The sequence below is a fragment of the Mobula hypostoma genome, unplaced genomic scaffold, assembly GCF_963921235.1.
Source record: "Mobula hypostoma unplaced genomic scaffold, sMobHyp1.1 scaffold_83, whole genome shotgun sequence".
Taxonomy (NCBI): Eukaryota; Metazoa; Chordata; class Chondrichthyes; order Myliobatiformes; family Myliobatidae; genus Mobula; species Mobula hypostoma.
This window is the reverse complement of record NW_026948186.1, coordinates 19,665-161,331: the sequence shown is the minus strand read 5'-3', so window position 1 is coordinate 161,331 and position 141,667 is coordinate 19,665. Positions and strand designations below refer to the sequence as shown.

The window sequence follows — 141,667 nt, the reverse complement described above, 5'->3', positions numbered from 1 at the left end:
AGAGAGACTGGGGGGAAAAGAGAGAGACTGGGGAGAGAGAGAGACTGGGAGAGAGAGACTGGGGTAGAGAGATTGGGGGCGACGGTGAGAAGGAGAAGGCCAGCAGAACCAAGAGATCCAACCCTGACGGAGGGGGAGGAGAGAGAGCAGCGAGATGGTCAGAGGCCAGGGTGGGTGGAGAGAGACTGGGGGAGAGAGAGACTGGTGAGAGAGAGAGACTGGGGGAGAGAGAGACTGGGGTAGAGAGATTGGGAGCGACGGTGAGAAGGAGAAGGCCAGCAGAACCAAGAGATCCAACCCTGACGGAGGGGGAGGAGAGAGACTGGTGAGAGAGAGAGACTGGGGGGAGAGAGAGAGACTGGTGAGAGAGAGAGACTGGGGGAGAGAGAGATTGGGGAGAGAGAGAGACTGGGAGAGAGAGACTGGGGGGAAAAGAGAGAGACTGGGGAGAGAGAGAGACTGGGAGAGAGAGACTGGGGTAGAGAGATTGGGGGCGACGGTGAGAAGGAGAAGGCCAGCAGAACCAAGAGATCCAACCCTGACGGAGGGGGAGGAGAGAGACTGGTGAGAGAGAGAGACTGGGGGAGAGTGAGATGTGGAGAGAGAGACTGGGGGGAGAGAGATGGGGAGCCGAGCGACGGTGAGAAGGAGAAGGCCAGCAGAACCAAGAGATCCAACCCTGACGGAGGGGGAGGAGAGAGACTGGTGAGAGAGAGAGACTGGGGGAGAGTGAGATAGGGAGAGAGAGACTGGGGTAGAGAGATTGGGGGCGACGGTGAGAAGGAGAAGGCCAGCAGAACCAAGAGATCCAACCCTGACGGAGGGGGAGGAGAGAGAGCAGCGAGACGGTCAGAGGCCAGGGTGGGTGGAGAGACAGGGACTGGGGGGGTGAGGGGGAGAGAGAGACAGAGACATTGGGGAGAGGGGACAGAGAGACTGAGGGAAAGAGAGAGAGACTGGTGAGAGAGAGATTGGGGAGAGAGAGAGACTGGGGTAGAGAGATTGGGGGGAAAAGAGAGAGACTGGGGAGAGAGAGAGACTGGTGAGAGAGAGAGACTGGGGTAGAGAGATTGGGGGGAAAAGAGAGAGAGAGACTGGGGAGAGAGAGACTGGGGGAGAGTGAGATGGGGAGCCGAGCGACGGTGAGAAGGAGAAGGCCAGCAGAACCAAGAGATCCAACCCTGACGGAGGGGGAGGAGAGAGAGCAGCGAGACGGTCAGAGGCCAGGGTGGGTGGAGAGACAGGGACTGGGGGGGTGATGGGGAGAGAGAGAGAGAGACATGGGGGAGAGGGGACAGAGAGACTGAGGGAAAGAGAGAGAGACTGGTGAGAGAGAGATTGGGGGGAAAAGAGAGAGGCTGGGGAGAGAGAGACGGGGAGAAAAAGTGGGGAAAAGAGAGAGACTGGGGAGAGAGAGATTGGGGGAAGAGAAAGAGACTGGGGAGAGAGAGTGGGAAAAAGAGAGAGATTGGGGAGAGAGAGAGACTGGGGGAGAGAGAGACTGTGGAGAGAAAGTGGGGAGAGAGAGAGACTGGGGGGAGAGAGAGACTGCGGAGAGTGAGATGGGGAGAGAGAGAGACTGGGGAGAGAGAGAGAGACTGGGGAGAGAGAGAGTGGGGGAGAGAGAGACTGGGGGAGAGTGAGATGGGGAGAGAGAGATGGAGAGAGAGAGACTGGGGGAGAGTGAGATGTGGAGAGAGAGACTGGGGGGAGAGAGAGACTGGGGAGAGTGAGATGGGGAGAGAGAGAGACTGTGGAGAGTGAGATGGGGAGAGAGAGAGACTGGGGAGAGAGAGACTGGGGAGAGAAAGAGGGGAGAGAGTGATACTGGGGAAAAAGACACTGGGGGGAGAGAGAGACACTCAGGAGAGAGAGATTGGGGGAGAGAAAGTGGAGAAGAGAAGGTCTTGGGGAAATCTCTCTCACTTCATCCCCTCCTGTCTCTCTCACTCACACAGGCACAAAAACCATTTTAAAATTCCACACCGGATTAAAGCAACCAGGTTCTCCTGTCTGAACCTCCTGTCCTCACACATTCCTCCTGTGTTCCTGCTCACGCCTGGATTACCCATGTCAGATCAGGAATCCTGGTACAGTCCCCCCACCCCACCCCACCCCATGGGGGAAGAGCAGGACGCAGGTGGGGAGCGGGATGGAGGGTGAGGGCCGGGGGGGGGGTAGCTCTCTCTCACACACACTCACACACGTGTAGATGTCAGGATAGACGACGAGACCGTATGGATTGAGTGAAGGAGAGAGAGCGAGAGATGGGGAAAGTGGGACAGAGGAGAGGAAGAGGGATTGTGAACGGTGGGGGGGGGGGAGAGAGAGAGCTGGGGAGTGAAAAAGGGGGTGAGGTGGAGAGAGAGAGAAGGAGGGGAGAGCGGGCGGAGGGGGGTGAAAGAAAGGAGCGAGAGAAGGGGGATTCGGGATTGGAGAGAGGAGCGGGAGAAAGAGGGAGAGGGGAGGAAGTAGAGAGGGAGGAGGGAGAAAGGTGGGAGGAGGGACGGGAGGAGGGAGGAGGGAGGAGGGAGGAGGAGGTGTCTGTCGGCCGGGTCCCGCGCACATACCTGCAGCGTACATGGGGACCGGCTGCCTTGGGCCGAGTGCGGATCGGGCGCTGCGCCGGCGAGACGGCTCCGCGGCACGGCTGACGCATAGGTCTCACCGCACTCTGACGGTATCCCTCCCTCCCTCTCTCTCTCCCTCCCTCCCTCCCTCTCTCCTTCCCTCCCTCCCTCCCTCTCTCTCCCATTCACTTCATCGCACTGCCGGGATGTACCTAACCGCCCCCTGGTCAAACCACCAACTCGCCGTCCGGGACAGAGTTAACGTCAAAAAAAAAAATCACATCCCGGGACGAAATGCGGACTCAAAGTTTCCCAAAGTTTGCAGACTTTCATTTAAACTTCGCCAACTTTCCAAACTTCTCGCAAAGGTGGTTCCCGAACTTCACTTAAACTTCGCAAAACTTTCACCGAACTTTTCAAACTTCTGGCAAAGGTGGTTCCCAAACTTCACTGAAACTTCGCAAAACTCTCACCGAACTTTTCAAACTTCTGGCAAAGGGGTTCCCAAACTTCATTGAAACTTCGCAAAACTTTCACCGAACTTTTCAAACTTCTGGCAAAGGGGTTCCCAAACTTCACTGAAACTTCGCAAAACTTTCACCGAACTTTTCAAACTTCTGGCAAAGGGGTTCCCAAACTTCACTGAAACTTCGCAAAACTTTCACCGAACTTTTCAAACTTCTGGCTGAGGAGTTCCCGAACTTTATTTAAACTTCGCCAAACTTTCCCCGAACTTTTCAAACTTCCAGCAAAGTTTTCGAGAACTTTTTCAAACATATCCCCCCAGAGTTTGCCGGTGAACATTTTACCCTCGGGCCCGACCGTCTGGTGGGACTCGCTCGCCTCCCTGCCCTCAGGTCGGTCCGGCGACCACGAGGTGGGGGTGTGGGTGGGAGCGTTTGGTCCTGTAACCGGCAGACAGCGGCGGGCAGAGAGGCTGAGGGAAGAGACGGTATGGGTTAGCGAAAGATACGGGGGGGCGACAGTGGTGCTGGAGACAGTGAGAAGGTGAGAGAGAGAGAGAGACAGAGAGGGAGGGAGGGGAGATGAAGAGGAGAGAGGGATTGAATGATAGAAAAGGTGGGGGATGGAAAGAGAAGGGGGAGTGAGGGATGGTGAGAAGAGTAGAGAGAGAAAGGGGGTCAGGGGGAGGAGAGGGGGATAGAAGGGTCGAGAGAGGGGGAAAGTGGGGGGGTGTTGAACAGAAAGGCAGCGATGGACAGGGCGAGAAAGGGGAGGGAGAAAGATAAGACAGAGGTGATGGAGACGGGGAGGGGTGAGGGGAAGTAGGGAGGGAGTGACGGAGACGGGGAGGGGTGTAGGGGAGGGAGGGGGTGACGGAGACGGGGAGGGGTGTAGGGGAGGGAGGGGGTGACGGAGACGGGGAGGGGTGTAGGGGAGGGAGGGAGTGACTGAGACGGGGAGGGGTGTAGGGGAGGGAGGGGGTGACGGAGACGGGGAGGGGTGTAGGGGAGGGAGGGGGTGACGGAGACGGGGAGGGGTGTAGGGGAGGGAGCGGGTGACGGAGACGGGGAGGGGTGTAGGGGAGGGAGGGGATGACAGAGACGGGGAGGGCTGTCGGAGACGGAGAGGGGTGTAGGGGAGGCAGGGGGTGATGGAGACGGGGAGGGATGTAGGGGAGGGAGGGGGCGACGGAGACGGGGAGGGGTGTAGGGGAGGGAGGGGGTGACGGAGACGGGGAGGGGTGTAGGGGAGGGAGGGGGTGACGGAGACGGGGAGGGGTGTAGGGGAGGGAGGGGGTGACGGAGACGGGGAGGGGTGTAGGGGAGGGAGGGGTGACGGAGACGGGGAGGGGTGTAGGGGAGGGAGGGGTGACGGAGACGGGGAGGGGTGTAGGGGAGGGAGGAGGTGACGGAGACGGGGAGGGGTGTAGGGGAGGGAGGGGCGACGGGGACGGGGAGGGGTGTTGGGGAGGGAGGGGGTGACGGAGACGGGGAGGGGTGTAGGTGAGGGAGGGGGTGACGGAGACGGGGAGGGGTGTAGGGGAGGGAGGGGTGACGGAGACGGGGAGGGGTGTAGGGGAGGGAGGGGGTGACGGAGACGGGGAGGGGTGTAGGTGAGGGAGGGGCGACGGGGACGGGGAGGGGTGTAGGGGAGGGAGGGGGTGACGGAGACGGGGAGGGGTGTAGGGGAGGGAGGGGGTGACAGAGACGGGGAGGGGAGTAGGGGAGGGAGGGGGTGACGGAAACGGGGAGGGCTGTCGGAGACGGAGAGGGGCGTAGGGGAGGAAGGGGGTGACGGAGACGGGGAGGGGTGTAGGTGAGGGAGGGGGTGACGGAGACGGGGAGGGGTATAGGGGAGGGAGGGGTGACGGAGACGGAGAGGGGTGTAGGGGAGGGAGGGGGTGACGGAGACGGGGAGGGGTGTAGGTGAGGGAGGGGCGACGGGGACGGGGAGGGGTGTAGGGGAGGGAGGGGGTGACGGAGACGGGGAGGGGTGTAGGGGAGGGAGGGGGTGACGGAGACGGGGAGCGGTGTAGGGGAGGGAGGGGGTGACGGAGACGGGGAGGGGTGTAGGGGAGGGAGGGGGTGACGGAGAAGGGGAGGGGTGTAGGGGAGGGAGGGTGTGACGGAGACGGGAGGGGCGTAGGGGAGGGAGGGGTTGACGGAGACGGAGAGGGGTGTAGGGGTGGGAGGGGGTGACGGAGACGGGGAGGGGTGGGAGGGGAGGGAGGGGGTGACGAAGACGGGGAGGGGTGTAGGGGAGGGAGGGGTGACGGAGACGGGGAGGGGTGTAGGGGAGGGAGGGGGTGACAGAGACGGGGAGGGGTGTAGGGGAGGGAGGGGGTGACGGAGACGGGGAGGGGTGTAGGGGAGGGAGGGAGTGACGGAGACGGGGAGGGGTGTAGGGGAGGGAGGGGGTGATGGAGACGGGGAGGGGTGTAGGGGAGAGAGGGGGTGACGGAGACGGGGAGGGGTGTAGGGGAGGGAGGGGGTGACGGAGACGGGGAGGGGTGTAGGGGAGGGAGGGGCGACGGGTGTCGGAGACGGAGAGGGGTGTAGGGGAGGGAGGGGGTGACGGAGACGGGGAGGGGTGGGGGGGAGGGAGGGGGTGACGGAGACGGGGAGGGGTGTAGGGGAGGGAGGGGGTGACGGAGACGGGGAGGGGTGTAGGTGAGGGAGGGGCGACGGGGACGGGGAGGGGTGTAGGGGAGGGAGGGGGTGACGGAGACGGGGAGGGGTGTAGGGGAGGGAGGGGGTGACGGAGACGGGGAGGGGTGTAGGGGAGGGAGAGGGTGACGGAGACGGGGAGGGGTGTAGGGGAGGGAGGGGGTGACAGAGACGGGGAGGGGAGTAGGGGAGGGAGGGGTGACGGAGACGGGGAGGGGTGTAGGGGTGGGAGGGGGTGACGGAGACGGGGAGGGGTGGGAGGGGAGGGAGAGGGTGACGGAGACGGGGAGGGGTGACGGAGACGGGGAGGGGTGTAGGGGAGGGAGGGGGTGACAGAGACGGGGAGGGGTGTAGGGGAGGGAGGGGGTGACGGAGACGGGGAGGGGTGTAGGGGAGGGAGGGGATGACGGAGACGGGGAGGGGTGTAGGGGAGGGAGGGGGTGACGGAGACGGGAGGGGCGTAGGGGAGGGAGGGGTTGACGGAGACGGAGAGGGGTGTAGGGGTGGGAGGGGGTGACGGAGACGGGGAGGGGTGGGAGGGGAGGGAGGGGGTGACGGAGACGGGGAGGGGTGACGGAGACGGGGAGGGGTGTAGGGGAGGGAGGGGGTGACAGAGACGGGGAGGGGTGTAGGGGAGGGAGGGGGTGACGGAGACGGGGAGGGGTGTAGGGGAGGGAGGGGATGACGGAGACGGGGAGGGGTGTAGGGGAGGGAGGGGGTGACGGAGACGGGGAGGGGTGTAAGGGAGGGAGGGAGTGACGGAGACGGGGAGGGGTGTAGGGGAGGGAGGGGGTGACGGAGACGGGGAGGGAGGGGGTGAGGGAGACAGGGAGGGGGTGACGGAGACGGGGAGGGGTGTAGGGGAGGGAGGGGGTGACGGAGACGGGGAGGGGAGTAGGGGAGGGAGGGGATGACGGAGACTGGGAGGGGTGTAGGGGTGGGAGGGGTGACGGAGACGGGGAGGGGTGTAGGGGAGGGTGGGAGTGACGGAGACGGGGAGGGGTGTAGGGGAGGGAGGGGCGACGGGGACGGGGAGGGGTGTAGGGGAGGGAGGGGCGACGGAGACGGGGAGGGGTGTAGGGGAGGGAGGGGCGACGGGGACGGGGAGGGGTGTAGGGGAGGGAGGGGGTGACGGAGACGGGGAGGGGTGTAGGGGAGGGAGGGGGTGACGGAGACGGGGAGGGGTGTAGGGGAGGGAGGGTGTGACGGAGACGGGAGGGGCGTAGGGGAGGGAGGGGTTGACGGAGACGGGGAGGGGTGTAGGGGTGGGAGGGGGTGAGGGAGACGGGGAGGGGTGTAGGGGAGGGAGGGGGTGAGGGAGACGGGGAGGGGTGTAGGGGAGGGAGGGGTTGACGGAGACGGGGAGGGGTGTAGGGGTGGGAGGGGGTGACGGAGACGGGGAGGGGTGGGAGGGGAGGGAGGGGGTGACGGAGACGGGGAGGGGTGTAGGGGAGGGAGGGGTGACGGAGACGGGGAGGGGTGTAGGGGAGGGAGGGGGTGACAGAGACGGGGAGGGGAGTAGGGGAGGGAGTGGGTGACGGAAACGGGGAGGGCTGTCGGAGACGGAGAGGGGTGTAGGGGAGGAAGGGGGTGACGGAGACGGGGAGGGGAGTAGGGGAGGGAGGGGGTGACGGAAACGGGGAGGGGTGTAGGGGAGGGAGGGGGTGACGGAGACGGGGGAGGGGTGTAAGGGAGGGAGGGAGTGACGGAGACGGGGAGGGGTGTAGGGGAGGGAGGGGGTGACGGAGACGGGGAGGGAGGGGGTGAGGGAGACGGGGAGAGGTGTAGGGGTGGGAGGGGTGACGGAGACGGGGAGGGGTGTAGGGGAGGGAGGGGTGACGGAGACCGGGAGGGAGGGGGTGAGGGAGACGGGGAGGGGTGTAGGGGTGGGAGGGGTGACGGAGACGGGGAGGGGTGTAGGGGAGGGAGGGGGTGACGGAGACGGGGAGGGGTCTGGGGGAGGGAGGGGGTGACGGAGACGGGGAGGGGTGTAGGGGAGGGAGGGGGTGACGGAGACGGGGAGGGGTGTAGGGGAGGGAGGGGTTCGGAGACGGGGAGGGGTGTAGGGGAGGGAGGGGTGACGGAGACGGGGAGGGGTGTAGGGGAGGGAGGGGTGACGGAGACGGGGAGGGGTGTAAGGGAGGGAGGGAGTGACGGAGACGGGGAGGGGTTTAGGGGAGAGAGGGGGTGACGGAGACGGGGAGGGAGGGGGTGAGGGAGACGGGGAGGGGTGTAGGGGTGGGAGGGGTGACGGAGACGGGGAGGGGTGTAGGGGAGGGAGGGGTGACGGAGACGGGGAGGGAGGGGGTGAGGGAGACGGGGAGGGGTGTAGGGGTGGGAGGGGTGACGGAGACGGGGAGGGGTGTAGGGGAGGGAGGGGGTGACGGAGACGGGGAGGGGTGTAGGGGAGGGAGGGGGTGACAGAGACGGGGAGGGGTGTAGGGGAGGGAGGGGGTGACGGAGACGGGGAGGGGTGTAGGGGAGGGAGGGGATGACGGAGACGGGGAGGGGTGTAGGGGAGGGAGGGGGTGACGGAGACGGGAGGGGCGTAGGGGAGGGAGGGGTTGACGGAGACGGAGAGGGGTGTAGGGGAGGGAGGAGGTGACGGAGACGGGGAGGGGTGTAGGGGAGGGAGGGGCGACGGGGACGGGGAGGGGTGTAGGGGAGGGAGGGGGTGACGGAGACGGGGAGGGGTGTAGGTGAGGGAGGGGGTGACGGAGACGGGGAGGGGTGTAGGGGAGGGAGGGGTGACGGAGACGGGGAGCGGTGTAGGGGAGGGAGGGGGTGACGGAGACGGGGAGGGGTGTAGGTGAGGGAGGGGCGACGGGGACGGGGAGGGGTGTAGGGGAGGGAGGGGGTGACGGAGACGGGGAGGGGTGTAGGGGAGGGAGGGGGTGACAGAGACGGGGAGGGGAGTAGGGGAGGGAGGGGGTGACGGAAACGGGGAGGGCTGTCGGAGACGGAGAGGGGCGTAGGGGAGGAAGGGGGTGACGGAGACGGGGAGGGGTGTAGGTGAGGGAGGGGGTGACGGAGACGGGGAGGGGTATAGGGGAGGGAGGGGTGACGGAGACGGAGAGGGGTGTAGGGGAGGGAGGGGGTGACGGAGACGGGGAGGGGTGTAGGTGAGGGAGGGGCGACGGGGACGGGGAGGGGTGTAGGGGAGGGAGGGGGTGACGGAGACGGGGAGGGGTGTAGGGGAGGGAGGGGGTGACGGAGACGGGGAGGGGTGTAGGGGAGGGAGGGGGTGACGGAGACGGGGAGGGGTGTAGGGGAGGGAGGGGGTGACGGAGACGGGGAGGGGTGTAGGGGAGGGAGGGTGTGACGGAGACGGGAGGGGCGTAGGGGAGGGAGGGGTTGACGGAGACGGAGAGGGGTGTAGGGGTGGGAGGGGGTGACGGAGACGGGGAGGGGTGGGAGGGGAGGGAGGGGGTGACGAAGACGGGGAGGGGTGTAGGGGAGGGAGGGGTGACGGAGACGGGGAGGGGTGTAGGGGAGGGAGGGGGTGACAGAGACGGGGAGGGGTGTAGGGGAGGGAGGGGGTGACGGAGACGGGGAGGGGTGTAGGGGAGGGAGGGAGTGACGGAGACGGGGAGGGGTGTAGGGGAGGGAGGGGGTGATGGAGACGGGGAGGGGTGTAGGGGAGAGAGGGGGTGACGGAGACGGGGAGGGGTGTAGGGGAGGGAGGGGGTGACGGAGACGGGGAGGGGTGTAGGGGAGGGAGGGGCGACGGGGACGGGGAGGGGTGTAGGGGAGGGAGGGGGTGACGGAGACGGGGAGGGGTGTAGGGGAGGGAGGGGGTGACGGAGACGGGGAGGGGTGTAGGGGAGGGAGGGGGTGACGGAAACGGGGAGGGGTGTAGGGGAGGGAGGGGTGACGGAGACGGGGAGGGGTGTAGGGGAGGGAGGGGGTGACGGAGACGGGGAGGGGTGTAGGGGAGGGAGGGGGTGACAGAGACGGGGAGGGGTGTAGGGGAGGGAGAGGGTGACGGAGACGGGGAGGGGTGTAGGGGAGGGAGGGGGTGACAGAGACGGGGAGGGGAGTAGGGGAGGGAGGGGGTGACGGAAACGGGGAGGGCTGTCGGAGACGGAGAGGGGTGTAGGGGAGGGAGGGGGTGACGGAGACGGGGAGGGGTGTAGGGGAGGGAGGGGTGACGGAGACGGGGAGGGGTGTAGGGGAGGGAGGGGGTGACGGAGACGGGGAGGGGTGTAGGTGAGGGAGGGGCGACGGGGACGGGGAGGGGTGTAGGGGAGGGAGGGGGTGACGGAGACGGGGAGGGGTGTAGGTGAGGGAGGGGGTGACGGAGACGGGGAGGGGTGTAGGGGAGGGAGGGGTGACGGAGACGGGGAGGGGTGTAGGGGAGGGAGGGGGTGACGGAGACGGGGAGGGGTGTAGGGGAGGAGAGGGGGTGACGGAGACGGGAAGGGGTGTAGGGGAGGGAGGGGTGACGGAGACGGGGAGGGGTGTAGGGGTGGGAGGGGGTGACGGAGACGGGGAGGGGTGGGAGGGGAGGGAGGGGGTGACGGAGACGGGGAGGGGTGACGGAGACGGGGAGGGGTGTAGGGGAGGGAGGGGGTGACAGAGACGGGGAGGGGTGTAGGGGAGGGAGGGGGTGACGGAGACGGGGAGGGGTGTAGGGGAGGGAGGGGATGACGGAGACGGGGAGGGGTGTAGGGGAGGGAGGGGATGACGGAGACGGGGAGGGGTGTAGGGGAGGGAGGGGGTGACGGAGACGGGAGGGCCGTAGGGGAGGGAGGGGTTGACGGAGACGGAGAGGGGTGTAGGGGTGGGAGGGGGTGACGGAGACGGGGAGGGGTGGGAGGGGAGGGAGGGGGTGACGGAGACGGGGAGGGGTGTAGGGGAGGGAGGGGGTGACAGAGACGGGGAGGGGTGTAGGGGAGGGAGGGGGTGACGGAGACGGGGAGGGGTGTAGGGGAGGGAGGGGATGACGGAGACGGGGAGGGGTGTAGGGGAGGGAGGGGGTGATGGAGACGGGGAGGGGTGTAAGGGAGGGAGGGAGTGACGGAGACGGGGAGGGGTGTAGGGGAGGGAGGGGGTGACGGAGACGGGGAGGGAGGGGGTGAGGGAGACAGGGAGGGGGTGACGGAGACGGGGAGGGGTGTAGGGGAGGGAGGGGGTGACGGAGACGGGGAGGGGAGTAGAGGAGGGAGGGGATGACGGAGACTGGGAGGGGTGTAGGGGTGGGAGGGGTGACGGAGACGGGGAGGGGTGTAGGGGAGGGAGGGGTGACGGAGACGGGGAGGAGTATAGGGGAGGGAGGGGTGACGGAGACGGGGAGGGGTGTAGGGGAGGGTGGGAGTGACGGAGACGGGGAGGGGTGTAGGGGAGGGAGGGGCGACGGGGACGGGGAGGGGTGTAGGGGAGGGAGGGGCGACGGAGACGGGGAGGGGTGTAGGGGAGGGAGGGGCGACGGGGACGGGGAGGGGTGTAGGGGAGGGAGAGGGTGACGGAGACGGGGAGGGGTGTAGGGGAGGGAGGGGGTGACAGAGACGGGGAGGGGAGTAGGGGAGGGAGGGGGTGACGGAAACGGGGAGGGCTGTCGGAGACGGAGAGGGGTGTAGGGGAGGGAGGGGGTGACGGAGACGGGGAGGGGTGTAGGGGAGGGAGGGGTGACGGAGACGGGGAGGGGTGTAGGGGAGGGAGGGGGTGACGGAGACGGGGAGGGGTGTAGGTGAGGGAGGGGCGACGGGGACGGGGAGGGGTGTAGGGGAGGGAGGGGGTGACGGAGACGGGGAGGGGTGTAGGTGAGGGAGGGGGTGACGGAGACGGGGAGGGGTGTAGGGGAGGGAGGGGTGACGGAGACGGGGAGGGGTGTAGGGGAGGGAGGGGGTGACGGAGACGGGGAGGGGTGTAGGGGAGAGAGGGGGTGACGGAGACGGGAAGGGGTGTAGGGGAGGGAGGGGTGACGGAGACGGGGAGGGGTGTAGGGGTGGGAGGGGGTGACGGAGACGGGGAGGGGTGGGAGGGGAGGGAGGGGGTGACGGAGACGGGGAGGGGTGACGGAGACGGGGAGGGGTGTAGGGGAGGGAGGGGGTGACAGAGACGGGGAGGGGTGTAGGGGAGGGAGGGGGTGACGGAGACGGGGAGGGGTGTAGGGGAGGGAGGGGATGACGGAGACGGGGAGGGGTGTAGGGGAGGGAGGGGATGACGGAGACGGGGAGGGGTGTAGGGGAGGGAGGGGGTGACGGAGACGGGAGGGCCGTAGGGGAGGGAGGGGTTGACGGAGACGGAGAGGGGTGTAGGGGTGGGAGGGGGTGACGGAGACGGGGAGGGGTGGGAGGGGAGGGAGGGGGTGACGGAGACGGGGAGGGGTGTAGGGGAGGGAGGGGGTGACAGAGACGGGGAGGGGTGTAGGGGAGGGAGGGGGTGACGGAGACGGGGAGGGGTGTAGGGGAGGGAGGGGATGACGGAGACGGGGAGGGGTGTAGGGGAGGGAGGGGGTGATGGAGACGGGGAGGGGTGTAAGGGAGGGAGGGAGTGACGGAGACGGGGAGGGGTGTAGGGGAGGGAGGGGGTGACGGAGACGGGGAGGGAGGGGGTGAGGGAGACAGGGAGGGGGTGACGGAGACGGGGAGGGGTGTAGGGGAGGGAGGGGGTGACGGAGACGGGGAGGGGAGTAGAGGAGGGAGGGGATGACGGAGACTGGGAGGGGTGTAGGGGTGGGAGGGGTGACAGAGACAGGGAGGAGTGTAGGGGAGGGACGGGTGACAGAGACAGGGAGGAGTGTAGGGGAGGGAGGGGTGACGGAGACGGGGAGGGGTGTAGGGGAGGGTGGGAGTGACGGAGACGGGGAGGGGTGTAGGGGAGGGAGGGGCGACGGGGACGAGGAGGGGTGTAGGGGAGGGAGGGGCGACGGAGACGGGGAGGGGTGTAGGGGAGGGAGGGGCGACGGGGACGGGGAGGGGTGTAGGGGAGGGAGGGGGTGACGGAGACGGGGAGGGGTGTAGGGGAGGGAGGGGGTGACGGAGACGGGGAGGGGTGTAGGGGAGGGAGGGTGTGACGGAGACGGGAGGGGCGTAGGGGAGGGAGGGGTTGACGGAGACGGGGAGGGGTGTAGGGGGGGGAGGGGGTGAGGGAGACGGGGAGGGGTGGTAGGGAGGGGAGGGGGTGAGGGAGACGGGGAGGGGTGTAGGGGAGGGAGGGGTTGACGGAGACGGGGAGGGATGTAGGGGTGGGAGGGGGTGACGGAGACGTGGAGGGGTGGGAGGGGAGGGAGGGGGTGACAGAGACGTGGAGGGGTGTAGGGGAGGGAGAGGGTGACAGAGACGGGGAGGGGAGTAGGGGAGGGAGTGGGTGACGGAAACGGGGAGGGCTGTCGGAGACGGAGAGGGGTGTAGGGGAGGAAGGGGGTGAGGGAGACGGGGAGGGGAGTAGGGGAGGGAGGGGGTGACAGAAACGGGGAGGGGTGTAGGGGAGGGAGGGGGTGACGGAGACGGGGGAGGGGTGTAAGGGAGGGAGGGAGTGACGGAGACGGGGAGGGGTGTAGGGGAGGGAGGGGGTGACGGAGACGGGGAGGGAGGGGGTGAGGGAGACGGGGAGAGGTGTAGGGGTGGGAGGGGTGACGGAGACGGGGAGGGGTGTAGGGGAGGGAGGGGTGACGGAGACCGGGAGGGAGGGGGTGAGGGAGACGGGGAGGGGTGTAGGGGTGGGAGGGGTGACGGAGACGGGGAGGGGTGTAGGGGAGGGAGGGGGTGACGGAGACGGGGAGGGGTCTGGGGGAGGGAGGGGGTGACGGAGACGGGGAGGGGTGTAGGGGAGGGAGGGGGTGACGGAGACGGGGAGGGGTGTAGGGGAGGGAGGGGTGACGGAGACGGGGAGGGGTGTAGGGGAGGGAGGGGTGACGGAGACGGGGAGGGGTGTAGGGGAGGGAGGGGTGACGGAGACGGGGAGGGGTGTAAGGGAGGGAGGGAGTGACGGAGACGGGGAGGGGTTTAGGGGAGAGAGGGGGTGACGGAGACGGGGAGGGAGGGGGTGAGGGAGACGGGGAGGGGTGTAGGGGTGGGAGGGGTGACGGAGACGGGGAGGGGTGTAGGGGAGGGAGGGGTGACGGAGACGGGGAGGGAGGGGGTGAGGGAGACGGGGAGGGGTGTAGGGGTGGGAGGGGTGACGGAGACGGGGAGGGGTGTAGGGGAGGGAGGGGGTGACGGAGACGGGGAGGGAGGGGGTGACAGAGACGGGGAGGGGTGTAGGGGAGGGAGGGGGTGACGGAGACGGGGAGGGGTGTAGGGGAGGGAGGGGATGACGGAGACGGGGAGGGGTGTAGGGGAGGGAGGAGGTGACGGAGACGGGAGGGGCGTAGGGGAGGGAGGGGTTGACGGAGACGGAGAGGGGTGTAGGGGTGGGAGGGGGTGACGGAGACGGGGAGGGGTGGGAGGGGAGGGAGGGGGTGAGGGAGACGGGGAGGGGTGTAGGGGAGGGAGGGGTTGACGGAGACGGGGAGGGGTGTAGGGGTGGGAGGGGGTGACGGAGACGGGGAGGGGTGGGAGGGGAGGGAGGGGGTGTCGGAGACGGGGAGGGGTGTAGGGGAGGGAGGTGTGACGGAGACGGGGAGGGGTGTAGGGGAGGGAGGGGGTGACAGAGACGGGGAGGGGAGTAGGGGAGGGAGTGGGTGACGGAAACGGGGAGGGCTGTCGGAGACGGAGAGGGGTGTAGGGGAGGAAGGGGGTGACGGAGACGGGGAGGGGAGTAGGGGAGGGAGGGGGTGACGGAAACGGGGAGGGGTGTAGGGGAGGGAGGGGGTGACGGAGACGGGGGAGGGTTGTAAGGGAGGGAGGGAGTGACGGAGACGGGGAGGGGTGTAGGGGAGGGAGGGGGTGACGGAGACGGGGAGGGAGGGGGTGAGGGAGACGGGGAGAGGTGTAGGGGTGGGAGGGGTGACGGAGACGGGGAGGGGTGTAGGAGAGGGAGGGGTGACGGAGACCGGGAGGGAGGGGGTGAGGGAGACGGGGAGGGGTGTAGGGGAGGGAGGGGTGACGGAGACGGGGAGGGGTGTAGGCGAGGGAGGGGGTGACGGAGACAGGGAGGGGTCTGGGGGAGGGAGGGGGTGACGAAGACGGGGAGGGGTGTAGGGGAGGGAGGGGGTGACGGAGACAGGGAGGGGTGTGGGGGAGGGAGGGGGTGACGGAGACGGGGAGGGGTGTAGGGGAGGGAGGGGTGACGGAGACGGGGAGGGGTGTAGGGGAGGGAGGGGTGACGGAGACGGGGAGGGGTGTAAGGGAGGGAGGGAGTGACGGAGACGGGGAGGGGTGTAGGGGAGGGAGGGGGTGACGGAGACGGGGAGGGAGGGGGTGAGGGAGACGGGGAGGGGTGTAGGGGTGGGAGGGGTGACGGAGACGGGGAGGGAGGGGGTGAGGGAGACGGGGAGGGGTGTGGGGGTGGGAGGGGTGACGGAGACGGGGAGGGGTGTAGGGGAGGGAGGGGGTGACGGAGACGGGGAGGGGTGTAGGGGAGGGAGGGGGTGACAGAGACGGGGAGGGGTGTAGGGGAGGGAGGGGGTGACGGAGACGGGGAGGGGTGTAGGGGAGGGAGGGGGTGACGGAGACGGGGAGGGGTGTAGGGGAGGGAGGGGGTGACGGAGACGGGAGGGGCGTAGGGGAGGGAGGGGTTGACGGAGACGGAGAGGGGTGTAGGGGTGGGAGGGGGTGACGGAGACGGGGAGGGGTGGGAGGGGAGGGAGGGGGTGACGGAGACGGGGAGGGGTGACGGAGACGGGGAGGGGTGTAGGGGAGGGAGGGGGTGACGGAGACGGGGAGGGGTGTAGGGGAGGGAGGGGGTGACGGAGACGGGGAGGGGTGTAGGGGAGGGAGGGGATGACGGAGACGGGGAGGGGTGTAGGGGAGGGAGGGGGTGACGGAGACGGGGAGGGGTGTAAGGGAGGGAGGGAGTGACGGAGACGGGGAGGGGTGTAGGGGAGGGAGGGGGTGACGGAGACGGGGAGGGAGGGGGTGAGGGAGACGGGGAGGGGAGTAGGGGAGGGAGGGGATGACGGAGACTGGGAGGTGTGTAGGGGTGGGAGGGGTGACGGAGACGGGGAGGGGTGTAGGGGAGGGTGGGAGTGACGGAGACGGGGAGGGGTGTAGGGGAGGGAGGGGCGACGGGGACGGGGAGGGGTGTAGGGGAGGGAGGGGCGACGGGGACGGGGAGGGGTGTAGGGGAGGGAGGGGGTGACGGAGACGGGGAGGGGTGTAGGGGAGGGAGGGGGTGACGGAGACGGGAGGGGCGTAGGGGAGGGAGGGGTTGACGGAGACGGGGAGGGGTGTAGGGGTGGGAGGGGGTGACGGAGACGGGGAGGGGTGGGAGGGGAGGGAGGGGGTGACGGAGACGGGGAGGGGTGTAGGGGAGGGAGTGGTGACGGAGACGGGGAGGGGTGTAGGGGAGGGAGGGGGTTACAGAGACGGGGAGGGGAGTAGGGGAGGGAGGGGGTGACGGAAACGGGGAGGGCTGTCGGAGACGGAGAGGGGTGTAGGGGAGGAAGGGGGTGACGGAGACGGGGAGGGGAGTAGGGGAGGGAGGGGGTGACGGAAACGGGGAGGGGTGTAGGGGAGGGAGGGGGTGACGGAGACGGGGGAGGGGTGTAAGGGAGGGAGGGAGTGACGGAGACGGGGAGGGGTGTAGGGGAGGGAGGGGGTGACGGAGACGGGGAGGGAGGGGGTGAGGGAGACGGGGAGAGGTGTAGGGGTGGGAGGGGTGACGGAGACGGGGAGGGGTGTAGGGGAGGGAGGGGTGACGGAGACCGGGAGGGAGGGGGTGAGGGAGAAGGGGAGGGGTGTAGGGGTGGGAGGGGTGACGGAGACGGGGAGGGGTGTAGGGGAGGGAGGGGGTGACGGAGACGGGGAGGGGTCTGGGGGAGGGAGGGGGTGACGAAGACGGGGAGGGGTGTAGGGGAGGGAGGGGGTGACGGAGACGGGGAGGGGTGTAGGGGAGGGAGGGGGTGACGGAGACGGGGAGGGGTGTAGGGGAGGGAGGGGTGACGGAGACGGGGAGGGGTGTAGGGGAGGGAGGGGTGACGGAGACGGGGAGGGGTGTAAGGGAGGGAGGGAGTGACGGAGACGGGGAGGGAGGGGGTGAGGGAGACGGGGAGGGGTGTAGGGGTGGGAGGGGTGACGGAGACGGGGAGGGGTGTAGGGGAGGGAGGGGTGACGGAGACGGGGAGGGAGGGGGTGAGGGAGACGGGGAGGGGTGTAGGGGTGGGAGGGGTGACGGAGACGGGGAGGGGTGTAGGGGAGGGAGGGGGTGACGGAGACGGGGAGGGGTGAAGGGGAGGGAGGGAGTGACGGAAACGGGGAGGGTTGTAGGGGAGGGAGGGGGGACGGAGACTGGGAGGGGTGTAGGGGAGGGAGGGGTTGACGGAGACGGGGAGGGGCGGAGGGGAAGGAGGGGGGGACGGAGACTGGGAGGGGTGTAGGGGAGGGAGGGGGTGACGCGGAGGGGTGTAGGGGAGGGAGGGGTTGACGGAGACGGGGAGGAGTGTAGTGGAGGGACGGGTGTCGGAGACGGGGAGGGGTGTCGGGGAGGGAGGGGGTGACGGAAACGGGGAGTGGTGTAGAGGAGGGAGGGGGTGACGGAGACGGGGAGGGGTGTAGTGGAGGGAGGGACGGGGTGACGGAGACGGGGAGGGGTGTAGGGGCAGGTGGGGATGGCAGAGTCAGGGAGGGGTGTAGCGGAGGGAGGGGGTGACGGAGACGGGGAGGGGCGTAGGGGAGGGAGGGGGTGACGGAGACAGGGAGGGGCATAGGGGAGGGAGGGGGTGACAGAGACGGGGAGGGCTGTCGGGGAGGGAGGGGGTGACGGTGATGGGGAGGTTTGTAGGGGAGGGAGGGGTTGACGGAGATGGGGGTGGGGTAGATCTGTTCACTGACCGGTGTCTCTCGGTCCCTCTCTCTCAGGGGGAGATCTGTACACTGACCGGTGTCTCTCGGTCCCTCTCTCTCAGGGGGAGATCTGTACACTGACCGGTGTCTCTCAGTCCCTCTCTCTCGGGGGGAGATCTGTACACTGACCGGTGTCTCTCAGACCCTCTCTCTCGGGGGGAGATCTGTACACTGACCGGTGTCTCTCAGACCCTCTCTCTCAGGGGGAGATCTGTACACTGACCGGTGTCTCTCGGTCCCTCTCTCTCGGGGGGAGATCTGTACACTGACCGGTGTCTCTCGGTCCCTCTCTCTCGGGGGGAGATCTGTGCACTGACCGGTGTCGCTCGGTCCCTCTCTCTCGGGGGGAGATCTGTTCACTGACCGGTGTCGCTCGGTCCCTCTCTCTCGGGGGGAGATCTGTACACTGACCGGTGTCTCTCGGTCCCTCTCTCTCAGGGGGAGATCTGTACACTGACCGGTGTCTCTCAGTCCCTCTCTCTCAGGGGGAGATCTGTACACTGACCGGTGTCTCTCAGTCCCTCTCTCTCAGGGGGAGATCTGTACACTGACCGGTGTCTCTCGGTCCCTCTCTCTCAGTGGGAGATCTGTACACTGACCGGTGTCTCTCAGACCCTCTCTCTCGGGGGGAGATCTGTACACTGACCGGTGTCTCTCGGTCCCTCTCTCTCGGGGGGAGATCTGTACACTGACCGGTGTCTCTCAGTCCCTCTCTCTCAGGGGGAGATCTGTACACTGACCGGTGTCTCTCAGTCCCTCTCTCTCAGGGGGAGATCTGTACACTGACCGGTGTCTCTCGGTCCCTCTCTCTCGGGGGGAGATCTGTACACTGACCGGTGTCTCTCGGTCCCTCTCTCTCGGGGGGAGATCTGTACACTGACCGGTGTCTCTCGGTCCCTCTCTCTCGGGGGGAGATCTGTACACTGACCGATGTCTCTCGGTCCCTCTCTCTCAGGGGGAGATCTGTACACTGACCGGTGTCTCTCAGTCCCTCTCTCTCAGGGGGAGATCTGTACACTGACCGGTGTCTCTCGGTCCCTCTCTCTCAGGGGGAGATCTGTACACTGACCGGTGTCTCTCAGTCCCTCTCTCTCAGGGGGAGATCTGTACACTGACCGGTGTCTCGCAGTCCCTCTCTCTCAGGGGGAGATCTGTACACTGACCGGTGTCTCTCGGTCCCTCTCTCTCGGGGGGAGATCTGTACACTGACCGGTGTCTCTCAGTCCCTCTCTCTCAGGGGGGATCTGTACACTGACTGGTGTCTCTCAGTCCCTCTCTCTCAGGGGGAGATCTGTACACTGACCGGTGTCTCTCAGTCCCTCTCTCTCAGGGGGAGATCAGTACACTGACCGGTGTCTCTCGGTCCCTCTCTCTCGGGGGGAGATCTGTACACTGACCGGTGTCTCTCAGGGGGAGATCTGTACACTGACCGGTGTCTCTCAGTCCCTCTCTCTCAGAGGGAGATCTGTACACTGACCGGTGTCTCTCGGTCCCTCTCTCTCGGGGGGAGATCTGTGCACTGACCGGTGTCGCTCGGTCGCTCTCTCTCGGGGGGAGATCTGCACACTGACCGGTGTCTCTCGGTCCCTCTCTCTCGGGGGGAGATCTGTGCACTGACCGGTGTCTCTCGGTCCCTCTCTCTCAGGGGGAGATCTGCACACTGACCGGTGTCTCTCAGTCGCTCTCTCTCAGAGGGAGATCTGTACACTGACCGGTGTCTCTCGGTCCCTCTCTCTCGGGGGGAGATCTGTGCACTGACCGGTGTCGCTCGGTCGCTCTCTCTCGGGGGGAGATCTGTTCACTGACCGGTGTCGCTCGGTCCCTCTCTCTCCGGGGGAGATCTGTACACTGACCGGTGTCTCTCGGTCCCTCTCTCTCGGGGGGAGATCTGTACACTGACCGGTGTCTCTCAGTCCCTCTCTCTCAGGGGGAGATCTGTACACTGACCGGTGTCTCTCAGTCCCTCTCTCTCGGGGGGAGATCTGTACACTGACCGGTGTCTCTCGGTCCCTCTCTCTCAGTGGGAGATCTGTACACTGACCGGTGTCTCTCGGTCCCTCTCTCTCGGGGGGAGATCTGTGCACTGACCGGTGTCTCTCGGTCCCTCTCTCTCGGGGGGAGATCTGTACACTGACCGGTGTCTCTCAGTCCCTCTCTCTCAGGGGGAGATCTGTACACTGACCGGTGTCTCTCAGTCCCTCTCTCTCAGTGGGAGATCTGTACACTGATCGGTGTCTCTCGGTCCCTCTCTCTCAGTGGGAGATCTGTACACTGACCGGTGTCTCTCGGTCCGTCTCTCTCGGGGGGAGATCTGTGCACTGACTGGTGTCGCTCGGTCCCTCTCTCTCGGGGGGAGATCTGTACACTGACCGGTGTCTCTCGGTCCCTCTCTCTCGGGGGGAGATCTGTACACTGACCGATGTCTCTCGGTCCCTCTCTCTCGGGTGAGATCTGTACACTGACCGGTGTCTCTCAGTCCCTCTCTCTCAGGGGGATATCTGTACACTGACCGGTGTCTCTCGGTCCCTCTCTCTCAGGGGGAGAACTGTACACTGACCGGTGTCTCTCGGTCCCTCTCTCTCAGGGGGAGATCTGTACACTGACCGGTGTCTCTCAGTCCCTCTCTCTCAGGGGGAGATCTGTACACTGACCGGTGTCTCTCAGTCCCTCTCTCTCGGGGGGAGATCTGTACACTGACCGATGTCTCGCAGTCCCTCTCTCTCAGGGGGAGATCTGTACACTGACCGGTGTCTCTCAGTCCCTCTCTCTCAGGGGGAGATCTGTACACTGACCGGTGTCTCTCAGTCCCTCTCTCTCAGGGGGAGATCTGTACACTGACCGGTGTCGCTCGGTCCCTCTCTCTCAGGGGGATATCTGTACACTGACCGGTGTCTCTCAGTCCCTCTCTCTCAGGGGGGATCTGTACACTGACTGGTGTCTCTCAGTCCCTCTCTCTCAGGGGGAGATCTGTACACTGACCGGTGTCTCTCAGTCCCTCTCTCTCAGGGGGAGATCTGTACACTGACCGGTGTCTCTCAGTCCCTCTCTCTCAGGGGGAGATCTGTACACTGACCGGTGTCTCTCGGTCCCTCTCTCTCGGGGGGAGATCTGTACACTGACCGGTGTCTCTCAGTCCCTCTCTCTCAGGGGGAGATCTGTACACTGACCGGTGTCTCTCAGTCCCTCTCTCTCAGGGGGAGATCTGTACACTGACTGGTGTCTCTCAGTCCCTCTCTCTCAGGGGGAGATCTGTACACTGAATGGTGTCTCTCAGTCCCTCTCTCTCGGGGGGAGATCTGTACACTGACCGGTGTCTCTCAGTCCCTCTCTCTCGGGGGGAGATCTGTACACTGACCGGTGTCTCTCAGTCCCTCTCTCTCAGGGGGAGATCTGTACACTGACCGGTGTCTCTCGGTCCCTCTCTCTCGGGGGGAGATCTGTGCACTGACCGGTGTCTCACAGGGGGAGATCTGTACACTGACCGGTGTCTCTCAGTCCCTCTCTCTCAGGGGGAGATCAGTACACTGACCGGTGTCTCTCGGTCCCTCTCTCTCAGGGGGAGATCAGTACACTGACCGGTGTAACTGTCCCCTGTACAAAGACTTCTCCGGTTTAAAAACTCCCCCACCCAGAAATTCCTTCATCGTTTGTCAATAAGTTAGTAAAGTTTCGGAGTAAAGTGAGTCCACGGACGGAAGATTGGTTTGTGTGATGTGCCGGGCGGTGTTCACGATCTTCTGCAGCTTCTTCCGGTCTTGGACAGGACAACTTCCATACCAGGTTGTGATGCACCCTAGGAGAATGCTTTCTACGGTGCATCTATAAAAATTAGTGAGGGTTTTACAGGACAGGCCAAATTTCTTTAGCTTTCTCAGGAAGTAAAGGCACTGGTGGGCCTTCTTGGCAGTGAACTCTGCTTGGTTGGACCAAGTCAGGTCATTTGTGATACTGACCCCGAGGAACTTAAAGCTTTTGACCTGTTCCACTTGCGCACCACCGATGTAAATTGGGGAGTGCGGTCCGCTCTTCCTCCTGAAGTCAACAACCAATTCCCACAGGGTCCTTTAAGAGACTTTTGGACAGGTACATGGAGTTTAGAAAAATAGAGGGCTATGGGTAAGCCTCGTAATTTCTAAGGTAGGGACATGTTCGGCACAACTTTGTGGGCCGAAGGGCCTGTATTGTGCTGTGGGTTTTCTACGTTTCTATATGCTGGTGAGTTGCTTTCTTTCCTTTTCAATATTTCTATTAATTTCTACAGAGGAGAGTGCAGAGTCCAAGAAAGTACATATTATAAAACAAAAGAAAAAAATGTGTAATAATACCAGATGCATCATATTGAAACCACATTGACGAACTCCTCACCCTGTACTCGTAGAGATTAGATTAATTCGTAGGCGTGATTTTAAACCTGATCTTCGTTCTGGACGGCCCCCTGCCCTTCATCCACCCGCCGGGACGCTCCCTGCTGTCGGCTCTCCTCTCCCGTCGGGAGAGACCGTCCCACCGGGCTCCGGGACGGCTCCTGACTGGCGGCTTGAAGAACGCCCGCGCTGAACCGCTCGCAGCGCGCTGGAGGAACCCAGCAGGTCGGGCAGCAGCCGTGGAAACGAGCGGTCGACGTTTCGGGCCGGACTAGTGGGGTACCGCAAGGCTCAGTGCTGGGACCCCAGTTGTTTACAATATATATTAATGACTTGGATGAGGGAATTAAATGCAGCATCTCCAAGTTTGCGGATGACACGAAGCTGGGTAGCAGTGTTAGCTGTGAGGAGGATGCTAAGAGGATGCAGGGTGACTTGGATAGGTTGGGTGAGTGGGCAAATTCATGGCAGATGCAGTTTAATGTGGATAAATGTGAGGTTATCCACTTTGGTGGCAAAAATAGGAAAACAGATTATTATCTGAATGGTGGCCGATTAGGAAAAGGGGAGGTGCAACGAGACCTGGGTGTCATTATACACCAGTCATTGAAAGTGGGCATGCAGGTACAGCAGGCGGTGAAAAAGGCGAATGGTATGCTGGCATTTATAGCAAGAGGATTCGAGTACAGGAGCAGGGAGGTACTACTGCAGTTGTACAAGGCCTTGGTGAGACCACACCTGGAGTATTGTGTGCAGTTTTGGTCCCCTAATCTGAGGAAAGACATCTTTGCCATAGAGGGGGTACAAAGAAGGTTCACCAGATTGATTCCTGGGATGGCAGGTCTTTCATATGATGAAAGACTGGATCGGCCAGGCTTGTACTCGTTGGAATTTAGAAGATTGAGGGGGGATCTGATTGAAACGAATAAAATCCTAAAGGGATTGGACAGGCTAGATGCAGGAAGATTGTTCCCGATGTTGGGGAAGTCCAGAACGAGGGGTCACAGTTTGAGGATAAAGGGGAAGCCTTTTAGGACCGAGATGAGGAAAAACTTCTTCACACAGAGAGTGGCGAGTCTGTGGAATTCTCTGCCACAGGAAACAGTTGAGGCCAGTTCGTTGGCGATATTTAAGAGGGAGTTAGATATGGCCCTTGTGGCTAAAGGGATCAGGGGGTATGGAGGGAAGGCTGGTACAGGGTTCTGAGTTGGATGATCAGCCATGATCATACTGAATGGCGGGGCAGGCTCGAAGGGCCGAATGGCCTACTCCTGCACCTATTTTCTATGGAGCCCTGACGGACGTTTCCACGGGTGCTGCCTGCGACCTGCTGGGTTCCTCCAGCGCGTCGCGAGTGTTGCTTTGACCCCACATCCCCGCCTCTCCAGGGAAAGACAATCCCAGGATACTTGGCCGGAATTAGAACAGCAAGGACGTAATGCTGAGGCTTCAGGAGGCCGGTGGTTAGGCCTTACGTGGGGCAGTTTCAGACCAGAAAGAGGCCGTTCGGCCCGTCGGGTCTGCTCCACCGTTTCATCACAGCCCATCCAGTTCCGCTCTCAGTCAGCAATCTCCCGCCTCCTCCCCGTACCCCTCCATCCCCTGACCGGTCAGGAATCCGTCAGCCTCTTCCCTCAATGGACTCGACTCCAGCAGCCGCCTGTGGCAAAGAATTGCACTACAGGAAACATCCTCTCCACATCCACTCTATCTGTGTCCTCTGGTCCTAGACTCCCCCCACCATAGGAAACATCCTCTCCACATCCACTCTATCTGTGTCCTCTGGTCCTAGACTCCCCGACTACAGGAAACATCCTCTCCACATCCACTCTATCTGTGTCCTCTGGTCCTAGACTCCCCCACTACAGGAAACATCCTCTCCACATCCACTCTATCTGTGTCCTCTGGTCCTAGACTCCCCCCACCATAGGAAACATCCTCTCCACATCCACTCTATCTGTGTCCTCTGGTCCTAGACTCCCCGACTACAGGAAACATCCTCTCCACATCCACTCTATCTGTGTCCTCTGGTCCTGGACTCCCCCCACCATAGGAAACATCCTCTCCACATCCACTCTATCTGTGTCCTCTGGTCCTAGACTCCCCGACTACAGGAAACATCCTCTCCACATCCACTCTATCTGTGTCCTCTGGTCCTAGACTCCCCGACTACAGGAAACATCCTCTCCACATCCACTCTATCTGTGTCCTCTGGTCCTAGACTCCCTGACTACAGGAAACATCCTCTCCACATCCACTCTATCTGTGTCCTCTGGTCCTAGACTCCCCCCACCATAGGAAACATCCTCTCCACATCCACTCTATCTGTGTCCTCTGGTCCGAGACTCCCCCACTGCAGGAAACATCCTCTCCACATCCACTCTATCTGTGTCCTCTGGTCCTAGACTCCCCCACTGCAGGAAACATCCTCTCCACATCCACTCTATCTGTGTCCTCTGGTCCTAGACTCCCTGACTACAGGAAACATCCTCTCCACATCCACTCTATCTGTGTCCTCTGGTCCTAGACTCCCCCCACCATAGGAAACATCCTCTCCACATCCACTCTATCTGTGTCCTCTGGTCCTAGACTCCCCCACTGCAGGAAACATCCTCTCCACATCCACTCTATCTGTGTCCTCTGGTCCTAGACTCCCCCACTGCAGGAAACATCCTCTCCACATCCACTCTATCTGTGTCCTCTGGTCCTAGACTCCCTGACTACAGGAAACATCCTCTCCACATCCACTCTATCTGTGTCCTCTGGTCCTAGACTCCCCCACCATAGGAAACATCCTCTCCACATCCACTCTATCTGTGTCCTCTGGTCCGAGACTCCCCTACTAGAACCCTCTCCAAGTTCAGCATATCCTTTCAAAGAAAAGAGGCCCAAAACTGCTCACGATACTCCAAGTGAGGCCTCATCACCTCCTGCTTCTGATACTAAATTTCTCCCCCTCGCACCCGTCTCCCCTCCTCTCCCTCCCTTTCATCCGTTCCCCCGCTGCCCCATCCTTTCTGACTTCCTACACATACCCTTCCGCACTGTCACCCCAAGTCCTCGTTTTCCTCCTCCCTCATCACTCCCTCCCTCCCTCTCATCGTCCTTGTACTCCTCTCTTCCAGCCTTACCTCCCCGCTCCCTCTCCCCACTATCACTGCCCTCCGTCTCCTCCTACCTTTCCCTCTCCCCTTCCACTCCCTTACCTTCCTACCTCTGCCTCTCCCCTCCGCTTCGTACCCCTCCCTTCCACTCCATACCCCCCTCCTCCTCCACTCCCTACCTTCCTTTTATCACCCTCCCCCAGCCACCTCCACCTCCCCTATTTCTCCCTCACTCTCTTCCCCTCCACCCACTCCCCTTCCTCTTTTTCTCCTCCCCACTCCAGAAAGGAAAGCATGTGCATCCCCGCTTTAAGGGCATTTCGGGGTGCGCCTCGGAAATTGCCGCTTTAAGGGAGGCGGAGTGTGGGGAGGGAGGATGAGATGGGAGCCGCCGCCGCATCCCGGATCTGACGTCGTCAGCGGGGCGGAAACGCCTGCCGCCTGTCCGTGGCTGGTCGGGGGCGGAAGGAGGGCGGGTGGGACGGAAGTGATGGCCGATGCGGGGCGGAAGTGATGCGGAGCGGGGCGGAAGCGGCGGTGGCGGCGGCTGCGGCGGGTCCGGGCCCGGGGATGCGGTGCGTGGTGACCGGGGGCAACGTGACCGGTGAGCAGCGGCGGCCCTCGACCCGGTGCCCCTCGCCACTCCTGACCGCCGGCCTGGCCACCCCCCCCTTCTCCGCGGTGCCAACCTTTCTCACCCCCTAACCCCGCTCTCGACCCCTGACCCCTCCCCCAACCCTCTCGATAACCCCTGACCCCTCCCTCAACCCTCTCGCTGACCCCTGACCCATTGCACTATCCCCCCCCAGCCGTCCTTGCCGACCCCTGACCCTCCGTCGACCCCGAACATCCCTCCTGACCCCAGGAGTGACCTTTTGAACCCCTCCCCTGACCCATGGCCCTTGTCCTGACCCTTCTTCTGACCTCTGGTCCGTGTACTGACCCCTGAATTGACCTTTCGCCCTTGGGGCTGACCCCTGACCCCTCAACGGACCTGCTGACCCCCGGAACTGGCTTTTGAACCGATTTCTGATCCCTTAACCCTAACTTAAACAACAACCCCCCCCAACCTCACATCCCCTGACCCCGTGACCCCATCCCTAACCCCTGACCACTTCCAAACCCCTGCTCGGTGCATTTACAGCGGAGGTTGATTAGTCGGGGCGTCAAAGGTAGGAGAGTGGGGTCGAGAGGGATAGTCAATCGACCATGGGGGGAACGGTGAATGGCTGAATTCTGCTCCGATGTCTCACGGCCGACCCTCTTCCTTCACAGTACTCGCGAGGGCGATTCACGCCTTGGCCAGGGTTGGCGATGAGTGTTACCTTGAGGCTTTCCCGGAGGGGGTGAGTGGCCTTTCTTCTCCTGGAAATGTTCAACTGCGTTTGGCTGGGTTAAACCCCCCCCCCCCACTGATCTACGTCTCACTTTGTCCCACGGGGTGAAAACCTAGGTGGGTCAGCTGTTAAGTTTGCAGATGATACGAAGTGTTGCCGTGTTTTGAGAGGAAACATGTCACCTTCGGCCCGAGCAGCGGCCCGTGGAGTCGAATTCCACAGATTCACCATTCTCTGGATAAAGAAATTCCTCCACATCTCCATTCTAAATGGACAGCACTCTATTCTGAGGCTGTGCCCTCTGGTCCGGGACTCCCCCACTACAGGAAACATCCTCTCCACATCCACTCTATCTGTGTCCTCTGGTCCGAGACTCCCCCACTACAGGAAACATCCTCTCCACATCCACTCTATCTTTGTCCTCTGGTCCGAGACTCCCCCCACTACAGGAAACATCCTCTCCACATCCACTCTATCTGTGTCCTCTGGTCCTAGACTCCCCCACTATAGGAAACATCCTCTCCACATCCACTCTATCTGTGTCCTCTGGTCCTAGACTCCCCCCACTACAGGAAACATCCTCTCCACATCCACTCTATCTGTGTCCTCTGGTCCTAGACTCCCCCCACTACAGGAAACATCCTCTCCACATCCACTCTATCTGTGTCCTCTGGTCCTAGACTCCCCCACTACAGGAAACATCCTCTCCACATCCACTCTATCTGTGTCCTCTGGTCCCAGACTCCCCCACGATCGGAAAAATCCTCTCCACATCCACTCTATCTGTGTCCTCTGGTCTGAGACTCCCCCACTATAGGAAACATCCTCTCCACATCCACTCTATCTGTGTCCTCTGGTCTGAGACTCCCCCACTACAGGAAACATCCTCTCCACATTCGAGCGTTTGAAGAATTGCGGGGTGGGGGGGTCTTCTTAAAACCTATCGAACATTGAAATGTCTAGACAGAGTGGATGTGGAGAGGATGTTTCCTATGGTGGGGGAGTCTAGGACCAGAGGACACAGATAGAGTGGATGTGGAGAGGATGTTTCCTATGGTGGGGGAGTCTAGGACCAGAGGACACAGATAGAGTGGATGTGGAGAGGATGTTTCCTATGGTGGGGGAGTCTAGGACCAGAGGACAGAGATAGACTGGATGTGGAAAGGATGGTTCCTGTAGAGGGGGAGTTTCAGACCAGAGGACACAGATAGAGTGGATGTGGAGAGGATGTTTCCTATGGTGGGGGAGTCTAGGACCAGAGGACACAGATAGAGTGGATGTGGAAAGGATGTTTCCTGCAGTGGGGGAGTCTAAGACCAGAGGACACAGATAGAGTGGATGTGGAGAGGATGTTTCCTATAGTGAGGGAGTCTAGGACCAGAGGACACAGATAGAGTGGATGTGGAGAGGATGTTTCCTGTATTGGGGGAGTCTAGGACCAGAGGACACAGATAGAGTGGATGTGGAGAGGATGTTTCCTGTAGTGGGGGAGTCTAGGACCAGAGGACACGGATAGAGTGGATGTGGAGAGGATGTTTCCTATAATGGGGGAGTCTAGGACCAGAGGACACAGATAGAGTGGATGTGGAGAGGATGTTTCCTATAGTGGGGGAGTCTAAGACCAGAGGACACAGATAGAGTGGATGTGGAGAGGATGTTTCCTGTATTGGGGGAGTCTAGGACCAGAGGACACAGATAGAGTGGATGTGGAGAGGATGTTTCCTATAGTGAGGGAGTCTAGGACCAGAGGACACAGATAGAGTGGATGTGGAGAGGATGTTTCCTGTATTGGGGGAGTCTAGGACCAGAGGACACAGATAGAGTGGATGTGGAGAGGATGTTTCCTGTAGTGGGGGAGTCTAGGACCAGAGGACACGGATAGAGTGGATGTGGAGAGGATGTTTCCTATAATGGGGGAGTCTAGGACCAGAGGACACAGATAGAGTGGATGTGGAGAGGATGTTTCCTGTATTGGGGGAATCTAGGACCAGAGGACACAGATAGAGTGGATGTGGAGAGGATGTTTCCTATAGTGGGGGAGTCTAGGACCAGAGGACACTGATAGAGTGGATGTGGAGAGGATGTTTCCTATGGTTAGGAGTCTAGGACCAGAGGACACAGATAGAGTGGATGTGGAGAGGATGTTTCCTGTAGTGGGGGAGTCCAGGACCAGAGGACACAGATAGAGTGGATGTGGAGAGGATGTTTCCTATAGTGGGGGAGTCTAAGACCAGAGGACACAGATAGAGTGGATGTGGAGAGGATGTTTCCTGTAGTGGGGGAGTCTAGGACCAGAGGACACTGATAAAGTGGATGTGGAGAGGATGTTTCCTATGGTTGGGAGTCTAGGACCAGAGGACACAGATAGAGTGGATGTGGAGAGGATGTTTCCTGTAGTGGGGAGTCTGGAATAGATGGAGGTTTTCGAATGGAGATGAGGAGGAATTTCTTTAGCTGGAGAGTGTTGAATCTGTGGAATTCATTGCCACAGGTAACTGTGGAGGCCGGGTCTTCGGTTATATTGAAGGCAGAGGTCGACAGATTCCTGACCGGTCGGGGCAGGAAGGGACACGGGGAGAGGGCGGGAGATTGGCGGGGGGGTGGCTCAGACGGGGAATGGATGAGCCGTGAGGAGATGACGGAGTGGACTCGATGGGCCGAATTGGATCTGGCCGGTTTACCGGCACCTCTCCCCCCACCCCCGCAGTCCCGTTGTGGGTACACGGACCCTCGGACCGGAAGGGACGTGACCCGGAGGTGTTTGGGCGGGGTGTGTGGGTGGGTGGAAGGCGGGGGGGGGTCGGGGGAGGGGCTTGGGGAACCAACGCTGATGGGTCTCTGCCCCCTTCCCCCCTCCCACAGCTCGCCCTGCGGACCGTCAACCCCTCACGCTCGGCCTACGCCTCCTTCCTGCTCGGCCCGCTCTTCTTCCAGAAATACGAGGAGGGCAGCTGCCGGGGCGCCCGCAAACTCGTCATGAAGGTGAGGGGAGTTCCCTTTTAACACAGAACGTAGAACAGTCCAGCACAGTACAGGCCCTTCGGCCCACAATGTTGTGTCGACCCTCAAACCCTGCCTCCCATATAACCCCCATCTTAAATTCCTCCATATACCTGTCCAGTAGTCTCTTAAACTTCACTAGTGTATCTGCCTCCACCACTGACTCAGGCAGTGCATTCCACGCACCAACCACTCTCTGAGTGAAAAACCTTCCTCCAATATCCCCCTTGAACTTCCCACCCCTTACCTTAAAGCCATGTCCTCTTGTATTGAGCAGTGGTGCCCTGGGGAAGAGGTGCTGGCTATCCACTATCTATTCCTTTTAATATCTTGTACACCTCTATCATGTCTCCTCTCATCCTCCTTCTCTCCAAAGAGTAAAGCCCTAGCTCCCTGAATCTCTGATCGTAATGCCTACTCTCTAAACCAGGCAGCATCCTGGTAAATCTCCTCTGTACCCTTTCCAATGCTTCCACATCCTTCCTATAGTGAGGTGACCAGAACTGGACACAGTACTCCAAGTGTGGCCTAACCAGAGTTTTATGGATCTGCATCATTACATCGCGACTCTTAAACTCTGTCCCTCGACTTATGAAAGCTAACACACCATAAGCTTTCTTAACTACCCTATCCACCTGTGAGGCAACTTTCAGGGATCTGTGGACATGTACCCCCAGATCCCTCTGCTCCTCCACACTACCAAGTATCCTGCCATTTACTTTGTACTCTGCCTTGGAGTTTGTCCTTCCAAAGTGTACCACCTCACACTCCTCTGGGTTGAACTCCATCCGCCACTTCTCAGCCCACTTCTGCATCCTATCAATGTCTCTCTGCAATCTTCGACAATCCCCTACACTGTCTACAACACCACCAACCTTTGTGTCGTCTGCAAACTTGCCAACCCACCCTTCTACCCCCACATCCAGGTCGTTAATAAAAATCACGAAAAGTAGAGGTCCCAGAACAGATCCTTGTGGGACACCACTAGTCACAATCCTCCAATCTGAATGTACTCCCTCCACCACCACCCTCTGCCTTCTGCAGGCAAGCCAATTCTGAATCCACCTGGCCAAACTTCCCCGGATCCCATGCCTTCTGACTTCCTGAATAAGCCTACCGTGTGGAACCTTGTCAAATGCCTTACTAAAATCCATATAGATCACATCCACTGCACTACCCTCATCTATATGCCTGGTCACCTCTTCAAAGAACTCTTATCAGGCTTGTTAGATACGATCTGCCCTTCTCAAAGCCATGCTGACTGTCCCTGATCAGACCATGATTCTCTAAATGCCCAGAGATCCTATCTCGTCCTCTCAACATTTGGTAGGTTTCAGCGAGATCCCAACGCATTCTTCCAAAATTCCAGTAAGTACACCCCAAAGCTGCCAAACGCTCCTCATTTGTTAACCCCGTCATTCCCGGAATCATCCTCGTGAACCTTCTTTGGGTTCTCTCCAATAACAACACACCCTTTCTGAGATACAGGGCCCAAAACTGTTGGCCATACTCCAAGTGCGGCCTGCCTGGTGTCTTACAAAGGCTCAGCATTATCTCCCTGCCTTTATATTCTATTCCCCTTGAAATAAATGTCAACTTTGGATCTGCCGTCTTCACCAGAGACTCGACCTGAGGATTAATCTTCTGGGAGTGAGTCGTCCCCAGTCTCTCTGCACCCCTGGTGTTTCAGGCCGTGTGAATATTTCCTCCTAAGGTCGAGGGCTGGTCGGCGCAGATGTAGAAGAAAATGAAGAGGGAAGATTCGGAGGGAGGGAGGGGGTGGGGAAGAGAGGTGAGGAAACACACGTAGGAAAGGACAGGAAAACACGATTGCACGCACTCACAGTTAGACACCTCACTGAAACCCATGTAGATGGGATCGAATGTTCCTAACCCCTTTCACCAGCTGCTTGAGAACACACACACACACACACTGACAGAGACAGTCACACAGACACACACACACACACACACACACACACACACACACACACACACACAGACACACACACACACTGACAGAGACAGTCACACAGACACACACACACACACACACACACAGACACACACACACACTGACAGAGTCACACAGACACACACACACACACACACACACACACACACACACACAGACACACACACACACACACACACACGTACACACACACACACACACACACACACACACACACACTGACAGAGACAGTCACACAGACACACACACACACACACACACACGTACACACACACACTGACAGAGACAGACACACACACACACACACACACACACACACAGACACACGCACACACACTGACAAAGACAGTCACACAGACACACACACAGACACACACACACTGACAGAGACAGTCACACAGACACACACACACAGACACACACACACACATACACACACAGACACACATACACACACACACACACACACACAGACACACACACACACACACAGACACACACTGACAGAGACAGTCACACAGACACACACACACACACACACACAGACAGTCACACAGACACACGACACACAGACACTGGGACACACACACGGTCACACGGACACAGAGACACCCACACGGTCACACAGACACACAGAGACACACACACGGTCACACAGACAGAGACACACACACGGTCACACAGACGCACAGAGACACACACACGGTCACACAGACACAGTGAGACACACACACGGTCACACAGACACAGAGACACACACACGGTCACACAAACAGAGACACACACACGGTCACACAGACACACAGAGACACACACACGGTCACACAGACACAGTGAGACACACACACGGTCACACAGACACACAGAGACACACACAGTCACACAGACACAGTGAGACACACACACGGTCACACAGACACACAGAGACACACACGGTCACACAGACACAGTGAGACACACACGGTCACACAGACACACAGAGACACACACACGGTCACACAGACACAGTGAGACACACACACGGTCACACAGACACAGAGACACACACAGTCACACAGACACACAGAGACACACACGGTCACACAGACACAGTGAGACACACACACGGTCACACAGACACACAGAGACACACACAGTCACACAGACACAGAGACACACACACGGTCACACAGACACACAGAGACACACACAGTCACACAGACACACAGAGACACACACACGGTCACACAGACACACAGAGACACACACACGGTCACACAGACACACAGAGACACACACAGTCACACAGACACAGTGAGACACACACACGGTCACACAGACACACAGAGACACACACGGTCACACAGACACAGAGACGGACGGACACGTACTGCAGACGCGGAGACGGACGGACACAGAGACGGACAGACACAGAGACGGACAGACACGTACTGCAGGTGCGGAGACGGACGGATACAGAGACGGACAGACACGTACTGCAGGTGCGGAGACGGACAGACAGCCAGACGCTGACAGACGGTAACGGGCTGCCTCCTCTTCCCCAGTCGATGCTGTCTGTCTTCAAGTCCTCGACGTCGGCGGAGAGGGCAGTCGAGCTGTGCAAGTTGGTCCTGGACAAGAGCGGGGACCGGCTGCTGGTCCAGTTCCTGTGTCGGCACGGTGAGCCAGCGGTGCGCGCGGGAGGGAGAGGGTGACGGGGGCACGCCAGGGTGCGAGAGAGACAGAGCGAGGGAGCTATGCTTGTGTGTGTGTGTGTGCTGGAGGGAGCTGTGCGCGCCTGTTAACGTATACGCCTGGTCTCTGTGCCCGTAAACCCCTCCTCCCTGTCGTCCCCACCTCTCCCTGCCCCCTGACCTCTCCCCCTGCCCCCTGACCTCTCCCCCCCTGCCCCGCAGGGATCACCAGGACCCACAACCTCTGCCTGATGGACTGCGAGACGCTGCAGGCAATCTACTCTGAGCAGGACTGCGAGAACAGCCTCTGCGCCCAGCCCAGGTGAGACGGGGGGGGGTGGGGGTTTGCCTTAAAATCCGGGGTCCCCCCCCACCCCCGGGAGGCAGGGAGGAACGTTGCCTCGCGGTCGTTCGGCCCCCGACGGCGCCAGTTTCGCCCGGACCTACGCCCGGGGCCACCAGTCCGTCTTTGGACTTCGGGGGCAGTGGGGGGGGGGGGTGACTGGAGCACCCGCAGGAGTCCCACACCCTCACCGGGAGAAGGTACGCAGATACACAGGGGTTGATTCCGAAGCCCCAAGAGAGGGCTGGAAACGGGTCGCGACCGGTATCGGTAATCCGCCCTGGGGATCTGTTATTCTGTACATTAAACCACCCCACCCCGAACCCCTGGATTAGATCCCAGTCTGTGACCCACTCCCGGGGATCTGTTATTCTGTACATTAAACCCCCCCCCCGAACCCCTGGATTGGATCCCAGTCTGTGACCCACTCCCGGGGATCTGTTATTCTGTACATTAAACCCCCCCCGAACCCCTGGATTGGATCCCAGTCTGTGACCCACTCCCGGGGATCTGTTATTCAATATATAAACCCCCCCCCGAACCCCTGGATTAGATCCCAGTCTGTGACCCACTCCCGGGGATCTGTTATTCGATATATAAACCCCCCCCCGAACCCCTGGATTAGATCCCAGTCTGTAACCCACTCCCGGGGATCTGTTATTCTATATATAATCTTCCCGAACCCCTGGATTAGATCCCAGTCTGTGACCCACTCCCAGGGATCTGTTATTCTATATATAAACTTCCCGAACCCCTGGATTAGATCCCAGACTGTAACCCACTCCCAGGGATCTGTTATTCTATATATATAAACCCCCCGAACCCCTGGATTAGATCCCAGCCTGTAACCCACTCCCGGGATCTGTTATTCTATATATAAACTTCCCAAACCCCTGGATTAGATCCCAGTCTGTGACCCACTCCCGGAGATCTGTTATTCTATATATAAACCCCCGAACCCCTGGATTAGATCTCAGTCTGTAGCCCACCCCTGGGGATCTGTTATTGTATATATAAACTTCCCGAACCCCTGGATTAGATCTCAGTCTGTAACCCACTCCTGGGGATCTGTTATTCTATATATAAACCCCCACTAACCCCTGGATTAGATCCCAGCCTGTAACCCACTCCCGGGGATCTGTTATTCGATATATAAACCCCCTCGAACCCCTAGATTAGATCCCAGCCTGTAACCCACTCCCGGGGATCTGTTATTCTATATATAAACCCCTCGAACCCCTGGATTAGATCCCAGTCTGTAACCAACTCCCGGGGATCTGTTATTCTATATATAAAACCCCCGAACCCCTGGATTAGATCCCAGTCTGTGACCCACTCCCGGGGATCTGTTATTCTATATAAAAAAACCCCGAACCCCTGGATTAGATCCCAGTCTGTGACCCACTCCCGGGGATCTGTTATTGTATATATAAACCCCCTCGAACCCCTGGATCAGATCTCAGTCTGTCACCCACTCCCAGGATCCTGCTATTTTATACACAATGAATTCCAGTTAATTTGGCTGTCGGTTTATTTGGGACAACTCTTAAAAGAACAGAAACTGATGGAGAAAATAGCCGGGATTCTCTTCGCTTATTCGGGACGCTGTGCCGCTTAATCGGGTCAGGAGACTGCTTGTACTTGTGTGATCATTAGAGCGTGCTCTGAACTGTGCTCAGAGCAAACAGTTTTGAAAAAGTCTCAGTTACAGGTATTTGTGTTCAAAAAGCAGTGATTTTTGTCACTGATAGTTGGTGAGAAGTCAGCAGTAAGACAACTTTGCTCACCGCGGTTTCAAATATTCGGGCTTGGTGATGCCAGGAACGACCGGGAGTGAAAGTGAAATGATTTCACTAATTCAGCAAGTCAGCAACTACGAATAGTTTGAAGGTATCGTCAATCACCCTGAATGTTCCAATGAAAAGGAAGATTTGGAGGGTGCCGTCTTCGAAGGCATTGAAGGGAGGCAGAGCATTATCTGCACAGGGTGCCTACGCTAATTGAGTTCATTCACAGTCAGTCAAAAGAACACAACGGCGTACACAGGTACGGGAGGCTCAGGACCCACACCACCAGGGTCAGGAACAGTTATCACCCCTCAAGAGGATATTTACCAGGATGCTGCCTGGTTTAGAGAGTATGCATTACGATCAGAGATTAAGGGAACTAGGGCTTTCCTCTTTGGAGAGAAGGAGGATGAGAGGAGACATGATAGAGGTGTACAAGATAATAAGAGGAATAGATAGAGTGGATAGCCAGCGCCTCTTCCCCAGGGCACCACTGCTCAATACAAGAGGACATGGCTTTAAGGTAAGGGGTGGGAAGTTCAAGGGGGATATTAGAGGAAGGTTTTTTACTCAGAGAGTGGTTGGTGCGTGGAATGCACTGCCTGAGTCAGTGGTGGAGGCAGATACACTAGTGAAGTTTAAGAGACTACTAGACAGGTATATGGAGGAATTTAAGGTGAGGGCTTATATGGGAGGCAGGGTTTGAGGGTCAGCACAACATTGTGGGCCGAAGGGCCTGGACTGTGCTGTACTGTTCTGTGTTCTAAATGGTAAGACTCTTGGCCGTGTGGAGGATCAGAGGGATCTTGGGGTCCGAGTCCACAGGACACTCAAAGCTTCTGCGCAGGTTGACTCTGTGGTTAAGAAGGCGTACGGTGCATTGGCCTTCATCAACAGTGGGATTGAGTTTAGGAGCCGAGAGGTAATGTTGCAGCTATATAGGACCCTGGTCAGACCCCACTGTGCTCAGTTCTGTCGCCTCACGACAGGAAGGACGTGGAAACCACAGAAAGGGTGCAGAGGAGATTTACAAGGACGTTGCCTGGATTGGGGAGCATGCCTTAAGAGAATAGGTTGTGTAAACTCGGCCTTTTCTCCCTGGAGCGACGGAGGATGAGAGGTGACCCGATAGAGGTGTATAAGATGATGAGAGGCATTGATCGTGTGGATAGTCAGAGGCTTTTTCCCAGGGCTGAAATGGCCAGCACGAGAGGGCACAGTTTTAAGGTGTTGGGGAGCAGGTACAGAGGAGATGTCAGGGGTACATTTTTTTACGCAGAGAGTGGTGAGTGTGTGGAATGGGCTGCCGGCGACGGTGGTGGAGGCAGATACGATAGGGTCTTTTAAGAGACTTTTGGACAGGTACATGGAGCTTAGAAAAATAGAGGGCTATGGGTAAGCCGAGTGATTTCTAAGGTAGGGACAAGTTCGGTACAACTTTGAGGTCAGGCGAACTGGTCTATAATTCCCTGCTTTCTCTCTCCCTCCTTTCTTAGAAAGTGGGATAACATTAGCTACCCTCCAGTCCTCAGGAACTGACCCTGAATCTATAGGACATTGGAAAATGATTACCAATGGGTCCACGATTTCTAAAGCCACCTCCTTTAAGTACCCTGGGATGCTGACCGTCAGGTCCCGGGGACTTACCAGCCTTCAGACCCAACAGCATTTCCTGCCTAATATAAATTTCCTTCAGTTCATCCATTACCCTAGGTCCTTTGGCCACTATTACATCTGGGAGATTGTTTGTGTCTTCCCTAGTGAAGACAGATCCAAAGTACCTGTTCAACTCGTCTGCCATTTCCTTGTTCCCCAGAATAAATTCACCCGCTTCCGTCTTCAAGGGCCCAACTTTGGTCTTAACTAACTTTTTCCTCTTCACATACCGAAAGAAGCTTTTACTATCCCCCTTTATATTCTTGGCTAGTTTACCTTCGTACCTCATCTTTTCTCCCCCGTATTGCCTTTTTAGTTGCCTTCTGTTGCTCTTTAAAAGTTCCCCAATCCTCCGGCTTCCCGCTCGCCTTTGCTATGTTGTACTTCCCTTGTCAGCCACGGCCTCCCCTGAGGATCTTTGGAACGAACTGATCCTGCACCTTCTGCATTATTCCCAGAAACACTTGCCGTTGCTGTCCCACTGTCATCCCTGCTAGGGTATCTTTCCAGTCAACTTTGGCCAGCTCCTCCCTCACAGCACCACAGTTCGCTTTGTTCAACTTTCATACTGACACTTCCGAGTTTCCCTTCTCCCTCCCAAGCTGTAGTTTAAAACTTACCATATTATGGTCACTACCTCCGAATGACAGGGTCTTTTAAGAGACTTCTGGATAGGTACATGGAGCTTAGAAAAATAGAGGGCTATGGGTAAGCCGAGTGATTTCTAAGGTGGGGACGTGTTTGGCACAGCGCTGTATTGTACCGTGGGTTTTCGACGCTAACTGGGGTCGAGGGGGAGACAGGGGAATAAAGGATCAGCCGTGATTAAATGGCGGAGCAGACTCGATCCCAGATGGCCGAATTCTGCTCCGACCTCTTGTGGTTTCCGCCCGACAGCCTCCCTCAGGAGGCCCGTCAAGTGAAGATGCTTTCCAAAGCGGTGAGAGTTTTCTCAACGTCAAAAATCAATTAGAAAGAGCAGGTTAAAAAAGAAAACACACTAAATTAAATCGGTACTTGGCGTGCCTTGCAAACTGGGTCAGATCTCTTCGGTAACTGTCCGGTGAGAAAATCGGCCGGCAGGTTAGTTCCAGGCGTCTTGGAGACCTTGCGGAGATCGGCTTCTGTCTGGCCGGAGAACGTTACCCAGGTTTTTCTGCGTTTGGATGTGGACTGGGACTGTAGACTCTTTTTCTCCCCCAGTCTTACAGTTTCAAATGCTCTGCGTGTTTTCTGCCCGATCTTCCTCGTTTTCCGCATGGGGGGGGCGCGAGCGAGATTCGGGGGTCGATGCGCCTGCTCCGTTTTTTCCTGGCGCTGGGAGGAGGGATTTGGAAAGGGAGGTGGCGATCGTGCCTCGATGGCGTCACGACCAGGGCCGCGCGGAGGCCAGAGCATCCGATGTCACGTAAAGGATCGGGGGAGGGGGGGCACCGAAGTCACCTGTGCAGGAGTGTCAGGGTTACGGTCCGATACGGCGGGGGCGGAGGAGGGAAGGAGACGGCGGGTGAGAGGGCCGGTCTGACGCACACCTCACTCTCTCGCTCGCAGGCTGCTGACGGAGACGGCGGTACACTTCCCGGTCAACCAGGAGGAGGTAACGCTGGAGGTCGACGTGCGGAGGGCGATACTGCGGAACTATACAGAACCCAGCTCCGGTGAGCGAGAGCGCGCGCGCCTTCGGGACGGGGGTCACCCTTCGCTCGGGGCGCGGGCCGCTCGCGGGCGACAGCACCCCGCCGCCGCTCTCTGACGTGGCGCCTGCTTTCTCTCCCGACCCCGCACCCCCGCAGATCTGAGGAAGACCGTTCTGACAGAGCTGGCCCTCACCGCCCAGGAGTTCGACCACTTCTCCGTCAACGACCCCTCGGAGATCACCTTCTGCCTGAAAGAGCTGCGGGTGAGAGGAAAGTGGGGGGGACGGTGCAGAGACAGACGCGCTCACACAGACGGCTGTCGGTCTCTCCGTCTGTCTCACTCTCGTCGCCACTCATTGTCTCCCTCTCTCACTCTCTCTGTTACACACACGTCGTCTCCCTCTCTCACTCTCTCTGTTACACACACGTCGTCTCCCTCTCTCACTCACTCTCTGTTACACACACGTCGTCTCCCTCTCTCACTCTCTCTCTGTTACACGCACGTCGTCTCCCTCTCTCACTCTCTCTGTTACACACACGTCGTCTCCCTCTCTCACTCTCTCTCTGTTACACACACGTCGTCTCCCTCTCTCACTCTCTCTCTGTTACACACACGTCGTCTCCCTCTCTCTCTCTCTCTGTTACACACACGTCGTCTCCCTCTCTCACTCTCTCTGTTACACACACGTCGTCTCCCTCTCTCACTCTCTCTCTGTTACACACACGTCGTCTCCCTCTCTCACTCTCTCTCTGTTACACACACGTCGTCTCCCTCTCTCACTCTCTCTGTTACACACACGTCGTCTCCCTCTCTCTCTCTCTCTGTTACACACACGTCGTCTCCCTCTCTCATCACTCTCTGTTACACACACGTCGTCTCCCTCTCTCACTCTCTCTCTGTTACACACACGTCGTCTCCCTCTCTCACTCTCTCTGTTACACACACGTCGTCTCCCTCTCTCACTCTCTCTGTTACACACACGTCGTCTCCCTCTCTCACTCTCTCTGTTACACACACGTCGTCTCCCTCTCTCACTCTCTCTCTGTTACACACACGTCGTCTCCCTCTCTCACTCTCTCTGTTACACACACGTCGTCTCCCTCTCTCTCTCTCTCTGTTACACACACGTCGTCTCCCTCTCTCACTCTCTCTCTGTTACACACACGTCGTCTCCCTCTCTCACTCTCTCTGTTACACACACGTCGTCTCCCTCTCTCACTCTCTCTGTTACACACACGTCGTCTCCCTCTCTCACTCTCTCTGTTACACACACGTCGTCTCCCTCTCTCACTCTCTCTGTTACACACACGTCGTCTCCCTCTCTCACTCTCTCTGTTACACACACGTCGTCTCCCTCTCTCACTCTCTCTCTGTTACACACACGTCGTCTCCCTCTCTCACTCTCTCTGTTACACACACGTCGTCTCTCCCTCTCTCACTCTCTCTGTTACACACACGTCGTCTCCCTCTCTCACTCTCTCTCTGTTACACACACGTCGTCTCCCTCTCTCACTCTCTCTGTTACACACACGTCGTCTCCCTCTCTCACTCTCTCTCTGTTACACACACGTCGTCTCCCTCTCTCACTCTCTCTGTTACACACACGTCGTCTCCCTCTCTCATCTCTCTCTGTTACACACACGTCGTCTCCCTCTCTCACTCTCTGTTACACACACGTCGTCTCCCTCTCTCACTCTCTCTCTGTTACACACACGTCGTCTCCCTCTCTCACTCTCTCTGTTACACACACGTCGTCTCCCTCTCTCACTCTCTCTGTTACACACACGTCGTCTCCCTCTCTCACTCTCTCTGTTACACACAGGTCGTCTCCCTCTCTCACTCTCTCTGTTACACACACGTCGTCTCCCTCTCTCACTCTCTCTGTTACACACACGTCGTCTCCCTCTCTCACTCTCTCTCTGTTACACACACGTCGTCTCCCTCTCTCTCTCTCTCTGTTACACACACGTCGTCTCCCTCTCTCACTCTCTCTGTTACACACACGTCGTCTCCCTCTCTCACTCTCTCTGTTACACACACGTCGTCTCCCTCTCTCACTCTCTCTCTGTTACACACACGTCGTCTCCCTCTCTCACTCTCTCTGTTACACACACGTCGTCTCCCTCTCTCACTCTCTCTCTGTTACACACACGTCGTCTCCCTCTCTCACTCTCTCTGTTACACACACGTCGTCTCCCTCTCTCACTCTCTCTGTTACACACACGTCGTCTCCCTCTCTCTCACTCTCTCTGTTACACACACGTCGTCTCCCTCTCTCACTCTCTCTGTTACACACACGTCGTCTCCCTCTCTCACTCTCTCTGTTACACACACGTCGTCTCCCTCTCTCACTCTCTCTCTGTTACACACACGTCGTCTCCCTCTCTCACTCTCTCTGTTACACACACGTCGTCTCCCTCTCTCACTCTCTCTGTTACACACACGTCGTCTCCCTCTCTCACTCTCTCTGTTACACACACGTCGTCTCCCTCTCTCACTCTCTCTGTTACACACACGTCGTCTCCCTCTCTCACTCTCTCTGTTACACACACGTCGTCTCCCTCTCTCACTCTCTCTCTGTTACACACACGTCGTCTCCCTCTCTCACTCTCTCTGTTACACACACGTCGTCTCCCTCTCTCACTCTCTCTGTTACACACACGTCGTCTCCCTCTCTCTCTCTCTCTGTTACACACACGTCGTCTCCCTCTCTCACTCTCTCTCTGTTACACACACGTCGTCTCCCTCTCTCACTCTCTCTCTGTTACACACACGTCGTCTCCCTCTCTCACTCTCTCTCTGTTACACACACGTCGTCTCCCTCTCTCACTCTCTTCTGTTACACACACGTCGTCTCCCTCTCTCACTCTCTCTCTGTTACACACACGTCGTCTCCCTCTCTCACTCTCTCTGTTACACACACGTCGTCTCCCTCTCTCACTCTCTCTGTTACACACACGTCGTCTCCCTCTCTCACTCTCTCTGTTACACACACGTCGTCTCCCTCTCTCACTCTCTCTGTTACACACACGTCGTCTCCCTCTCTCACTCTCTCTCTGTTACACACACGTCGTCTCCCTCTCTCACTCTCTCTGTTACACACACGTCGTCTCCCTCTCTCACTCTCTCTGTTACACACACGTCGTCTCCCTCTCTCACTCTCTCTCTGTTACACACACGTCGTCTCCCTCTCTCACTCTCTCTGTTACACACACGTCGTCTCCCTCTCTCACTCTCTCTCTGTTACACACACGTCGTCTCCCTCTCTCACTCTCTCTGTTACACACACGTCGTCTCCCTCTCTCACTCTCTCTGTTACACACACGTCGTCTCCCTCTCTCACACTCTCTCTGTTACACACACGTCGTCTCCCTCTCTCACTCTCTCTCTGTTACACACACGTCGTCTCCCTCTCTCACTCTCTCTGTTACACACACGTCGTCTCCCTCTCTCACTCTCTCTGTTACACACACGTCGTCTCCCTCTCTCACTCTCTCTGTTACACACACGTCGTCTCCCTCTCTCACTCTCTCTCTGTTACACACACGTCGTCTCCCTCTCTCACTCTCTCTCTGTTACACACACGTCGTCTCCCTCTCTCACTCTCTCTGTTACACACACGTCGTCTCCCTCTCTCACTCTCTCTCTGTTACACACACGTCGTCTCCCTCTCTCACTCTCTCTCTGTTACACACACGTCGTCTCCCTCTCTCACTCTCTCTGTTACACACACGTCGTCTCCCTCTCTCACTCTCTCTGTTACACACACGTCGTCTCCCTCTCTCACTCTCTCTGTTACACACACGTCGTCTCCCTCTCTCACTCTCTCTGTTACACACACGTCGTCTCCCTCTCTCACTCTCTCTCTGTTACACACACGTCGTCTCCCTCTCTCACTCTCTCTGTTACACACACGTCGTCTCCCTCTCTCACTCTCTCTGTTACACACACGTCGTCTCCCTCTCTCACTCTCTCTGTTACACACACGTCGTCTCCCTCTCTCACTCTCTCTCTGTTACACACACGTCGTCTCCCTCTCTCACTCTCTCTGTTACACACACGTCGTCTCCCTCTCTCACTCTCTCTGTTACACACACGTCGTCTCCCTCTCTCACTCTCTCTGTTACACACACGTCGTCTCCCTCTCTCACTCTCTCTGTTACACACACGTCGTCTCCCTCTCTCACTCTCTCTCTGTTACACACACGTCGTCTCCCTCTCTCACTCTCTCTCTGTTACACACACGTCGTCTCCCTCTCTCACTCTCTCTGTTACACACACGTCGTCTCCCTCTCTCACTCTCTCTGTTACACACACGTCGTCTCCCTCTCTCACTCTCTCTGTTACACACACGTCGTCTCCCCTCTCTCTCTCTCTCTGTTACACACACGTCGTCTCCCTCTCTCACTCTCTCTCTGTTACACACACGTCGTCTCCCTCTCTCACTCTCTCTGTTACACACACGTCGTCTCCCTCTCTCACTCTCTCTGTTACACACACGTCGTCTCCCTCTCTCACTCTCTCTGTTACACACACGTCGTCTCCCTCTCTCCTCTCTCTCTGTTACACACACGTCGTCTCCCTCTCTCACTCTCTCTGTTACACACACGTCGTCTCCCTCTCTCACTCTCTCTGTTACACACACGTCGTCTCCCTCTCTCACTCTCTCTGTTACACACACGTCGTCTCCCTCTCTCACTCTCTCTCTGTTACACACACGTCGTCTCCCTCTCTCACTCTCTCTCTGTTACACACACGTCGTCTCCCTCTCTCACTCTCTCTGTTACACACACGTCGTCTCCCTCTCTCACTCTCTCTGTTACACACACGTCGTCTCCCTCTCTCACTCTCTCTCTGTTACACACACGTCGTCTCCCTCTCTCACTCTCTCTGTTACACACACGTCGTCTCCCTCTCTCACTCTCTCTGTTACACACACGTCGTCTCCCTCTCTCACTCTCTCTGTTACACACACGTCGTCTCCCTCTCTCACTCTCTCTGTTACACACACGTCGTCTCCCTCTCTCACTCTCTCTGTTACACACACGTCGTCTCCCTCTCTCACTCTCTCTGTTACACACACGTCGTCTCCCTCTCTCACTCTCTCTGTTACACACACGTCGTCTCCCTCTCTCACTCTCTCTGTTACACACACGTCGTCTCCCTCTCTCACTCTCTCTGTTACACACACGTCGTCTCCCTCTCTCACTCTCTCTGTTACACACACGTCGTCTCCCTCTCTCACTCTCTCTGTTACACACACGTCGTCTCCCTCTCTCACTCTCTCTGTTACACACACGTCGTCTCCCTCTCTCACTCTCTCTGTTACACACACGTCGTCTCCCTCTCTCACTCTCTCTGTTACACACACGTCGTCTCTCCCTCTCTCACGCTCCCTCTCTCTCTCTCTGTTACACACACGTCGTCTCCCTCTCTCACTCTCTCTGTTACACACACGTCGTCTCCCTCTCTCACTCTCTCTGTTACACACACGTCGTCTCCCTCTCTCACTCTCTCTCTGTTACACACACGTCGTCTCCTCTCTCACTCTCTCTCTGTTACACACACGTCGTCTCCCTCTCTCACTCTCTCTCTGTTACACACACGTCGTCTCCCTCTCTCACTCTCTCTGTTACACACACGTCGTCTCCCTCTCTCACTCTCTCTCTGTTACACACACGTCGTCTCCCTCTCTCACTCTCTCTGTTACACACACGTCGTCTCCCTCTCTCACTCTCTCTGTTACACACACGTCGTCTCCCTCTCTCACTCTCTCTGTTACACACACGTCGTCTCCCTCTCTCACTCTCTCTCTGTTACACACACGTCGTCTCCCTCTCTCACTCTCTCTGTTACACACACGTCGTCTCCCTCTCTCACTCTCTCTGTTACACACACGTCGTCTCCCTCTCTCACTCTCTCTGTTACACACACGTCGTCTCCCTCTCTCACTCTCTCTCTGTTACACACACGTCGTCTCCCTCTCTCACTCTCTCTGTTACACACACGTCGTCTCCCTCTCTCACTCTCTCTGTTACACACACGTCGTCTCCCTCTCTCACTCTCTCTCTGTTACACACACGTCGTCTCCCTCTCTCACTCTCTCTGTTACACACACGTCGTCTCCCTCTCTCACTCTCTCTGTTACACACACGTCGTCTCCCTCTCTCACTCTCTCTGTTACACACACGTCGTCTCCCTCTCTCACTCTCTCTCTGTTACACACACGTCGTCTCCCTCTCTCACTCTCTCTGTTACACACACGTCGTCTCCCTCTCTCACTCTCTCTGTTACACACACGTCGTCTCCCTCTCTCACTCTCTCTGTTACACACACGTCGTCTCTCTCCTCTCTCTACACACACGTCGTCTCCCTCTCTCTCTCTCTGTTACACACACGTCGTCTCCCTCTCTCACTCTCTCTGTTACACACACGTCGTCTCCCTCTCTCACTCTCTCTGTTACACACACGTCGTCTCCCTCTCTCACTCTCTCTGTTACACACACGTCGTCTCCCTCTCTCACTCTCTCTCTGTTACACACACGTCGTCTCCCTCTCTCACTCTCTCTGTTACACACACGTCGTCTCCCTCTCTCACTCTCTCTGTTACACACACGTCGTCTCCCTCTCTCACTCTCTCTGTTACACACACGTCGTCTCCCTCTCTCACTCCTCTCTGTTACACACACGTCGTCTCCCTCTCTCACTCTCTCTGTTACACACACGTCGTCTCCCTCTCTCACTCTCTCTGTTACACACACGTCGTCTCCCTCTCTCACTCTCTCTCTGTTACACACACGTCGTCTCCCTCTCTCACTCTCTCTGTTACACACACGTCGTCTCCCTCTCTCACTCTCTCTGTTACACACACGTCGTCTCCCTCTCTCACTCTCTCTGTTACACACACGTCGTCTCCCTCTCTCACTCTCTCTGTTACACACACGTCGTCTCCCTCTCTCACTCTCTCTGTTACACACACGTCGTCTCCCTCTCTCACTCTCTCTGTTACACACACGTCGTCTCCCTCTCTCACTCTCTCTGTTACACACACGTCGTCTCCCTCTCTCACTCTCTCTGTTACACACACGTCGTCTCCCTCTCTCACTCTCTCTGTTACACACACGTCGTCTCCCTCTCTCACTCTCTCTCTGTTACACACACGTCGTCTCCCTCTCTCACTCTCTCTCTGTTACACACACGTCGTCTCCCTCTCTCACTCTCTCTGTTACACACACGTCGTCTCCCTCTCTCACTCTCTCTCTGTTACACACACGTCGTCTCCCTCTCTCACTCTCTCTCTGTTACACACACGTCGTCTCCCTCTCTCACTCTCTCTGTTACACACACGTCGTCTCCCTCTCTCACTCTCTCTGTTACACACACGTCGTCTCCCTCTCTCACTCTCTCTGTTACACACACGTCGTCTCCCTCTCTCACTCTCTCTGTTACACACACGTCGTCTCCCTCTCTCACTCTCTCTGTTACACACACGTCGTCTCCCTCTCTCACTCTCTCTGTTACACACACGTCGTCTCCCTCTCTCACTCTCTCTGTTACACACACGTCGTCTCCCTCTCTCACTCTCTCTGTTACACACACGTCGTCTCCCTCTCTCACTCTCTCTCTGTTACACACACGTCGTCTCCCTCTCTCACTCTCTCTGTTACACACACGTCGTCTCCCTCTCTCACTCTCTCTGTTACACACACGTCGTCTCCCTCTCTCACTCTCTCTGTTACACACACGTCGTCTCCCTCTCTCACTCTCTCTGTTACACACACGTCGTCTCCCTCTCTCACTCTCTCTCTGTTACACACACGTCGTCTCCCTCTCTCACTCTCTCTGTTACACACACGTCGTCTCCCTCTCTCACTCTCTCTGTTACACACACGTCGTCTCCCTCTCTCACTCTCTCTGTTACACACACGTCGTCTCCCTCTCCTCTCTCTGTTACACACACGTCGTCTCCCTCTCTCCTCTCTCTGTTACACACACGTCGTCTCCCTCTCTCACTCTCTCTGTTACACACACGTCGTCTCCCTCTCTCACTCTCTCTGTTACACACACGTCGTCTCCCTCTCTCACTCTCTCTGTTACACACACGTCGTCTCCCTCTCTCACTCTCTCTGTTACACACACGTCGTCTCCCTCTCTCACTCTCTCTGTTACACACACGTCGTCTCCCTCTCTCACTCTCTCTGTTACACACACGTCGTCTCCCTCTCTCACTCTCTCTCTGTTACACACACGTCGTCTCCCTCTCTCACTCTCTCTGTTACACACACGTCGTCTCCCTCTCTCACTCTCTCTGTTACACACACGTCGTCTCCCTCTCTCACTCTCTCTCTGTTACACACACGTCGTCTCCCTCTCTCACTCTCTCTGTTACACACACGTCGTCTCCCTCTCTCACTCTCTCTGTTACACACACGTCGTCTCCCTCTCTCACTCTCTCTGTTACACACACGTCGTCTCCCTCTCTCACTCTCTCTGTTACACACACGTCGTCTCCCTCTCTCACTCTCTCTGTTACACACACGTCGTCTCCCTCTCTCACTCTCTCTGTTACACACACGTCGTCTCCCTCTCTCACTCTCTCTGTTACACACACGTCGTCTCCCTCTCTCACTCTCTCTGTTACACACACGTCGTCTCCCTCTCTCACTCTCTCTGTTACACACACGTCGTCTCCCTCTCTCACTCTCTCTGTTACACACACGTCGTCTCCCTCTCTCACTCTCTCTGTTACACACACGTCGTCTCCCTCTCTCACTCTCTCTGTTACACACACGTCGTCTCCCTCTCTCACTCTCTCTGTTACACACACGTCGTCTCCCTCTCTCACTCTCTCTGTTACACACACGTCGTCTCCCTCTCTCACTCTCTCTGTTACACACACGTCGTCTCCCTCTCTCACTCTCTCTCTGTTACACACACGTCGTCTCCCTCTCTCACTCTCTCTGTTACACACACGTCGTCTCCTCTCTCACTCTCTCTGTTACACACACGTCGTCTCCCTCTCTCACTCTCTCTGTTACACACACGTCGTCTCCCTCTCTCACTCTCTCTGTTACACACACGTCGTCTCCCTCTCTCACTCTCTCTGTTACACACACGTCGTCTCCCTCTCTCACTCTCTCTGTTACACACACGTCGTCTCCCTCTCTCACTCTCTCTGTTACACACACGTCGTCTCCCTCTCTCACTCTCTCTCTGTTACACACACGTCGTCTCCCTCTCTCACTCTCTCTGTTACACACACGTCGTCTCCCTCTCTCACTCTCTCTGTTACACACACGTCGTCTCCCTCTCTCACTCTCTCTGTTACACACACGTCGTCTCCCTCTCTCACTCTCTCTGTTACACACACGTCGTCTCCCTCTCTCACTCTCTCTGTTACACACACGTCGTCTCCCTCTCTCTCCTCTCTCTCTGTTACACACACGTCGTCTCCCTCTCTCACTCTCTCTGTTACACACACGTCGTCTCCCTCTCTCACTCTCTCTCTGTTACACACACGTCGTCTCCCTCTCTCTCACTCTCTCTGTTACACACACGTCGTCTCCCTCTCTCACTCTCTCTCTGTTACACACACGTCGTCTCCCTCTCTCACTCTCTCTGTTACACACACGTCGTCTCCCTCTCTCACTCTCTCTGTTACACACACGTCGTCTCCCTCTCTCACTCTCTCTGTTACACACACGTCGTCTCCCTCTCTCACTCTCTCTGTTACACACACGTCGTCTCCCTCTCTCACTCTCTCTGTTACACACACGTCGTCTCCCTCTCTCACTCTCTCTCTGTTACACACACGTCGTCTCCCTCTCTCACTCTCTCTGTTACACACACGTCGTCTCCCTCTCTCTCTCTCTGTTACACACACGTCGTCTCTCTCTCTCACTCTCTCTCTGTTACACACACGTCGTCTCCCTCTCTCACTCTCTCTCTGTTACACACACGTCGTCTCCCTCTCTCACTCTCTCTCTGTTACACACACGTCGTCTCCCTCTCTCACTCTCTCTGTTACACACACGTCGTCTCCCTCTCTCACTCTCTCTGTTACACACACGTCGTCTCCCTCTCTCACTCTCTCTGTTACACACACGTCGTCTCCCTCTCTCACTCTCTCTCTGTTACACACACGTCGTCTCCCTCTCTCACTCTCTCTGTTACACACACGTCGTCTCCCTCTCTCACTCTCTCTGTTACACACACGTCGTCTCCCCCTCTCTCTCACTCTCTCTGTTACACACACGTCGTCTCCCTCTCTCACTCTCTCTCTGTTACACACACGTCGTCTCCCTCTCTCACTCTCTCTGTTACACACACGTCGTCTCCCTCTCTCACTCTCTCTGTTACACACACGTCGTCTCCCTCTCTCCGTCTCCCTCTCTCCTCTCTCTGTTACACACACGTCGTCTCCCTCTCTCACTCTCTCTGTTACACACACGTCGTCTCCCTCTCTCACTCTCTCTGTTACACACACGTCGTCTCCCTCTCTCTCTCTCTCTGTTACACACACGTCGTCTCCCTCTCTCACTCTCTCTGTTACACACACGTCGTCTCCTCTCTCTCACTCTCTCTCTGTTACACACACGTCGTCTCCCTCTCTCACTCTCTCTGTTACACACACGTCGTCTCCCTCTCTCACTCTCTCTGTTACACACACGTCGTCTCCCTCTCTCACTCTCTCTGTTACACACACGTCGTCTCCCTCTCTCACTCTCTCTGTTACACACACGTCGTCTCCCTCTCTCACTCTCTCTGTTACACACACGTCGTCTCCCTCTCTCACTCTCTCTGTTACACACACGTCGTCTCCCTCTCTCACTCTCTCTGTTACACACACGTCGTCTCCCTCTCTCACTCTCTCTGTTACACACACGTCGTCTCCCTCTCTCACTCTCTCTGTTACACACACGTCGTCTCCCTCTCTCACTCTCTCTGTTACACACACGTCGTCTCCCTCTCTCACTCTCTCTGTTACACACACGTCGTCTCCCCTCTCACTCTCTCTGTTACACACACGTCGTCTCCCTCTCTCACTCTCTCTGTTACACACACGTCGTCTCTCCCTCTCTCACTCTCTCTCTGTTACACACACGTCGTCTCCCTCTCTCACTCTCTCTGTTACACACACGTCGTCTCCCTCTCTCACTCTCTCTGTTACACACACGTCGTCTCCCTCTCTCACTCTCTCTGTTACACACACGTCGTCTCCCTCTCTCACTCTCTCTGTTACACACACGTCGTCTCCCTCTCTCACTCTCTCTGTTACACACACGTCGTCTCCCTCTCTCACTCTCTCTCTGTTACACACACGTCGTCTCCCTCTCTCACTCTCTCTGTTACACACACGTCGTCTCCCTCTCTCACTCTCTCTGTTACACACACGTCGTCTCCCTCTCTCACTCTCTCTGTTACACACACGTCGTCTCCCTCTCTCACTCTCTCTGTTACACACACGTCGTCTCCCTCTCTCACTCTCTCTCTGTTACACACACGTCGTCTCCCTCTCTCACTCTCTCTCTGTTACACACACGTCGTCTCCCTCTCTCACTCTCTCTGTTACACACACGTCGTCTCCCTCTCTCACTCTCTCTGTTACACACACGTCGTCTCCCTCTCTCACTCTCTCTGTTACACACACGTCGTCTCCCTCTCTCACTCTCTCTGTTACACACACGTCGTCTCCCTCTCTCACTCTCTCTGTTACACACACGTCGTCTCCCTCTCTCACTCTCTCTGTTACACACACGTCGTCTCCCTCTCTCACTCTCTCTGTTACACACACGTCGTCTCCCTCTCTCACTCTCTCTGTTACACACACGTCGTCTCCCTCTCTCACTCTCTCTGTTACACACACGTCGTCTCCCTCTCTCACTCTCTCTGTTACACACACGTCGTCTCCCTCTCTCACTCTCTCTGTTACACACACGTCGTCTCCCTCTCTCACTCTCTCTCTGTTACACACACGTCGTCTCCCTCTCTCACTCTCTCTGTTACACACACGTCGTCTCCCTCTCTCACTCTCTCTGTTACACACACGTCGTCTCCCTCTCTCACTCTCTCTCTGTTACACACACGTCGTCTCCCTCTCTCACTCTCTCTGTTACACACACGTCGTCTCCCTCTCTCACTCTCTCTGTTACACACACGTCGTCTCCCTCTCTCACTCTCTCTGTTACACACACGTCGTCTCCCTCTCTCACTCTCTCTGTTACACACACGTCGTCTCCCTCTCTCACTCTCTCTGTTACACACACGTCGTCTCCCTCTCTCACTCTCTCTGTTACACACACGTCGTCTCCCTCTCTCACTCTCTCTGTTACACACACGTCGTCTCCCTCTCTCACTCTCTCTGTTACACACACGTCGTCTCCCTCTCTCACTCTCTCTGTTACACACACGTCGTCTCCCTCTCTCACTCTCTCTCTGTTACACACACGTCGTCTCCCTCTCTCACTCTCTCTGTTACACACACGTCGTCTCCCTCTCTCACTCTCTCTCTGTTACACACACGTCGTTCCCTCTCTCACTCTCTCTGTTACACACACGTCGTCTCCCTCTCTCACTCTCTCTGTTACACACACGTCGTCTCCCTCTCTCACTCTCTCTGTTACACACACGTCGTCTCCCTCTCTCACTCTCTCTGTTACACACACGTCGTCTCCCTCTCTCACTCTCTCTGTTACACACACGTCGTCTCCCTCTCTCACTCTCTCTGTTACACACACGTCGTCTCCCTCTCTCACTCTCTCTCTGTTACACACACGTCGTCTCCCTCTCTCACTCTCTCTCTGTTACACACACGTCGTCTCCCTCTCTCACTCTCTCTGTTACACACACGTCGTCTCCCTCTCTCACTCTCTCTGTTACACACACGTCGTCTCCCTCTCTCACTCTCTCTCTGTTACACACACGTCGTCTCCCTCTCTCACTCTCTCTGTTACACACACGTCGTCTCCCTCTCTCACTCTCTCTGTTACACACACGTCGTCTCCCTCTCTCACTCTCTCTGTTACACACACGTCGTCTCCCTCTCTCACTCTCTCTGTTACACACACGTCGTCTCCCTCTCTCACTCTCTCTCTCTGTTACACACACGTCGTCTCCCTCTCTCACTCTCTCTGTTACACACACGTCGTCTCCCTCTCTCACTCTCTCTGTTACACACACGTCGTCTCCCTCTCTCACTCTCTCTGTTACACACACGTCGTCCTCTCCCTCTCTCACTCTCTCTGTTACACACACGTCGTCTCCCTCTCTCACTCTCTCTGTTACACACACGTCGTCTCCCTCTCTCACTCTCTCTGTTACACACACGTCGTCTCCCTCTCTCACTCTCTCTGTTACACACACGTCGTCTCCCTCTCTCACTCTCTCTGTTACACACACGTCGTCTCCCTCTCTCTCTCTCTCTGTTACACACACGTCGTCTCCCTCTCTCACCTCTCTCTGTTACACACACGTCGTCTCCCTCTCTCACTCTCTCTGTTACACACACGTCGTCTCCCTCTCTCACTCTCTCTGTTACACACACGTCGTCTCCCTCTCTCACTCTCTCTGTTACACACACGTCGTCTCCCTCTCTCACTCTCTCTGTTACACACACGTCGTCTCCCTCTCTCACTCTCTCTGTTACACACACGTCGTCTCCCTCTCTCACTCTCTCTGTTACACACACGTCGTCTCCCTCTCTCACTCTCTCTGTTACACACACGTCGTCTCCCTCTCTCACTCTCTCTGTTACACACACGTCGTCTCCCTCTCTCACTCTCTCTGTTACACACACGTCGTCTCCCTCTCTCACTCTCTCTGTTACACACACGTCGTCTCCCTCTCTCACTCTCTCTGTTACACACACGTCGTCTCCCTCTCTCACTCTCTCTGTTACACACACGTCGTCTCCCTCTCTCCTCTCTCTCTGTTACACACACGTCGTCTCCCTCTCTCACTCTCTCTGTTACACACACGTCGTCTCCCTCTCTCACTCTCTCTCTGTTACACACACGTCGTCTGTTACACCACTCGTCTCCCTCTCTCACTCTCTCTGTTACACACACGTCGTCTCCCTCTCTCACTCTCTCTCTGTTACACACACGTCGTCTCCCTCTCTCTCACTCTCTCTGTTACACACACGTCGTCTCCCTCTCTCACTCTCTCTGTTACACACACGTCGTCTCCCTCTCTCACTCTCTCTGTTACACACACGTCGTCTCCCTCTCTCACTCTCTCTGTTACACACACGTCGTCTCCTCTCTCCTCTCTCTGTTACACACACGTCGTCTCCCTCTCTCACTCTCTCTGTTACACACACGTCGTCTCCCTCTCTCACTCTCTCTGTTACACACACGTCGTCTCCCTCTCTCACCCTCTCTGTTACACACACGTCGTCTCCCTCTCTCACTCTCTCTGTTACACACACGTCGTCTCCCTCTCTCACTCTCTCTGTTACACACACGTCGTCTCCCTCTCTCACTCTCTCTGTTACACACACGTCGTCTCCCTCTCTCTCTCTCTGTTACACACACGTCGTCTCCCTCTCTCACTCTCTCTGTTACACACACGTCGTCTCCCTCTCTCACTCTCTCTGTTACACACACGTCGTCTCCCTCTCTCTCTGTTACACACACGTCGTCTCCCTCTCTCACTCTCTCTGTTACACACACGTCGTCTCCCTCTCTCACTCTCTCTGTTACACACACGTCGTCTCCCTCTCTCACTCTCTCTCTGTTACACACACGTCGTCTCCCTCTCTCACTCTCTCTGTTACACACACGTCGTCTCCCTCTCTCACTCTCTCTGTTACACACACGTCGTCTCCCTCTCTCACTCTCTCTGTTACACACACGTCGTCTCCCTCTCTCACTCTCTCTCTGTTACACACACGTCGTCTCCCTCTCTCACTCTCTCTCTGTTACACACACGTCGTCTCCCTCTCTCACTCTCTCTCTGTTACACACACGTCGTCTCCCTCTCTCACTCTCTCTGTTACACACACGTCGTCTCCCTCTCTCACTCTCTCTGTTACACACACGTCGTCTCCCTCTCTCACTCTCTCTGTTACACACACGTCGTCTCCCTCTCTCACTCTCTCTGTTACACACACGTCGTCTCCCTCTCTCACTCTCTCTGTTACACACACGTCGTCTCCCTCTCTCACTCTCTCTGTTACACACACGTCGTCTCCCTCTCTCACTCTCTCTGTTACACACACGTCGTCTCCCTCTCTCACTCTCTCTGTTACACACACGTCGTCTCCCTCTCTCACTCTCTCTGTTACACACACGTCGTCTCCCTCTCTCTGTTACACACACTCTCTCCCTCTCTCACTCTCTCTGTTACACACACGTCGTCTCCCTCTCTCACTCTCTCTGTTACACACACGTCGTCTCCCTCTCTCCTCTCTCTGTTACACACACGTCGTCTCCCTCTCTCACTCTCTCTGTTACACACACGTCGTCTCCCTCTCCCTCTCTCTGTTACACACACGTCGTCTCCCTCTCTCACTCTCTCTGTTACACACACGTCGTCTCCCTCTCTCACTCTCTCTCTGTTACACACACGTCGTCTCCCTCTCTCACTCTCTCTGTTACACACACGTCGTCTCCCTCTCTCACTCTCTCTGTTACACACACGTCGTCTCCCTCTCTCACTCTCTCTGTTACACACACGTCGTCTCCCTCTCTCACTCTCTCTCTGTTACACACACGTCGTCTCCCTCTCTCACTCTCTCTGTTACACACACGTCGTCTCCCTCTCTCACTCTCTCTGTTACACACACGTCGTCTCCCTCTCTCACTCTCTCTGTTACACACACGTCGTCTCCCTCTCTCACTCTCTCTGTTACACACACGTCGTCTCCCTCTCTCACTCTCTCTGTTACACACACGTCGTCTCCCTCTCTCACTCTCTCTGTTACACACACGTCGTCTCCCTCTCTCACTCTCTCTGTTACACACACGTCGTCTCCCTCTCTCTCTCTCTCTGTTACACACACGTCGTCTCCCTCTCTCACTCTCTCTCTGTTACACACACGTCGTCTCCCTCTCTCACTCTCTCTGTTACACACACGTCTCTCCCTCTCTCCTCTCTCTGTTACACACACGTCGTCTCCCTCTCTCACTCTCTCTGTTACACACACGTCGTCTCCCTCTCTCACTCTCTCTGTTACACACACGTCGTCTCCCTCTCTCACTCTCTCTGTTACACACACGTCGTCTCCCTCTCTCACTCTCTCTGTTACACACACGTCGTCTCCCTCTCTCTCCTCTCTCACTCTCTCTGTTACACACACGTCGTCTCCCTCTCTCACTCTCTCTGTTACACACACGTCGTCTCCCTCTCTCTCTCTCTGTTACACACACGTCGTCTCCCTCTCTCACTCTCTCTGTTACACACACGTCGTCTCCCTCTCTCACTCTCTCTCTGTTACACACACGTCGTCTCCCTCTCTCACTCTCTCTGTTACACACACGTCGTCTCCCTCTCTCACTCTCTCTGTTACACACACGTCGTCTCCCTCTCTCACTCTCTCTGTTACACACACGTCGTCTCCCTCTCTCCTCTCTCTGTTACACACACGTCGTCTCCCTCTCTCACTCTCTCTGTTACACACACGTCGTCTCCCTCTCTCACTCTCTCTGTTACACACACGTCGTCTCCCTCTCTCACTCTCTCTGTTACACACACGTCGTCTCCCTCTCTCACTCTCTCTGTTACACACACGTCGTCTCCCTCTCTCACTCTCTCTGTTACACACACGTCGTCTCCCTCTCTCACTCTCTCTGTTACACACACGTCGTCTCCCTCTCTCACTCTCTCTGTTACACACACGTCGTCTCCCTCTCTCACTCTCTCTCTGTTACACACACGTCGTCTCCCTCTCTCACTCTCTCTGTTACACACACGTCGTCTCCCTCTCTCACTCTCTCTGTTACACACACGTCGTCTCCCTCTCTCACTCTCTCTCTGTTACACACACGTCGTCTCCCTCTCTCACTCTCTCTCTGTTACACACACGTCGTCTCCCTCTCTCACTCTCTCTGTTACACACACGTCGTCTCCCTCTCTCACTCTCTCTGTTACACACACGTCGTCTCCCTCTCTCACCTCTCTCTGTTACACACACGTCGTCTCCCTCTCTCACTCTCTCTGTTACACACACGTCGTCTCCCTCTCTCACTCTCTCTCTGTTACACACACGTCGTCGTCTCCCTCTCTCACTCTCTCTGTTACACACACGTCGTCTCCCTCTCTCACTCTCTCTGTTACACACACGTCGTCTCCCTCTCTCTCCTCTCTCTCTGTTACACACACGTCGTCTCCCTCTCTCACTCTCTCTGTTACACACACGTCGTCTCCCTCTCTCACTCTCTCTGTTACACACACGTCGTCTCCCTCTCTCACTCTCTCTGTTACACACACGTCGTCTCCCTCTCTCACTCTCTCTGTTACACACACGTCGTCTCCCTCTCTCACTCTCTCTCTGTTACACACACGTCGTCTCCCTCTCTCACTCTCTCTGTTACACACACGTCGTCTCCCTCTCTCACTCTCTCTGTTACACACACGTCGTCTCCCTCTCTCACTCTCTCTGTTACACACACGTCGTCTCCCTCTCTCACTCTCTCTGTTACACACACGTCGTCTCCCTCTCTCACTCTCTCTGTTACACACACGTCGTCTCCCTCTCTCACTCTCTCTGTTACACACACGTCGTCTCCCTCTCTCACTCTCTCTGTTACACACACGTCGTCTCCCTCTCTCACTCTCTCTCTGTTACACACACGTCGTCTCCCTCTCTCACTCTCTCTGTTACACACACGTCGTCTCCCTCTCTCACTCTCTCTGTTACACACACGTCGTCTCCCTCTCTCACTCTCTCTGTTACACACACGTCGTCTCTCTCTGTTACACACACGTCGTCTCCCTCTCTCACTCTCTCTGTTACACACACGTCGTCTCCCTCTCTCACTCTCTCTGTTACACACACGTCGTCTCCCTCTCTCACTCTCTCTGTTACACACACGTCGTCTCCCTCTCTCACTCTCTCTGTTACACACACGTCGTCTCCCTCTCTCACTCTCTCTGTTACACACACGTCGTCTCCCTCTCTCACTCTCTCTGTTACACACACGTCGTCTCCCTCTCTCACTCTCTCTGTTACACACACGTCGTCTCCCTCTCTCACTCTCTCTGTTACACACACGTCGTCTCCCTCTCTCACTCTCTCTCTGTTACACACACGTCGTCTCCCTCTCTCACTCTCTCTCTGTTACACACACGTCGTCTCCCTCTCTCACTCTCTCTGTTACACACACGTCGTCTCCCTCTCTCACTCTCTCTGTTACACACACGTCGTCTCCCTCTCTCACTCTCTCTTTACACACACGTCGTCTCCCTCTCTCACTCTCTCTGTTACACACACGTCGTCTCCCTCTCTCACTCTCTCTCTGTTACACACACGTCGTCTCCCTCTCTCACTCTCTCTGTTACACACACGTCGTCTCCCTCTCTCACTCTCTCTGTTACACACACGTCGTCTCCCTCTCTCACTCTCTCTGTTACACACACGTCGTCTCCCTCTCTCACTCTCTCTGTTACACACACGTCGTCTCCCTCTCTCACTCTCTCTGTTACACACACGTCGTCTCCCTCTCTCACTCTCTGTTACACACACGTCGTCTCCCTCTCTCTCACTCTCTCTGTAACACACACGTCGTCTCCCTCTCTCACTCTCTCTGTTACACACACGTCGTCTCCCTCTCTCACTCTCTCTCTGTTACACACACGTCGTCTCCCTCTCTCACTCTCTCTCTGTTACACACACGTCGTCTCCCTCTCTCACTCTCTCTGTTACACACACGTCGTCTCCCTCTCTCACTCTCTCTGTTACACACACGTCGTCTCCCTCTCTCACTCTCTCTGTTACACACACGTCGTCTCCCTCTCTCACTCTCTCTCTGTTACACACACGTCGTCTCCCTCTCTCACTCTCTCTCTGTTACACACACGTCGTCTCCCTCTCTCCTCTCTCTGTTACACACACGTCGTCTCCCTCTCTCACTCTCTCTGTTACACACACGTCGTCTCCCTCTCTCACTCTCTCTGTTACACACACGTCGTCTCCCTCTCTCACTCTCTCTGTTACACACACGTCGTCTCCCTCTCTCACTCTCTCTGTTACACACACGTCGTCTCCCTCTCTCACTCTCTCTGTTACACACACGTCGTCTCCCTCTCTCACTCTCTCTGTTACACACACGTCGTCTCCCTCTCTCACTCTCTCTCTGTTACACACACGTCGTCTCCCTCTCTCACTCTCTCTGTTACACACACGTCGTCTCCCTCTCTCACTCTCTCTGTTACACACACGTCGTCTCCCTCTCTCACTCTCTCTGTTACACACACGTCGTCTCCCTCTCTCTCTCTCTACACACACGTCGTCTCCCTCTCTCACTCTCTCTGTTACACACACGTCGTCTCCCTCTCTCCTCTCTCTCTGTTACACACACGTCGTCTCCCTCTCTCCTCTCTCTGTTACACACACGTCGTCTCCCTCTCTCACTCTCTCTGTTACACACACGTCGTCTCCCTCTCTACACACATTCTCTCTCCTCTCTGTTACACACACGTCGTCTCCCTCTCTCACTCTCTCTCTGTTACACACACGTCGTCTCCCTCTCTCACTCTCTCTGTTACACACACGTCGTCTCCCTCTCTCACTCTCTCTGTTACACACACGTCGTCTCCCTCTCTCACTCTCTCTGTTACACACACGTCGTCTCCCTCTCTCACTCTCTCTGTTACACACACGTCGTCTCCCTCTCTCACTCTCTCTCTGTTACACACACGTCGTCTCCCTCTCTCACTCTCTCTGTTACACACACGTCGTCTCCCTCTCTCACTCTCTCTGTTACACACACGTCGTCTCCCTCTCTCACTCTCTCTGTTACACACACGTCGTCTCCCTCTCTCTCTCTCTCTGTTACACACACGTCGTCTCCCTCTCTCACTCTCTCTCTGTTACACACACGTCGTCTCCCTCTCTCACTCTCTCTCTGTTACACACACGTCGTCTCCCTCTCTCACTCTCTCTGTTACACACACGTCGTCTCCCTCTCTCACTCTCTCTGTTACACACACGTCGTCTCCCTCTCTCACTCTCTCTGTTACACACACGTCGTCTCCCTCTCTCTCTCTCTCTGTTACACACACGTCGTCTCCCTCTCTCACTCTCTCTGTTACACACACGTCGTCTCCCTCTCTCACTCTCTCTGTTACACACACGTCGTCTCCCTCTCTCACTCTCTCTGTTACACACACGTCGTCTCCCTCTCTCACACTCTCTCTGTTACACACACGTCGTCTCCCTCTCTCACTCTCTCTGTTACACACACGTCGTCTCCCTCTCTCACTCTCTCTCTGTTACACACACGTCGTCTCCCTCTCTCACTCTCTCTCTGTTACACACACGTCGTCTCCCTCTCTCACTCTCTCTGTTACACACACGTCGTCCCTCTCTCTCCTCTCTGTTACACACACGTCGTCTCCCTCTCTCACTCTCTCTGTTACACACACGTCGTCTCCCTCTCTCACTCTCTCTGTTACACACACGTCGTCTCCCTCTCTCACTCTCTCTGTTACACACACGTCGTCTCCCTCTCTCACTCTCTCTGTTACACACACGTCGTCTCCCTCTCTCACTCCTCTCTCTGTTACACACACGTCGTCTCCCTCTCTCACTCTCTCTGTTACACACACGTCGTCTCCCTCTCTCACTCTCTCTGTTACACACACGTCGTCTCCCTCTCTCACTCTCTCTGTTACACACACGTCGTCTCCCTCTCTCACTCTCTCTCTGTTACACACACGTCGTCTCCCTCTCTCACTCTCTCTGTTACACACACGTCGTCTCCCTCTCTCACTCTCTCTGTTACACACACGTCGTCTCCCTCTCTCACTCTCTCTGTTACACACACGTCGTCTCCCTCTCTCACTCCTCTCTGTTACACACACGTCGTCTCCCTCTCTCACTCTCTCTGTTACACACACGTCGTCTCCCTCTCTCACTCTCTCTGTTACACACACGTCGTCTCCCTCTCTCACTCTCTCTCTGTTACACACACGTCGTCTCCCTCTCTCACTCTCTCTGTTACACACACGTCGTCTCCCTCTCTCACTCTCTCTGTTACACACACGTCGTCTCCCTCTCTCACTCTCTCTGTTACACACACGTCGTCTCCCTCTCTCACTCTCTCTGTTACACACACGTCGTCTCCCTCTCTCACTCTCTCTGTTACACACACGTCGTCTCCCTCTCTCACTCTCTCTGTTACACACACGTCGTCTCCCTCTCTCACTCTCTCTCTGTTACACACACGTCGTCTCCCTCTCTCACTCTCTCTCTGTTACACACACGTCGTCTCCCTCTCTCACTCTCTCTCTGTTACACACACGTCGTCTCCCTCTCTCTCTCTCTGTTACACACACGTCGTCTCCCTCTCTCACTCTCTCTGTTACACACACGTCGTCTCCCTCTCTCACTCTCTCTGTTACACACACGTCGTCTCCCTCTCTCACTCTCTCTGTTACACACACGTCGTCTCCCTCTCTCACTCTCTCTGTTACACACACGTCGTCTCTCCCTCTCTCACCTCTCTCTGTTACACACACGTCGTCTCCCTCTCTCACTCTCTCTGTTACACACACGTCGTCTCCCTCTCTCACTCTCTCTGTTACACACACGTCGTCTCCCTCTCTCACTCTCTCTGTTACACACACGTCGTCTCCCTCTCTCACTCTCTCTGTTACACACACGTCGTCTCCCTCTCTCACTCACTCTCTCTGTTACACACACGTCGTCTCCCTCTCTCACTCTCTCTCTGTTACACACACGTCGTCTCCCTCTCTCACTCTCTCTGTTACACACACGTCGTCTCCCTCTCTCACTCTCTCTGTTACACACACGTCGTCTCCCTCTCTCACTCTCTCTCTGTTACACACACGTCGTCTCCCTCTCTCACTCTCTCTGTTACACACACGTCGTCTCCCTCTCTCACTCTCTCTCTGTTACACACACGTCGTCTCCCTCTCTCACTCTCTCTGTTACACACACGTCGTCTCCCTCTCTCACTCTCTCTGTTACACACACGTCGTCTCCCTCTCTCTCTCTCTGTTACACACACGTCGTCTCCCTCTCTCACTCTCTCTGTTACACACACGTCGTCTCCCTCTCTCACTCTCTCTGTTACACACACGTCGTCTCCCTCTCTCCTCTCTCTGTTACACACACGTCGTCTCCCTCTCTCACTCTCTCTGTTACACACACGTCGTCTCCCTCTCTCACTCTCTCTCTGTTACACACTCATTGTCTCCCTCTCTCACTCTCTCTCTGTTACACACACGTCGTCTCCCTCTCTCACTCTCTCTCTGTTACACACACGTCGTCTCCCTCTCTCACTCTCTCTGTTACACACACGTCGTCTCCCTCTCTCACTCTCTCTCTGTTACACACACGTCGTCTCCCTCTCTCACTCTCTCTGTTACACACACGTCGTCTCCCTCTCTCACACTCTCTCTGTTACACACACGTCGTCTCCCTCTCTCACTCTCTCTCTGTTACACACACGTCGTCTCCCTCTCTCACTCTCTCTGTTACACACACGTCGTCTCCCTCTCTCACTCTCTCTCTGTTACACACACGTCGTCTCCCTCTCTCACTCTCTCTGTTACACACACGTCGTCTCCCTCTCTCACTCTCTCTCTGTTACACACACGTCGTCTCCCTCTCTCACTCTCTCTGTTACACACACGTCGTCTCCCTCTCTCACTCTCTCTGTTACACACACGTCGTCTCCCTCTCTCACTCTCTCTCTGTTACACACACGTCGTCTCCCTCTCTCACTCTCTCTGTTACACACACGTCGTCTCCCTCTCTCACTCTCTCTGTTACACACACGTCGTCTCACTCTCTCACTCTCTCTCTGTTACACACACGTCGTCTCCCTCTCTCACTCTCTCTGTTACACACACGTCGTCTCCCTCTCTCACTCTCTCTGTTACACACACGTCGTCTCCCTCTCTCACTCTCTCTCTGTTACACACACGTCGTCTCCCTCTCTCACTCTCTCTGTTACACACACGTCGTCTCCCTCTCTCACTCTCTCTGTTACACACACGTCGTCTCCCTCTCTCACTCTCTCTGTTACACACACGTCGTCTCCCTCTCTCACTCTCTCTGTTACACACACGTCGTCTCCCTCTCTCACTCTCTCTGTTACACACACGTCGTCTCCCTCTCTCACTCTCTCTGTTACACACACGTCGTCTCCCTCTCTCACTCTCTCTGTTACACACACGTCGTCTCCCTCTCTCACTCTCTCTCTGTTACACACACGTCGTCTCCCTCTCTCACTCTCTCTGTTACACACACGTCGTCTCCCTCTCTCTCTCTCTGTTACACACACGTCGTCTCCCTCTCTCACTCTCTCTGTTACACACACGTCGTCTCCCTCTCTCACTCTCTCTGTTACACACACGTCGTCTCCCTCTCTCACTCTCTCTGTTACACACACGTCGTCTCCCTCTCTCACTCTCTCTGTTACACACACGTCGTCTCCCTCTCTCACTCTCTCTGTTACACACACGTCGTCTCCCTCTCTCACTCTCTCTGTTACACACACGTCGTCTCCTCTCTCCCTCTCTGTTACACACACTCGTCTCCTCTCTCACTCTCTCTGTTACACACACGTCGTCTCCCTCTCTCACTCTCTCTCTGTTACACACACGTCGTCTCCCTCTCTCACTCTCTCTGTTACACACACGTCGTCTCCCTCTCTCACTCTCTCTCTGTTACACACACGTCGTCTCCCTCTCTCACTCTCTCTGTTACACACACGTCGTCTCCCTCTCTCACTCTCTCTGTTACACACACGTCGTCTCCCTCTCTCACTCTCTCTGTTACACACACGTCGTCTCCCTCTCTCTCTCTCTCTCTGTTACACACACGTCGTCTCCCTCTCTCACTCTCTCTCTGTTACACACACGTCGTCTCCCTCTCTCACTCTCTCTCTGTTACACACACGTCGTCTCCCTCTCTCACTCTCTCTCTGTTACACACACGTCGTCTCCCTCTCTCACTCTCTCTGTTACACACACGTCGTCTCCCTCTCTCACTCTCTCTGTTACACACACGTCGTCTCCCTCTCTCACTCTCTCTCTGTTACACACACGTCGTCTCCCTCTCTCACTCTCTCTCTGTTACACACACGTCGTCTCCCTCTCTCACTCTCTCTGTTACACACACGTCGTCTCCCTCTCTCACTCTCTCTGTTACACACACGTCGTCTCCCTCTCTCACTCTCTCTGTTACACACACGTCGTCTCCCTCTCTCACTCTCTCTGTTACACACACGTCGTCTCCCTCTCTCACTCTCTCTGTTACACACACGTCGTCTCCCTCTCTCACTCTCTCTCTGTTACACACACGTCGTCTCCCTCTCTCACTCTCTCTGTTACACACACGTCGTCTCCCTCTCTCACTCTCTCTGTTACACACACGTCGTCTCCCTCTCTCACTCTCTCTGTTACACACACGTCGTCTCCCTCTCTCACTCTCTCTCTGTTACACACACGTCGTCTCCCTCTCTCACTCTCTCTCTGTTACACACACGTCGTCTCCCTCTCTCACTCTCTGTTACACACACGTCGTCTTCCTCTCTCTCACTCTCTCTGTTACACACACGTCGTCTCCCTCTCTCACTCTCTCTCTGTTACACACACGTCGTCTCCCTCTCTCACTCTCTCTGTTACACACACGTCGTCTCCCTCTCTCACTCTCTCTGTTACACACACGTCGTCTCCCTCTCTCACTCTCTCTGTTACACACACGTCGTCTCCCTCTCTCACTCTCTCTGTTACACACACGTCGTCTCCCTCTCTCACTCTCTCTGTTACACACACGTCGTCTCCCTCTCTCACTCTCTCTGTTACACACACGTCGTCTCCCTCTCTCACTCTCTCTGTTACACACACGTCGTCTCCCTCTCTCACTCTCTCTGTTACACACACGTCGTCTCCCTCTCTCACTCTCTCTGTTACACACACGTCGTCTCCCTCTCTCACTCTCTCTCTGTTACACACACGTCGTCTCCCTCTCTCACTCTCTCTGTTACACACACGTCGTCTCCCTCTCTCACTCTCTCTGTTACACACACGTCGTCTCCCTCTCTCACTCTCTCTGTTACACACACGTCGTCTCCCTCTCTCACTCTCTCTGTTACACACACGTCGTCTCCCTCTCTCACTCTCTCTGTTACACACACGTCGTCTCCCTCTCTCATCTCTCTCTGTTACACACACGTCGTCTCCCTCTCTCACTCTCTCTGTTACACACACGTCGTCTCCCTCTCTCACTCTCTCTCTGTTACACACACGTCGTCTCCCTCTCTCATCTCTCTCTGTTACACACACGTCGTCTCCCTCTCTCACTCTCTCTCTGTTACACACACGTCGTCTCCCTCTCTCACTCTCTCTGTTACACACACGTCGTCTCCCTCTCTCACTCTCTCTCTGTTACACACACGTCGTCTCCCTCTCTCACTCTCTCTGTTACACACACGTCGTCTCCCTCTCTCACTCTCTCTGTTACACACACGTCGTCTCCCTCTCTCACTCTCTCTGTTACACACACGTCGTCTCCCTCTCTCACTCTCTCTGTTACACACACGTCGTCTCCCTCTCTCACTCTCTCTGTTACACACACGTCGTCTCCCTCTCTCACTCTCTCTGTTACACACACGTCGTCTCCCTCTCTCACTCTCTCTGTTACACACACGTCGTCTCCCTCTCTCACTCTCTCTGTTACACACACGTCGTCTCCCTCTCTCACTCTCTCTGTTACACACACGTCGTCTCCCTCTCTCACTCTCTCTGTTACACACACGTCGTCTCCCTCTCTCACTCTCTCTGTTACACACACGTCGTCTCCCTCTCTCACTCTCTCTGTTACACACACGTCGTCTCCCTCTCTCACTCTCTCTCTGTTACACACACGTCGTCTCCCTCTCTCACTCTCTCTGTTACACACACGTCGTCTCCCTCTCTCTCTCTCTCTGTTACACACACGTCGTTCTCCCTCTCTCACTCTCTCTGTTACACACACGTCGTCTCCCTCTCTCACTCTCTCTGTTACACACACGTCGTCTCCCTCTCTCACTCTCTCTGTTACACACACGTCGTCTCCCTCTCTCACTCTCTCTCTGTTACACACACGTCGTCTCCCTCTCTCACTCTCTCTGTTACACACACGTCGTCTCCCTCTCTCACTCTCTCTGTTACACACACGTCGTCTCCCTCTCTCACTCTCTCTGTTACACACACGTCGTCTCCCTCTCTCACTCTCTCTGTTACACACACGTCGTCTCCCTCTCTCACTCTCTCTGTTACACACACGTCGTCTCCCTCTCTCACTCTCTCTCTGTTACACACACGTCGTCTCCCTCTCTCACTCTCTCTGTTACACACACGTCGTCTCCCTCTCTCCCTCTCTCTCTCTCTGTTACACACACGTCGTCTCCCTCTCTCACTCTCTCTGTTACACACACGTCGTCTCCCTCTCTCACTCTCTCTCTGTTACACACACGTCGTCTCCCTCTCTCACTCTCTCTGTTACACACACGTCGTCTCCCTCTCTCCTCTCTCTCTGTTACACACACGTCGTCTCCCTCTCTCACTCTCTCTGTTACACACACGTCGTCTCCCTCTCTCACTCTCTCTGTTACACACACGTCGTCTCCCTCTCTCACTCTCTCTGTTACACACACGTCGTCTCCCTCTCTCACTCTCTCTGTTACACACACGTCGTCTCCCTCTCTCACTCTCTCTGTTACACACACGTCGTCTCCCTCTCTCACTCTCTCTGTTACACACACGTCGTCTCCCTCTCTCACTCTCTCTGTTACACACACGTCGTCTCCCTCTCTCACTCTCTCTGTTACACACACGTCGTCTCCCTCTCTCACTCTCTCTGTTACACACACGTCGTCTCCCTCTCTCACTCTCTCTGTTACACACACGTCGTCTCCCTCTCTCACTCTCTCTGTTACACACACGTCGTCTCCCTCTCTCACTCTCTCTCTGTTACACACACGTCGTCTCCCTCTCTCACTCTCTCTGTTACACACACGTCGTCTCCCTCTCTCACTCTCTCTGTTACACACACGTCGTCTCCCTCTCTCTCTCTCTCTCTGTTACACACACGTCGTCTCCCTCTCTCTCTCTCTGTTACACACACGTCGTCTCCCTCTCTCACTCTCTCTGTTACACACACGTCGTCTCCCTCTCTCACTCTCTCTGTTACACACACGTCGTCTCCCTCTCTCACTCTCTCTCTGTTACACACACGTCGTCTCCCTCTCTCACTCTCTCTGTTACACACACGTCGTCTCCCTCTCTCACTCTCTCTCTGTTACACACACGTCGTCTCCCTCTCTCACTCTCTCTGTTACACACACGTCGTCTCCCTCTCTCTCTCTCTGTTACACACACGTCGTCTCCCTCTCTCACTCTCTCTGTTACACACACGTCGTCTCCCTCTCTCACTCTCTCTGTTACACACACGTCGTCTCCCTCTCTCACTCTCTCTGTTACACACACGTCGTCTCCCTCTCTCACTCTCTCTGTTACACACACGTCGTCTCCTCTCTCCTCTCTCTCTCTGTTACACACACGTCGTCTCCCTCTCTCACTCTCTCTGTTACACACACGTCGTCTCCCTCTCTCACTCTCTCTGTTACACACACGTCGTCTCCCTCTCTCACTCTCTCTGTTACACACACGTCGTCTCCCTCTCTCACTCTCTCTGTTACACACACGTCGTCTCCCTCTCTCACTCTCTCTGTTACACACACGTCGTCTCCCTCTCTCACTCTCTCTGTTACACACACGTCGTCTCCCTCTCTCACTCTCTCTGTTACACACACGTCGTCTCCCTCTCTCACTCTCTCTCTGTTACACACACGTCGTCTCCCTCTCTCACTCTCTCTCTGTTACACACACGGTCTCCCTCTCTCACTCTCTCTGTTACACACACGTCGTCTCCCTCTCTCACTCTCTCTCTGTTACACACACGTCGTCTCCCTCTCTCACTCTCTCTCTGTTACACACACGTCGTCTCCCTCTCTCACTCTCTCTCTGTTACACACACGTCGTCTCCCTCTCTCACTCTCTCTGTTACACACACGTCGTCTCCCTCTCTCACTCTCTCTGTTACACACACGTCGTCTCCCTCTCTCACTCTCTCTCCCTCTCTCTCTCTCTCTCTCTGTTACACACACGTCGTCTCCCTCTCTCTCTCTCTCTGTTACACACACGTCGTCTCCCTCTCTCACTCTCTCTGTTACACACACGTCGTCTCCCTCTCTCACTCTCTCTCTGTTACACACACGTCGTCTCCCTCTCTCACTCTCTCTGTTACACACACGTCGTCTCCCTCTCTCACTCTCTCTCTGTTACACACACGTCGTCTCCCTCTCTCACTCTCTCTGTTACACACACGTCGTCTCCCTCTCTCACTCTCTCTGTTACACACACGTCGTCTCCCTCTCTCACTCTCTCTGTTACACACACGTCGTCTCCCTCTCTCACTCTCTCTGTTACACACACGTCGTCTCCCTCTCTCACTCTCTCTGTTACACACACGTCGTCTCCCTCTCTCACTCTCTCTCTGTTACACACACGTCGTCTCCCTCTCTCACTCTCTCTGTTACACACACGTCGTCTCCCTCTCTCACTCTCTCTGTTACACACACGTCGTCTCCCTCTCTCACTCTCTCTGTAACACACACGTCGTCTCCCTCTCTCACTCTCTCTGTTACACACACGTCGTCTCCCTCTCTCACTCTCTCTGTAACACACACGTCGTCTCCCTCTCTCACTCTCTCTCTGTTACACACACGTCGTCTCCCTCTCTCACTCTCTCTGTTACACACACGTCGTCTCCCTCTCTCACTCTCTCTGTTACACACACGTCGTCTCCCTCTCTCACTCTCTCTGTAACACACACGTCGTCTCCCTCTCTCACTCTCTCTGTTACACACACGTCGTCTCCCTCTCTCACTCTCTCTGTTACACACACGTCGTCTCCCTCTCTCACTCTCTCTCTGTTACACACACGTCGTCTCCCTCTCTCACTCTCTCTGTAACACACACGTCGTCTCCCTCTCTCACTCTCTCTCTGTTCCTCCCTCAGGGTTTGCTGAATTTCGCTGAACCTTCTGGACTGCCCATCAGCATCCATTTCTCTGGACCGGGAAGGTGAGCGTGTCTGTGTTTGCTCATTGAATAACCCAGCATTTCAGCACCAAAACAGGCCCTTCATCCCATCTACTCCGTGCTGAACCATTTAAACTGCCGACTCCCATCACCCGTTCCGTCCGTTTACCCGTCCAATCTTCTCTTCAACGTTGGAATCGAGCTGGCGTTCTCCATCTCTCTCTCCCCAGTCTCTCTCTCTTCACCCCCAGTCTCTCTCTCTTCACCCTCAGTCTCTCTCTCTCTGTCCCCAGTCTCTCTCTCTCTCCCCCCAGTCTCTCTCTCTCACCCCCAGTCTCTCTCTCTTTGTCCCCAGTCTCTCTCTCTTCACCCCGAGTCTCTCTCTCTCTCTGTCCGTCTCTCTGTCTTCACCCCCAGTCTCTCTCTCTCTCTGTCCCAGTCTCTCTGTCTTCACCCCCAGTCTCTCTCTCTCGACCCCCAGTCTCTCTCGCTCTGTCCCCAGTTTCTCTCCCCCATCTCTCTACCCCATCTCTCTCCACGTCTCTCTCCCCGTCTCTCTCTCTCCCAGTCTCTCTCTCTCGTTCCTGGTTTTTAACTTTCTCTCTCTCCGCAGCCCGGCAATTTTCTCTGTCCGAGAATCTGTGCTGGAGGTAACGTGGCTGCTCGCAACACTCGCTGACCACAGAACGACATCGCAGAGGGCTCGGAGAAAGGACACAAATTCAAGGTGAGCTTCCATGTCACCGGTCAATGTACAGATCTCCCCCTGAGAGAGAGGGACTGAGAGACACCGGTCAGTGTACAGATCTCCCCCTGAGAGAGAGGGTCTGAGAGACACCGGTCAGTGTACAGATCTCCCCCTGAGAGAGAGGGACTGAGAGACACCGGTCAGTGTACAGATCTCCCCCCGAGAGAGAGGGACTGAGAGACACCGGTCAGTGTACAGATCTCCCCCTGAGAGAGAGGGACCGAGAGACACCGGTCAGTGTACAGATCTCCCCCTGAGAGAGAGGGACCGAGAGACACCGGTCAGTGTACAGACCTCCCCCTGAGAGAGAGGGACCGAGAGACACCGGTCAGTGTACAGATCTCCCCCTGAGAGAGAGGGACTGAGAGACACCGGTCAGTGTACAGATCTCCCCTCAGAGAGAGAGGGTCTGAGAGACACCGGTCAGTGTACAGATCTCCCTCTGAGAGAGATGGACTGAGAGACACCGGTCAGTGTACAGATCTCCCCCTGAGAGAGAGGGACTGAGAGACACCGGTCAGTGTACAGATCTCCCCCTGAGAGAGAGGGTCTGAGAGACACCGGTCAGTGTACAGATCTCCCCCTGAGAGAGAGGGACTGAGAGACACCGGTCAGTGTACAGATCTCCCCCTGAGAGAGAGGGACAGAGAGACACCGGTCAGTGTACAGATCTCCCCTCAGAGAGAGAGGGTCTGAGAGACACCGGTCAGTGTACAGATCTCCCTCTGAGAGAGATGGACTGAGAGACACCGGTCAGTGTACAGATCTCCCCCTGAGAGAGAGGGACTGAGAGACACCGGTCAGTGTACAGATCTCCCCCTGAGAGAGAGGGACTGAGAGACACCGGTCAGTGTACAGATCTCCCCCTGAGAGAGAGGGACTGAGAGACACCGGTCAGTGTACAGATCTCCCCCTGAGAGAGAGGGACAGAGAGACACCGGTCAGTGTACAGATCTCCCCCTGAGAGAGAGGGACTGAGAGATACTGGTCAGTGTACAGATCTCCCCCCGAGAGAGAGGGACCGAGAGACACCGGTCAGTGTACAGATCTCCCCCCGAGAGAGAGGGACTGAGAGACACCGGTCAGTGTACAGATCTCCCCCTGAGAGAGAGGGACTGAGAGACACCGGTCAGTGTACAGATCTCCCCCTGAGAGAGAGGGACTGAGAGACACCGGTCAGTGTACAGATCTCCCCCTGAGAGAGAGGGACTGAGAGACACCGGTCAGTGTACAGATCTCCCCCTGAGAGAGAGGGACTGAGAGACACCGGTCAGTGTACAGATCTCCCCCTGAGAGAGAGGGACCGAGAGACACCGGTCAGTGTACAGATCTCACCCCGAGAGAGAGGGACTGAGAGACACCGGTCAGTGTACAAATCTCCCCCTGAGAGAGAGGGACTGAGAGACAGCGGTCAGTGTACAGATCTCGCCCCGAGAGAGAGGGACTGAGAGACACCGGTCAGTGTACAGATCTCCCCCTGAGAGAGAGGGACTGAGAGACACCGGTCAGTGTACAGATCTCCCCCTGAGAGAGAGGGACTGAGAGACACAGGTCAGTGGACAGATCTCCCCCTGAGAGAGAGGGACCGAGAGACACTGGCCAGTGTACAGATCTCCCCCTGAGAGAGAGGGACCGAGAGACACTGGCCAGTGTACAGATCTCCCCCTGAGAGAGAGGGACTGAGAGACACCGGTCAGTGTACAGATCTCCCCCTGAGAGAGAGGGACCGAGAGACACCGGTCAGTGTACAGATCTCCCCCTGAGAGAGAGGGACCGAGAGACACCGGTCAGTGTACAGATCTCCCCCCGAGAGAGAGGGACTGAGAGACACCGGTCAGTGTACAGATCTCCCCCTGAGAGAGAGGGACCGAGAGACACCGGTCAGTGTACAGATCTCCCCCTGAGAGAGAGGGACTGAGAGACACCGGTCAGTGTACAGATCTCCCCCTGAGAGAGAGGGACTGAGAGACACCGGTCAGTGTACAGATCTCCCCCTGAGAGAGAGGGACTGAGAGACACCGGTCAGTGTACAGATCTCCCCCTGAGAGAGAGGGACTGAGAGACACCGGTCAGTGTACAGATCTCCATCTGAGAGAGAGCGACCGAGAGACACCGGTCAGTGTACAGATCTCCCCCCGAGAGAGAGGGACTGAGAGACACCGGTCAGTGTACAGATCTCCCCCTGAGAGAGAGGGACTGAGAGACACCGGTCAGTGTACAGATCTCCCCCTGAGAGAGAGGGACTGAGAGACACCGGTCAGTGTACAGATCTCCCCCTGAGAGAGAGGGACTGAGAGACACCGGTCAGTGTACAGATCTCCCCCCGAGAGAGAGGGACTGAGAGACACCGGTCAGTGTACAGATCTCCCCCTGAGAGAGAGGAACTGAGAGACACCGGTCAGTGTACAGATCTCCCACTGAGAGAGAGGGACCGAGAGACACCGGTCAGTGTACAGATCTCCCCCTGAGAGAGAGGGACCGAGAGACACCGGTCAGTGTACAGATCTCCCCCTGAGAGAGAGGGACCGAGAGACACCGGTCAGTGTACAGATCTCCCTCTGAGACAGAGGGACTGAGAGACACCGGTCAGTGTACAGATCTCCATCTGAGAGAGAGGGACTGAGAGACACCGGTCAGTGTACAGATCTCCCCCCGAGAGAGAGGGACTGAGAGACACCGGTCAGTGTACAGATCTCCCCCTGAGAGAGAGGGACTGAGAGACACCGGTCAGTGTACAGATCTCCCCCTGAGAGAGAGGGACTGAGAGACACCGGTCAGTGTACAGATATCCCCTTAGAGAGAGGGACTGAGAGACACCGGTCAGTGTACAGATCTCCCCCCGAGAGAGAGGGACTGAGAGACACCGGTCAGTGTACAGATCCCCCCTGAGAGAGAGGAACTGAGAGACACCGGTCAGTGTACAGATCTCCCACTGAGAGAGAGGGACCGAGAGACACCGGTCAGTGTACAGATCTCCCCCTGAGAGAGAGGGACCGAGAGACACCGGTCAGTGTACAGATCTCCCCCTGAGAGAGAGGGACAGAGAGACACCGGTCAGTGTACAGATCTCCCTCTGAGACAGAGGGACTGAGAGACACCGGTCAGTGTACAGATCTCCCCCTGAGAGAGAGGGACTGAGAGACACCGGTCAGTGTACAGATCTCCCCCCGAGAGAGAGGGACCGAGAGACACCGGTCAGTGTACAGATCTCCCCCTGAGAGAGAGCGACCGAGCGACACCGGTCAGTGTACAGATCTCCCCCCGAGAGAGAGGGACTGAGAGACACCGGTCAGTGTACAGATCTCCCCCTGAGAGAGAGGGACTGAGAGACACCGGTCAGTGTACAGATCTCCCCCCGAGAGAGAGGGACTGAGAGACACCGGTCAGTGTACAGATCTCCCACTGAGAGAGAGGGACTGAGAGACACCGGTCAGTGTACAGATCTCCCCCTGAGAGAGAGGGACTGAGAGACACCGGTCAGTGTACAGATCTCCCCCCGAGAGAGAGGGACTGAGAGACACCGGTCAGTGTACAGATCTCCCCCCGAGAGAGAGGGACTGAGAGACACCGGTCAGTGTACAGATCTCCCCCTGAGAGAGAGGGACTGAGAGACACCGGTCAGTGTACAGATCTCCCCCTGAGAGAGAGGGACTGAGAGACACCGGTCAGTGTACAGATCTCCCCCTGAGAGAGAGGGACTGAGAGACACCGGTCAGTGTACAGATCTCCCCCCGAGAGAGAGGGACCGAGAGACACCGGTCAGTGTACAGATCTCCCCCTGTGAGAGAGGGACTGAGAGACACCGGTCAGTGTACAGATCTCCCCCTGTGAGAGAGGGACTGCGAGACACCGGTCAGTGTACAGATCTCCCCCTGAGAGAGAGGGACTGAGAGACACCGGTCAGTGTACAGATCTCCCCCCGAGAGAGAGGGACTGAGAGACACCGGTCAGTGTACAGATCTCCCCCCGAGAGAGAGGGACCGAGAGACACCGGTCAGTGTACAGATCTCCCCCTGAGAGAGAGGGACTGAGAGACACCGGTCAGTGTACAGATCTCCCCCTGAGAGAGAGGGACTGAGAGACACCGGTCAGTGTACAGATCTCCCCCAGAGAGAGGGACAGAGACAGCAGTGTACAATCTCCCCGAGAGGGACTGAGAGACACCGGTCAGTGTACAGATCTCCCCCCGAGAGAGAGGGACCGAGAGACACCGGTCAGTGTACAGATCTCCCCCTGTGAGAGAGGGACTGAGAGACACCGGTCAGTGTACAGATCTCCCCCTGTGAGAGAGGGACTGCGAGACACCGGTCAGTGTACAGATCTCCCCCTGAGAGAGAGGGACTGAGAGACACCGGTCAGTGTACAGTTCTCCCCCCGAGAGAGAGGGACCGAGAGACACCGGTCAGTGTACAGATCTCCCCCCGAGAGAGAGGGACCGAGAGACACCGGTCAGTGTACAGATCTCCCCCTGAGAGAGAGGGACTGAGAGACACCGGTCAGTGTACAGATCTCCCCCTGAGAGAGAGGGACTGAGAGACACCGGTCAGTGTACAGATCTCCCCCTGAGAGAGAGGGACTGAGAGACACCGGTCAGTGTACAGATCTCCCCCTGAGAGAGAGGGACTGAGAGACACCGGTCAGTGTACAGATCTCCCCCTGAGAGAGAGGGACCGAGAGACACCGGTCAGTGTACAGATCTCCCCCTGAGAGAGAGGGACCGAGAGACACCGGTCAGTGTACAGATCTCCCCCTGAGAGAGAGGGACCGAGAGACACCGGTCAGTGTACAGATCTCCCCCTGAGAGAGAGGGACCGAGAGACACCGGTCAGTGTACAGATCTCCCCCTGAGAGAGAGGGACTGAGAGACACCGGTCAGTGTACAGATCTCCCCCTGAGAGAGAGGGACTGAGAGACACCAGTCAGTGTACAGATCTCCCCCTGAGAGAGAGGGACTGAGAGACACCGGTCAGTGTACAGATCTCCCCCTGAGAGAGAGGGACTGAGAGACACCGGTCAGTGTACAGATCTCCCCCCGAGAGAGAGGGACCGAGAGACACCGGTCAGTGTACAGATCTCCCCCTGTGAGAGAGGGACTGAGAGACACCGGTCAGTGTACAGATCTCCCCCTGTGAGAGAGGGACTGCGAGACACCGGTCAGTGTACAGATCTCCCCCTGAGAGAGAGGGACTGAGAGACACCGGTCAGTGTACAGATCTCCCCCCGAGAGAGAGGGACTGAGAGACACCGGTCAGTGTACAGATCTCCCCCCGAGAGAGAGGGACCGAGAGACACCGGTCAGTGTACAGATCTCCCCCTGTGAGAGAGGGACTGAGAGACACCGGTCAGTGTACAGATCTCCCCCTGAGAGAGAGGGACTGAGAGACACCGGTCAGTGTACAGATATCCCCTTAGAGAGAGGGACTGAGAGACACCGGTCAGTGTACAGATCTCCCCCCGAGAGAGAGGGACTGAGAGACACCGGTCAGTGTACAGATCCCCCCTGAGAGAGAGGAACTGAGAGACACCGGTCAGTGTACAGATCTCCCACTGAGAGAGAGGGACCGAGAGACACCGGTCAGTGTACAGATCTCCCCCTGAGAGAGAGGGACCGAGAGACACCGGTCAGTGTACAGATCTCCCCCTGAGAGAGAGGGACCGAGAGACACCGGTCAGTGTACAGATCTCCCTCTGAGACAGAGGGACTGAGAGACACCGGTCAGTGTACAGATCTCCATCTGAGAGAGAGGGACTGAGAGACACCGGTCAGTGTACAGATCTCCCCCCGAGAGAGAGGGACCGAGCGACACCGGTCAGTATACAGATCTCCCCCTGAGAGAGAGCGACCGAGCGACACCGGTCAGTGTACAGATCTCCCCCCGAGAGAGAGGGACTGAGAGACACCGGTCAGTGTACAGATCTCCCCCTGAGAGAGAGGGACTGAGAGACACCGGTCAGTGTACAGATCTCCCCCCGAGAGAGAGGGACTGAGAGACACCGGTCAGTGTACAGATCTCCCACTGAGAGAGAGGGACTGAGAGACACCGGTCAGTGTACAGATCTCCCCCTGAGAGAGAGGGACTGAGAGACACCGGTCAGTGTACAGATCTCCCCCCGAGAGAGAGGGACTGAGAGACACCGGTCAGTGTACAGATCTCCCCCCGAGAGAGAGGGACTGAGAGACACCGGTCAGTGTACAGATCTCCCCCTGAGAGAGAGGGACTGAGAGACACCGGTCAGTGTACAGATCTCCCCCTGAGAGAGAGGGACTGAGAGACACCGGTCAGTGTACAGATCTCCCCCTGAGAGAGAGGGACTGAGAGACACCGGTCAGTGTACAGATCTCCCCCCGAGAGAGAGGGACCGAGAGACACCGGTCAGTGTACAGATCTCCCCCTGTGAGAGAGGGACTGAGAGACACCGGTCAGTGTACAGATCTCCCCCTGTGAGAGAGGGACTGAGAGACACCGGTCAGTGTACAGATCTCCCCCTGAGAGAGAGGGACTGAGAGACACCGGTCAGTGTACAGATCTCCCCCCGAGAGAGAGGGACTGAGAGACACCGGTCAGTGTACAGATCTCCCCCCGAGAGAGAGGGACCGAGAGACACCGGTCAGTGTACAGATCTCCCCCTGTGAGAGAGGGACTGAGAGACACCGGTCAGTGTACAGATCTCCCCCTGTGAGAGAGGGACTGCGAGACACCGGTCAGTGTACAGATCTCCCCCTGAGAGACACCGGTCAGTGTACAGATCTCCCCCCGAGAGAGAGGGACCGAGAGACACCGGTCAGTGTACAGATCTCCCCCTGTGAGAGAGGGACTGAGAGACACCGGTCAGTGTACAGATCTCCCCCTGTGAGAGAGGGACTGCGAGACACCGGTCAGTGTACAGATCTCCCCCTGAGAGACACCGGTCAGTGTACAGATCTCCCCCCGAGAGAGAGGGACCGAGAGACACCGGTCAGTGTACAGATCTCCCCCCGAGAGAGAGGGACCGAGAGACACCGGTCAGTGTACAGATCTCCCCCTGAGAGAGAGGGACTGAGAGACACCGGTCAGTGTACAGATCTCCCCCTGAGAGAGAGGGACTGAGAGACACCGGTCAGTGTACAGATCTCCCCCTGAGAGAGAGGGACTGAGAGACACCGGTCAGTGTACAGATCTCCCCCTGAGAGAGAGGGACTGAGAGACACCGGTCAGTGTACAGATCACCCCCTGAGAGAGAGGGACCGAGAGACACCGGTCAGTGTACAGATCTCCCCCTGAGAGAGAGGGACCGAGAGACACCGGTCAGTGTACAGATCTCCCCCTGAGAGAGAGGGACCGAGAGACACCGGTCAGTATACAGATCTCCCCCTGAGAGAGAGGGACCGAGAGACACCGGTCAGTGTACAAATCTCCCCCTGAGAGAGAGGGACTGAGAGACACCGGTCAGTGTACAGATCTCCCCCTGAGAGAGAGGGACCGAGAGACACCGGTCAGTATACAGATCTCCCCCTGAGACAGAGGGACTGAGAGACACCGGTCAGTGTACAGATCTCCCCCTGAGAGAGAGGGACCGAGAGACACCGGTCAGTGTACAGATCTCCCCCTGAGATAGAGGGACTGAGAGACACCGGTCAGTGTACAGATCACCCCCTGAGAGAGAGGGTCCGAGAGACACCGGTCAGTGTACAGATCTCCCCTGAGAGAGACGGACTGAGAGACACCGGTCAGTGTACAGATCACCCCCTGAGAGAGAGGGACCGAGAGACACCGGTCAGTGTACAGATCTCCCCCCGAGAGAGAGGCACCGAGAGACACCGGTCAGTATACAGATCTCCCCCCGAGAGAGAGCGACCGAGAGACACCGGTCAGTGTACAGATCACCCCCTGAGAGAGAGGGACCGAGAGACACCGGTCAGTGTACAGATCTCCCCCTGAGAGAGAGGGACTGAGAGACACCGGTCAAGGCACAGATCTCCCTCTGAGAGAGAGGGACTGAGAGACACCGGTCAGTGTACAGTTCTCCCCCTGAGAGAGAGGGACTGAGAGACACCGGTCAGTGTACAGATCTCCCCCTGAGAGAGAGGGACTGAGAGACACCGGTCAGTGTACAGATCTCCCCCTGAGAGAGAGGGACTGAGAGACACCGGTCAGTGTACAGATCTCCCCCCGAGAGAGAGGGACTGAGAGACACCAGTCAGTATACAGATCTCCCCCCGAGAGAGAGGGACCGAGAGACACCGGTCAGTGTACAGATCTCCCCCCGAGAGAGAGGGACTGAGAGACACCGGTCAGTGTACAGATCTCCCCCTGAGAGAGAGGGACCGAGAGAGACCGGTCAGTGTACAGATCTCCCCCTGAGAGAGAGGGACTGAGAGACACCGGTCAGTGTACAGATCTCCCCCTGAGAGAGAGGGACTGAGAGACACCGGTCAGTGTACAGATCTACCCCCTGGAGAGGGGGGGACTGAGAGACACCGGTCAGTGTACAGATCTCCCCCTGAGAGAGAGGGACTGAGAGACACCGGTCAGTGTACAGATCTCCCCCTGAGAGAGAGAGACTGAGAGACACCGGTCAGTGTACAGATCTCCCCCTGAGAGAGAGGGACTGAGAGACACCGGTCAGTGTACAGATCTCCCCCCGAGAGACAGGGACCGAGAGACACCAGTCAGTATACAGATCTCCCCCTGAGAGAGAGGGACCGAGAGACACCGGTCAGTGTACAGATCTCCCTCTGAGACAGAGGGACTGAGAGACACGGGTCAGTGTACAGATCTCCCCCTGAGAGAGAGGGACTGAGAGACACCAGTCAGTATACAGATCTCCCCCTGAGAGAGAGGGACCGAGAGACACCGGTCAGTGTACAGATCTCCCTCTGAGACAGAGGGACTGAGAGACACCGGTCAGTGTACAGATCTCCCCCTGAGATAGAGGGACTGTGAGACACCGGTCAGTGTACAGATCTCCCCCTGAGAGAGAGGGACTGAGAGACACCGGTCAGTGTACAGATCTCCCTCTGAGACAGAGGGACTGAGAGACACCGGTCAGTGTACAGATCTCCCCCTGAGAGAGAGGGACTGAGAGACACCGGTCAGTGTACAGATCTCCCCCTGAGAGAGAGGGACTGAGAGACACCGGTCAGTGTACAGATCTCCCCCCGAGAGAGAGGGACCGAGAGACACCGGTCAGTGTACAGATCTCCCCCCGAGAGAGAGGGACCGAGAGACACCGGTCAGTGTACAGATCTCCCCCCTGAGAGAGAGGGACTGAGAGACACCGGTCAGTGTACAGATCTCCCCCCGAGAGAGAGGGACCGAGAGACACCGGTCAGTGTACAGATCTCCCCCTGAGAGAGAGGGACCGAGAGACACCGGTCAGTGTACAGATCACCCCCTGAGAGAGAGGGACAGAGAGACACCGGTCAGTGTACAGATCTCCCCCTGAGAGAGAGGGACCGAGAGACACCGGTCAGTGTACAGATCTCCCCCCTGAGAGAGAGGGACTGAGAGACACCGGTCAGTGTACAGATCTCCCCCTGAGAGAGAGGGACCGAGAGACACCGGTCAGTGTACAGATCTCCCTCTGAGAGAGAGGGACCGAGAGACACCGGTCAGTGTACAGATCTCCCCCTGAGAGAGAGGGACTGAGAGACACCGGTCAGTGTACAGATCTCCCCCTGAGAGAGAGGGACCGAGAGACACCGGTCAGTGTACAGATCTCCCCCTGAGAGAGAGGGACTGAGAGACACCGGTCAGTGTACAGATCTCCCCCCTGAGAGAGAGGGACAGAGAGACACCGGTCAGTGTACAGATCTCCCCCTGAGAGAGAGGGACTGAGAGACACCGGTCAGTGTACAGATCACCCCCTGAGAGAGAGGGACTGAGAGACACCGGTCAGTGTACAGATCTCCCCCCGAGAGAGAGGGACCGAGAGACACCGGTCAGTGTACAGATCTCCCCCTGAGAGAGAGGGACTGAGAGACACCGGTCAGTGTACAGATCTCCCCTGAGAGAGAGAGGGACTGAGAGACACCGTGTTTTTCCGTTCCCGCAGTTACGCGGAGATTTCCGACGCGAACATCGATTTTCCGGAGGAGATGGAGGTATCGCTGGAGGGGAGGGAGAGGTTTTCCCCAGAGTCCAGGCAGACGGAGCCTCCCGGACACAGCCCCGGCTCGCCCCTCGCCCCTGCCTCGAAGAGGAGCCTCGTTGGCGAGGCCGAGGGGGAGGAGGAGGACGAGGCAGATGTCGAGGAGATACCAGCCACGCCCCCGCAGAAGAAGGTATGCGAGGGGTTTTTGAGGGGGGGAGTGCGATGAGGGATACCGGTTTGAACACGAGGGGTTGGGTGGGGATGGATTTGGGGTCAGCTGGGGGGCCGTCGAGATGGGTTGGCGACAGGGTGGCGGGGACTGGCTGAGACGGAGAGGCGTTGGGGTGGGAGGGGAGGGGGGAGGTTTGGTTCGGGGGTGTTTAATGTGAGTGGAATCTAATTGAAAGACAATCTTCTTTCTGTGTCCCCCTTTTCTCCGTCCACTGCCCCCTCTCTCCCTCTCACACCATCTCTCTCCCCCCTCGCCACTCTCCCAACCCGCTTTCTCTCCCTGTATCCCAACTCTGTCCCTCTCCCCTCTCCCCATCTCCCTCCCCTCTCTCCCCATCTCCCTCTCCTTTCTCCCCATCTCCCTCTCCTTTCTCCCTCCCCTCTCTCCCCATCTCCCTCCCCTCTCTCCCCATCTCCCTCCCCTCTCTCTCCCCTCGCTCCCTCCCCCTCTCCCCGTCTCCCTCCCCCTCCCCATCTCCCTCTCCTTTCTCCCCATCTCCCTCTCCTTTCTCCCTCCCCTCTCTCCCCATCTCCCTCCCCTCTTCCCTCTTCCTCCCCTCTCCCTCCCCTCTCTCCCTCCCCTCTTCCTCCCCTCTCCTTCTCCTCTCTTCCTCCCCTCTCTCCCTCCCCTCTTCCTCCCCTCTCTCCCCCCCCTCTTCCTCCCCTCTCTCTCCCCTCTCTCTCCCCTCTCCCTCCCCATCTCCCCCCTCTCTCCCCTCTCCCCCCCTCCCTATCTCCCTCCGCTCTCTCCCCTCTCCCTTTCCCTCTCCCCACTGCCCCCTCTCCCCTCTCCCCCCTTCCCTCTCCCCTCTCCCTATCTCCCTCCGCTCTCTCCCCTCTCCCTTTCCCTCTCCCCACTCCCCCCTCACCCCATCTCCCCCTCTCTCCCCTCTCCCTTCCCCTCTCCCCTCTCCCCTCTCTCTCCCCCCACCTTCCACCCCCCTTCCCCTGCAGAAGTTCCGCTCCCTGTTCTTTGGATCGACCCTCTCCCCCGAACGCTGCTCCCCACCGGGACACGAGGTCCTGGCCACAGACAGCGATACGGACGCGGACTGCTGACGAAAGGGGTGGGTGGGGGAGGAGCTGGCGGTCTGGGGTCGGAGGGCGGGGGGGTGGGGGGGGGAGTTGGTGGGACGAGGTGGGGGGGGGGGTGGAGAAATCTGTCCGTAATAAACAGAGAAACATTGAGACGTTCTCGTGGGGTGAGGGCGTGAGTGACGGGACGGGGGGGAGAACAGGTTCTTCACTGTGCGTGCGTTAGCGCCTAATTTTTAAAAGAAGTCCCCACGCTGACGTGGGACGAGGAGTCCCTCACGATCTGCCGTCTGGGTTGACTCCCCGTGGCCTCCGTCTCTCCCGAGGCTCTTTCCCCAGGGCTGGGGGTCTGGTTCGCGAGCGTCGGGCCGGGACTGCGTGCTACGTGAGCTGGGGCCGGACCTCCTCCCCCGTCCTCTGTCGTCCGGCCCGTGCCCGAGGCACGAAGCGAGGCTCGCTGTTAGAGGGGCTGTGCGCTGGCCAGAAGAGGCGTAACTGTGTCCAGTTTTGGTCACCGAGTTATAGGGAAGATGTCAAATTGTGTACAGATTTGGTCACCGAGTTATAGGGAAGATGTCAAACTGTGTACAGTTTTGGTCACCGAATTATAGGAAAGATGTCAAACTGTGTACAGTTTTGGTCACCGAGTTATAGGAAAGATGTCAAATTGTGTCCAGATTTGGTCACCCAATTATAGGAAAGATGTCAAACTGTGTACAGTTTTGGTCACCGAGTTATAGGAAAGATGTCAAATTGTGTCCAGATTTGGTCACCCAATTATAGGAAAGATGTCAAACTGTGTACAGTTTTGGTCACCGAGTTATAGGAAAGATGTCAAATTGTGTCCAGATTTGGTCACCCAATTATAGGAAAGATGTCAAACTGTGTACAGTTTTGGTCACCGAGTTATAGGAAAGATGTCAAACTGTGTACAGTTTTGGTCACCGAATTATAGGAAAGATGTCAAACTGTGTACAGTTTTGGTCACCGAATTATAGGAAAGATGTCAAACTGTGTACAGTTTTGGTCACCGAGTTATAGGAAAGATGTCAAACTGTGTACAGTTTTGGTCACTGAATTATAGGAAAGATGTCAAACTGTGTACAGTTTTGGTCACTGAATTATAGGAAAGATGTCAAACTGTGTACAGTTTTGGTCACTGAATTATAGGAAAGATGTCAAACTGTGTACCGTTTTGGTCACTGAATTATAGGAAAGATGTCAAACTGTGTACAGTTTTGGTCACCGAGTTATAGGAAAGATGTCAAATTGTGTCCAGATTTGGTCACCCAATTATAGGAAAGATGTCAACAAAATTGAGAGAGTACAGAGAAGATTTACGAGAATGTTACCTGGGTTTCATCAGCTAAGTTAGAGAGAAAGGTTGAACAAGTTGGGTCTTTATTCTTTGGAGCGTAGGAGGTTGAGGGGGGACTTGATAGAGGAGTTTAAAATTATGAGGGGGGTGGATAGAGTTGACGTGGATAGGCTTTTTCCATTGAGAGTGGAGGAGATTCAAACAAGAGGACACGAGTTGAGAGTTAAAGGGCAAAAGTTTAGGGGTAACATGAAGGGAAACTTCTTTACTCAGAGAGTGGTAGCTGTGTGGAACGAGAAGTGGTCGAGGCAGGTTCGATGTTGTCGTTTAAAGTTAAATTGGACAGCTATATGGACAGGAGAGGAATGGAGGGTTATGGGCTGAGTGCAGGTCGGTGGGACGAGGTGAGAGTAAGAGTTCGGCACGGACTGGAAGGGCCCAGATGGCCTGTTTCCGTGTTGTAATTGTTATACGGTGACAGATGCTTGAAGCTTTCCTTAGGCAGCGAGAGCTGTCGGTGTCCTCAGGGGCCGGGAGCTGTGTCCCGACGATCGTCTGCGCGCTGGAGACGACCGGCTGAACTGCTTTCCCGTCAGCTGCCGTACAACCGAGGTACCGCGCGGTATGTTAAGGTGCTGTCTATGGCGCAGCGGGAGAAGGCCACCAGCGTCTGTTCAGGGAGATTCCCTGATGACTCCGCCATAGCCGGGTGTGTGAAGGGAGGACGGGAGGGTGAACACACGGCCCTGTTGGAGCACATCTCAGTGATAATCACCCTCCCACTCTCACTCCATCCCTCTCCCCTCTCCCCCTTCCTCCCACCTCTCCCTCACCTCCTCCCTCTTCCCTCTTAGGAAAAGGGGAAGCACAACGAGATCTGGGTGATCTTGTACATCAGTCACTGAAAGCAAGCATGCAGGTACAGCAGGCAGTGAAGAAAGCTAATGGCGTGCTGGCCTTCATAACAAGGGGAATTGAGTATAAGAGCAAAGAGGTCCTTCTGCAGCTGTACGGGGCCCTGGTGAGACCACACCTGGAGTACTGTGTGCAGTTTTGGTCTCCAAATTTGAGGAAGGACATTCTTGCTATTGAGGGAGTGCAGCGTAGGTTCACCAGGTTAATTCCCGGGATGGCGGGACTGTCATATGTCGAAAGATTGGAGCGACTGGGCTTGTATACTCTGGAATTCTCTGGACTGGGTACAGAGAAGATTCACTAGAATGATCCCGGGAATGAGAGGGTTAACATATGAGTAACGTTTGTCCGCTCTTGGACTGTATTCCTGGGAGTTTAGAAGAATGAGGGGAGACCTCGTAGAAACATTTCGAATGTTGAAAGGCATGGACAGAGTGGATGTGGCAAAGTTGTTTCCCATGATGGGGGAGTCTAGTCCGAGAGGGCATGACTTAAGGATTGAAGGGCGCCCACTCAGAACAGAAATGCGAAGAAATGTTTTTAGTCAGAGGGTGGTGAATCTATGGAATTTGTTGCCACAGGCAGCAGTGGAGGCCAAGTCATTGGGTGTATTTAAGGCAGAGATTGATAGGTATCTGAGTAGCCAGGGCATCAAAGGTTATGGTGAGAAGGCAGAGTGGGACTAAATGGGAGAATGGATCAGCTCATGATAAAATGGCGGAGCAGACTCGATGGGCCGAATGGCCGACTTTTGCTCCTTTGTCTTGTGGTCTTCTGGAATTTAGAAAGATGAGAGGGGATCTGATTGAAACACATAAGATTATTAAGGGATTGGACACGCTGGAGGCAGGAAGCATGTTCCCGCTGATGGGTGAGTCCAGAACCGGAGGCCACAGTTTAAGAATAAGGGGTTGGCCATTTAGGACGGAGTTGAGGGAAAACTTTTTCACCCAGAGAGTGGTGGATATGTGGAATACTCTGCCCCAGAAGGCAGTGGAGGCCAATTACTCTTGGATGCTCTCAAGGAAGAGTTTATCTAACTCTTAAAGATAGTGGAGTCAAGGTTACGGGGAGAAGGCAGGAACGGGGATACTGATTTGTGGGTGATCAGCCGTGATCACAGTGAGTGGCGGTGCTGGCTCGAAGGGGCCGAATGGCCTACTCCTGCACCTATTTGTCTGTTGTTGGAAGATACCCTAAAGGTGAACCTCCAGGTTGAGTCAGTGGTGAAGACTGATGCAATGTTGGCACTCATTTCCGAGGGTATAGAATACAAGAGCAGGGATGTGATGTCCAGGCTCTATGTCTGTGTACGTGGCAGTCGCGGCCTCTCCGGTGAATGAATTATCTGTTATATCTGTCAAGTAGGGCGCCGGGCACAATCCTGATTTGATGGAGACGGACGTGAGAGCACGGAGGAACATCTGGAGAAACTTCTGCCGCCGCTGCTACTGTGTGGTAACCGGAATCTCCGGAGGGGAAGGGCCCGAAATCCTCGGCTTTGTGTGTTTCAGCGGCCGGGGAGAGGTCGGAGGCGCTCGGCAGAGGATGGCGCTCGGGGGGCTGTATCGGAGGGGCTGGTCGGAGGCTCGAAGTCTTCGGACGGACGGACTCAGTGGTCGGCTGCTTCCAAGGCATCGGCAAGTTGACGGTGCCTGGAGGTTTACGGCAGGGAGTTTCTCCCTTTTGCCGCCTGCTATCGGGGACTCGGGAGACGATCGAGACTTGGGACTTGTTTTTTACCGTGCCCATGGTCCGCTCTTCATCAAATTACGGTATTGCTTTGCACTGCTGTAACTATATGTTATAATTATGTGGTTCTGTCAGTGTCAGTCTTTGGTTTGTCCAGTTTTCTGTGATATCACTCTGGAGAAACATTATATCATTTCTTAATGCATGTATGCATTTCTAAATGACAATAAAAGAGGACTGAGTGTTCTCAAAATCTAATAAGACACTCTTGGGACCACACTTGGGATTTGTGTGCAGTTTTGGGCTCCTTATTTTATAAAGGATATACTGATATTAGAGAGGGTTGAGAGAAGATTCACGGGAAGGATTCCAGGAATGAAAGGGTTACCATATGAGGAACGTCTGACAGCTCTTGGGCTGTATTCCCTGGAGTTCAGGAGTTCAGGAGAATCCCCCCGATCTCATAGAAATATTCTGAATGTTAAAAGGCCTGAGCAGATTAGATACGGCAAAGTTATTTCCCGTGGTAGGGGAGTCTAGGACAAGGGGGCACGACTTCAAGGTTGAAGGACGTCCTTTTAGAACAGAGACGTGGAGAAATTACTTTAGTCAGAGGGTGCTTATAGGAAAGTTGTCAATAAAATTGAGAGAGTACAGAGGAGATTTACTAAAATGTTGCCTGGGTTTCATCTCCTAAGTTACAGAGAAAGGTTGAACAAGTTGGGTCTTTATTCTTTGGAGCGTAGAAGGTTGATAGAGGTGTTTAAAATTATGAGAGGGATAGATAGAGTTGACGTGGATAGGCTTTTTTCCATTGAGAGTGGGGGAGATTCAAACAAGAGGACATGAGTTGAGAGTTAAAGGGCAAAAGTTGAGGGGTAACACGAGGGGGAACTTCTTTACTCAGAGAGTGGTGGCTGTGTGGAACGAGAAGTGGTCGAGGCAGGTTCGATGTTGTTGTTTAAAGTTAAATTGGACAGGAAAGGAATGGAGGGTTATGGGCTGAGTGCAGGTCGGTGGGACTAGGTGAGGGTAAGAGTTCGGCACGGACTAGAAGGGCCGAGATGGCCTGTTTCAGTGCTGTAATTGTCATATGGTGGTAGTCAGCCGTTTGTTACCACGGGAGGGATTGGAGGCCAAGTCATTGGGTGCATTTAAGGCAGAGATCGATAGGTTCTTGATTAGCCAGGGCGTCAAAGGGTACGGGGTGAAGGCAGGGGAGTGGGCTGACTGGAAGAAGTGGATCAGGCCACGATTGAATGGCGGGGCAGACTGGATGGGCTGATCGGCCGACTTCTGCTCCTAAATCTTACGGCCTTGCGCTGAACTCGAGTGCAACGCCAGCACGAGAGGCCGTGTACAGGAAGGGCCAGAGTCGCCTCGAGTTCCCGAGGAGACCGGGCGCCACAATCTTCTGACGTTGACTGCCAGCTTGTCTGCAAACTCGAGAGGCTGCTGGGTGGGAAGATCACAGGAGATCCGCTAACTCTGAAATACTCAAGCCACCCCATCTGGCACCAACGATCATTCCCACGGTCAAAGTCACTCGGATCACACTCGTTCCTCGTTCTGATGTGACCGACCACCGACCCTCCTGGCCGTGTCGGCCTGCTCTTATAAGACCGTAAGACAAAGGAGCAGAAGTAGGCCATTCGGCCCATCGAGTCTGCTCCGCCATTTTATCATGAGCTGATCCGTTCTCCCATTTAGCGTTGTACGAGGTCGTTCCTACCCTCGGTCATTAGACCATTAGACAAAGGAGCAGAAGTCGGCCATTCGGCCCATCGAGTCTGCTCCGCCATTTTATCATGAGCTGATCCGTTCTCCCATTTAGCGTTATATGAGGTCGTTCCTACCCTCGGTCATTAGACCATTAGACAAAGGAGCAGAAGTCGGCCATTCGGCCCATCTAGTCTGCTCCGCCATTTTATCATGAGCTGATCCGTTCTCCCATTTAGCGTTATACGAGGTCGTTCCTACCCTCGGTCATTAGACCATTAGACGAAGGAGCAGAAGTCGGCCATTCGGCCCATCGAGTCTGCTCCGCCATTTTATCATGAGCTGATCCGTTCTCCCATTTAGCGTTGTACGAGGTCGTTCCTACCCTCGGTCATTAGACCATTAGACGAAGGAGCAGAAGTCGGCCATTCGGCCCATCGAGTCTGCTCCGCCATTTTATCATGAGCTGATCCGTTCTCCCATTTAGCGTTATATGAGGTCGTTCCTACCCTCGGTCATTAGACCATTAGACAAAGGAGCAGAAGTCGGCCATTCGGCCCATCGAGTCTGCTCCGCCATTTTATCATGAGCTGATCCGTTCTCCCATTTAGCGTTATATGAGGTCGTTCCTACCCTCGGTCATTAGACCATTAGACAAAGGAGCAGAAGTCGGCCATTCGGCCCATCGAGTCTGCTCCGCCATTTTATCATGAGCTGATCCGTTCTCCCATTTAGCGTTATATGAGGTCGTTCCTACCCTCGGTCATTAGACCATTAGACAAAGGAGCAGAAGTCGGCCATTCGGCCCATCGAGTCTGCTCCGCCATTTTATCATGAGCTGATCCGTTCTCCCATTTAGCGTTATATGAGGTCGTTCCTACCCTCGGTCATTAGACCATTAGACAAAGGAGCAGAAGTCGGCCATTCGGCCCATCTAGTCTGCTCCGCCATTTTATCATGAGCTGATCCGTTCTCCCATTTAGCGTTATATGAGGTCGTTCCTACCCTCGGTCATTAGACCATTAGACAAAGGAGCAGAAGTCGGCCATTCGGCCCATCGAGTCTGCTCCGCCATTTTATCATGAGCTGATCCGTTCTCCCATTTAGCGTTATATGAGGTCGTTCCTACCCACGGTGTCTTTTGGTCTGCCGGGTGGGACTGGGAGGGTATGGGAATTTCTCTGTTATTGTCGCACGTAGCCCGATGCCAGGTGAAAATCTTGTCTTGCACACAGCTCAGACAGATCGGATGGTGACGCAGAGCACTTACAGCCAGAAGCGGGAAACTTCAAGCAGGGTTTCCCGGAACGAGGGCCGGGAATGGAGGTGTTCGCCTACGGCGAGCTGAGAGACCCTTGACCCAAGGGCTCGAGGTGCAAAGTAAAATTTATTCTCAAATTTATCTCGGCCTGAAATGTGCTCTTCAAAGTACATGCATGTCGCCATATACAACCCTGAGATACGTTTTCTTGTGGGCATACTCGAATAGTCGATAGAAATGCAGCATCTCCAAGTTTGCGGGTGACAGGAAGCTGGGCAGCAGTGTTAGCTCTGAGGAGGACGCAGGGTGACTTGGATAGGTTGGGTGAGTGGGCAAATTCATGGCAGATGCAATTTAATGTGGATAAATGTGAGGTTATCCACTTTGGTGGCAAGAACAGGAAAACAGATTATTATCTGAATGGTGGCCGATCAGGAAAAGGGGAGGTGCAACGAGACCTGGGTGTCATTATACACCAGTCATTGAAAGTGGGCATGCAGGTACAGCAGGCGGTGAAAAAGGCGAATGGTATGCTGGCATTTATAGCGAGAGGATTCGAGTACAGGAGCAGGGAGGTACTACTGCAGTTGTACAAGGCCTTGGTGAGACCACACCTGGAGTATTGTGTGCAGTTTTGGTCCCCTAATCTGAGGAACGACATCCGTGCCATAGAGGGAGTACAAAGAAGGTTCACCAGATTGATTCCTGGGATGGCAGGACTTTCATATGATGAAAGACTGGATGAACTAGGCTGGAATTTAGAAGATTGAGGGGGGATCTGATTGAAACGTATAAGATCCTAAAGGGATTGGACAGGCTAGATGCAGGAAGATTGTTCCCGATGTTGGGGAAGTCCAGAACGAGGGGTCACAGTTTGAGGATAGAGGGGAAGCCTTTTAGGACCGAGATGAGGAAAAACTTCTTCACACAGAGAGTGGTGAATCTGTGGAATTCTCTGCCACAGGAAACAGTTGAGGCCAGTTCGTTGGCGATATTTAAGAGGGAGTTAGATATGGCCCTTGTGGCTAAAGGGATCAGGGGGTATGGAGGGAAGGCTGGTACAGGGTTCTGAGTTCGATGATCAGCCACGATCATACTGAATGGCGGTGCAGGCTCGAAGGGCCGAATGGCCTACTCCTGCACCTGTTTTCTATGTTTCTATGTTTAATAGGCACAGTAGAGGGTACAGTGGGTTGGTGTCAGTCCAGGCTCTGGGCATTGAGGAGTCTGATGGCCTGGGGGAAGAAACTGCTGCACAGTCTGGTCGTGAGAACCCAAATGCTTCAGTGCCTTTTGCCAGAGGGCCGGAGGGAGAAGGGTTTGTGTGAGGGGTGCGTAGGGTCCTTCGCAATGCTGTTTGTGGATGCAGCGTGTGGTGTAAATGTCTAACGGCGGGAAGAGAGACCCCCTGATGATCATCGCAGCTGACCTCTTGTTCGTTTATTATCATTAATACTTTCTCTGCTAGGTTATGCACTGCAGGCTGTGATTATGCCTCATCTCCTGCCTGTCCTTCCTATCATCTCTGTTGCACGCTATCTTTCATTTATTTCTGTTTTCCCCTTCTGGTTTTTACCCCCCCTGCCAAATTAGTTTAAAACTTCTCTAACAGCTCTATTAAACCTGCCTGCTAGGATGTTGGACCCCTTTGGGTTCAGGCGTAATCCGTCCTTTTTGTACAGGTCATCTATGTCAATGATCTGGATGATAATGTGGTAAACTGGATCAGCAGATTTGCTGATGATACAAAGATTGGAGGTGTAGTGGACAGTGAGGAAGGTTTTCAGAGCCTGCAGAGGGACTTGGACCAGCTGGAAAAATGGCAGATGGAGTTTAATACTGACAAGTGTGAGGTATTGCACGTTGGAAGGACAAACCAAGGTAGAACATACAGGGTTAATGGTAAGGCACTGAGGAGTGCAGTGGAACAGAGGGATCTGGGAAAACAGATACAAAATACCCTAAAAGTGGCGTCACAGGTAGATAGGGTCGTAAAGAGAGCTTTTGGTACATTGGCCTTTATTAATCGAAGTATTGAGTATAAGAGCTGGAATGTTACGATGAGGTTGTACAAGGCATTGGTGAGGCCGAATCTGGAGTATTGTGTTCAGTTTTGGTCACCAAATTACAGGAAGGATATAAATAAGGTTGAAAGAGTGCAGAGAAGGTTTACAAGGATGTTGCCGGGACTTGAGAAACTCAGTTACAGAGAAAGGTTGAATAGGTTAGGACTTTATTCCCTGGAGCGTAGAAGAATGAGGGGAGATTTGATAGGGGTATATAAAATTATGATGGGTATTGATAGAGTGAATGGAAGCAGGCTTTTTCCACTGAGGCAAGGGGAGAAAAAAACCAGAGGACATGGGTTAAGGGTGAGGGGGGAAAAGTTTAAAGGGAACATTAGGATCCTGTTGTCTCATTTTTACTGTGTTCCCTACCAGCAGTTAGTGGTTGGAATGACAATTAAAAAGTGAATAGAGTTTTAAAAAGTGTGCAGAAACAGAAATACTGTATATCATATAAAAAAAGTGAGGTAGTGTTCACGGATTCAGTGCTCAATTAGGAATCGGATGGCAGAGGGGAAAAGGCTGTTCCTGAATCGCTGAGTGTGTGCCTTCAGGCTTCTGTACCTCCTGCCTGATGGTATCAGTGAGAAAATGGACATGCCCTGGGTGCTGGAGGTCCTTAATAATGGACGCTGCCTGTCTGAGACACCGCTCTCTAAAGATGTCCTGGGTATTTTGTAGGCTAGCGCCCAGGATGGAGCTGACTAGATCTACAACCCTCTGCAGCTTCTTTCGGTCCTATGCAGTACCAGACGGTGATGCAGCCTGTCAGAATGCTCCCCACGGTAGAACTGTCGAAGTTTCTGAGTGTGTTTGTCGGCACATCAAATCTCTTCACACTCCTAATAAAGTATAGCCGCCGCCTTTTATAACTACATCGATATGCTGGGACCAGGTGAGGTCCTCAGGGATCTCGACACCCGGGAACTCGAAGCTGCTCACCCTCTCCACTTCTGATCCCTCGATGAGGATTGGTATGTGTTCCTTCCTCTTACACCTTCCTGGAGACCACAATCAGCTCTTTCGTCTTACTGACGTTGACTGCCAGCTTGTCTGCAAACTCGAGAGGCTGCTGGGTGGGAAGATCACAGGAGATCCGCTAACTCTGAAATACTCAAGCCACCCCATCTGGCACCAACGATCATTCCCACGGTCAAAGTCACTCGGATCACACTCGTTCCTCGTTCTGATGTGACTGACCACCGACCCTCCTGGCCGTGTCGGCCTGCTCTTATAAGACCGTAAGACAAAGGAGCAGAAGTAGGCCATTCGGCCCATCGAGTCTGCTCCGCCATTTTATCATGAGCTGATCCATTCTCCCATTTAGTCCCACTCCCCCGCCTTCTCACCATAACCTTTGATGCCCTGGCTACTCAGATACCTATCAATCTCTGCCTTAAATACACCCAATGACTTGACCTCCACTGCTGCCTGTGGCAACAAATTCCACAGATTCACCACCCTCTGACTAAAGAAATTTCTTCTCATCTCTGTTCTGAAAGGGCGCCCTTCAATCCTTAAGTCATGCCCTCTCGGACTAGACTCCCCCACCATGGGACACAACTTTGCCACATCCACTCTGTCCATGCCTTTCAACATTCGAAATGTTTCTACAAGGTCCCCCCTCATTCTTCTAAACTCCAAGGAATACAGTCCTAGAGCGGACAAACGTTCCTCATATGTTAACCATTGAGTTGCTGCCCCGGGATTTGCTGGTGCATCAGCGAGCATTTTGCCCAGTAAAGTGGCCACCGGGTGTGTGTTTAATGGAGTTCCCTTCGTTGCTTCTAAGGCCAGAGAATTCGGCAGACTTACTACTCTCCGCGAAAAGCAGTCCCACCTCCTCTCTGGGCGTCAGATCAGAGACGAGGAGGAATTTCTTTTGTCAGGGGGTGGTGAATCATCGGAATTCATTGCCGCGTTTCATGGCTCTGGGCCTGGACTCGCTGAAGTTTAGAAGAATGAGAGGGTCAGGGTCTCATTGAAACCTATCAAAGGGCCTCAATAGAGTGGATGTGGAGAGGATGTTTCCTGTAGTGGGGGGAGTCTAGGACCAGAGGACACAGATAGAGTGGATGTGGAGAGGATGTTTCCTGTAGTGGGGGAGTGTAGGACCAGAGGACACAGATAGAGTGGATGTGGAGAGAATGTTTCCTGTAGTGGGGGAGTCTAGGACCAGAGGACACAGATAGAGTGGATATGGAGAGGATGTTTCCTGTAGTGGGGGGAGTCTAGGACCAGAGGACACAGATAGAGTGGATGTGGAGAGGATGTTTCCTGTAGTGGGGGAGTCTAGGACCAGAGGACACAGATAGAGTGGATGTGGAGAGGATGTATCCTATTGTGGGGGAGTCTAGGACCAGAGGACACAGCTTCAGAATAGAGGCCCCTCTATCTAAAACAGAGATGACGGGGAAAAAAGGATCGAGAGCCCTCCCGGCGTATATGACTTATTAAACTCTTCTCGGGGTTCCAGCGGGTGCAGATTTGGGTCAGAACCGTCACGAGAAACTCTGCCATCTTCATCACCGATGACACCTGAGCCTGTCTAGTCCGATGGTATTTACACCCCCGACGTCCATTCCTCCTGATTGGTTAGTCCTCAGCCAATCAGGTTTCCTCTGCCCCACCTTGTTTACAAACGAATTCCAGTTCTCACTTGGACCGAGACCTTCGTCTTTGTTAAAATTCTTTTCCTTGAGTTTTATTTCAATGGTCCCCTTCACCAGGCGGTCCCGTTGGCCATTACCGTGGCCAAGTGGTTCTGTGTCAGAGTCAATCCTCCGGCCACTGCGAATGCAGTGTACAGTTATGGCCGGTGTCTCCCGGATTCACCTCCTGGGCTCCTTGATGGCAGGTTTCTGTCGCGTGTCCCGTCTGGCAGATGTTCCCTGCCGCTCGTGCACAGAGGGTCCCGCGAAACGCCACCCGACCTCAGTCCCAGATCACCTTCGCCCCCACGTGGGCTGGGATTGGAGCCTCCTTACGGGGTTGCAGGCGGTATTAGTCTGGAATTTCCTCGGGATCCTGGCGACCCCGTTCCCAGTGGCCACGGAGAGATCGAGGGGGGTACCGCAAGGCTCAGTGCTGGGACCCCAGTTGTTTACAATATATATTAATGACTTGGATGAGGGAATTAAATGCAGCATCTCCAAGTTTGCGGATGACACGAAGCTGGGCGGCAGTGTTAGCAGTGAGGAGGATGCTAAGAGGATGCAGGGTGACTTGGATAGGTTGGGTGAGTGGGCAAACTCATGGCAGATGCAATTTAATGTGGATAAATGTGAAGTTATCCACTTTGGTGGCAAAATCAGGAAAACAGATCATTATCTGAATGGTGGCCGATTAGGAAAAGGGGAGGTGCAACGAGACCTGGGTGTCATTACACACCAGTCATTGTAAGTGGGCATGCAGGTACAGCAGGCGGTGAAAAAGGCGAATGGTATGCTGGCATTTATAGCGAGAGGATTCGAGTACAGGAGCAGGGAGGTACTACTGCAGTTGTACAAGGCCTTGGTGAGACCACACCTGGAGTATTGTGTGCAGTTTTGGTCCCCTAATCTGAGGAAAGATATCTTTGCCATAGAGGGAGTACAAAGAAGGTTCACCAGATTGATTCCTGGGATGGCAGGACTTTCATATGACGAAAGACTGGATCGACTAGGCTGGAATTTAGAAGATTGAGGGGGGATCTGATTGAAACGTATAAGATCCTAAAGGGATTGGACAGGCTAGATGCAGGAAGATTGTTCCCGATGTTGGGGAAGTCCAGAACGAGGGGTCACAGTTTGAGGATAGAGGGGAAGCCTTTTAGGACCGAGATGAGGAAAAACTTCTTCACACAGACAGTGCTGAATCTGTGGAATTCTCTGCCACAGGAAACAGTTGAGACCAGTTCATTGGCTATATTTAAGAGGGAGTTAGATATGGCCCTTGTGGCTAAAGGGATCAGGGGGTATGGAGGGAAGGCTAGTACAGGGTTCTGAGTTGGATGATCAGCCATGATCATACTGAATGACAGTGCAGGCTCGAAGGGCCGAATGGCCTACTCCTGCACCTATTTTCTATGTTTCTATGAATTTCTTCAGCTGGAGATTTGGTGGAATTCGTTGCCCCGGGGCTGCCGAGGAGGACAAGTCGTTGGGTTGCCAGGTTCCTGATTAAAGAGGGCATGAAAGGTTACGGGGAGAGGGCAGGGGAATGGGGTTGAGGGGGATAGTAAATCAGTCATGGTGAAGGAAACTGGATGGGCCCCTCTTTCACCCTGTGTCCCTCCTCCCAACACTCCCTCCATCCCTCCCCGTCTCTCTCTCTCCGTCACTCCCCCGTCTCTCTCATGCCACCCCGGTGTCTGGGTTAGGATGGGGCCGGATCTCAGACGGGCCGACTGGCCTCATTTTGCCCCCTTCCTCCCCCCCAGCAGGCTCTCAGGGCCTCCGTGCGCACTGCGCCTGCGTACCAGCTGCCCCGCACCAAGATGGAAGCCTGTTCCCTCGCCCCGCAGTGTGACAGCGTCACGCACTCCCTCCGTCTGCGTTTCGTCACCCTTCCCCCACCGCTTGCCCCTTACAAAGATGGCAGCCACGGCACTGGGCCTGCGCCGTCGTCACCTACACCGCCGCTTGCCCCGCAGTAGGATGGCCACTGATGCGCACGATCTGCCCCCATCCTTGCTTCGCCGGGCACCGAACGTCCCGCACTAAGAATGCCGGTTTCAGCACTGGCCCTGCGCCATTATCACCTTTCCCCCCGCACTAAGATGCAAACACGAGGAGTTCTGCAGATGCTGGAAATTTAAGCAACACACATCAAAGTTGGTGGTGAACTAAGATGGCCACTACGGCACTGGGCCTGCGCTGTCGTCACCTTCCGCCCTTGCCCCTCATTAACATGGCCGCTACGGCACTGGGCCTGTGCTGTCGTCACCTTTTCCCCCACTTGCCCCGCAGGGCTCTGACGCCGCGCACTAAGATGGCCACTGTTGCATTGGGCTGCGCTGTCGTCAGCTTCCCCCTTGCCCCGCACTAAGATGGCCGCTGTTGCATTGGGCCTGCGCTTTTGTCACCTCCCCCACTTGCCCCGCAGGGCTCTGACGCCCTGTACTAAGATGGCCGCTGTGGCAATGGGCTTGCGCCATCATCACCTCCCCCTCTTGCCCCGCGCTGCGCCGACGCCACGCACTAAGATGGCTGCTGTGGCAGTGGGCCTGCGCTGTCGTCACCAACCCCACTTGCCCCGCAGGGGTCTAACGCCGCGCACTAAGATGGCCACTGTTGCATTGAGTATGCGCTGTCGTCAGCTCCCCTCCCTTGCCCCGCACTAAGATGGCCGCTGTGGCATTGGGCCTGCGCTTTTGTCACCTCCCCCACTTGCCCCGCAGGGCTCTGACGCCCCACACTAAGATGGCCGCTGCGGAATCGGGCCTGCGCCGGCTTTCGAGCGCCTTGCAAAGAGATGCGCGTCAACACGGAATAAAATATACATTTATTTCTCTTTTTCACTCTCTGACCCATTGCTTGCGCCGGATTTGCAGCTGACAGCCGTTAATTTGGCAGTTAAACCAGCCACCCCTTCCCAAACTCCATGTGTCGACAGCAACCCCTTACTCCCCAGCGATAATATTTTCTCTCTGAAGACAGATTTACCCCTTTAAGGGGCCGGGCGCCTTTAAGACGGGAGCATGACGTCATGTCCGTCCGGACCAGGGACCGCCCCTTTCCCCCGCCGGAAGTGCCTCCTCGGAGGAGCGAGGGCGCGCGCCGGAGCAGAGCAGCAGGCGGCGGCGGTTCCGAGCCACGTGACGTGTGACGCGCGCCGGGGACAGGGCGGGCTGACGCCCAGCAAGTGTGACGTCAGGGACACGCCCACCTCCCCGCCGCCGCGCGCTCGCTCTCGCTCTTCCTCCCCCCCACCAACCCCGGAACCGGCCTGCGCCGTGACGTCAGGGAGCGACGCAGCGACGTCATGGGCACGCCCTTCTGTTGACGTCGGGGTCACGCCCTCTCCCTGACGTCAGGGCCCCGCCCCTTGTCAATTATTGGCTGCCTCGACCCCATCTACCTGACGACAGGCTCCACCCCCCGCTCAGCAGGCCCCGCCCCTTGACTACAGGCCCCGCCCCTTCACTACAGGCCGGCCCACATCCTCCCTTGGCAACGAGCCCCTGCCCTTCCTGTTTCCCCTTGGCAACAGGCCCCTCCCCCCTTTCTGACCCCGGGCCCCTCCCCCTGACCCGGACGCCGGGGTCATGACCTTCCCGCTGCATCGCCTGGTCTGGCAGAATCGTCACCGGCAGCTGGGGGCGGCGCTGGGGGAGGGGCAGGTAATGGGGGGGCCGGGTGGGCACGGTGGGGGTCAGGGGTCGAGCTGGGGGGTCAGGGGTGGTCCTTGCGAGGTCAGTGGTCGCGTCAGGGTTACGTACGGCAGGGTCGGGGGTTTGGGTGTCGGGTACCTGCTGGGGTCAGGGTTCATGATGGGGTCACAGCAGGGTCAGGTTCACGGTGGGTCAACCCTCGGGGCGGGGGGGGCTCCCCTGTAGTGTGTTGGGGCATTAGAATCAAAGGTCGTTGTGGGGCTGGGCTGATGTCTCCAGGGTGACGGCAGGGGTCAGGGGTCGGAGTTGGGCTGGGCTGATGTCTCCAGGGTGACGGCAGTGGTCAGGGGTTGGGGTTGGGCTGGGCTGATGTCTCCAGGGTGACGGCAGGGGTCAGGGGTCGGGGGACAGAAACTGGGGTTGGGGTTGTGCTGGGCTGATGTCTCCAGGGTGACGGCAGGGGTCAGGGGTCGGGGGACAGGAAGTGGGGTCAGATTTGGGCTGGGCCGATGTCTCCAGGGTGACGGCAGGGGTCAGGGGACAGGAAGTGGGGTCAGATTTGGGCTGGGCTGATGTCTCCAGGGTGACGGCAGGGGTCAGGGGTCGGGGTTGGGCTGGAGGATTTCAGAGGGGCCGACGGCCGCTCCCCCCTATCTCACGCCCCTCCTCCCTCCCTCCCGCAGCACGACCTGGAGGAGTTGGACCCCCGGGGCCGGACCCCGCTGCACCTGGCGATCTCCCTCGGGCACCTGGAGTCGGCCCGAGTCCTACTCTCGCACGGGGCCGAGGTGTCGGCGGAAAACCTGCGGGGATGGACCGGTGAGAGCGGGCCTGGGTGGGGAGGTAACTCGGGGGCGTTTGGGGTATGAGGGTGATGTGAGGTGGCAGTATCTGACCGGCTTCTCCCCCCCCATCCCCTCTGCTTCGCCCTTTCTCCCCTCTCGCTCCCCCTTCTCTCTCTTGGCTGCTGTTTCCCCTCCCTACCCCTCTCTCTGCCCCCTGCCTTTCCTCCCCGCCCTCCCACAGCCCTACAGGAGGCGGTGAGCACGGGGGACCCGGAGCTGGTGGAGCTGGTGCTGCAATACCGCGACTACCAGCGAGCCTCGCGACGCCTGGCGGGCATCCCCGAACTCCTCCGGCAGCTTCGCAGGGTAATGTGGCCGCCCGCTCCCTCCCCGACCCTCCCCGGAACGGAACGGCCAGCGTGCGCCCCTGGCTTGTCGGGGCCGCGTGCGTCCGCGCGTGGATGAGCGGAAGTTAACCTCTCTTTCTTCTGTCCCACCCGCTGCTCCCCGCTCTCTCCCCCCCCGCCTTCCCCTCTTCCGCTCCCGCTCCCGCCCCTCTCCGAATCCCCTGCCTCTCCCTACCCTCCCCTCCCCACCCCTCCCCGACAGGCCCCCAACTTCTACGTGGAGATGAAGTGGGAGTTCACGAGCTGGGGTGAGTCTCCAAACCCGGCGCAGACGGCGGGACGCCCAGAGGTCGTCCCTTCCCTCCTCAACTCTCCTTTCCCTCTCCTTCCTTCCCTTCCCTACGCTCCCCTCCCTTCCCTTCTCTCCGCAACTCTCCCTTCCCTCCCCTCCCCTCCCTTCCCTCCGCAACTGTCCCTTCCCTTCCCACCCTCCCTTCCCCCTGCAAATCTCCCTTTCCCTCCGCTCCCCTCCCTTCCCTCCCCTCCATTCCCCTCCCTTTCCTCCATAACTCTCCCTTCCCTCCCCTCCGTTCCCCTCCCTTTCCTCTGCAACTCTCCCTTCCCGTCCCACCCTCCCATCCCTCCGCTCCCTTCCCTCCCCTCCGCTCCCCTCCCTTCCCTTCCCTCCGCAACTCTCCCCTCTGCAACTCTCCCTTCCCTACCCTCCCCTCCGCTCCCCTCCCTTTCCTCCGTAACTCTCCCCTCCCTTCCCTCCCCTCCGTTCCCCTCCCTTTCCTCCGCAACTCTCCCTTCCCTCCCCTCCGCTCCCCTCCCTTTCCTCCGTAACTCTCCCTTCCCTCCCCTCCCTTCCCTTCCCTCCGCAACTCTCCCCTCTGCAACTCTCCCTTCCCTACCCTCCCTTCCCTCCCCTCCGCTCCCCTCCCTTCCCTCCACAACTCTCCCTTCCCTCCCCTCCCTTCCCTTCCCTCCGCAACTCTCCCCTCTGCAACTCTCCCTTCCCTACCCTCCCCTCCGCTCCCCTCCCTTTCCTCCGTAACTCTCCCCTCCCTTCCCTCCCCTCCGTTCCCCTCCCTTTCCTCCGCAACTCTCCCTTCCCCCCTCCGCTCCCCTCCCTTTCCTCCGTAACTCTCCCTTCCCTTCCCACCGCAACTCTCCCCTCCCCTCCGCTCCCCTCCCTTTCCTCCGTAACTCTCCCTTCCCTCCCCTCCCTTCCCTTCCCTCCGCAACTCTCCCCTCTGCAACTCTCCCTTCCCTACCCTCCCTTCCCTCCCCTCCGCTCCCCTCCCTTCCCTCCCCTTCCCTCTCCCTTCCCTTCCCTCCGCAACTCTCCCCTCTGCAACTCTCCCTTCCCTACCCTCCCCTCCGCTCCCCTCCCTTTCCTCTGTAACTCTCCCTTCCCTTCCCACCCTCCCTTCCCTCTCCTCCGCTCCCCTCCCTTCCCTCCGTACCCCTCCTTTCCCTCTCCTCTCCTCCCTCCCCTCCGCACTCTTCCCTTCCCTCCACAACCCTCCCTCCCCTCCGCGGTCCTCCCTTCACTCTGCACCCCTTTCTTCCCTCCGCAACCCTCCCTCCCCTCCTCGCCCCTCCTCTTCCACCATCCCTCTGCTTCCTTCTCCCTCCCCTCTCCATTTCCCCCCGTCCCTACCCCTCCCTCCAGTCACCCCCACCCCCACACACTTGTGGAAAAGTACAGCGCAGAAACAGTCCCTTTGGCCCGTCTAGTCCGTGCTGAACCGTTTAAACTGCCGACTCCCATCGACCCTCACCGGGACCACATCCCCCCCCCCTGCCCCCCGTCCACGTACCCGTCCAAACTTCTCTTCGACGTTGGAATCGAGCTGGCGTTCACCACTTGTGTTGGCAGCTCGTCCCGCACCCTCCCCTCCCCTCCGAGTGAAGAAGTTTCCCCTCCACGTTCCCCTTAAACCTCTCACCTTTCACCCTTCACCCCTGACCTCTGGTTGTTGTCCCACCTGAGAGTGGGAAAACCCTGCTTGCATTTACCCCTCATAATTTTGATTACTTCTGTCAAATCTCCTCTCAATCTTCTACATTCCCAGGAATAAAGTCGTTACCTATTCGATCTTTCCCGATAACTCAGGTCCCCCAGACCCGACAACATCCTTGTAAACTTTCTCTGTACTCTTTCAACCCTGTTTACATCTTTCCTGTAGGTAGGTGACCAAAACTGCACATGTTATTCCAAATTAGACCTCACCAACGTCTGATACTTCAACTTAACACCCCGTCTCCTGTACTCAGTACTGTTTCCCCCGCCATCTGAAGGTGGAGCGTTCCTATGAAACGGTTCGTAAGCCGGAATGTCGTAAAGCGAAGAAACAATTACCATTTATTTATATGGGAAAAATTTGTGAGCATTCGCAGACCCAAAAATAACCTATCAAATCATGCCAAATAACACATAAAACCTAAAATAACAGCAACATACAGTAAAAACAGGAATGATATGATAAATACACAGTCTATATAAAGTAGAAACACTTTTCCACAATCATTTCCTGTACTGTTCTCCGTAGGGAAAATCTCACGCAAGCGCTCTCCACAGAAACACTCCCTCCAGTAATCTTTAAGCTATGAAGCTGTCAAATCATACCAAATAACACGTAAAAATACACAGCCTATATGAAGTAGAAATAATGTATGTACAGTGTAGTATCACTTACCGGAATCGGGACAGCGCCGAGCACACTGATGATGGTGTGTTAGACTGAGTCGTCGGAGTTTGGGTGGTGCAGTGGCCCCCACCCTCCAGGCCGCCCACCGATACCGATCCGCGAAGCATGCAGGGGTGCAGCGGTAGCCAGGAGGCGCACAGCACATCCTTAAGAAAAAAACGGAAACAAACATGCTAATTAATTAGGTGCCGCCTGGCAAGTAATTGTCGGCCCAGATCAGTGCCGATTGCCAATTGCGTCGCCTCTGATCTGGGCCGACAATTAAGTGTCGGGCGGCACCTAATTAATTAGCTTGTTTATTTCTGTTTTTTTCTTAAAGATGTGCTGGGTGCCTCCCGGCTACCGCTGCATTCTCTACGAATCAGTATCTGTCCGCGGCCTGGGTGAGGGGTGGTGGGACACTGGGGTGTCATCTCGTCATCTGTTTCCATTAGGGCTGCAAGGTCATCTCCTATGACTGCCCGCCTCGATGTCGAAGGTCGAGGTTCGTCGTCTGCTGTGGCTGATGTGGAAGGCTTGCTTGACTGCTGAGCCTCGCGCATTTTTCTAATTTTTTCAAATCAAACTGCAAATATGCCCCTAAACCGACGTACCCTTTCAAAATTAAAGTCGTACTTTATCATTACTCGTTCGGTTTCCATTGTTATCCTTTCCTCTTCCAATTGCATCAGCTCTTCATCTGTCAGATCTTGGTCATGGGACGCCAAAACCTCTTCAACATCATCTTCGTCAGCTTCCACAAGCCAAACTCACGTTGTCCTTACTTCGTTCACCACAATAGAACATAGAATAGTACAGCACAGTACAGGCCCTTCGGCCCACAATGTTGTGCTGACCCTCAAACCCTGCCTCCCATATAAGACCCACCTTAGATTCCTCCATATACCTGTCTAGTAGTCTCTTAAACTTCACTAGTGTATCTGCCTCCACCACTGACTCAGGCAGTGCATTCCACGCACCAACCACTCTCTGAGTGAAAAACCTTCCTCTAATATCCCCCTTGAACTTCCCACCCCTTACCTTAAAGCCATGTCCTCTTGTATTGAGCAGTGGTGCCCTGGGGAAGAGGCGCTGGCTATCCGCTCTATCTATTCCTCTTATTATCTTGTACACCTCTATCATGTCTCCTCTCATCCTCCTTCTCTCCAAAGAGTAAAGCCCTAGCTCCCTTAATCTCTGATCATAATGCATACTCTCTAAACCAGGCAGCATCCTGGTAAATCTCCTCTGTACCCTTTCCAATGCTTCCACATCCTTCCTATAGTGAGGCGACCAGAACTGGACACAGTACTCCAAGTGTGGCCTGACCAGAGTTTTATAGAGCTGCATCATTACCTCGTGACTCTTAAACTCTATCCCTCGACTTATGAAAGCTAACACCCCATAAGCGTTCTTAACTACCCTATCCACCTGTGAGGCAACTTTCAGGGATCTGTGGACATGTACCCCCAGATCCCTCTGCTCCTCCACACTACCAAGTATCCTGCCATTTACTTTGTACTCTGCCTTGGAGTTTGTCCTTCCAAAGTGTACCACCTCACACTTCTCCGGGTTGAACTCCATCTGCCACTTCTCAGCCCACTTCTGCATCCTATCAATGTCTCTCTGCAATCTTCGACAACCCTCTACACTGTCTACAACACCACCAACCTTTGTGTCGTCTGCAAACTTGCCAACCCACCCTTCTACCCCCACATCCAGGTCGTTAATAAACATCACAATCAAAACGCTTAATTATGTCTAGTTTTACCGTAAGGGTGACACCCTTACGAGCTCTTTCAGGCTTTTCCGACACTTTAGAACTCACCTTGCTAACGGCAGCTCACAGGCTCGTGTTTAAGCAATGCTGTTCCGAATCCGGGGGAGAGCGGCTGCTCGGGGCGCGCGCTGAATTGTTTTCAACGCGCTGCTTCTTTTCGTAACAGCGAAAACACCTTCTGTTAGCGAGAACAGGGTACTAACGTAGGTCTTTCGTAACAGTGAGGTTTGGTAAAGCGAATGTTGGAAAAGCGGGGGACACCCGTACTTTGACTTGTGGAGTTCAACGTGCCAAAAGCTTTCTTTGCGACGTCCCTTTCAATGAATTATGGGCCTGTGTTCCCAGACCCCTCTGTTTTACAACTTACCCTACGTTTACAACTAGCATCCCGTCTCCTGTACTCAAAACGTTCTCGATGATCCGACTGAACCACTCCCTGCCTCACCCTCCCTCCCTCAATATGCCTCCTCCTTCCCCCCCCTCCAATTCCCCTTCTCTCCCCCGTCTCTCACTCCCCCGACTCTCTCTCCCTGCAGTCCCCCTCGTCTCCAGGATCTGTCCCAGTGACGTCTACCGTGTCTGGAAGAGTGGCGCCAACTTGCGCGTGGACACGACGCTGCTCGGGTTCAATCAGCTGACTTGGCAGCGCGGCAACAGGTCGTACATCTTCAAGGGCGAGGGTGAGTGAGAGAGTCCAGCAACACTCCCCGGGGGTCAGACACGGAGCGAATCTCCCTCCGCACCGTCCCATCACACACTCCCGGGGTCAGACACAGAGTGAATCTCCCTACACGCCGTCCCATCACACACTCCCAGGGTCAGACACAGAGTGAATCTCCGTCCGCACCGTCCCATCACACACTCCCAGGGTCAGACACAGAGTGAATCTCCCTCCGCACCGTCCCGTCTCACACTCCAGGGGTCAGACACAGAGTGAATCTCCCTCCGCACCGTCCCATCACACACTCCCGGGGTCAGACACAGAGTGAATCTCCCTCTACACCGTCCCATCACACACTCCCAGGGTCAGACACAGAGTGAATCTCCCTCCGCGCCGTCTCATCGCACACTCCCGGGGTCAGACACAGAGCGAATCTCCCTCCACACCGTCCCATCACACACTCCCGGGGTCAGACACAGAGTGAATCTCCCTACACGCCGTCCCATCACACACTCCCAGGGTCAGACACAGAGTGAATCTCCCTCCACACCGTCCCATCACACACTCCCAGGGTCAGACACAGAGTGAATCTCCCTCCGCACCGTCCCGTCTCACACTCCAGGGGTCAGACACAGAGTGAATCTCCCTCCGCACCGTCCCATCACACACTCCCGGGGTCAGACACGGAGTGAATCTCCCTCTACACCGTCCCATCACACACTCCCAGGGTCAGACACAGAGTGAATCTCCCTCCGCACCGTCTCATCGCACACTCCCGGGGTCAGACACAGAGTGAATCTCCCTACACGCCGTCCCATCACACACTCCCAGGGTCAGACACAGAGTGAATCTCCCTCCACACCGTCCCATCACACACTCCCAGGGTCAGACACAGAGTGAATCTCCCTCCGCACCGTCCCGTCACTCACTCCCGGGGTCAGACACCGAGTGAATCTCCCTCCGCACCGTCCCATCACACACTCCCGGGGTCGGACACATAGTGAATCTCCCTCCGCACCGTCCCATCACACACTCCCGGGGTCGGACACAGAGTGAATCTCCCTCCACACTCCTGGGGTCAGACACAGAGTGAATCTCCCTCCGCACCATCCCGTCACACACTCCCGGGGTCAGACACAGAGTGAATCTCCCTCCGCACCATCCCATCACACACTCCCGGGGTCAGACACAGAGTGAATCTCCCTCCGCACCGTCCCATCACACACTCCTGGGGTCAGACACAGAGTGAATCTCCCTCCACACCGTCCCATCACACACTCCCGGGGTCAGACACAGAGTGAATCTCCCTCCGCACCATCCCATCACACACTCCCGGGGTCAGACACAGAGTGAATCTCCCTCAGCACCGTCCCATCACATACTCCCGGGGTCAGACACAGAGTGAATCTCCCTCCACACCGTCCCATCACAGACTCCCGGGGTCAGACACAGAGTGAATCTCCCTCCACACCGTCCCGTCACACACTCCCGGGGTCAGACACAGAGTGAATCTCCCTCCACACCGTCCCATCACACACTCCCGGGGTCAGACACAGAGTGAATCTCCCTCCGCACCATCCCATCACACACTCCCGGGGTCAGACACAGAGTGAATCTCCCTCCGCACCGTCCCATCACACACTCCCGGGGTCGGACACAGAGTGAATCTCCCTCCACACTCCTGGGGTCAGACACAGAGTGAATCTCCCTCCACACCGTCCCGTCACACACTCCCGGGGTCAGACACAGAGTGAATCTCCCTCCACACCGTCCCGTCACACACTCCCGGGGTCAGACACAGAGTGAATCTCCCTCCACACCGTCCCGTCACACACTCCCGGGGTCAGACACAGAGTGAATCTCCCTCCACACCGTCCCGTCTCACACTCCCGGGGTCAGACACAGAGTGAATCTCCCTCCACACCGTCCCGTCACACACTCCCGGGGTCAGACACAGAGTGAATCTCCCTCCACACCGTCCCATCACACACTCCGGGGGTCAGACACAGAGTGAATCTCCCTACACACCGTCCCATCACACACTCCCAGGGTCAGACACAGAGTGAATCTCCCTCCGCACCGTCCCGTCTCACACTCCCGGGGTCAGACACAGAGTGAATCTCCCTCCGCACCGTCCCGTCACATACTCCCGGGGTCAGAGAACATGAAATCCAGGAACTGGACTTGGTTTTCAGAGGCTGTATAATCCAGAGAACATAGAGACCTACAGCATATTACAGGCTCTTTGGCCCACAATGTTGTACTGACCATGTAACCTACACTAGAAGCTGCCTGGAATTTCCCCAGCGCATAGCCCTCTGTTTTTCTAAGCTCTTAAGAGACCCTATCATATCTGCCTGCACCACTGTCACCGGCAGCCCATTCCACACACTCACCACTCTCTACGTAAAAAACTTACCCCTGACATCTCCTCTGTACCTGCTCCCCAACACCTTAAAACTGTGCCCTCTCGTGCTGGCCATTTCAGCCCTGGGAAAAAGCCTCTGACTATCCACACGATCAATGCCTCTCATCATCTTATACACCTCTATCGGGTCACCTCTCATCCTCCGTCACTCCAAGGAGAAAAGGCCGAGTTCACTCAACCTATTCTCATAAGACATGCTCCCCAATCCAGGCAACATCCTTGTAAATCTCCTCTGCACCCTTTCTGTGGTTTCCACGTCCTTCTTGTAGTGAGGTGACCAGAACTGAGCCCAGTGCTCCAAGTGGGGTCTGACCAGGGTCCTATATAGCTGCAACGTTACCTCTCGGCTCCTAATCTCAATCCCATGGTTGATGAAAGCCAATGCACCGTATGCCTTCCTAACCACAGAGTCAACCTGTGCATCTGCTTTGAGTGTCCTGTGGACTTGGACCCCAAGATCCCTCTGATCCTCCACACTGTCAAGAGTCTTACCATTAATACTATATTCTGCCATCATATTTGACCTACCAAAATGAACCACCTCACACTTATCTGGGTTGAACCCCATCTGCCACTTCTCAGCCCAGTTTTGCATCCTATCAATGTCCCGCTGTAACCTCTGACAGCCCTCCACACTATCCACAACACCTCCAACCTCTGTGTCATCAGCAAACTTACAAACCCATCCCTCCGCTTCCTCATCCAGGTCATTTATAAAAATCGCAAAGACTAGGGGTCCCAGAACAGATCTCTGAAGCACTCCACTGGTCACCAACCTCCATACAGAATATGACCCGTCTACAACCACTCCTTGCCTTCTGTGGGCAAGCCAGTTCCGGATCCACAAAGCAATGTCCCTTGGATCCCATGCCTCCTTAATTTCTCAATAAGCTTTGCATGGGGTACCTTATCAAATGCCTCGCTGAAATCCATATACACTATTTCTACTGCTCTACCTTCATCAATGTGTTTAGTCACATCCTCAAAAAATTCAATCAGGCTCGTAAGGCACGACCTGCCCTTGACAAAGCCATGCTGACTATTCCTAATCATATTATACCTCTCCAAATTTTCATACATCCCGCCTCTCAGGATCTTCTCCAACAAAGTGCCAACCACTGAAGTAAGACTCACTAGTCTATAATTTCCTGGGCTATCTCTACTCCCTTTCTTGAATAAGGGAATAACATCCGCAACCCTCCAATCCTCCGGAACCTCTCCCATCCTCATTGATGATGCAAAGATCTTCGCCAGAGGCTCAGCAATCTCCTCCCTCAACTCCCACAGTAGCCTGGGGTACATCTCATCTGGTCCCGGTGACTTATCCAACTTGATGCTTTCCAAAAGCTCCAGCACATATATAACCATATAACAATTACAGCACGGAAACAGGCCATCTGGGCCCTTCTAGTCCGTGTCGAACTCTTACTCTCACCTCGTCCCACCGACCCGCGCTCAGCCCATAACCCTCCATTCCTTTCCTGTCCATGTATCTATCCAATTTAACTTTAAACGACAACATTGAACCTGCCCCAACCACTTCTGCTGGAAGCTCGTTCCACACAGCCACCACTCTCTGAGTAAAGAAGTTCCCCCTCGTGTTACCCCTAAACTTTTGCCCTTTAACTCTCAACTCGTGTCCTCTTGTTTGAATCAATGGAAAAAGCCTATCCGCGTCAACTCTATCCACCCCCCTCATAATTTTAAATACTTCTATCAAGTCCCCCCTCGACCTTCTACGTTCGAAAGAATAAAGACCCAACTTGTTCAACCTTTCTCTGTAACTTAGACGATGAAACCCAGGTAACATTCTCGTAAATCTTCTCCGTACTCTCTCAATTTTGTTGACATCTTTCCTATAATTCGGTGACCAGAACTGTACACAATACTCCAAATTTGGCCTCACCAATGCCTTGTACAATTTCAACATTACATCCCAACTCCTATACTCAATGCTCTGATTTATAAAGGCCAGCATACCAAAAGCTTTCTTCACCACCCTATCCACATGAGATTCCACCTTCAGGGAACTATGCACCATTATTCCTCGTTCCCTCTGTTCTACTGCATTCTTCAATGCCCTACCATTTACCATGTATGTCCTATTTTGATTAGTCCTACCAAAATGTAGCACCTCACATTTATCAGCATTAAACTCCATCTGCCATCTTTCAGCCCAATCTCCTAACTGGCCTAAATCTCTCTGCAAGCTTTGAAAACCTACTTCATTATCCACAACTCCACCTATCTTAGTATCGTCCGCATGCTTACCAATCCAATTTACGTCCGCTTTCTTACCATCTACATGCTCGAGCTTTTCATTCTGCTGCAGGTCATCCCTACAATCACCAAGATCCTTTTCCACAGTGAATACTGAAGTAAAGTATTTGTTAAGTACGTCAGTGAAGTATTCATTAAGATAATGAGAGGCATTGATGGTGTGGATAGCCAGAGGCTTTTTCCCAGGGCTAAAATGACGGACACGAGGGGGCCTAGTTTTAAGGTGTTTGGAGGTAGGTACAAGGCAGGTTGTTCACGCAGAGGGAACCTCTCCCGTCCTCGTTGTTGATGCAAAGATCGTCGCCAGGGGCTCAGCAATCTCCTCCCTCGCCTCCCACAGTCGCCCGGGGTACATCTCGTCCGGTCCTGGCGGCTTACCAAACTTAATACTTTCCAAAAGCTCCAGAACATTCTCTTTCTTAATGTCTCTATGCTCAAGCGTTTCAGTCCACTGTAAGTCACCCCCACAATTGCCATGGTCTGAAGCAAAGTATTTATTAAGTACCTCCGTTACCTCCTCCGATTCCATGCACGTGTTTGCACTATCGCTCCCGATTGATCATATCCTCTTGCTCTTCACATACTTGTAGAATGCCTTGGGGTTTTCCTTAGTCCTGCTCACCAAGGCCTTCTCATGGCTCCTTCTGGCTCTCCTAATTCCATTCTTAAACTCCTTCCACTTTGGTGGCAAGAACAGGAAAACAGATTATTATCTGAATGGTGGCCGATCAGGAAAAGGGGAGGTGCAACGAGACCTGGGTGTCATTATACACCAGTCATTGAAAGTGGGCATGCAGGTACAGCAGGCGGTGAAAAAGGCGAATGGTATGCTGGCATTCATAGTGAGAAGATTCGAGTACAGGAGCAGGGAGGTACTACTGCAGTTGTACAAGGCCTTGGTGAGACCACACCTGGAGTATTGTGTGCAGTTTTGGTCCCCTAATCTGAGGAAAGACATCCTTGCCATAGAGGGGGTACAAAGAAGGTTCACCAGATTGATTCCTGGGATGGCAGGACTTTCATATGAAGAAAGACTGGATCGACTAGGCTTGTACTCGTTGGAATTTAGAAGATTGAGGGGGGATCTGATTGAGACGTATAAGATCCTAAAGGGATTGGACAGGCTAGATGCGGGAAGATTGTTCCCAATGTTGGGGAAGTCCAGAACGAGGGGTCACAGTTTGAGGATAAAGGGGAAGCCTTTTAGGACTGAGATGAGGAAAAACTTCTTCACACAGAGAGTGGTGAATCTGTGGAGTTCTCTGCCACAGGAAACAGTTGAGGCCAGTTCATTGGCTATATTTAAGAGGGAGTTAGATACGGCTCTTGTGGCTAAAGAGATCAGGGGGTATGGAGGGAAGGCTGGGGCGGGGTTCTGAGTTGGATGATCAGCCATGATCATAATAAATGGCGGTGCAGGCTCGAAGGGCCGAATGGCCTACTCCTGCACCTATTTTCTATGTTTCTATGTTTTCCTAGCAACCTTGCAATTTTCTAGAGCTCTATCAGTGCCTAGTTCCTTGAAATTTTTGTAAACTTTTCTTCTTAACTAGATTTTCTATATCGTTTGTACACCATGGTTCTGTTACCCTGCCATCCTTTCCCTGCCTCAGCGGAACGTACCTACGCAGAACTCCATGCAAATACTCCATGAACATTTGCCACGTTTCTGCCGTGCATCTCCCTGAGAACATCAGCTCCCAAGTTATGCTCCTGTTTCTGCACGTGGCCAAGTGGTTAAGGCATTGGACTAGCGGCCGGAAGGTCGTGAGTCCGAGCCCCCGGCCGAGGCAGCGTGTTGTGTCCTTGAGCAAGGCACTTAACCACACATTGCTCTGCGACGACACCGGTGCCAAGCTGTATGGGTCCTAATGCCCTTCCCTTGGACAACATCAGTGGCGTGGAGGGGGGAGACTTGCAGCATGGGCAACTGATGGTCTTCCATACAACCTTGCCCAGGCCCGCGCCCTGGAGAGTGAAGACTTTCCAGGCGCGGATCCATGGTCTCGCAAGACTAACGGGTGCCTTTCTGCCCAATAGCATCATATTTCCCGCCCCCCCGCCCGCAACCCAGTTAAATGTTTTCCCAAATTGTCTGCTCCCATCCCTCTCCAGCGCTATGGTGAGGGAGATCGAGTTGTGGTCGCTACCTCCAAAATGCTCTCCCCCTGAGAGACCTGACACCTGACCAGGTTCGTTTCCCAACCCCAGATCAGGTACAGCCTCTCCTCTGGTTGGCGTATCTACCTATTGTGTCAGGAAACCTTCCTGAACACAACTCCACCCCGTCTAAACTCCTTGCGCCAAGGAGATGCCAGTCAGTATCAGGGAAGCTAAAATCTCCCATCGCAACAACCCTATAATTATTGCACCGTTCCAGAATCTGCCTCCCTCTCTGCTCCTCGGTATCTCGATTACTGTTTGGGGGTCTATAAAAAACCCCCAGTAGAGTTATTGACCCCTCTTCCTGTTGCTAACTTCCACCCACAGTGACTCGGTAGACAATCCCTCCATGACTTCCTCCTTTTCTGCGGCCGTGACGCTATCTCTGATCTGCAGTGCCACACCCCCCCACCTCTCTCGCCTCCCTCCCCGTCCTTTCTGAAACACCTAAAGCCCGGCACACTCACCAGCCATTGCTGCCCCTGAGACGTCCAAGTCTCTGTCACGGCCACAACGTCACAGTTCCACGTGTCGATCTACGCTCTAAGCTCATCCGCCTTGTTTATAATATTCCTTGCATGAAAATAAACACATCTCAAACCATCTGGCTGGGGGCACCTTTCCTCTAACATCTGCCTACCCTTCCTCACAAACTCCCTACAAGCCCCATCCTCTGACGAAGGGTCTCGGCCTGAAACGTCGACTGTACCTCTTCCTAGAGATGCTGCCTGGCCTGCTGCGTTCACCAGCAGCTTTGATGTGTGTTGCTTGAATTTCCAGCGTCTGCAGAATCCCTGTTGTTTGCGCCCCATCCTCTGCCTCCTTTCGTCGGCTCCCACCCCCCTGCAAATCTAGTTGAAACCCTCCCCAACAGCATCAGCAAACCTCCCTCCCGGGATATTGGTTCCCCTCCAGTTCAGGGGCAACCCGTCCCACCTGTACAGGTCACCCCTCCCCAGAAAAGGTTCCAGTGATCCGAGGATTTGACACCCTGCCCCCTGCACCATCCCCTCCGCCACTCATTCATCTGCGCCGTCTTCCTGTCCCGATCTTCCCCGGCTCCTGGCACTGGGAATAATCCGGAGATTACCGCCTTGGAGATCCCGCTCTTCAGTCTGCTCCCTAACTCCCTGAACTTACTGTGCTGGACGTCTACCCCTCTCCTGCCCATGACATTGGTACCAATGTCTCCCATGACCTCCGGCTGCTCACCGTCCCCTTCAAAAAGAGACTGCAGAGTGAATCTCCCTCCGCACCGTCGCATCACACACTCCCGAGGTCAGACACAGAGTGAATCTCACTCCGCACCATCCCATCACACACTCCCGGGGTCAGACACAGAGCGAATCTCCCTCCACCCCGTCCCATCACACACTCCCGGGGTCAGACACAGAGTGAATCTCCCTCCGCACCGTCCCATCACACACCCCCGGGGTCGGACGCAGAGTGAATCTCCCTCCGCACCGTCCCATCACACACTCCCGGGGTCAGACACAGAGCGAATCTCCCTCTGCGCCGTCCCGTCACGCACCCCCGGGGTCGGACGCAGAGTGAATCTCCCTCCGCACCGTCCCATCACACGCTCCCGGGGTCAGACACAGAGCAAATCTCCCTCCGCACCGTCCCGTCACACACTCCCGGGGTTAGACACAGAGTGAATCTCCCTCCGCACCGTCCCATCACACACCCCTGGGGTCAGACACAGAGTGCATCTCCCTCCGCACCGTCCCATCACACACTCCCCGGGTCAGACACAGAGTGAATCTCCCTCCGCACCGTCCCGTCACACACTCCCGGGGTCAGACACAGAGTGAATCTCCCTCCGCACCGTCCCATCACACACTCCCCGGGTCAGACACAGAGTGAATCTCCCTCCGCACCGTCCCGTCACTAACTCCCGGGGTCAGACAGAGAGTAACTATTTTTCCCTCTCTCTTTATCTCTGCCCTCACTTTCTCGTTCTGACCCTCTCTCTCTCTCTCTCCCCCTCACTTCCGTTGTCCCTGTCTATCTCTCTGTGTCCTCTCTCTCTCAGAGGACGGAGCGGTGGTAATGGAGGTCGACCACGACAAGAGACTGGTCTTCACCGAGACGCTGTCCCTCGCCCTGCACAACACCGAGCTCGTTCTCTCTGCCATGCTGCCCAGCGAAGATCAGGTGGCATCTCGTCTGACCTCGCCCATCATCGCCACCCACCTCGACACCAAAAACATCGCTTTCGAGAGGTGAGAGATACTGTCACACAGTCCGCTGAAAACTCCTCTCCTGGGGATCTGTTATTGTATATATAAACCCACCCCGAACCCCTGGATTAGATCCCGGTCTGTAACCCACTCCCGGGGATCTGTTATTCTATATATAATCCCCCCGAAACCCTGGATTAGATCCCGGTCTGTAACCCAGTCCCGGGGATCTGTTATTGTATATATAAACCCACCCCGAACCCCTGGATTAGATCCCGGTCTGTAACCCACTCCCGGGGATCTGTTATTCTATATATAAACCCCCCGAACCCCTGGATTAGATCCCAGTCTGTAACCCAGTCCCGGGGATCTGTTATTGTATATATAAACCCACCCCGAACCCCTGGATTAGATCCCGGTCTGTAACCCACTCCCGGGGATCTGTTATTCTATATATAATCCCCCCGAAACCCTGGATTAGATCCCGGTCTGTAACCCACTCCCGGGGATCTGTTATTCTATATATAATCCCCCCGAACCCCTGGATTAGATCCCGGTCTGTAACCCACTCCCGGGGATCTGTTATTCTATATATAATCCCCCCGAAACCCTGGATTAGATCCCGGTCTGTAAACCACTCCCGGGGATCTGTTATTCTATATATAATCCCCCCGAAACCCTGGATTAGATCCCGGTCTGTAACCCACTCCCGGGGATCTGTTATTCTATATATAATCCCCCCGAAACCCTGGATTAGATCCCGGTCTGTAACCCAGTCCCGGGGATCTGTTATTGTATATATAAACCCACCCCGAACCCCTGGATTAGATCCCGGTCTGTAACCCACTCCCGGGGATCTGTTATTCTATATATAAACCCCCCGAACCCCTGGATTAGATCCCAGTCTGTAACCCACTCCCAGGGATCTGTTATTCTATATATAATCCCCCCGAAACCCTGGATTAGATCCCGGTCTGTAACCCACTCCCGGGGATCTGTTATTCTATATATAATCCCCCCGAAACCCTGGATTAGATCCCGGTCTGTAACCCAGTCCCGGGGATCTGTTATTCTATATATAATCCCCCCGAAACCCTGGATTAGATCCCGGTCTGTAACCCACTCCCGGGGATCTGTTATTCTATATATAATCCCCCGGAAACCCTGGATAAGATCCCGGTCTGTAACCCACTCCCGGGGATCTGTTATTCTATATATAATCCCCCCGAAACCCTGGATTAGATCCCGGTCTGTAACCCAGTCCCGGGGATCTGTTATTGTATATATAAACCCACCCCGAACCCCTGGATTAGATCCCGGTCTGTAACCCACTCCCGGGGATCTGTTATTCTATATATAATCCCCCCGAAACCCTGGATTAGATCCCGGTCTGTAACCCACTCCCGGGGATCTGTTATTCTATATATAATCCCCCCGAAACCCTGGATTAGATCCCGGTCTGTAACCCACTCCCGGGGATCTGTTATTCTATATATAATCCCCCCGAAACCCTAGATTAGATCCCGGTCTGTAACCCACTCCCGGGGATCTGTTATTCTATATATAAACCCACCCCGAACCCCTGGATTAGATCCCGGTCTGTAACCCACTCCCGGGGATCTGTTATTCTATATATAATCCCCCCGAAACCCTGGATTCGATCCCGGTCTGTAACCCACTCCCGGGGATCTGTTATTCTATATATAATCCCCCCGAAACCCTGGATTAGATCCCGGTCTGTAACACACTCCCGGGGATCTGTTATTCTATATATAATCCCCCCGAAACCCCGGATTAGATCCCGGTCTGTAACCCACTCCCGGGGATCTGTTATTCTATATATAATCCCCCCGAAACCCTGGATTAGATCCCGGTCTGTAACCCAGTCCCGGGGATCTGTTATTGTATATATAAACCCACCCCGAACCCCTGGATTAGATCCCGGTCTGTAACCCACTCCCGGGGATCTGTTATTCTATATATAAACCCCCCGAACCCCTGGATTAGATCCCAGTCTGTGACCCAGACCCGGGGATCTGTTATTGTATATATAAACCCCCACTAACCCCTGGATTAGATCCCAGTCTGTAACCCACTCCCGGGGATCTGTTATTCTATATATAAACCCCCCGAACCCCTGGATTAGATCCCAGTCTGTAACCCACTCCCGGGGATCTGTTATTCTATATATAAACCCCCCGAACCCCTGGATTAGATCCCAGTCTGTAACCCACTCCCGGGGATCTGTTATTATATATATAAACCCCCCGAACCCCTGGATTAGATCCCAGCCTGTAACACACTCCCAGGGATCTGTTACTCTATATATAACCCCCCCCCTGAACCCCTGGATCAGATCCCAGTCTGTAACCCACTCCCGGGGATCTGTTATTCTATATATAAACCCCCCGAACCCCTGGATTAGATCCCAGTCTGTAACCCACTCCCGGGGATCTGTTATTCTATATATAAACCCCCCGAACCCCTGGATTAGATCCCAGTCTGTAACCCACTCCCGGGGTCTGTTATTCTATATATAAAACCCCCGAACCCCTGGATTAGATCCCAGTCTGTAACCCACTCCCGGGGATCTGTTATTCTATATATAAACCCCCCGAACCCCTGGATTAGATCCCAGTCTGTAACCCACTCTGATTTTGCAGGAATAAATCTGGAATTTGGGGATGGCGTTCCGAACGTTCTGAGATTGTGCATGGGTATCAGGCCAAGGTAAGAAATCCATCCAATCATTCCTCCCACAGTCTTTCTCCCGCTCTGTCTTACTCTCCCTCCCCCAGTCTCTCCCTCCCCAGTCTCCCTCCCCCAGTCTCTCCCTCCCCAGTCTCACTCCCCCAGTCTCTCCCTCCCCAGTCTCCCTCCCCCAGTCTCTCCCTCCCCAGTCTCCCTCCCCCAGTCTCTCCCTCCCCAGTCTCACTCCCCCAGTCTCTCCCTCCCCAGTCTCCCTCCCCCAGTCTCTCCCTCCCCAGTCTCACTCCCCCAGTCTCTCTCTCCCCAGTCTCTCTCACCGCCAGTCTCTCTCTCCCCAGTCTCTCTCACCCCCCCAGTCTCTCTCTCCCCAGTCTCTCTCACCCCCCAGTCTCTCTCTCTCCCCCAGTCTCTTTCTCCCTCCAGTTTCTCCCTCCCAGTCTCTCTCCTCCCCCAGTCTCTCTCTCCCCAGTCTCTCTCACCCCCAGTCTCTCTCTCCCCCAGTCTCTCTCACCCCCAGTCTCTCTCACCCCAGTCTCTCTCACCCCAGTCTCTCTCACCCCCCCAGTCTCTCTCTCTCCCCCAGTCTCTCTCTCCCCCCAGTCTCTCTCACCCCCCAGTCTCTCTCTCTCCCCCAGTCTCTCTCCCCCCCAGTCTCTCCCTCCCAGTCTCTCTCCTCCCCCAGTCTCTCTCCTCCCCAGTCTCTCTCTCCCCCAGTCTCTCTCCTCCCCCAGTCTCTCTCTCTCCCCCCAGTCTCTTTCTCCCCCAGTCTCTCCCTCCCAGTCTCTCTCCTCCCCCAGTCTCTCTCTCTCCCCAGTCTCTTTCTCCCCCAGTCTCTCCCTCCCAGTCTCTCTCCTCCCCAGTCTCTCTCTCCCCAGTCTCTCTCACCCCCAGTCTCTCTCACCCCCAGTCTCTCTCACCCCCAGTCTCTCTCTCCCCCAGTCTCTCTCTCTCCCCAGTCTCTCTCACCTCCAGTCTCTCTCACCCCCCCAGTCTCTCTCTCTCCCCCAGTCTCTCTCTCCCCCCAGTCTCTCTCTCCCCCTGTATCTCTCCTCCCCCAGTCTCTCTCTCTCCCCCAGTCTCTTTCTCCCCCCAGTCTCTCCCTCCCAGTCTCTCTCCTCCCCCAGTCTCTCTCACCCCCAGTCTCTCTCACCCCCAGTCTCTCTCTCCCCCAGTCTCTCTCTCTCCCCAGTCTCTCTCACCCCCAGTCTCTCTCTCCCCCAGTCTCTCTCTCTCCCCAGTCTCTCTCATCCCCAGTCTCTCTCCCCCAGTCTCTCTCTCTCCCCAGTCTCTCTCTCCCCTAGTCTCTCCCCCAGTCTCTCTCCCCCAGTCTCTCTCTCCCCCAGTCTCTCTCCCTCCCCCCCAGTCTGTCTCTCCCCCAGTCTCTCTCCCTCCCCCAGTCTCTCTCCCTCCCCCCAGTCTGTCTCTCCCCCAGTCTCTCTCCCTCCCCCCCACTCTGTCTCTCCCCAGTCTCTCTCTCTCCCCCCAGTCTCTCTCCCTCCCCCAGTCTCTCCCTCCCCCCAGTCTCTCTCCATCCCCCAGTCTCTCCCTCCCCAGTCTCTCTCCCTCCCCAGTCTCTCTCTCCCTCCCCCTGTCTCTCTCTCTCCCCCAGTCTCTCTCCCTCCCCAGTCTCTCCCGCCCCCAGTCTCTCCCTCCCCCAGTCTCTCTCCATCCCCCAGTCTCTCCCTCCCCCAGTCTCTCTCCCTCCCCAGTCTCTCTCTCCCTCCCCCAGTCTCTCTCTCTCCCCCAGTCTCTCTCCCTCCCCAGTCTCTCTCTCCCTCCCCCAGTCTCTCTCTCTCCCCCAGTCTCTCTCCCTCCCCCAGCCTCTCCCTCCCCCAGTCTCTCTCTCTCCCAGTCTCTCTCTCTCTCCCCAGTCTCTCTCTCCCTCCCCCAGTCTCTCTCTCCCTCCCCCATTCTCTCTCCCCCCCACTCTCTCCCTCCCCCAGTCTCTCTCTCCCCCCAGTCTCTCTCCCCCCAGTCTCTCTCTCTCCCCCAGTCTCTCTCTCTCCCCAGTCTCTCTCCCCCCAGTCTCTCTCTCTCCCCCAGTCTCTCTCTCTCTCCCCCAGTCTCTCCCTCCCCGTCTCTCTCTCTCCCTCCCCCAGTCTCTCTCTCCCTCCCCCAGTCTCTCTCTCCCCCCAGTCTCTCTCTCTCTCCCCCCAGTCTCTCTCTCTCACCCCCAGTCTCTCTCTCTGTCCCCAGTCTCTCTCTCTCTCCCCAGTCTCTCTCTCTCTCACCCCCAGTCTCTCTCTCTCTCCCCAGTCTCTCTCTCTCCCCAGTCTCTCTCTCCCTCCCCCAGTCTCTCTCTCCCCCCCAGTCTCTCTCCCCCCAGTCTCTCTCTCTCCCCCAGTCTGTCCCTCCCTCCCCCCAGTCTGTCTCTCCCCCAGTCTCTCTCCCCCCAGTCTCTCTCTCTGCCCAGTCTCTCTCCCCCCAGTCTCCCTCCCCCCAGTCTGTCTCTCCCCCAGTCTCTCTCTCCCCAGTCTCTCTCTCTCTCCCCAGTCTCTCTCTCTCTCCCCCCAGTCTCTCTCTCTCTCCCCAGTCTCTCTCTCCCCCAGTCTCTCTCTCCCCAGTCTCTCTCTCCCCCCAGTCTCTCTCTCTGCCCAGTCTCTCCCTCCCTCCCCCAGTCTCTCTCTCCCCCCAGTCTCTCTCTCTCCCCCAGTCTGTCCCTCCCTCCCCCAGTCTGTCTCTCCCCCCAGTCTCTCTCTCCCCCAGTCTCTCTCTCTGCCCAGTCTCTCTCTCCCTCCCCCAGTCTCTCTCTCCCCCCCAGTCTCTCTCCCCCCAGTCTCTCTCTCTCCCCCAGTCTGTCCCTCCCTCCCCCAGTCTGTCTCTCCCCCCAGTCTCTCTCTCCCCCAGTCTCTCTCTCCCCCCCAGTCTCTCTCCCCCCAGTCTCTCTCTCTCCCCCAGTCTCTCTCTCCCCAGTCTCTCTCCCTCCCCCCAGTCTGTCTCTCCCCCAGTCTCTCTCTCTCTCCCCAGTCTCTCTCTCCCCAGTCTCTCTCCCTCCCCCCAGTCTCTTCCCCCCAGTCTCTCTCCTTCCCCAGTCTCTCCTTCCCCAGTCTCTCCCTCCCCCAGTCTCTCTCCCCCAGTCTCTCTCTGTCTCACCCCCAGTCTCTCTCTGTCTCACCCCCAGTCTCTCTCTCTCCTACCCCAGTCTCTGCCTCCCCCAGTCTCTCTCTCTCCCCCCCAGTCTCTCTCTCTCCCCCAGTCTCTCTCTCTCTCTCCCCCAGTCTCTCTCACCCCCTGTCTCTCTCACCCCAGTCTCTCTCACCCCCAGTCTCTCTCCCCAGTCTCTCTCTCCCTAGTCTCTCTCTCCCCCCAGTCTCTCCCTCCCAGTCTCTCTCCTCCCCCAGTCTCTCTCCTCCCCCAGTCTCTCTCACCCCCAGTCTCTCTCTCTCCCCCCAGTCTCTCTCTCCCTCCCCCAGTCTCTCTAACTCCCCCAGTCTCTCTCTCCCTCCCCCAGTCTCTCTCTCCCCCAGTCTCTCTCCCTCCCCCCAGTCTCTCTCTCTCCCAGTCTCTCTCTCCCCCAGTCTCTCTCCCTCCCCCCAGTCTCTCCCTCCCCCAGTCTCTCTCTCCCCCAGTCTCTGTCCCCCAGTCTCTCTCCCCCCAGTCTCTCTCCCTCCCCTAGTCTCTCTCTCCCCCAGTCTCTCCCTCCCCTAGTCTCTCTCTCCCCAGTCTCTCTCCCCCCAGTCTCTCTCTCCCTCCCCCAGTCTCTCTCTCCCCCAGTCTCTCTCCCCCCAGTCTCTCTCTCTCCCAGTCTCTCTCTCTCCCCCAGTCTCTCTCCCCCCAGTCTCTCTCTCCCTCCCCCAGTCTCTCTGTCCCCAGTCTCTCTCCCCCCAGTGTCTCTCTCTCCCAGTCTCTCTCTCTCCCCCAGTCTCTCTCCCCCCAGTCTCTCTCCCTCCCCTAGTCTCTCTCTCCCCCAGTCTCTCCCTCCCCCAGTCTCTCTCTCCCCCAGTCTCTCTCCCCCCAGTCTCTCTCCCCCCAGTCTTTCTCTCCCCCCCAGTCTCTCTCTCTCCCCAGTCTCTCTCCCCCAGTCTCTCTCTCCCTCCCCAGTCTCTCTCTCTCCCCCAGTCTCTCTCTCTCTCCCCCCAGTCTCTCTCTCCCCCCCAGTCTCTCTGTCTACCCCCAGTCTCTCTCTCTCTGCCCCCAGTCTCTCTCTCTCACCCCAGTCTCTCTCCCCCCAGTCTCTCTCTCTCCCCCCAGTCTCTCTCTCCCCCAGTCTCTCCCTCCCCCAGTCTCTCTCTCCCCCAGTCTCTCTCCCCCCAGTCTCTCTCTCCCTCCCCCAGTCTCTCTCTCCCCCAGTCTCTCTCCCCCCAGTCTCTCTCCCCCCAGTCTCTCTCTCTCTCTCCCCCCAGTCTCCCTCTCTCCCCAGTCTCTCTCTCTCTCCCCCAGTCTCTCTGTCTCCCCCCAGTCTCTGTCTCTCACCCCCCAGTCTCTCTCTCTCCCCAGTCTCTCTCTCTCCCCAGTCTCTCTCTCTCTGACCCCAGTCTCTCTCTCTCCTTCCCTAGTCTCTCCCTCCCCCAGTCTCTCTCTCTCTCCCAGTCTCTCTCCCCTGTCTCTCTCTCTCTCACCCCCCAGTCTCTCTCTCTCTCACCCCCAGTCTCTCTCTCTCTGCCCCCAGTCTCTCTCCTCCCCCATTCTCTCTCTCTCCCCCAGTCTCTCTCCTCCCCCAGTCTCTCTCTGTCCCCAGTCTCTCTCTCTCCTCCCCAGTCTCTCTCTCACCCCCAGTCTCTCTCTCTCTGTCCCCAGTCTCTCTCTTCACCCCCAGTCTCTCTCTCTCTGCCCCCAGTCTCTCTCTCTCTCACCCCCAGTCTCTCTCTCTCTGCCCCCAGTCTCTCTCCTCCCCATTCTCTCTCTCTCCCCCAGTCTCTCTCCTCCCCCAGTCTCTCTCTGTCCCCAGTCTCTCTCTCTCCTCCCCAGTCTCTCTCTCACCCCCAGTCTCTCTCTCTCTGTCCCCAGTCTCTCTCTTCACCCCCAGTCTCTCTCTCTCACCCCCAGTCTCTCTCTCTGCCCCCCAGTCTCTCTCTCTCTCTGTCCCTGGTCTCTCTCTCTCACCCCCAGTCTCTCTCTCTCTGCCCCCCAGTCTCTCTCTCTCTCTGTCCCCGGTCTCTCTCTCTCACCTCCAGTCTCTCTCTCTAACCCCCAGTCTCTCTCTCTCACCCCAGTCTCTCTCCCCCCAGTCTCTCTCCCTCCCCTAGTCTCTCTCTCCCCCAGTCTCTCCCTCCCCCAGTCTCTCTCTCCCCCAGTCTCTCTCCCCCCAGTCTCTCTCTCCCTCCCCCAGTCTCTCTCTCCCCCAGTCTCTCTCCCCCCAGTCTCTCTCTCCCCCCAGTCTCTCTCTCTCTCCCCCCAGTCTCTCTCTCTCACCCCCAGTCTCTCTCTCTGTCCCCAGTCTCTCTCCCTCCCCCCAGTCTCTCTCTCTCACCCCCAGTCTCTCTCTCTGTCCCCAGTCTCTCTCTCTCTCCCCAGTCTCTCTCTCTCTCACCCCCAGTCTCTCTCTCTCTCCCCAGTCTCTCTCTCTCCCCAGTCTCTCTCTCCCTCCCCCAGTCTCTCTCTCCCCCCCAGTCTCTCTCCCCCCAGTCTCTCTCTCTCCCCCAGTCTGTCCCTCCCTCCCCCCAGTCTGTCTCTCCCCCAGTCTCTCTCCCCCCAGTCTCTCTCTCTCTGCCCAGTCTCTCTCTCCCTCCCCCAGTCTCTCTCTCCCCCCCAGTCTCTCTCCCCCAGTCTCTCTCTCTCCCCCAGTCTGTCCCTCCCTCCCCCAGTCTGTCTCTCCCCCCAGTCTCTCTCTCCCCCAGTCTCTCTCTCTGCCCAGTCTCTCTCTCCCTCCCCCAGTCTCTCTCTCCCCCCCAGTCTCTCTCCCCCCAGTCTCTCTCTCTCTCCCCCAGTCTGTCCCTCCCTCCCCCAGTCTGTCTCTCCCCCCAGTCTCTCTCTCCCCCAGTCTCTCTCTCCCCCCCAGTCTCTCTCCCCCCAGTCTCTCTCTCTCCCCCAGTCTCTCTCTCCCCAGTCTCTCTCCCTCCCCCCAGTCTCTTCCCCCCAGTCTCTCCTTCCCCAGTCTCTCCCTCCCCCAGTCTCTCTCCCCCAGTCTCTCTCTGTCTCACCCCCAGTCTCTCTCTCTCCTACCCCAGTCTCTGCCTCCCCCAGTCTCTCTCTCTCCCCCCCAGTCTCTCTCTCTCCCCAGTCTCTCTCTCTCTCTCCCCCAGTCTCTCTCCTCCCCCAGTCTCTCTCACCCCCTGTCTCTCTCACCCCAGTCTCTCTCACCCCCAGTCTCTCTCCCCAGTCTCTCTCTCCCTAGTCTCTCTCTCCCCCCAGTCTCTCTCACCCCCAGTCTCTCTCTCCCAGTCTCTCTCCTCCCCCAGTCTCTCTCCTCCCCCAGTCTCTCTCACCCCCAGTCTCTCTCCTCCCCCCGTCTCTCTCTCCCCCCAGTCTCTCTCTCTCCCCCCAGTCTCTCTCTCCCTCCCCCAGTCTCTCTAACTCCCCCAGTCTCTCTCTCCCTCCCCCAGTCTCTCTCTCCCCCAGTCTCTCTCCCTCCCCCCAGTCTCTCTCTCCCCCAGTCTCTCCCTCCCCCAGTCTCTCTCTCCCCCAGTCTCTGTCCCCCAGTCTCTCTCTCTCCCAGTCTCTCTCTCTCCCCCCAGTCTCTCTCCCTCCCCCCCAGTCTCTCTCCCTCCCCCAGTCTCTCCTCCCCCCAGTCTCTCTCCCCCAGTCTCTCTCCCCCCAGTCTCTCTCCCTCCCCTAGTCTCTCTCTCCCCCAGTCTCTCCCTCCCCTAGTCTCTCTCTCCCCAGTCTCTCTCCCCCCAGTCTCTCTCTCCCTCCCCCAGTCTCTCTCTCCCCCAGTCTCTCTCCCCCCAGTCTCTCTCTCTCCCAGTCTCTCTCTCTCCCCCAGTCTCTCTCCCCCCAGTCTCTCTCTCCCTCCCCCAGTCTCTCTGTCCCCAGTCTCTCTCCCCCCAGTGTCTCTCTCTCCCAGTCTCTCTCTCTCCCCCAGTCTCCCTCCCCCCAGTCTCTCTCCCTCCCCTAGTCTCTCTCTCCCCCAGTCTCTCCCTCCCCCAGTCTCTCTCTCCCCCAGTCTCTCTCCCCCCAGTCTCTCTCCCCCCAGTCTCTCTCTCACCTCCAGTCTCTCTCTCTAACCCCCAGTCTCTCTCTCTCTGACCCCAGTCGCTCTCTTCACCCCCAGTCTCTCTCTCTTCACCCCGTCTCTCTCTCTCACCCCCCAGTCTCTCTCTCTCTGTCCCCAGTCTCTCTCTCACCTCCAGTCTCTCTCTCTAACCCCCAGTCTCTCTCTCTCTGACCCCAGTCGCTCTCTTCACCCCCAGTCTCTCTCTCTTCACCCCCAGTCTCTCTCTCTCACCCCCAGTCTCTCTCTCTCTGTCCCCAGTCTCTCTCTTCACCCCCAGTCTCTCTCTCTTCACCCCATCTCTCTCTCTCACCCCCAGTCTCTCTCTCTCACCCCCCCAGTCTCTCTCTCTCTCACCCCCAGTCTCTCTCTCTCTGTCCCCAGTCTCTCTCTTCATCCCCAGTCTCTCTCTCTCTGACCCCAGTCTCTCTCTTCACCCCCAGTCTCTCTCTCTCTGTCCCCAGTCTCTGTCTTCATCCCCAGTCTCTCTCTCTCTGACCCCAGTCTCTCTCTCTTCACCCCCAGTCTCTCTCTCTCTGTCCCCAGTCTCTCTCTTCACCCCCAGTCTCTCTCTCTCTGACCCCAGTCTCTCTCTCTCTGTCCCCAGTCTCTCTCTTCACCCCCAGTCTCTGTCTCTCTGTCCCCAGTCTCTCTCTTCACCCCCAGTCTCTCTCTCTCTTCACCCCCAGTCTCTCTCTCTCTGACTCCAGTCTCTCTCTTCACCCCCAGTCTCTCTCTCTCTTCACCCCCAGTCTCTCTCTCTCTCCCCCAGTCTCTCTCTCTCTCCCCCAGTCTCTCTCTCTCTCTCACTCTCGCCCTCTCTCAGGTTTTTAGCGCAAACAACGTTGACCTGGTGACCAAGACAAGAACCGAACACCTGTCTGACCCGGACAAGGCGAAGATCAAAGGTCAGTCTGCCACCCCCTCCCTCCCTCCCTCCACATCTCCGCCACCCCCTCCCTCCCTCCCTCCCCTGCACCCCTCCCTGCTGCCATGATTTTCAATTTTACTGATGTTAAATTTAATTTTGTTTAAGCACTATGTGTGTAATGATGTTATTTTTTCTCCACTCTCTCCCTCCCCTCTCTCTTTCTGTCTCTCTCTCCCTCCCGTCTCCGTCCCTTCCCTCTCTCTCTCTCTCTCCCGCCTCCCGCAGGAACACGCACCCCGCTGCAGTCATTTCTGGGCCTTGCCGAGCAGCACGTCTCATCTCCTCCGGAGGGGGTAGGATACCCAGCAGAAACCCGTAACGCTGCCCCAGGGCCCGCTCTCACATCGCGGAGAGGGGGCCGTTCCGCCCTTTCGATCCTGCTGTCCCGGGCTCCCGTCTTAGCCAGTTCCATTCGCCCGTGTTTGTCCCGTCTCCCTCCCAAAACCTTTCCTTTCCTATCCCTGTCCGAGTGTCGTCAATGTACCTGCCCCGACCACTTCCTCTGGCAGCTCGTTCCACAGACTGACCACCCGTATCCCTCTAAACCTTCCCTATCCGTGTCCCTGTCCGAGTGTCGTCAATGTACCTGCCCCGACCACTCCCCCGGCAGCTCGTTCCACAGACAGACCACCCGTATCCCTCTAAACCTTCCCTATCCGTGTCCCTGTCCCAGTGTCGTTAATGTACCTGCCCCGACCACTTCCCCTGGCAGCTCGTCCCGTAGACGGACCACCCGTCTCCCTCCCAAAACCTTTCCTATCCGTGTCCCTGTCCCAGTGTCGTTAATGTACCTGCCCCGACCACTTCCTCTGGCAGCTCGTTCCGTAGACGGACCACCCGTCTCCCTCCCAAAACCTTTCCTATCCGTGTCCCTGTCCCAGTGTCGTTAATGTACCTGCCCCGACCACTTCCCCCGGCAGCTCGTCCCACAGACAGACCACCCGTCTCCCTCTAAACCTTCCCTATCCGTGTCCCTGTCCCAGTGTCGTCAATGTACCTGGTTTCTATGGGGTAATTAAATTTCCCTGGTGTCTCGGGGCGGGGGTGTGGGGGGGAATGAAACTCCCCTTCCATCCACCCAGAACTCCCCCCCCTCCACCGAGGAAGAGTCCCCCTGGGTGGCGGCCGGGCCGGATTGGGTGTGCGTCTGGTCTGTCAGCCTCCCCTCCTCCTTCCTCTCACACTCTCTGTTCTTCCCACCCCCCCCACCGTCGCTCTCATGCTTTCCCTGCCTCTCCTCCCCCTCTCCCTTCCCGTTCTCTCTTCGCCCGTCTCCCTCTGCACCCTCTTCCCCTCCTCTCCGCTATCCTGCCCCCTCCTTGTGCTCTCCCACCACCATCTTCCCTCATCACCCCATCTCCACCTGCTGGCCCCTATTTCCCCCGTCCCCCTCTGCCTCCCCTCTCCCCCCTCCTCATCTCTCCACCACATCTCCCCCTCTCTTCCTCTCTCTCCTCTCTCCATTCTTCTCCCCATCTCTCCTCTCTTTCTCCCCTCTTACCCTTCTGCGAATCTTTCCCCTTCCCCCTCCACCCAATCTCCCCTCCTCTCTCTCCCTCGCTCCCCCCTCTCTCTCTCCCTCATTCCCCATCTCTCCCCCATCCCTCCCTCTCCCCATCTCGATCTCTCTATCACTCCCTCCCTCACTCCCCAACTCTCCCCATCTCTATCTCTCCATCTGTCTCTCCTCTCCTCCGTCCCCGTCTCTCCACCACATCTCCCCTCTCTCCGTTCTTCTCCCCATCTCTCCTCTCTTTCTCCCCTCTTACCCTTCTCCGAATCTCTCCTCTTCCCCCCTCCACCCAATCTCCCCTCCTCTCTCTCCCTCGCTCCCCCCCTCTCTCTCCCTCGTTCCCCATCTCTCCCCCATCCCTCCCTCTCCCCATCTCGATCTCTCTATCACTCCCTCCCTCACTCCCCAACTCTCCCCATCTCTATCTCTCCATCTGTCTCTCCTCTCCTCCGTCCCCGTCTCTCCACCCTCTCTCCCCTCTCTTCCTCTCTCTCCTCTCTCCGTTCTTCTCCCCATCTCTCCTCTCTTTCTCCCCTCTTACCCTTCTCCGAATCTTTCCCCTTCCCCCTCTCCACCCCAATCTCCCCTCCTCTCTCCCCATCTCCCCCCTCTCTCTCTCCCTCGCTCCCCATCCCTCTCGTTCCCCATCTCTCCCCCATCCCTCCCTCTCCCCATCTCGATCTCTCTATCACTCCCTCCCTCACTCCCCAACTCTCCCCATCTCTATCTCTCCATCTGTCTCTCCTCTCCTCCGTCCCCGTCTCTCCACCACATCTCCCCTCTCTCCGTTCTTCTCCCCATCTCTCCTCTCTTTCTCCCCTCTTACCCTTCTCCGAATCTCTCCCCTTCCCCCTCTCCACCCAATCTCCCCTCCTCTCTCCCCATCTCCCCCCCTCTCTCTCCCTCGCTCCCCATCCCTCTCTTTCCCCATCTCTCCCCCATCCCTCCCTCTCCCCATCTCGATCTCTCTATCACTCCCTCCCTCACTCCCCAACTCTCCCCATCTCTATCTCTCCATCTGTCTCTCCTCTCCTCCGTCCCCGTCTCTCCACCACATCTCCCCTCTCTTCCTCTCTCTCCTCTCTCCGTTCTTCTCCCCATCTCTCCTCTCTTTCTCCCCTCTTACCCTTCTCCGAATCTTTCCCCTTCCCCCTCTCCACCCCAATCTCCCCTCCTCTCTCTCCCTCGCTCCCCCCTCTCTCTCTCCCTCGTTCCCCATCTCTCCCCATCCCTCCCTCTCCCCATCTCGATCTCTCTATCACTCCCTCCCTCACTCCCCAACTCTCCCCATCTCTATCTCTCCATCTGTCTCTCCTCTCCTCCGTCCCCGTCTCTCCACCACATCTCCCCTCTCTCCGTTCTTCTCCCCATCTCTCCTCTCTTTCTCCCCTCTTACCCTTCTCCGAATCTTTCCCCTTCCCCCTCTCCACCCCAATCTCCCCTCCTCTCTCTCCCTCGCTCCCCCCTCTCTCTCTCCCTCGTTCCCCATCTCTCCCCATCCCTCCCTCTCCCCATCTCGATCTCTCTATCACTCTCTCCCTCACTCCCCAACTCTCCCCATCTCTATCTCTCCATCTGTCTCTCCTCTCCTCCGTCCCCGTCTCTCCACCACATCTCCCCTCTCTTCCTCTCTCTCCTCTCTCCGTTCTTCTCCCCATCTCTCCTCTCTTTCTCCCCTCTTACCCTTCTCCGAATCTTTCCCCTTCCCCCTCTCCACCCCAATCTCCCCTCCTCTCTCTCCCTCGCTCCCCCCTCTCTCTCTCCCTCGTTCCCCATCTCTCCCCATCCCTCCCTCTCCCCATCTCGATCTCTCTATCACTCTCTCCCTCACTCCCCAACTCTCCCCATCTCTATCTCTCCATCTGTCTCTCCTCTCCTCCGTCCCCGTCTCTCCACCACATCTCCCCTCTCTTCCTCTCTCTCCTCTCTCCGTTCTTCTCCCCATCTCTCCTCTCTTTCTCCCCTCTTACCCTTCTCCGAATCTTTCCCCTTCCCCCTCTCCACCCCAATCTCCCCTCCTCTCTCCCCATCTCCCCCCTCTCTCTCTCCCTCGTTCCCCATCTCTCCCCATCCCTCCCTCTCCCCATCTCGATCTCTCTATCACTCTCTCCCTCACTCCCCAACTCTCCCCATCTCTATCTCTCCATCTGTCTCTCCTCTCCTCCGTCCCCGTCTCTCCACCCTCTCTCCCCTCTCTTCCTCTCTCTCCTCTCTCCGTTCTTCTCCCCATCTCTCCTCTCTTTCTCCCCTCTTACCCTTCTCCGAATCTTTCCCCTTCCCCCTCTCCACCCCAATCTCCCCTCCTCTCTCTCCCTCGCTCCCCCCTCTCTCTCTCCCTCGTTCCCCATCTCTCCCCATCCCTCCCTCTCCCCATCTCGATCTCTCTATCACTCTCTCCCTCACTCCCCAACTCTCCCCATCTCTATCTCTCCATCTGTCTCTCCTCTCCTCCGTCCCCGTCTCTCCACCCTCTCTCCCCTCTCTTCCTCTCTCTCCTCTCTCCGTTCTTCTCCCCATCTCTCCTCTCTTTCTCCCCTCTTACCCTTCTCCGAATCTTTCCTCCCCATCTCCACCCAATCTCCCCTCCTCTCTCCCCATCTCCCCCCTCTCTCTCTCCCTCGCTCCCCATCCCTCTCGTTCCCCATCTCTCCCCCATCCCTCCCTCTCCCCATCTCGATCTCTCTATCACTCCCTCCCTCACTCCCCAACTCTCCCCATCTCTATCTCTCCATCTGTCTCTCCTCTCCTCCGTCCCCGTCTCTCCACCACATCTCTCCTCTCTCCGTTCTTCTCCCCATCTCTCCTCTCTTTCTCCCCTCTTACCCTTCTCCGAATCTCTCCCCTTCCCCCTCTCCACCCAATCTCCCCTCCTCTCTCCCCATCTCCCCCTCTCTCCCTCTCCCTCGCTCCCCATCCCTCTCTTTCCCCATCTCTCCCCCATCCCTCCCTCTCCCCATCTCGATCTCTCTATCACTCCCTCCCTCACTCCCCAACTCTCCCCATCTCTATCTCTCCATCTGTCTCTCCTCTCCTCCGTCCCCGTCTCTCCACTACATCTCCCCTCTCTTCCTCTCTCTCCTCTCTCCGTTCTTCTCCCCATCTCTCCTCTCTTTCTCCCCTCTTACCCTTCTCCGAATCTTTCCCCTTCCCCCTCTCCACCCAATCTCCCCTCCTCTCTCTCCCTCGCTCCCCATCCCTCTCGTTCCCCATCTCTCCCCCATCCCTCCCTCTCCCCATCTCGATCTCTCTATCACTCTCTCCCTCACTCCCCAACTCTCCCCATCTCTATCTCTCCATCTGTCTCTCCTCTCCTCCGTCCCCGTCTCTCCACCCTCTCTCCCCTCTCTTCCTCTCTCTCCTTTCTCCGTTCTTCTCCCCATCTCTCCTCTCTTTCTCCCCTCTTACCCTTCTCCGAATCTCTCCCCTTCCCCCCTCCACCCAATCTCCCCTCCTCTCTCCCCATCTCCCCCCTCTCTCTCTCCCTCATTCCCCATCTCTCCCCCATCCCTCCCTCTCCCCATCTCGATCTCTCTATCACTCCCTCCCTCACTCCCCAACTCTCCCCATCTCTATCTCTCCATCTGTCTCTCCTCTCCTCCGTCCCCGTCTCTCCACCACATCTCCCCTCTCTCCGTTCTTCTCCCCATCTCTCCTCTCTTTCTCCCCTCTTACCCTTCTCCGAATCTCTCCCCTTCCCCCCTCCACCCAATCTCCCCTCCTCTCTCTCCCTCGCTCCCCCCCTCTCTCTCCCTCATTCCCCATCTCTCCCCCATCCCTCCCTCTCCCCATCTCGATCTCTCTATCACTCCCTCCCTCACTCCCCAACTCTCCCCATCTCTATCTCTCCATCTGTCTCTCCTCTCCTCCGTCCCCGTCTCTCCACCACATCTCCCCTCTCTCCGTTCTTCTCCCCATCTCTCCTCTCTTTCTCCCCTCTTACCCTTCTCCGAATCTCTCCCCTTCCCCCCTCCACCCAATCTCCCCTCCTCTCTCTCCCTCGCTCCCCCCTCTCTCTCTCCCTCGTTCCCCATCTCTCCCCCATCCCTCCCTCTCCCCATCTCGATCTCTCTATCACTCCCTCCCTCACTCCCCAACTCTCCCCATCTCTATCTCTCCATCTGTCTCTCCTCTCCTCCGTCCCCGTCTCTCCACGCTCTCTCCCCTCTCTTCCTCTCTCTCCTCTCTCCGTTCTTCTCCCCATCTCTCCTCTCTTTCTCCCCTCTTACCCTTCTCCGAATCTTTCCCCTTCCCCCTCTCCACCCCAATCTCCCCTCCTCTCTCCCTATCCCTCGCTCCCCATCCCTCCCTCTCCCCAGGGACCCTCGGCTCCGAGCGGCGTCCAGCCCAGCCCCTCCGAGGTGACGGCTGAGCAGTACTTCGACCCCGAGGTGGACCTGCAGTCCCGGGACATCGGCCGGCCGCTGGAGCTCAGCCTGAAGGTGCAGAGGTGAGGAGGGCTCGTGGTGGGGGGGGGAGGGTGTGCGACCGATCGGTCCCGCTCAACGCCAGCAGTCGGGGAGGAGAACCAGGGGTCCACGAGCCAGTGATCATCGCGGGATGAGAGGTGGAGAGGCTCAGCCAGTTTAAATTCATCGTCTCAGAGACCTGGAGCAATTTAGAAGAAAGGACGGCAGCATCTCGACTTCCTGAAGAGTTTGCGGAGATTCGTCACGGCGTCTAAAACTTTGACAAACTTCTGCAGATGTGCGGTGGAGAGTTTGTCGACTGGCTGCATCGCAGTCTGGGACGGCAACGCCAATACCCTCGAACGGAAAATCCAACAAAAGGTAGTGGATACGGCCCAGTCCGTCACGGGTAAAGCCCTCCCCACCATTGAGCACGTCTACAGGGAAGCAGCATCCATCATCAGGGACCCCCACCACCCAGGACGTGCTCGCTTCTCACTGCTGCCATCAGGAAGGAGGTACAGGAGCCTCAGGACCCACACCACCAGGTTCAGGGACAGTTATCACCCCTCAACCATCGGGAAGGAGGGACAGGAGCCTCAGGACCCACACCACCAGGTTCAGGGACAGTTATCACCCCTCAACCATCAGGAAGGAGGTACGGGAGCCTCAGGACCCACACCACCAGGTTCAGGGACAGTTATTACCCCTCAACCATCAGGAAGGAGGTACAGGAGCCTCAGGACCCACACCACCAGGTTCAGGGACAGTTATTACCCCTCAACCATCAGGAAGGAGATACAGAAGCATCAGGTCCCACACCACCAGGTTCAGGAACAGTTATCACCCCTCAACCATCAGGAAGGAGGTACAGGAGCCTCAGGACCCACACCACCAGGTTCAGGAACAGTTATCACCCCTCAACCATCAGGAAGGATGTTGCTGATGATACGAAGATAGGTGGAGGGGCCGGTAGTGCTGAGGAAACGGAGAGTCTGCAGAGAGATTTGGAGAGATTGGAAGAATGGGCAAAGAAGTGGCAAGTGAAATACAATGTTGGAAAGTGTATGGTTATGCACTTTGGCAGAAAAAATAAATGGGCAAACTATTATTTAAATGGGGAGAGAGTTCAAAGTTCTGAGATGCAACGGGACTTGAGAGTCCTCGTACAGGTGAGGGTTAACCTCCAGGTTGAGTCGGTGGTGAAGAAGGCGAATGCAATGTTGGCATTCATTTCCGGAGGAATAGAGTATAGGAGCAGGGATGTGATGTTGAGGCTCTATAAGGCACTGGTGAGACCTCACTTGGAGTACTGTGGGCAGTTTTGGTCTCCTTATTTAAGAAAGGATGTACTGACGTTGGAGAGGGTACAGAGAAGATTCACTAGAATGATTCCGGGAATGAGAGGGTTAACCTATGAGGAACATTTGACCGCTCTTGGACTGTATTCCTGGGAGTTTAGAAGAATGAGGGGAGACCTCATAGAAACATTTCGAATGTTGAAAGGCATGGACAGAGTGGATGTGGCAAAGTTGTTTCCCATGGTGGGGGAGTCTAGTCCGAGAGAGCATGACTTAAGGATTGAAGGGCGCCCACTCAGAACAGAGATGAGAAGAAATTTTTTTAGCCAGAGGGTGGTGAATCTGTGGAATTTGTTGCCACGGGCAGCAGTGGAGGCCAAGTCATTGGGTGTATTTAAGGCAGAGATTGATAGGTATCTGAGTAGCCAGGGCATCAAAGGTTACGGTGAGAAGACGGAGGAGAATGGATCAGCTCATGATAAAATGGCGGAGCAGACTCGATGGGCCGAATGGCCGACTTCTGCTCCTTTGTCTTGTCGCCTTGTGGAATTTAGAAAGATGAGAGGGGATCTTATTGAAACATATAAGATTATTAAGGGATTGGACACGCTGGAGGCAGGAAGCATGTTCCCGCTGATGGATATTTGTTCCCAGAGATTGGTGGATATGTGGAATGCTCTGCCCCAGAAGGCTGTGGAGGTCAAGTCTCTGGATGCTTTCAAGAAAGAGATGGACAGAGCTCTTAAAGATAGCGGAATCAAAGGTTATGGGGATAAGGCAGGAACTGGATACTAATCGTGGGTGATCAGCCATGATCACAGTGAATGGCGGTGCTGGCTCGAAGGGGCCGAATGGCCTATTCCTGCACCTATTGTGTGTTGTCTATTTTCTGTTTCCCTTCCTTTCTCCCTCTCCTCTTTCTCCCACCTCTCTCTCGTCCCTCCTCTCTCTTCATCTACATCTCTCCCTCTTCTCCCTCTCTCTCTGTCCGTACCCAGGACCCAGGCTGTAAAAACAGGGGACAATCTCTCCTCTACAATCACTCTGAGCACCGGCGCCCCACAAGGCTGTGTACTCAGACCCCTGCTGTACTCACTGTACACCCATGATTGTGTAACCCAGTCTCCATCAAACTCAATATATAAGATTGCTGACGACACAACAGTTGTAGGCTGTATCTCGGGCAATGAAGAGTTTGAGTACAGAGAGGAAATTAAGAACCTGGTGGCATGGTGCGAAGACAATAACCTATCCCTCAACGTCAGCAAGACGAAGGAATTGGTTGTTGACTTCAGAAGGAGTAGCGGACCGCATAACCCAATTTACATCGGTGGTGTGCAAGTGGAACAGGTCAAAAGCTTTAAGTTCCTCGGGGTCAGTATCACAAATGACCTGACTTGGTCCAACCAAGCAGAGTCCACTGCCAAGAAGGCCCACCAGCGCCTTTACTTCCTGAGAAAGCTAAAGAAATTTGGCCTGTCCCCTAAAACCCTCACTAATTTTTATAGATGCACCGTAGAAAGCATTCTCCTAGGGTGCATCACAACCTGGTATGGAAGTTGTCCTGTCCAAGACCGGAAGAAGCTGCAGAAGATCGTGAACACGGCCCGGCACATCACACAAACCAATCTTCCGTCCTTGGACTCACTTTACACCGCACGCTGTCGGAGCAGTGCTGCCGGGATAATCAAGGACACGACCCACCCAGCCAACACACTTTCCGTCCCTCTTCCCTCCGGGAGAAGGCTCAGGAGCTTGAAGACTCGTACGGCCAGATTTGGGAACAGCTTCTTTCCAACTGTGATAAGACTGCTGAACGGATCCTGACCCGGATCTGGGCTGTACCCTCCAAATATCCGGACCTGCCTCTCGGCTTTTTTGCACTACCTTACTTCCCATTTTTCTATTTTCCATTTATGATTTATAATTTAAATGTTTAATATTTACTAATTTTTAATATTTAATATTTGTACTCCAGGGAGCGGGGAAGCGCAAAATTGAATATCGCTGTGATGATTGTACGTTCTCGTATCAATTGTTTGGCGACGATAAAGTTTGAAGTATCCTCTCCCCCCTCTCTCTCCTCCCCTCCCCGGTCAGGTTTAAAGCCACCCTCTGGCTGTGCGAAGATTACCCCCTCTCCCTGAGCGAGCAGCTCTCCCCCATCGTCGACCTCATGGCGATCAGCAACACCCACTTCGGGAAACTCCGCGACTTCATCTCCCTGCGCCTGCCCCCCGGTTTCCCCGTCAAGATCGGTGAGTGCCTGAGGGGGGGAGGGGAGGCTGGATGGGGCAGAGAGAGGGGGAGGGAGGGGAAGAGGGAGGAGGGAGGGACGCACCCCACATCTTTCTTTTTCTCTCCCCGTACAGAAATCCCTTTGTTCCACATGCTGAACGCCCGGATCACCTTCGGAAACCTCTGCGGCTCAGAGGAGGCCGTCTCCTCCCTCAGCTACCCCGCCCGGTCGCCGACCGCCGGGCGGGAAGGGGGCGCGGGAGCGGAGAGCGGTCGTCGAGGTAACCGGGGGGGGGGGAGCGAGGTGGCGTTCACCGGCCGGGGGCCTCGGGGCGTAGGTCGGTGGCAGGGGTGGGCAGAGAGGCGGCAGATGCAGTTTAGCCGAGCGAGGGCCAGGTGCGGGGTGTCTGGCGGTCACCCGGGTGGCAGGGTGCGGTGCGGAAAAAGTGCAAGGGAGCCGGGTCACGTCCCCACACAGAGGTGCCCGGAAAATCCGGCCCCTGGGCGGGGATGGGGGGGGGCAGCTGGTGGTGAGGAGATTTCTCTGGGGAGATGTGTGTGAGAGAGAGAGAGAGAGAAAGCACGCGGAGGGAAGAGGAGGTGCAGGGAGTGAGATGGAGGGAGGGAGAGATGGGGAGAGAGGGGGGATGGAGGGAGGGTGAGAGAGATGGGGGAGAGAGGGGACTTGTGTCTCTCCTCACTAATTGATCTGAGGTTCCCTCTCTCTTCCCCCCCCCGTCCCCTCCCTCCCTCCCTCCCTCCCGCTCCTGCGGCAGTGGGCGAGTGCGAGGTGGCTCCCTCCGTGTTCGAGGTCCCGGCCGGTTACTCGGTCCGGGGCTCGATGGGCCGCCCCGACCCCCTCCCCGACGAGGACGACGAGCTTCTCCAGTTTGCCATCCAGCAGAGCCTGCTGGGAGCCGGCCCGGAGGCCGACCAGGTCGGGACAGGGGAGGGGACGGGGCGGGGTGAGGGGGAGGGGAGGGGGAGGGGAGGGGACACGGTGAGGGGAGGGGAGTGGAGGGGAGCGGGTGAGGGGAGAGGGGAGTGGACGGGGTGAGGGGGAGGGGACGGGACAGGGTGAGGGGGAGTGGAGGGGAGCGGGTGAGGGGGGAGAGGAGGGGACAGGGTGAGGAGGAGGGGACGCGGTGAGATGGGGAGGGGACGGGACGGGGTGAGGGGTCAGGGGACGGGACGAGGTGACGGGATGGGGTGAGGGGGCAGGGGAGGGGAGGGGGAGGGGAGGGGTAGGGGACAAGGTGAGGGGATGGGGACAGGGTGAGGGGGAGGGAAGGGGACAGGGTGAGGAGGAGGGGACGGGGTGAGGGGGGAGGGGAGGGGACACGGTGAGGGGGAGGGGAGTGGACGGGGTGAGGGGGAGGGGAGTGGAGGGGAGGGGACGGGGTGAGGGGGAGGGGAGTGGAGGGCAGGGGGTGAGGGGGAGGGGAGGGGAGTGGAGGGGAGTGGGTGAGGGGGAGGAGATGGGACGGGGTGAGGGGGATGGGACGCGGTGAGATGGGGAGGGGACGGGACGGGGTGAGGGGTCAGGGGACGGGACGAGGTGACGGGATGGGGTGAGGGGGCAGGGGAGGGGAGGGGGAGGGGAGGGGTAGGGGACAAGGTGAGGGGATGGGGACAGGGTGAGGGGGAGGGAAGGGGACAGGGTGAGGAGGAGGGGACGGGGTGAGGGGGGAGGGGAGGGGACACGGTGAGGGGGAGGGGAGTGGACGGAGTGAGGGGGAGGGGAGTGGAGGGGAGGGGACGGGGTGAGGGGGAGGGGAGTGGAGGGCAGGGGGTGAGGGGGAGGGGAGGGGAGTGGAGGGGAGTGGGTGAGGGGGAGGAGATGGGACGGGGTGAGGGGGATGGGACGCGGTGAGATGGGGAGGGGACGGGATGGGGTGAGGGGTCAGGGGACGGGACGAGGTGAGGGGGAGGGGACAGGATGGGGTGAGGGGCAGAGGAGGGGAGGGGAGGGGACGGGGTGAAGGGGAGGGGGAGGGGACGGGGTGAGGGGAGGGGTAGGGGACACGGTGAGGGGGAGGGATAGGGGACAGGGGAGGGGGAGGTGGGGGGACGGGGTGAGGGGAGGGGTAGGGGACAGGGTGAGGGGAAGGGGATGGGGGAGGGGGAGGGGAGTGGACGGGGTCAGGGGGAGGGGGAGGGGAGGGGACACGGTGAGGGGTCAGGGGACGGGATGAGGTGAGGGGGAGGGGACGGGATGGGGTGAGGGGGCAGGGGAGGGGAGGGGACGGGGTGAGGGGAGGGGTAGGGGACAAGGTGAGGGGATGGGGACAGGGTGAGGGGGAGGGAAGGGGACAGGGTGAGGGGGAGGGGAGGGGACGGGGTGAGGGGGGACGGGAGGGGACAGGGTGAGGTGGAGGGGGGAGGGGTAGAGGACAGGGTGAGGGGAAGGGGACAGGGGAGGGGGAGGGGAGTGGACGGGGTGAGGGTGAGGGGGGACTCGGGGAGGGGGGAGGGGTAGAGGACAGGGTGAGGGGAAGGGGACAGGGGAGGGGAGGGGACACGGTGAGGGGGAGGGGGACGCAGTGAGGGGGAGGGGAGGGAAACAAACGGAGAGAGACGGGGGTCTGCTTTGGGTGGACGGGGAGTGGGCGAGAGAGAGTGGGGGAGAGACGGGGGGGGTTTGGTTTGGGTGGCGGAGGGAGTGGGCGAGAGAGAGGATGGTGGGGGTCGGAAACGGACGAGCCTCTCCGGACCTGACCTGCGACCTCTGCCCCGGGCAGGTCACCATCTGGGAAGCACTCAGTGCCACGCGGACCAGCGACGACCCGGCGGAACCGTACGATGAGGAAGCCGCCCTCGCGCGGTGAGGGCCCAGTCCCGCTCCCGCCCCGAAAACCCCGCCGGCCCCCCTCCCGTCCCCCGCAGCCTCTACTCCGAGGGCAATCTCACTCTCCCCTCCCACGTAACCTGCCCCCCACCCTTCTCCTGTCAGCCTTTGAGGCTGGAAATGTCTTTACCCCCATACTTCCCTCCAATCGCTTTCAAATTATGCCCCCCTGCGTTCGCCCTGGGGAAAAGTCTCTGCTGTCCAATCGATCTGCGCCTCTTCCCATCTTGTACAGCTCCACCAAGTCATCTCTCACTCTCCCTCGCTCCAGAGAGACAAGCCCTCACTCACTCAACCTCTCCCAGTAAAACGTGCCCCCTAATCCAGGCAGTGTCCTGGTCAATCTCCTCTGCACCCTCTCTAATCCAGGCAGCATCCTGGTCAATCTCCTCTGCACCCTCTCTAAACCAGGCAGTGTCCTGGTCAATCTCCTCTGCATCCTCTCTAATCCAGGCAGCATCCTGGTCAATCTCCTCTGCACCCTCTGTAATCCAGGCAGCGTCCTGGTCAATCTCCTCTGCACCCTCTCTAATCCAGGCAGCGTCCTGGTGAATGTCCTCTGCACCCTCTCTAATCCAGGCAGAGTCCTGGTCAATCTCCTCTGCACCCTCTCTAATCCAGGCAGCGTCCTGGTCAATCTCCTCTGCACCCTCTCGAAAGCTTCCACATCCTTCCTGTAACGAGGGGACCAGAACCGAACACAATACTCCAAGCGTGGGTCTAATCATAGAAACATAGAAAATAGGTGCAGGAGTAGGCCATTCGGCCCTTCGAGCCTGCACCGCCATTTATTATGATCATGGCTGATCATCCAACTCAGAACCCTGTACCTGCCTTCTCTCCATACCCCCTGATCCCTTTAGCCACAAGGGCCATATCTAACTCCCTCTAAAATATAGCCAATGAACCGGCCTCAACTGTTTCCTGTGGCAGAGAATTCCACAGATTCACCACTCTCTGTGTGAAGAAGTTTTTCCTCATCTCGGTCCTAAAAGGCTTCCCCTCTATCCTCAAACTGTGACCCCTCGTTCTGGACTTCCCCAACATCGGGAACAATCTTCCTGCATCTAGCCTGTCCAGTCCCTTTAGGATTTTATACGTCTCAATCAGATCCCCCCTCAATCTTCTAAATTCCAGCCTGGTCGATCCAGTCTTTCATCATATGAAAGTCCTGCCATCCCAGGAATCAATCTGGTGAACCTTCTTTGTATTCCCTCTATGGCAAGGATGTCTTTCCTCAGATTAGGGGACCAAAACTGCTCACAATACTCCAGGTGTGGTCTCACCAAGGCCTTGTACAACTGCAGTAGTACCTCCCTGCTCCTGTACTCGAATCCTCTCGCTATAAATGCCAGCATACCATTCGCCTTTTTCACCGCCTGCTGTACCTGCATGCCCACTTACAATGACTGGTGTATAATGACACCCAGGTCTCGTTGCACCTCCCCTTTTCCTAATCGGCCACCATTCAGATAATAATCTGTTTTCCTATTTTTGCCACCAAAGTGGATAACTTCACATTTATCCACATTAAATTGCATCTGCCATGAATTTGCCCACTCACCCAACCTATCCAAGTCACCCTGCATCCTCTTAGCATCCTCCTCACAGCTAACACTGCCACCCAGCTTCGTGTCATCCGCAAACTTGGAGATGCTGCATTTAATTCCCTCATCTAAGTCATTAATATATATTGACGTTAATATATTTAATCAGGGTTGTATAGAGCTGTAACGTTACCTAACGGCTGTTGAACTCAATCCCCCGACTGACGAAGGCCAACACACCAAAACGCCTTCTTCACCACCCTCTCAACTTTGTGGGATCTCTGGATGTGGACCCCGAGATCTCTCTGCTCCGAGTTCTGCCGCCAACCCCATCCGATCCCACCTTCCAAAGCGGGTCACTTCACCCTTTTCCGGATACGGCCGCAGTTTTAATGAACTTCACGTTTTATCTGTCTCTCTCTCTCTCTCTCGTCCTCTTGTCGCCTACCCCTTCCCTCTCTCTCACCCCTCCTGCCTTCCTCTCTGTCCCTCCCTTTGTCTGACTCACTCTCATCCTCCCCCTCCCTCATCCTGTCCCTCTCCCACCGCCCCCCCCACCACAGCGCGATAAGGGAGAGCCTGGCGGGAAGGGGCGGAGGCCCCGGGGAGGGCGCGCGGACCGCGGGGTCTCCCGGCTCCTTGTCGCGGTCCGACAGCTACACGGCGGCCCTGCAGACGGCGATGGAGGAGTCCCACCGGGAGCAGGAGGAGTGGGAACGGCAGCTCAGCAGGGAAGAGGACGAGATCCAGCGGATCCTGCGTCTCTCCCTCACCGACAAGTGACCCCCCCCCCCCACCACCGGCCCACCCTTCCCCCCAACTGCCACCATCCACACCTCGCCCCCCCGCCCCCCGTCCCCGTCCTCCATTCCTGTACCCTGGAGTGTGTGACAGGACTGTGTCCGACCCCGGGAGTGTGTGACGGGACGGTGCGGAGGGAGATTCGCTCTGTGTCTGACCCCGGGAGTGTGTGATGGGACGGTGTGGAGGGAGATTCACTCTGTGTCTGACCCCAGGAGCGTGTGATGGGACGGTGCGGAGGGAGATTCGCTCTGTGTCTGACCCCGGCAGTGTGTGACGGGACGGTGTGGAGGGAGATTCACTCTGTGTCTGACCCCGGCAGTGTGTGACCGGACGGTGCGGAGGGAGATTCACTCTGTGTCTGACCCCGGGAGTGTGTGATGGGACGGTGCGGAGGGAGATTCGCTCTGTGTCTGACCCCGGGAGTGTGAGACCGGACGGTGCGGAGGGAGATTCACTCTGTGTCTGACCCTGGCAGTGTGTGACCGGACGGTGTGGAGGGAGATTCACTCTGTGTCTGACCCCGGCAGTGTGTGACCGGACGGTGCGGAGGGAGATTCACTCTGTGTCTGACCCCGGGAGTGTGTGATGGGACGGTGTGGAGGGAGATTCGCTCTGTGTCTGACCCCGGGAGTGTGTAATGGGACGGGGTGGAGGGAGATTCGCTCTGTGTCTGACCCCGGGAGTGTGTGATCGGACGGTGCGGAGGGAGATTCACTCTGTGTCTGACCCCGGCAGTGTGTGACCGGACGGTGCGGAGGGAGATTCACTCTGTGTCTGACCCCGGGAGTGTGTGATGGGACGGTGCGGAGGGAGATTCGCTCTGTGTCTGACCCCGGGAGTGTGTGACGGGACGGTGCGGAGGGAGATTCGCTCTGTGTCTGACCCCGGGAGTGTGTGATGGGACGGTGCGGGGGGAGATTCACTCTGTGTGTCTGACCCCGGGAGTGTGTGATGGGACGGTGCGGAGGGAGATTCACTCTGTGTCTGACCCCGGGAGTGTGTGATGGGACGGTGCGGAGGGAGATTCGCTCTGTGACTGACCCCAGGAGTGTGTGTGACGGGAGTGAGTGACATTCTGTAAAATGACCATGGACATTGCCCATTTAGTTGTCAGCATTTCACGGAGGCTGACCTCTCAGTTGACCGCACTGCGACAGAAACCCACGGACGGTCACCTCCCCTCTTCGCAGTGTTCAACAGTGCCAGAATGTGTATTTTATCAGATGTGCATGCAGTCCCTGTGTATTCCACTGAAAAATCTCACTGTGGGTTATCGAAAGGTCCCTGTAAATAAACGTTAACTGCTCTTAACTCCGCCACTTTAACGCGGCTTCAGATTTCCGTCACCGCAATGCCCTGGCAGTCAAGCTCCGTCAGACGAAAGAGCTGACTGGGGACTTCAGGAAGGGTAAGAGGAAGGGGAACACATACCAATCCTCGTAGAGGGATCAGAAGTGGACAGAGAGCCGTTTCACCTTCCTGTGTGTCAAGATCTCTGAGGACCTAACCTGATCCCAACATGGTGATTATGATTATGAGGACACACAGTTATCTATGGCAAGGATGTCCTCCTCTCCTCCCCTCCCTGGTTACATAGAAACATAGAAAATAGGTGCAGGAGTAGGCCATTCGGCCCTTCGAGCCTGCACTGTCATTCAGTATGATCATGGCTGATCATCCAACTCAGAACCCTGCCCCAGCCTTCCCTCCATACCCCCTGATCCCTTTAGCCACAAGGGCCATATCTAACTCCCTCTTAAATATCGCCAATGAACTGGCCTCAACTGTTTCCTGCTGCAGAGAATTCCACAGATTCACCACTCTCTGTGTGAAGAAGATTTTCCTCATCTCGGTCCTAAAAGGCTTCCCCTTTATCCTCAAACTGTGACCCCTCGTTCTGGACTTCCCCAACGTCGGGAACAATCTTCCTGCATCTAGCCTGTCCAATCCCTTTAGGATTTTATACGTTTCAATCAGATCCCCCCTCAATCTTCTAAATTCCAGAGAGTACAAGCCCAGTTTATCCAGTCTTTCATCATATGATAGTCCTGCCATCCCAGGAATCAATCTGGTGAACCTTCTTTGTACTCCCTCTATGGCACGGATGTTGTTCCTCAGATTAGGGGAGCAAAACTGCACACGATACTCCAGGTGTGGTCTCACCAAGGCCTTGTACAACTGCAGTAGTACCTCCCTGCTCCTGTACTCGAATCCTCTCGCTATAAATGCCAGCATACCGTTCGCCTTTTTCACCGCCTGCTGTACCTGCATGCCCACTTTCAATGACTGGTGTATAATGACACCCAGGTCTCGTTGCACCTCCCCTTTTCCTAATCGGCCACCATTCAGGTAATAATCTGTCTTCCTGTTTTTGCCACCAAAGTGGATAACTTCACATTTATCCACATTAAATTGCATCTGCCGTCAATTTGCCCACTCACCCAACCTATCCATCTGTTGAACTTTGCGAGAGTCTTCGGTGAGATACCAGACTCCCGATGGGACGTTGGGAGCCGGGACAAGTCCTCAAGAGATCTTGACAGCGAGGAACTGGAAGCTGCCCACTCCCCTCCACCCCTGCTCCCTCTGGGAGGGTCGGTACGTGCTTCCCCGAGTCCCTTTTCCTGAAGCTCCCCCATCAGATCTGTGGTCTTCCTGACATTGAGTGCCAGGTTGTCTTCGTTGGATAAATATATTTGGATTCAGGGCAGCTGGGCCCTCATCCCCTCCCCGCTCCACCGCCTCCTTTGCCGCCCCAGGGAGCTCGGCCCATCTCCCATCTCCTATCCCAGTCAATGATATTCCTACCCACCCCCTTCTCCAGTGGTCATTTTGGGCGTTTCAGTCCCTCTCTCTCAGCTCCTATCCCCGTGGTGGACCTTTCTGTTTCTTCCCCACCACCCCCCACCACCCTGTTCTCTTTGAGAATGACCTACCCCCACCCCCACCGCCACCCCGACCTTCTCCCTCCACCTATCACGGTTCAGGACATTCGGCCCGTCTCCCATCTCCTGTTTCGTTCACACAAGTTTCCCCGCCTCGCTCTCTCCCCTTTCCCAGCTCGGACGTTCCAGCCCCCTCCGGGCCCATCAGGTCTGCTCTGCCATTCCCCCGTGGCTGATTTACTATCCCTCTCGACCCCCATTCTGCCCGTAACCTTTGACACCCCGAATAATCAAGAATCTTATCAACCACCTCTTTAAATACCCCCAACGACTTCGCCTTCACAGGAGTCTGTGGCACGAATTCCACGGGCCCACCACCATCTGGTAAAGGAAATCCTCCTCGTCTCCGTTCTAAATGGACGCCGCTCCGTTCTGAGGCTGTGTCCACTGGTCCGAGACTCCCCCACCACAGGAAATATCCTCTCCACATCCACTCTATCTGTGTCCTCTGGTCCTAGACTCCCCCACTACAGGAAACATCCTCTCCACATCCACTCTATCTGTGTCCTCTGGTCCTAGACTCCCCCACCATAGGAAACATCCTCTCCACATCCACTCTATCTGTGTCCTCTGGTCCTAGACTCCCCCACTACAGGAAACATCCTCTCCACATCCACTCTATCTGTGTCCTCTGGTCCTAGACTCCCCCAATACAGGAAACATCCTCTCCACATCCACTCCATCTGTGTCCTCTGGTCCTAGACTCCCCCACTATAGGAAACATCCTCTCCACATCCACTCTATCTGTGTCCTCTGGTCCTAGACTCAACCACTACAGGAAACATCCCCTCCACATCCACTCTATTTGTGTCCTCTGGTCTGAGACTCCCCACTATAGGAAGCATCCTCTCCACATCCACTCTATCTGTGTCCTCTGGTCCTAGATTCCCCCACTATAGGGAACATCCTCTCCACATCCATTCTATCTGTGTCCTCTGGTCCTAGACTCCCTCACTATAGGAAACATCCTCTCCACATCCACTCTATCTGTGTCCTCTGGTCCTAGACTCCCCCACTACAGGAAACATCCTCTCCACATCCACTCTATCTGTGTCCTCTGGTCCTAGACTCCCCCACCATAGGAAACATCCTCTCCACATCCACTCTATCTGTGTCCTCTGGTCCTAGACTCCCCCACTACAGGAAACATCCTCTCCACATCCACTCTATCTGTGTCCTTTGGTCCTAGACTCCCCCACTACAGGAAACATCCTCTCCACATCCTCTCTATCTGTGTCCTCTGGTCCTAGACTCCCCCAAGACAGGAAACATCCTCTCCACATCCACTCCATCTGTGTCCTCTGGTCCTAGACTCCCCCACTATAGGAAACATCCTCTCCACATCCACTCTATCTGTGTCCTCTGGTCCTAGACTCAACCACTACAGGAAACATCCCCTCCACATCCACTCTATTTGTGTCCTCTGGTCTGAGACTCCCCACTATAGGAAGCATCCTCTCCACATCCACTCTATCTGTGTCCTCTGGTCCTAGACTCCCCCACTATAGGGAACATCCTCTCCACATCCATTCTATCTGTGTCCTCTGGTCCTAGACTCCCTCACTATAGGAAACATCCTCTCCACATCCACTCTATCTGTGTCCTCTGGTCCTAGACTCCCCCACTACAGGAAACATCCTCTCCACATCCACTCTATCTGTGTCCTCTGGTCCTAGACTCCTGCACTATAGGAAACATCCTCTCCACATCCACTCTATCTGTGTCCTCTGGTCCTAGACTCCACCCACTATAGGAAACATCCCCTCCACATCCACTCTATCTGTGTCCTCTGGTCCGAGACTCTCCCACTACAGGAAACATCCTCTCCACATCCACTCTATCTGTGTCCTCTGGTCCTAGACTCCCCCCACCATAGGAAACATCCTCTCCACATCCACTCTATCTGTGTCCTCTGGTCCTAGACTCCCCCACTACAGGAAACATCCTCTCCACATCCTCTCTATCTGTGTCCTCTGGTCCTAGACTCCCCCCACTACAGGAAACATCCTCTCCACATCCACTCTATCTGTGTCCTCTGGTCCTAGACTCCCCCACTATAGGAAACATCCTCTCCACATCCACTCTATCTGTGTCCTCTGGTCCGAGACTCCCACACTATAGGAAACATCCTCTCCACATCCACTCTATCTGTGTCCTCTGGACCGAGACTTCCCCACTACAGGAAACATCCTCTCCACATCCACTCTATCTGTGTCTTCTGGTCCTAGACTCCCCCACTACAGGAAACATCCTCTCCACATCCACTCTATCTGTGTCCTCTGGTCCTAGACTCCCCGACTACAGGAAACATCCTCTCCACATCCACTCTATCTGTGCCCTCTGGTCCTAGACTCCCCCAGTATAGGAAACATCCTCTCCACATCCACTCTATCTGTGTCCTCTGGTCCCAGACTCCCCCACGATCGGAAACATCCTCTCCACATCCACTCTATCTGTGTCCTCTGGTCCTAGACTCCCCCACTACAGGAAACATCCTCTCCACATCCACTCTATCTGTGTCCTCTGGTCCTGGACTCCCCCACCATAGGAAACATCCTCTCCACATCCACTCTATCTGTGTCCTCTGTTCCGAGACTCCCCCACTACAGGAAACATCCTCTCCACATCCACTCTATCTGTGTCCTCTGGTCCGAGACTCTCCCACTGCAGGAAACATCCTCTCCACATCCACTCCATCTGTGTCCTCTGGTCCCAGACTCCCCCACGATAGGAAACATCCTCTCCACATCCACTCTATCTGTGTCCTCTGGTCCTAGACTCCCCCACTACAGGAAACATCCTCTCCACATCCACTCTATCTGTGTCCTCTGGTCCTGGACTCCCCCACCAAAGGAAACATCCTCTCCACATCCACTCTATCTGTGTCCTCTGTT

General features: G+C 56.6%; 3 protein-coding genes across 5 annotated transcripts in view; 2 read left to right on the top strand and 1 right to left on the bottom strand.

The window, feature by feature from the left end:
- The window catches only part of clcf1 (cardiotrophin-like cytokine factor 1), a 5,508-nt gene extending 2,925 nt beyond the window's left edge, over positions 1–2,583 (bottom strand). The window contains exon 1 of the mRNA XM_063039390.1: positions 2,571–2,583. Within this exon, the coding sequence (XP_062895460.1) occupies positions 2,571–2,583 (13 nt within the window). The remainder of the gene's footprint in view (positions 1–2,570) is intronic.
- A 22,996-nt stretch (positions 2,584–25,579) lies between these two features.
- rad9a (RAD9 checkpoint clamp component A) lies at positions 25,580–83,828 on the top strand. 3 transcript variants are annotated; one of them, XM_063039387.1, is made up of 12 exons: positions 25,580–25,661; positions 26,333–26,403; positions 29,257–29,376; positions 32,914–33,028; positions 33,265–33,364; positions 38,380–38,486; positions 38,622–38,728; positions 67,724–67,788; positions 68,360–68,473; positions 78,530–78,758; positions 79,757–79,866; positions 83,436–83,828. In XM_063039387.1, exons 1-11 carry the CDS (start codon positions 25,628–25,630, stop codon positions 79,856–79,858), a joined length of 1,164 nt encoding a protein of 387 aa, XP_062895457.1. In that variant the 5' UTR covers positions 25,580–25,627; the 3' UTR covers positions 79,859–79,866; positions 83,436–83,828. The 3 variants fall into 3 exon arrangements, with proteins under 3 accessions (XP_062895457.1, XP_062895455.1, XP_062895456.1); XM_063039385.1 differs by having other exon boundaries at positions 79,754–79,866; XM_063039386.1 differs by having other exon boundaries at positions 79,754–79,866; positions 83,433–83,828.
- A 10,697-nt stretch (positions 83,829–94,525) lies between these two features.
- Positions 94,526–137,139, top strand: LOC134341515 (ankyrin repeat domain-containing protein 13D-like). Its single transcript, XM_063039384.1, has 15 exons — positions 94,526–95,127; positions 95,802–95,937; positions 96,145–96,269; positions 96,513–96,558; positions 101,263–101,406; positions 110,294–110,483; positions 113,105–113,171; positions 121,067–121,148; positions 121,397–121,464; positions 127,001–127,131; positions 130,492–130,649; positions 130,764–130,910; positions 131,406–131,566; positions 133,371–133,453; positions 135,588–137,139. Exons 1-15 carry the CDS (start codon positions 95,053–95,055, stop codon positions 135,805–135,807), a joined length of 1,833 nt encoding a protein of 610 aa, XP_062895454.1. The 5' UTR covers positions 94,526–95,052; the 3' UTR covers positions 135,808–137,139.
- Positions 137,140–141,667: the final 4,528 nt, after the last annotated feature.

What these genes read in the sequence shown, in the direction of transcription:
- rad9a (XM_063039385.1), top strand. Translation starts at nt 25,628, where the DNA reads ATGCGGTGCGTGGTGACCGGGGGCAACGTGACCG. An exon ending in GACCGGGGGCAACGTGACCG is followed by an intron (nt 25,662 to 26,332) that starts GTGAGCAGCGGC and finishes CTTCCTTCACAG; the next exon opens with TACTCGCGAGGGCGATTCAC. An exon ending in CCACGCCCCCGCAGAAGAAG is followed by an intron (nt 78,759 to 79,753) that starts GTATGCGAGGGG and finishes CTTCCCCTGCAG; the next exon opens with AAGTTCCGCTCCCTGTTCTT.
- LOC134341515 (XM_063039384.1), top strand. Translation starts at nt 95,053, where the DNA reads ATGACCTTCCCGCTGCATCGCCTGGTCTGGCAGAATCGTCACCGGCAG. An exon ending in TCCTCCGGCAGCTTCGCAGG is followed by an intron (nt 96,270 to 96,512) that starts GTAATGTGGCCG and finishes CCTCCCCGACAG; the next exon opens with GCCCCCAACTTCTACGTGGA. An exon ending in TCTCATCTCCTCCGGAGGGG is followed by an intron (nt 121,465 to 127,000) that starts GTAGGATACCCA and finishes CCCTCTCCCCAG; the next exon opens with GGACCCTCGGCTCCGAGCGG.